General features: G+C 69.5%; 4 protein-coding genes across 6 annotated transcripts; all 4 read right to left on the bottom strand.

Annotated features, from left to right (window-relative positions):
* Positions 1–11,675: 11,675 nt before the first annotated feature.
* KIF21B (kinesin family member 21B) lies at positions 11,676–43,647 on the bottom strand. Of its 3 annotated transcripts, none has more exons than XM_054576431.1 (35): positions 43,550–43,647; positions 33,553–33,775; positions 33,112–33,294; positions 31,479–31,628; positions 31,250–31,384; positions 30,993–31,160; positions 30,792–30,907; positions 30,142–30,337; positions 29,084–29,273; positions 28,442–28,505; positions 28,135–28,353; positions 27,855–27,936; positions 27,348–27,465; positions 26,433–26,624; positions 24,656–24,855; positions 24,225–24,332; positions 23,934–24,002; positions 23,413–23,642; positions 23,148–23,295; positions 22,838–23,029; positions 22,654–22,755; positions 21,426–21,591; positions 21,197–21,248; positions 20,990–21,047; positions 20,107–20,312; positions 19,956–20,030; positions 18,531–18,644; positions 17,229–17,267; positions 15,666–15,802; positions 14,912–15,092; positions 13,957–14,121; positions 13,654–13,771; positions 12,879–13,049; positions 12,392–12,591; positions 11,676–11,730 (listed from the first exon to the last, which is right to left on the bottom strand). In XM_054576431.1, the coding sequence occupies exons 1-35, from the start codon at positions 43,588–43,590 to the stop codon at positions 11,676–11,678; spliced, it is 4,863 nt and encodes a 1,620-aa protein (XP_054432406.1). In that variant the 5' UTR covers positions 43,591–43,647. The 3 variants fall into 3 exon arrangements, with proteins under 3 accessions (XP_054432406.1, XP_054432404.1, XP_054432405.1); XM_054576429.1 differs by lacking the exon at positions 11,676–11,730 and adding an exon at positions 12,017–12,145; XM_054576430.1 differs by lacking the exons at positions 11,676–11,730; positions 17,229–17,267 and adding an exon at positions 12,017–12,145.
* An 8,892-nt stretch (positions 43,648–52,539) lies between these two features.
* On the bottom strand, positions 52,540–89,772 carry CACNA1S (calcium voltage-gated channel subunit alpha1 S). The gene is made up of 44 exons (XM_054576540.1): positions 89,544–89,772; positions 88,045–88,150; positions 84,017–84,156; positions 82,359–82,501; positions 82,062–82,214; positions 81,738–81,943; positions 80,454–80,557; positions 79,287–79,432; positions 78,789–78,870; positions 76,887–77,047; positions 75,471–75,696; positions 74,644–74,851; positions 74,254–74,374; positions 73,445–73,559; positions 72,702–72,795; positions 72,102–72,171; positions 71,826–71,958; positions 71,165–71,294; positions 70,732–70,791; positions 69,520–69,626; positions 68,985–69,072; positions 68,637–68,744; positions 67,753–67,805; positions 67,361–67,507; positions 66,857–67,058; positions 66,402–66,560; positions 65,970–66,080; positions 65,293–65,376; positions 62,975–63,031; positions 62,034–62,162; positions 61,812–61,877; positions 61,155–61,246; positions 60,475–60,634; positions 59,441–59,568; positions 58,423–58,519; positions 58,041–58,143; positions 57,845–57,946; positions 57,454–57,578; positions 56,021–56,149; positions 55,278–55,525; positions 54,025–54,089; positions 53,341–53,423; positions 53,098–53,220; positions 52,540–52,982 (listed from the first exon to the last, which is right to left on the bottom strand). Exons 1-44 carry the CDS (start codon positions 89,693–89,695, stop codon positions 52,731–52,733), a joined length of 5,568 nt encoding a protein of 1,855 aa, XP_054432515.1. The 5' UTR covers positions 89,696–89,772; the 3' UTR covers positions 52,540–52,730.
* A 1,411-nt stretch (positions 89,773–91,183) lies between these two features.
* On the bottom strand, positions 91,184–91,693 carry ASCL5 (achaete-scute family bHLH transcription factor 5). Its single transcript, XM_054576494.1, has one exon. The coding sequence runs from the start codon at positions 91,691–91,693 to the stop codon at positions 91,184–91,186; it is 510 nt and encodes a 169-aa protein (XP_054432469.1).
* A 7,443-nt stretch (positions 91,694–99,136) lies between these two features.
* On the bottom strand, positions 99,137–108,958 carry TMEM9 (transmembrane protein 9). The gene is given in 7 exon segments (XM_054576428.1): positions 99,137–99,582; positions 104,825–104,865; positions 104,868–104,955; positions 106,455–106,554; positions 107,134–107,225; positions 108,501–108,617; positions 108,863–108,958. Coding segments are annotated over 6 exon segments (561 nt in total). The 5' UTR covers positions 108,585–108,617; positions 108,863–108,958; the 3' UTR covers positions 99,137–99,426.
* Positions 108,959–114,056: the final 5,098 nt, after the last annotated feature.

The following is a 114,056-nucleotide window of genomic DNA, read 5'->3' as shown; positions in this document are numbered from 1 at the left end:
GCCGCTGACGAGGCTGAGACCCCCTTGGCCTGCCTTATTCGCCACCCTTGTATCTTCTCTGGCCGCGTCTGCACAGCTTTTACCCGCTTCTCAATGGGGTTGTTGGTTTTCTTATTGTCGAGTTGTGAGAGTTCTGTGTATATTCTGCGTAGAAACCTGTCAGATAGGATTTTCACCTATTCCTCCTATTTTGTAGATTATCTTTTCTCTCTCTGGAGCGTGTCTTTGGCAGAGCAAGCATTTTTGATGGAAGGAAGTCCAGTTTATCTTTCCTCTCACGGAGGCAGATTTTTCCCCTGGAAGTCTTATACTTGTATGTTCTATGTGTCGTTAGTGATTCGTTTTCAGTTGGTTTTCGTACGGTCTGAGGAGCGGGTCTGGCCCCGCCATGTTGCATGTAGACGTCTGGTGTCCCGGCGCCATCTATCCCACAGACCAGCTGTTCTCCTTTGGACTGTTTGAACATTTTATCAAAAATCAATTGACCGGGGCACATATGAGAGCCAACCAATGGATACACAGAGAAGCAGAACAACTGATCAACATTTCCCTCTGTCTCTCTCTCCCTTCCAAAAATTAATTGGCCGTATGTGTGTATGTTTTTCTTTAGCACGTGTTGTAGTTTGTGTATTTCAAGGAATTGGTCTGTGTCATCTAAGTTCCCACACTTGCGGGCAAGGAACGTCCCTCCGTTGCCCTTGCCAGTCGGTCGTGACCGCCCCCTCCCGCCTCCGACGGCGGCGGTCTGTGTCGCCTCTGTCTCCGCTCGGCCCGGCTCGCTGTCGGCCGATCTGCACCCTCTCCTCTGTCAGGCAGCCTTTGCTGATTTGTTCCCCTGTTGGTCTTCTGTTTCCGCCCACTCAGTTCTGCTCTTGTCTGGGTGGTGGGCTCTGCTCTGCCTGCTTTGAGTTCGACGGGCGCGGGGCCGGGGGCTGGTGGGGCCACGGAGGGTAACCAAGCCGGGGGGCTTCTGCCTCCACAGGGGGCGCCGCAGACCCTGGGAGATCCTGGCGTCATCTGCCCAGTGCTACGAAGCGGTCATGGAGCACCTGCTGCAGAGGCTGACGCCGCGCCCGAGACCCGGGCACCCAGAGTCCAGCAACAGGACACACATCTCGCCACTGCTCGTACGGCGGGGCCGCGGAGGGTCGGGGGCCCGCGGGGGCTCCCCGCTGCCCCGTCCAGCCTGTCCTGAGCTCTTTGGGCCTCTGCCCTTTCACATCAGAGTTCGGGTGAACATTCTCGAGCCGGGGGGTGGACTGGCGGGAGGGATCCCCAGGTGACTGTGCCTTGTCGGGAGACAGACCAGCTGCTTCTTCTCCCTGGGTGGGCTCAGCGAGGAGCCGTGCCCCAACCGCGCCTTCGCTCCCAAGGATGGTGGGACAGGAAACCTCCCCTGCAATGACGCGAGTGCTTTATTTTAAATCAATGACCTTCTAGAAGCCTCCCCTGACTTCCCTGGCTCTCGCTGATGTAGCCTTCCCCGTGGGGGTCGGGGGCTGGCCCGTCACGGTCACTGAGGGCCAAGGTGGCCCGGTGCCAGGGCCCGCGGGCAGAAGCGGAAGGTGACCGCGCCCCGCCCCCTCCCCCCAGGCCACCCGGGCCATCCGGGAGCTGCTGCTGCAGCCCAGCCGGCGGACGGAAGTGCAGACGCTGTTCTCGCCGCTGTTCGTGGCCCTGCTGACCCAGGCCTCCTTCCTCGTGGCAGAGGGCGGCGCCGAGTGGACGGACCCTCTCAGGTACCTTTGGTCTGCGGCCTCAGTTGCTAGTGACGATGCTCCCGGCCCACCCGCCGAGCCCCCCACCCTGTCCAGGTATTTCCCGCCACCTGCCCGCCCAATCGCCCCCCGCCCCTGCCCCACACCGGGGCGCTGGGTCCCCGCCCCTCATTTCGATGGGTCTCAGTGGCGTTTTCAGAAGGCTCACGAGGCTGAGGCAGAGCTTCTGTGCCCGGTGAGATGGCACAGGGACGGTGCCCCTGAGCCCCAGCTTGGTCCCCGCCCGCCCTCCGCCGCTTCCCGCCTCCCCTGGGGGCCCACGGCTCCCTCGGCCTGTGTCCCCAGGGCTGTCCCACCGCCGGCCGACCTCGGGGAAGTGTGGGTGGCCAGGTGGGTTGTGGGTGCGCAAGGGGAGCGCGGGGTCGGGGTGACCTCCTGCCTGCCCCCGTCCTCCGCCAGTTCCACCGTTGAGGCGCTGAAGACCCTGATCCAAAGCGCTGGGTATGGAGACCATGTGACTTATGTCCAGAGACTTGGGGGCTGGGAGCTGCTCGCCAGTCCCGAGACACACCATGAGGGGGTCGCCCTGCTGGCCAGGTAAGTGGGGCCGCATCCCCCGCCGGGCCCCCCGCGCCCCGCCCGCCCGGCGGCCCGGGCCCGCGCCCCAGCACCCTGCTCTCGCCACAGAGCCATGGTCGCCAAGAGCTGCTGGCACAACCGCCCCGTCTTCAGCCTCATCGTCACGAAGCTCCAGGACCTGGACTGCAGGAAGCAGCTGCCGGCCTTCGTGTTCTTGACGGAGGTGGGTCTCCGGGGCTGCCCGCCACGCCCGCCGCGCCCACGGCCACGCAGACTCCGCCAGGCCCGCGTGCATCCTGACCCAAGCACGGCTAGTTCGAATGTGCCCGGGTCGCTTTCGTCTTTTTAAGGTTTATTGCCAATAACGTATACGCATTTAGTTTTACATAAATGTGCAGAGTAGGGTTAAATACGCTCTTTTTCGGTGCAGCTTTTTTAAAGTTTCCCTTTTTTGCCTTCTCCCACGGAGGACCCGGCCGCCCGCCCTGCGCCTCCGGACCCCGGGGAGCTCACGGGTGCGCAGACCGGCCTGCGTTCAGCTCCCTCTGCGCTGAGTCCTGGGGTGCAGACCGGCCGGGCCGGTAGGCCTCCACCTGTCAAGCTCTCACGTCCGTGCAGCAGTGGGGCTGTGCTGCTCGTTTCGACCCCCCAACCCCCGGTGCGCGTCCCAGGCACCCCAGGCAGGCTTGCAGCTGAGGGAAGGCTCTGGAAGGGCCGCGTGCCCTTCGCGGGCCCCCAGGCCAGCTCCCCAGGCCGACCCGCCACGCCCTGCTTCCGTCTGTCCCGGTCTCCTTCTCCAGCTGCTGCAGTGCCCGGAGGTGGCAGCCGCCACGGACGACACCGCCGTCTGCCTCCTGGCCGACCAGCTCCAGGGCGGGGAGCCCGCCTCCCTGAAGCTCCTGCTGCGGGTCGTGGAGACCTTCGCGCGGCACCGGAACACGGTGACGGGGCGGGGCCGCTCGGGAGGGCAGTGTGTCCACGGGGGACGGGGCGGGCGTGCTCGGGGTCAGAGCCAATCCTTGTGCGGCCGGGGCTCCAGCCACCGATGGTGGTCCCTCCCAGGAAAGGCAAGGGGAGGGTCATTCCAGAGGACAGGCCAAGCTGGTCCCGGGTCCCAGGGCCCCTGAGACTGGCCTCATCCCCGGGACGAAAGGCAATGGAGAGGAAGTTCACGGGGACAGTGAAGGAGGGCTGTCCTCTGTCTCCCCTCTTCCCACGGGGACAGGCCGTACCTGCCCGTGTGCCCCGGGTGGCCGCCCTCCGGCTGCCGCCGGTGTGGCCTCGCGGGCGCCCACAGGCTCCGTCTGCGGGCGGTCGAACGGCCCCAGGGTTCCCTGACCGGGCAGCCCTGCCCCGGCCCCTCCGCAGGCCAGGCAGCTCCGCCTCCTGCAGCCCTACGTGCTCCGCTGCTGCTCCGCCCTGAAGGGGGCGGCGGCGGCCGCGTCGCTCCCCGCGCTCCGCGGCCTGGTGGACAGCCTGGGCTGGCCGCAGCACTCCGCCTTCCTCCTGCAGCTCATCTTCACGCTCGGGCCCTTCTTCGAGGCGGTAGGGTCCGCGCGGCGCGGCCCCGACTCCGGGCGGGGTGACCTCGAAGGCCCTGCCGGGTTGACCCGGAGGCCACCTGTGGGGGCTGGCGGCTCACATCCTCGTGGATACGGGCTGCGGAGCGGGGGAGGGTCGGCGGGGTGACGGGGGCAGAGGCGGAGGTGGCGTCTCCCCGCCCAGGAGCTGGAGGACCTGCGCCTGGCAGCCTTCGAGACCTACAGGGCTCTCCTAGCCAAGGTCGAGGGGGCGCGCCTGCTGTTCCCGCTGAAGTACCAGGTCCTCAACCTGCTGGTCCTCCTGGTGCTGCACCTGGCGGACGGGAGCCTCAGCGTGGCCCAGGTGCGAGAGGCCCGTTCACGTGGGCGGGGGGTGGGGGTGGGCAGGTGCTGCCGGGAGGGGACGCTCCCAGGAAGGGGCTGCACGAGACTGAGAGTCGCGGACAAAGGGGTCCCCAGGCTCCGGCCCGGGCAGCTGCCGTGAGGGGCGGGTCCCCGAGGTGCCGCCGGGCCGCCCCCTCCCGCAGCCTGGCAGCCCTGCCCGACTCCTCACGCCGCGCCTCCCTGTCTGCCCAGACCTGCCGGCTGGCCCTCCGCCACGTGGCCTCCATCCTGCGCTGGCCGCGGCTCAAGGCCACTTTTGCCGAGAGGGACGTGTGGACGGTCCTCCGAGCCCTGGTGAGCAGCAGTCTCCTCACGGGGGCCGGGGGGCTGGGGACCCAGACGTCCGGTCGCCTTCCTGCCGCTTCGGGGTCTGCTCTAACCCAGCGCCTCGTCCTGCAGCTGCGGCAGGAGGCGGGCAGAGCCCTCTGGTTTCTGAAGCAGAGTGTCATCCTTTTCAAGAGCCCCCAGGCCCCCATCCGCCAGGCAGCGGTGTGGTTCGCAGGTAAGGCTGCAGGCCCGCGTCCCCGCGTCCTCGTCCTTGGGTCCCCTGGGCAGCCCGGCGACCGACCGGGCACACGAGGACCTGGGGAGGGAAGGGCCGTCTCTCCTGCAGGCTCCTGGCTGGGCGTGTGACCTTCCCCGCAGAAGGGGCCTCATCCCGGGAGGCCGGGCTCCCCCCTCCCACAGGGCGGGGGCGGGGCCTTGGGAGGAAGCTTGGAGCCTGAGGGGCCGCCTCGCTCACACCCCGAGGGGAGGCGTCCTCGGACCACGGGTCCCCTCGCCCTCCCCCCGCCCTCCTCCAGCGCCGTTTGCTCCAGACCCTTTGGAGAAGCCCGGGAAGCATTGCAACCTCACGGGCAAAGTCCAGACCCGAGGCCGGCATCCACGGCCAGTTGTGGGGAGCGAGAGACAGACAGGGAGGGCGCATGGGGGGCTGGGGAAGAAGCCCCGCGCAGGGCCAGCCAGGGCCCCGTCCTCCGTGGGGCTGCTGAGGTGCCGTGCACCCCACAGGGCAGATCATCCAAACCCTGGACGAGGATGGGGGCGGTGATGTCGAGGAGGCGTGCACAGGTGAGGGGCTGCCTGCGCCTCGCGGACCCCGCGGGCCAGCTGGGACGGTTCCCACGCACTTCAGAGGAGGGACGGCCAGCTCTTCCCACAGGAGGGGACGGGGGTTCCCTGCCTGGGCGCCGGCCCTCGGCTCTGCCACCACAGGTCTCCAAGTGCTGGCTGCCTCAGGGCCACAGCTGTCCCGGCCGGCCGGGGGGGCTTTCCTCACAGCTGTTACCTGGGGAAGAGGAGGACCCACAGGCCTGGCCGTGGGCGCAGGACGCGGGGCGGCTGGCTTGGCGTTCCCCAGCCCCTGCGGACCTGTTGTCTGGCTTGTGACCGAGCGGTGTGCCCGGAAGGAACTGAAGCTTGTACAGCAATGCTGCCAGCCCCCGCCCCGCGGCGCCCCGCGGCCCTGTTTCTCTGCGCAGCCACCCTGGCGAGCCCCCTCCTGCTGCTCCCCGGCTGGCCTCCTGCCCCGGCCGCGGGCACCTCCGTGCCGAGCACCTGCGTTTCCCTTACAGCCCTGAAGTCCATGCGGGAGGACCCGGATCCCGCCGTTGGCTGCCTCGCCACGCAGACCCTGTACGTCATAGAGGCCAAGGAGAGGCTGCCGGCCAGAACCCCAGCCTCCTGCCTCTGCCCCAGGAGGTTCTGAAAGAGCTGCCTCTGAGCCACGCCCTTGGGCGGCGGCTGTCACGCCACTGGGCTCCGGAGTGTGCCCTGCCGAACCTCGGAAATAAAGGGAGGAACCTCTGTGGCGTGGGCTTCCTGGTCTTTGCCCATGAGTCCGGGCCTGGCTGGGCGGGGCGGGGGGCAGCTGCCCCTCTGCCCTCTTCCCCTCAGTGGCGCGGCCGAGGCCGCAGCGCGGGGGTGCTTCGGACTGTCCACTTGAACCCTGTCCCGGGAGGGGAGGGCTCTAGAGTCCAGTGGCTGTGAGTCACGGGGCTGCGGCCGGCTGTGGAGGGGTTTATTAGAGGGCTTTAGCGAGCTCGTAAAACTTCCCAGGGGATCAGCGAGTTTGGCCGCTGCTCACCGGGCTGGGAGCCCGGCCGCCGGTCCTCGGGGCAGCCGGATGCCACCTCCTCCCGCACCCGCAGGGCGGCAGGGGGGGACCGGGTGGCTTCCGACCTGCCCTCTGCCAGGCCCGGGTCCTGCTCTGGATGTGGAACAGCACCCCAAAGGCCTCCAAAAAGGCTCCCCCGTGGCCAAACCTGCGGCGACTTGGACACGGCTCCGCCCGGCAGGGCCCGGCCTCTGTCCCTGAGCCTGGGGACACACCTCCCCCACTGTGCCTGCTTCCCTCGCGGCGTTATTTTCTATAATAAGCAGATATTACTCTTATAATTTCGGGGGAGAGCATTCCACATTAAAGGAATGAAAAACCGATGTCCCTGAACCCAGTGTTTCCGCCTCCCTCCCCCAAGCGCCTCGGCATCTCCAAGACCCAGGGTGGCCTGAGTTTGGAAAAACCAGCTTTTGTGGCAGACACTCCTGGGCAGGGTGCGGTGCGGGAGGGCGCAGTCCCGGGGCGGAACCGGTTGGCCGGCGGCTCCCGGCCGCCCCCGTTTTCTGGGCTCACCCACACACCCGGCGTCACCTCCCGCAGCCCACAGCGGCTCCGTCCCAGAGGGCCGGGTCCTGCGTAACAACGGGCCGGTGGGGCCCGGGTGGGGCCCGGGTGGGGCCCAGGTGGGGCCCGGCTCGTCAGCCAGAAACAGCACCCTCAGAGCCACCTGCGTCCTGGGCGGGGAGCCACCTGTGCCGGCCCGGGGGTGTGGGCAGCCCGGCGGCCCTGCGCGCTGCATCCCCTCGGCCGCCCCGTCCCCTCTCGTGCGGACAGGATGCCCCGCCCTCCCCCTCAACGCCGGCTCCTCCGGGCTGGACAGCGGCCACAGGGCGGCCTAGGTAAGGGGCAGGGCTGTGTGGGTGGGCAAAGCCGCCCGGTTTTCCGTGTGGAAAACAAAGCAGAGAGAGGCCGATTGTTTTCGGGATGCGAGAGCAGCTGGCAGGCGACGGAGGTGGGACGGTCCCTTGCTCCAACCTGTCTGCCCGGAGGGCGGGCCGGCATCTCGGGAGCCGCTGGCGGGTGGGGGGGGGGGGTGGCGGCCGGGGTGTCCGCGGGAGCGAGCGCCCTCAGGCTCGGGTTCAGTGGCATGTCATGACTCAGCCCCCGGAAGCCGCCTGTTTCCCCTCATCTCCTCGCTCATTAAACACGTACTCGGTGTCTCTTGCCACAGGACGCTCCCGGGGGACAGAAATGAGCCCAGAGAAATCGTGTAGCCCCCAAACTGCCGTGGAAGTGCCTTCTTGAGAGTAAGTGACAAGCTAGAGGATGGGGCCACGGGGCCACAGAGCAGGGAACTCTGAAGCACAGTCCCAGGTCATCGGAGAGGAGCGGGTCCCCGAGATGGCACAGGGCCGAGGGTGGCTGCATTTTGGGGTCACGGTTCCCTGTTTTCGGGGTGGAGTGCGTGTTACAGGCTGCCTGGCCTCTCATAGACTTAAAAACATTTTTATGTTAAAAATAATGAGACTAAAAGTCAGAGCACAGGAGAATGTTAGCGGGGAAAACGGGAATTTGAGTTTTAAAGGCTGAGAAGCCCTGACCGGGAAATGGGAGCCAGGGCCGGCAGGGAGCTGAGTTTCTTCTTTAGTTTCAGTGTTTTTCATTTCTAGAGAGAGGGGAGGGAGAGAAAGATCAGCGCGTGAGAGACGCACCGATGGGTTGCCTCTTGCACACCCCCAACCGGGGGGCCCGGCCCACGACCAGGCCTGCGTGCTGACCGGGAATCGAACCTGCGCCCTTTCAGTTCGCGGGCCAGCGCCCGGACCGCTGAGCTGTTCTCTCCCGTGAGCTCCTCCTGTCCTGTGTCTCCTCTCCAGGGTCGCGGGAAGGCAGGCGCCGGGCCGCACATGCACCGCGACCTCGGGCCTTCGGAGCCACTGGCCGTTATTAAAGACAGGGGGAGGGGGTGCGCGGCGGTGGGTCCAGCTCTGACCCCGCTCTGGCCTCACCGGCCGTGACCCTGCACAAGCCGCTTCCTCTCGGAGTTTCCTCGTTTCAGAAAACGAGGACCCCGCCCATCCCAGGGCCGAGATGACCCGGTGAAAAGCCGGGTCCCGTGCCCGGGGGACACGCACCGCGCCGCGCGGCTTCGGGACCGGGTTGGCCCCATGCTGCCCGCCCCGCCCGCCCGCCCGCGGAGGGCTGCCCCTCCGGCCGGCAGGCACAGGGACCGCACCACCGCCGCCGCCGCCGGTCACTCGGGTTTTATTCGGGACGACTTCTGAGGGCGCACACACATCCAGTCTGGGGCCAGAAATGTACACGTGAGGCTTAAATACCTTTCGTACATATGTACAGTCGCGGGCAGAGGCACAGAGCACAGGCGCACCTTGTGCAGGCCGCAGGGCGGCCGGGAGGGGGCAGGGCCAGGGGCGGGGGGGGGGGCGGCCCCGGGTCACGGCAGGGGTCCTCTCCGACCTGGGGCTCTTCCTCGCAGAGCGGTTTCCACGTCTGTGCAAGATCCCGGGGACCCAGGTTCCAAGGGCTGGACTGGGGCTCATCAAGTGCTGGGGGGGGGGCGGGGGGGGGGCGAGGAGTAGGACAGAGATGCCCTGGAAGAAATGAACTTCCCTCGTACGGGGTTGTGGGGTGAAGATCTGGGAGCCAGAAGAGGGCTGGTCCCAGAGGCCCCGGCTGCTACGCCTGGACCCGGGGGCTGCGCCCGGGGCAGAAGGCGACACGCAGCTCTCGTTTGGGATGGCGAGCGGGCAGTGGCCGCAGGCTTGGGCGGCCCCGTGGGAAGGAGCTCAGCACCCGGGCACAGACCCGTGAAGGCGGGGGCGGGGCTGAGAGCCGGAGGGGAGGCGCCCGAGCCCAGTCTCGCCCGCAGAGGGGCCCAGGGCAGCTGGGTGGAGGGACCGTAGCCCCTGGCTGTGCCGCCCTGGTGGCAGACAGGAAGGGTCGCAGGAGACCGGGGCGCAGCCGCAGCCGCAGCCTGTGGCCTCCCCTCCTTTCCGGGCCCCCTCCAGAGGCCGCTGCTGCGCTGCCACGGGGGCCCCGGCCGGCGGAAGCAGACACGGCGCGGTTACCACTGAGAACGGGGCTGGGCCCAGGGTGGGCAGGGGTGTGGGGATGGCGTCCGCCCAGGAGCTGGCCAAGGGGCCTCCAAAGCATTCACCGGGGTCAGCCCAGGAGACCGGGGTGCGGGTTCAGGCTCGTGGGGGCCCAGCGTGGGCTCAGGCAGGGAGGGTTCGGGGTGTGGGGCACGGACGGGGCGTTTCTTCTGGGCCACGGCCTCGCGTCCTCAGGGGGCCCCAGGTCCGGACGAGGACGACGACCAGAGTGAGGACGAGCCCCGGTGGCCCGAGGGGGACCGGCCCCCCGCGAGGGCGTCCTCCAGCCCCTGCCCGGAGCGGCCGGGCAGGAGCCGCCTGCCCTTGTGCTCAGAACAGTCTGTGCTTCCAGCACTCGGGGTGCTTGTGCCAGGAGGCGGGGGGCCTGCCCCCAACCGTGTACCTTGGGCCCCCCGAAGCAGCGGCCGAGACGCTGCCATGGCTCCAGGGGGCACGGCTCAGAGAGGCTCCGAGGGACTTCAAGTGTCAAGTCAGTGTGACGTGCCGGGACAGCGGAGCTGCCGGCGGTGAGGTAGCGTGCCCATCGGGGACGGCAGGAGGGAGCCCCGCAGGCCGCAGCGCCGCCCCGCGCAGGGGACGGGGCACAGTCTGTCATGTTTCCGTGGCCTGTGAAGTCACGTAGACGGACAAGTCTTCCTTACAGGCTGGAGCTTTCGGCTCAGGGGGACAGAGGCCGGGCGGGGGATGGGCCCGAAGGCATTGCTGGGCGCCCTGGGCGGCGGGAGGAGACAGGTCCCAGTGTGGAAGGCAGGCGGTCCCAGGGGCCCGCGAGGACACGTCCCGCCCGAGCACAGGCTCGCGACTTCACCACTGCGTCCGGCGGGGCCACGGGCCCAGTGCGGCATTCTCAGCCTGGGGGCAGCTCCGAGCAGGGTGGGGAGAGGCGGGCGCAGGCGGGCCCTTTCAGGGGCCGGCTCGGCCTGGGCCATGCCGAGGAGGCTCCCACACCCGGCCGAGCGGAGGGGGTGCCAGGGCAGGGGAGAGCCACTCCGGAAGGCCCGACGTCCCGTCCTCCGAGCAGAGCTGGGCTCCCGGCTGCACGCTGAGGCGGGAAGCACGGGGGCAGAGGAGGGTCCTCGAAACGGCGGGCAGGCTGGTGCGGAGGGGCGGAGCGTCGGGCCCCGTGGACTCGGAGTTGCCCCCGCAGGGGCCCCGGACTCACATGGGCAGCGTCCAAGCCCCAAGCGGAGGGGAGCCGGGTGACCCCCGGCGCCGCCCTCCGGGAAGGAGCGCCTGGTGCACGCCAGTGTTAAGGCCTGAGATGTCTCCTGAATATGCACCAGAGAGAAGGGGCAGGGATTCCAGCCCCGTCGGGGGCGGCGTCCTCACTATCAAGTGGCTTCCTACTGGCCACAGTCCTGCAAGCTGCTTCCCACGTGGCCCACGAGGGACTCGGGGAGACAGCCCCCGCCCTGGGCTGGGGGTGGGACACCCCGCCTTCTGGGGGCCGTGGGCGTGAGACCCCACCCGCGAGAAGACACAGGCGGCGCTCACCCCCAGGTGAGGCTGGCGTCGGGCTGGGGCGCACGGACGGACAGAGGAAGGCACTGGGGCGCCCGGCGGCGGAGATCGGGTGCCCGGGAGGCCCTGTGGGGACGGCCGGAGCTGCAGAGCCAGCAGGGCACTCCCTCCTCCGCGCAGCACGGGGGGGTGGCCCCGGGGGCCGGCAGGGCGGGTCCTCGTGGGCTCTCTGGCCCCCAAGAGCAGAGGGACGGAACACGTGGAAGAAACTTCAAGTCAGTTTCCAGGAGGCAAGAGCGAGAACTAAAATAAATAGCTGAAGGATGTCTGACCATCCGCCCAAAGGAATCTTTCTAGCAGCCCCGCCTTGGCTCATCTGAAAGGGACCCCAGGAATTGCTGGGGTCAACGGGCGCTCACGGCCAAGGGGCTAAGGGCCCAGCTGCCTGCATGGTTTCCATGGTTACCTGAGAACTACGTTTTGGGCTCAGAGGCAGCAGGTGCTGTGGGCTGGGGAGTCGGGGGGAGGCCAGGGGGTCACAGGAGAGGAACGAGAGGGGAAATACCCTTCGGTGTCACAGCTTAAATTCCCCCACCTCTGCGTCCCCAAGAGGCCGGGGAGGGGCCGGGTGGGCGTCCACGGCGGGAAGGTCCGGGGAGGGGAAGGAGAGCGGGGGAGGGGCCGCAGCCATCGTCCGCACCCTGTCCCGCAGGGCCGCTGGCCCCGTGGCCGCGGCATCCCTTCCGTAGGGTCCAGGTTGCTGGGGGCCAAAGGCCGGGGCTGTCCTCTGCCCTCGGGCCTAGGGAGGGCCCCTGGGTAACCGCCGGACGCTCCAGAGCTTCACTGTTAGGTCACTGCGGAGGACAGCGAGCGGCTGGTCAGCTCCTGGCCCGGCCCGGCTCGCCACCCCCGCTGCCCCGCAGCCCCGGGCCTGGCCGGGGCCGCGCCCGCGCTTTCCTGTCGGCTCCTCCCTGCTGCTCTTTGGCCTGGTCCGGCCTGGCCGCCCGCCCTGCTCCCGGCGGCCTGGCCCCTCTGCTGGGCCGCCCGCTGTCCATGCTCAGAGGGGGCGAGGAGAGTGGCGTGGAGGAGCAATGGTCTCCTACCGTGGAGAAGCAGCTCAGGTCGAAGTGGAGAGAGAGGGGGAGAGGGGAGGGCGAGAGGAGGCGGGGTCAGGGCAGGGTGGTGGCACGGCCCTTTATGGCCAGGACCCGGCGAGGAAGGCAGGGGGTGAGTCCAGGGACGTAAGTCCACAGCTTCACCCGGCAGTCACTGTGGGGGGAGAGGCGGGGAGCGGAGGGGCGGGTGCGGAAGGAGAAGGACAAAGAAGGAAAGAGAAGGAAAGAGAAGAGACCTCTGTGAGCGGCCCCCGGGGGACAGGCGCCGGGACGTCCCCCGGGCGGGGACCGAGCTGGCTGTGGTCACGGACAGCGGGGCGGGGACTGCTGGGTGAGGCCCGGCCCCGGGGCCCCCCCGCCCCCCGCCCCCCGCCGGCTGCCCACACGGGGCGGCGCCCACCTGGAGGCGGTGAAGATGTGCTTGGAGTTGGTGCAGATGGCGTTGACGGGGCTCTCGTGGCCCTTGATCTCGCCGATGGGCGTGAAGTTGTCCACGTTCCAGACCTTGATGACGCCCGCGCGGCAGGCACTCAGCAGCGTGGGGCGGCCCGGGGCGAAGGCCAGGGCACACACCCAGTCCTTGTGTGCGTTGGGGATTTGCTGCGGGGAGCGGGCGGGTGAGGGCGGGGGCGGGTCCCTGCCGCCGCGTCGCCAGGCAGCACGGGTCGCGGGGAAGGGTCCTCGACCGGCCCCGGCTCGAACCCCAGACCCGGCCCTGGAGGGGCGCGGTCAGCCCTCGGAGGGCTCAGGGGGAACACGCGCTCCAGGAGCGGGGAGACACCGGCCTCACAGTCAGGTCTGGGGCTGGGCGGAGGGCAGAGCGGGCGGAGGGCGGGCCGGCTGGGGGCGCCGGCCTGGGCCGGGGGAAAGCCTTCCCGGTCGCCCACCTGGATGAGCTCCTGCTGCTCCAGGTCCCACTTCTTGATGCCATTGTCCCGGGAGCCGCTGAAGAGGATGTCCCCGTGGATGGCCAGGCACTCGATGCCGTCATAGTGCGGAGGCTCGAAGTTGTGGGTGGGGCCGATGGTGCCGGCCACGCACTCCCCCAGCTCGAACGTCTGCGGGGGGGGGGGGAGCGGGGGAGGCCCAAGAGTTGCCCACCGCGGGTGCCGCCGGGGTCCCAGCAGGCTCAGCGGCCTGCCCGCGGGAGGGGGCTGAGGAGGCGGAGGCTCCGGTTCGGGCCCTTCACTGGGCCGGGGGCCGGGGTGCGGGGAGGTGGACTTCGGTTCCGCAGGGGGGCCCCACAGCTCAGCACTCATGTTAATAAAGTAAACGTCACATGACCGGTGCCGTGGAGGACGCCCGTGTCCCACCCTCTCCCAGGCCCCTTGGCGGCGGCAGGGACGCAGTCAGGGACAGCAGAGCCCGGGCTGCGGGGGCCCTGCCCGCTTCCCTTCCACACTGTCGCTGTGACGGCCACGCTTGTCGCCCTAACACGCCGTGCGAGGGGCGGCCCTCGTTTCCGCGACTGTGACTCTACCCTTGGCATTCAGGGTGTTTCTGTTCTGTCACCGTTTACAAAGCAGCGCTGCCCCCTCCTGCACACGGCTCAGGCCTCTCGAGGCGAGCGCTTCGCCAAACCCCTAAAGGCCACGGTATTTTTCACGAGTTCTGCTGGGCAACGGGGGTGGGGGCGGGAGAAAGGGCGGGCATCTCGGGTACCTTGACGTAGTGGTCCTTGGAGCCGGTCACCACCAGGTCGTGCTGGCTGGCCGTCTGGGTGACCGTCAGGCACATGACGGGCCCGATGTGGCCGGTCAGCTTGCCGACGGGCTGGAACCTGGGGGGGGGCCCGGCAGGGGCAGGGGCGTCAGAGGGACCCCGGCCGGGGGGTCTGCGCTGGGCGGGGTGCACCTGGCCGGACGGACGCCCCCTCCTCCCTGGACGCAGCTGCCGCCCTCCAGGGGCCTCGGCGCCCTCCCGCGCCCAGCCCGCCCTGCCCCCGCAGCCCCTGCAGCCCCCGACCTGCCGAGCTCCCAGATGCGGACAGCGTTGCCCGAGGCGGCGTACAGCGCGGTGCCCGAGGGGCTGAGCGCGATCTGGTTGATCGGGTGCTCGCCCTGAGCGCCGCTGACAGCACGGGTGGGCGTGGCCGCGCAGGCGTCCCCGGAGATCACCTGGCCTGAGGACCTGCCGGACGGAGGGGGGCCAGGCCGGGGGTCAGGCTGGGCAGCGCTCAGGCCCGGAAGCCGCCCGGACTTCGGTCGGCCTGAGCCGTGGCCCGGAGACAGCGAGGCCGAGTCCTCTGTCAACCGGGCTGACGACGCCCAGGCCGCGTCCTGGGCGCTCACCCCGGGCGAAGCGGGGCAGAGGCGACAGAGACCCGACACGCGCTCCCTGCCACCCCCCAGCGGCGATAACCCCACCAGTCGGCACGTTGGTTGCAGCTGGCGACCCTGCGTGGACCCGCATTGCCTCCCGGAGCCCCCAGTTTACACCGGGGCCGCGCTCGGAGCGGCACGCGCTGTGGGTTTGTGGGAAGGAGCAGGTCCTCTTCCCAGTGCCAGGCGGGGGGTCCTCGCTGCCCTGAAAACCCTCCGTTCACTCTTTTGAAAGAATCGAGTTCAGCAATAGACCATAGCTTACAACGTAGGCGCGGGAGGAAGCGTGACTTTGCTAAGAATCAGCTTCATTGTGTCCCCTGGCCCGGCCGCTGGCTCGCGTAGCGGGGGCCACATCGGGCCTGCTATGCAGACAGGCAGCCAGCACGGTGGGGCTGCCGCCTGCTGGCCTCGCCCCGCGCCCCCAGTGCCCTGCTCGAGCTCAAGCCCGGCTCGGGGACTGGGACCAAGGTGTGGCCAGGCAGGCCAGAGCCTCCACCGACCTGCTGCCCCAGCCACTGTCCCCAGCCCAGGGGCGTCCCTGGGTCCCTCAGCGCCAGGCCGAGCCGCCTGGGGCCCCCACGGGGAGGAGCACTCACGTGAGGGTCCGGACGCACTTGGCCGAGTCCCGGATGTCCCACACCTTGATGTAGGCGGCGGACACGGAGAACACAAGCCCCGAGTGGCTGCAGTACTTGATGGAGACCACGTTGTTGGGGTGGCCCTTCAGGGCGGCGATCTCCTGCCCCGTGACCAGGTTCCACATCTTGCAGCTGCGGTCTGTGAAGGGGGAGCCGGGGGCAGGGGCGGCGTCAGCACCAGGGACAGCGGACCCGAGGCCGGACTGCACTCCAGGTCCGGGGGCTGTGGCTCGGAGCTGGAGGCCGGGCTGGCTGGGGCCACGGCAGCGCCCGCGGTGGGGCGGCTGGGGCTGAGCTCGTGCCCGCTCCCCAGCGTGTTAGGGAAGACACGGCGGGCACATCTTACGGGGGGAACCTGGACTCTGCTAATCACAGCGAGGCCGAGGGCCGCACGAGGGTCCTGTCTGCGGCTAACGCTTTCCCGAGTCTGTCGGGACCAGGAGCAGCGACTCTGCGGGGTCCTGCAGCCCGGCCGCAGGCGGGGTCGTGGGGTGGGGGACCGGGCTGAGCAGGGGAGCTGGCCACCGAGGTGCTCCCTTGGGTTCCCAGGAAGGTTTGGGAGGAAGTGCTGGATGGAGGCCCCCGGCTCGGCCAGGAAGGGAGCCTGGAGCCAAGGCAGGAGGCGCCAGGCCAGCTGGTGAGCAAGCGGCCCCGCGTCCTCAAGTCCTGGGGGCGGCACGGGCCCTGCCTGGCCGGCCTGCGGGCCACCCACCTTTGGAGCCCGTGAAGAGCAGCTCGTCCGTAGCGTCCAGGCAGAGGACAGGCTTGGTGTGGCCCTCGGCCGTGGAGACGCACTGCAGCGGGGCCGTCCGCCCGCCCTTGGCTCCTCCCACTGGCGAGATGATGCCCCTTCCAGGACAGAGGGAGAGAAGGCAGCGGTCAGCCGTCAGCCAGGGCAGCGCGCCGGGTTGAGAGGGGGCGGGCGGAGGGGGCCGGGTCCCACGGAGGAGACTCCGGAGACGCCGGCCAGGGCCAGCGGCCTGAGGGAGGGAAGACGGTGCCGGGCAGGTCGGGACCCCATCCTCCGCGCTCCCGGGGGGCGGAGCTCCCACTGACGCCCGCCCGAGCGGATCCCCAGGCCTGGGCGCCCTGCACCCCACGGCTCCCCCATGCCGCTCCGGGTAGCGCAGGCCGGTGAGGGGCGCACAGGGCGGGCGCTTGGGTCGCCCCCGAGTCCGCACCCGGCCCAGCACGCCCGTCTGCCAGTGGCTGCCTCAGCTGGCGCGCCCCGCGCAGAGAGGTTCACGCACACGCGCACCCCCCACGGTGCCTGGGACCGGCGCGGCAGGACTGAGACAGTCATTTACACGGATCCCTTTAGGGGTCCAGGGCTCAGCGCGGGGCTCAGGGGGTCTGGGCCCCACAGTCCCTGCACCAGCCTCCGGCGGACGCCGGGGCAGAGGCTTGTTCTCAGGGAGGGTCTCGTGGGCACAAGGCCTGTCTGAAAACACACTCTAGCTCTTCTCCAAAGAGAATACGGCCCCCGACCGGAACACGGTAGCAGCCGGACCCTTGTGCCACCTGCAGGCTGCTCAGGGCCCCAGGGGTGCAGTCAGGCGCACCCCCCCCCCCGCTGCCGAGAATGCCCTCAGCCAGGCCACGCTGCCAGCCGGGGACCCCCCACCACGCCCCAGCTCCCTGCTTCTGACCCCACGCTGGGCCCAGCCGGTGGCCGGGAAGGAGCTGAGGTGGCTGTTACAGAGCAAATCCCCCTTGGCGAGCGGCGCGTCAGGAGAGGGGGTCGGGGGGAGAGTGGGGCGGGAGCCCTCGGCCCACCGTGGCCCTTTGCTCCGCCCCCCCAGCGCGGGTCCTGGGAGGTGCCCCTTGTGTGTGGGGTGCTGTGTGGGTTGGGGGGAGCGAGGGGCCGCTCGGCATTGCCGGTCTGGGGCCAGGGCCAGGCCCCTGCGGGCACACAGCGGCACAAACGGAGCGAGTTCCCGGGACCTGAGCACAGCCACCGACTCTCCTGGGCAGAGCCCAGCCCCACCCGGCCCGGGCTCCGGGCTCCGGGCTCAGCGCCCCGGCCCAGGTGACAGGAAGCAGAGGGCAGAGCCTGTGACGAGCGAGCATGCCCTCCCGAGCCCCCAGCTCCAGCCGCGACGCCATGGGAGGCCAGGCGGCCCCCGAGAGGAGGGACGGGGGCAGGGAGGGGCCTGGAGGGGCCGCGGGGAGGCGGGCGCATGCTGAGGATGGGGCGCGCAGGCGGGAGGGGCCGAGGAGAGAGAGGGCAGGGGCAGCGCGGGACCAGGGGACAAGCATGCGTCCGTCTGTGTACCTCAGGACCTCCGACACGGAGGAGTCGCTGTCGTCAGACCTGGGGGGCAGAAAATTAGCTGGATTAGGGGGAGGGCGGGACACAGAGGGGCGGGGGCAGCAGCGGAGGTCAGAGGGCAGTTATTCTCTGGGGGGCGCAGACAGAGGCAGAGCAGAGCGGCGGCGCGCTGAGGGGCAGAGGGCAGGAGGCGGCACGGCCGGCCCGGGGCGGGGACACTCCTCCGCCATCAGCGGGGAGGGTAAGCCCCGGGAGCCGCGGGGGCGCCCACCCCAGCGGGCAGTGCGGGGGCCTGCCGTCCCCGGGGAGCCCACTGGGACTGCTAGGAGCTGGCTGTGCACCCCGCATGAGCCCTGAGGCCTGCACCCCGGGCCGGGGCCGCGGCCTGGGCGACTGGCCGCCAGGCTGGGACGGCGAGGGACCCATCCTCCTGCTGCTGAGAAAGGGGCCTGGCGACTGTGAAGGCCCGCGGGGTGCCCTGGCCGGCGTGGGCCAGGCTCGGCACACTCCCCGCAGCCGGAGCCGGAGCCGGAGCCGGAGCCAGGTGGGCTGGGGGGAGCCGATGCGGGCCGAGGAAGGGGCATTCCTGTGGCTGACGTCCGGCGCCGGTGCAGCGGGGACGGGCACTTTCTAGCCTGCAGGGCCGCTCCGTCCTGCCCACTCTCAGGAGAGCCCAGGGCAGGGCCCACAGGGAGCACTAAGAGGGACTCGCGGGGGACAGGTCCCCGTTCCCCAGGCCGAGTCCCCTGTGAGGGACACACGCCGGCGCGGGTCACAGCCCCAGGTCCCCTGCCCAGCGCCGGCACTTTCTAGGGGGTGCCTCGGGCCTGCTTGGGCCTCACGTCCTGTTCTGTAGAGCAGGGTCGACAACCCCCACAGCGGATTGACGGCTCAGGTGAAATCGCGCGTGTGAAAACAAGCGCCACGCGGGAGTGCCATCAACGCCCGCCACACCAGCAGGCGCGGCCCCTGTGGGCTGAGCTGACTGGCCACAGAAGGCGATCGGGGGCCTTCCTCGGCCCCCCCGAGCCTTTGCGGGGTGGGGGGCTGGCTGAACCTGGGGCAGGGGCGTCACAGAATCAAGGCCTCGGCCGAGGAGGCTTCGAGGGCCATTCTGGGGGCACCTCCGGGGCTGGAGCGTCGCTGCCGACCCTGTGGCTTTCAGCTCACTCTCGCCCAAGGTCCCCGCTCGCTCCGGGAACAGAAGGGTCCAAGGTCAGGACAGGAAGGGCAGAGAAGGCCAGGAGAGGGGCCGCCCCAGCCTCCCCTCCCCCGAAGAGCCCTCCCCGGGCGCCTGGCTCTTACTTGTCCAGTGCCGACCCCTGGCTCTGATGGCTGGTGAGGCGGGAGAAGACGTTGCGATCATTGCGTGGCCGTGTGGGAGGGGACGAGGGGGGCGTGAACCCCACGTCTGTGGACCTGGCGAGTGGGGACAGAGGGCGGCATCCGTGAGGGACCCCACCCTGGCCCGGAGCCCGGCTCTCAGGCGCGCGCGCGCGGGGAGCCTGCGCTCTGCCCCCTCGCTGAAACGCGTTTGCAGGAGTGCGCTCGAGGTGCCCCTGCGGCGCTCTTGTGGTCGTCGCAGACGAGAGGGCGGCCGTGAAACATCCGAGTGCCCGGCCACTCTGCCTGCCGGCGGAGGCCAGCGCGGTCGCTCCCTCTGCCCGTGGCTTCCGCGCACGCTGCCAGCACGCGGCCGTCTGCGGTCTACTCAGCACACGGCTTGTGCACTTCGGTGCCTTTTGCCGGCGGTTCCTGCTTAAAAGGCCCCAGCGTGGCGCCGAAGCGGAAGCGCCGTGTTCCTGGGAGGGAGGGGCTGTGCCGGCCTCCCGGAGAAAGCCCGTGTGTTGGCCCGAGTGCGAGGTCCGCGTTAAGGAATCAAGGACGCATGGTAATAAAGCGCCCTTAAACAGGAGCCCCCGAAACGAGGGTGCGCGTTGACCGGCTGACGAAAAGGCTGTGACCAGAGGCCCTGGGAGCCTCTGCCTGTATTTCCCCAGGAACGACAATGACTCGGCGTTGCTAACTGGGTCTCCGGGACAGAACTACCGCGCACGACGAGAATCGGCTGCAGGGCCCCATTCCGATGCCCCAGGGCGCCTCCCTCTGGAGGGTCCCCACAAGTTGGGCCTCGGTCCCTCAGGTCGCAATTTGCTCACAGTTCACGGGGAAGCGGCAGCAGACTCCCTTGCCACCCCCCAACCCACGGCCGCCCTGTGAGGCGCTGGCCGGGGGCCACCGGAGCAGGCGTAAGTCTGCCTGCCTCCCTGCCGGGCGGCGGCAAGGGACGTCCCGCGGCTCTGCCCTTCCACTCCCCAGCTTGTGACCTGGGACGGCCACCTGACATCCCTGAAAATCCAGGGACAGACCAGAGGACCCGCCGAGGCGTGGGCCGTTTTCTGCAGAGGCTCCACGGGGCGGGGCCAGGGAGCAGCTGGCCCGCCGGGGACCTCGCCGCCCTGCTGTCACCTCTGTGGCTTGTCCTTCAATTTCTCAACCCCCCTCACATGACGAGAGCCTGAAGGGGCTGCAGTCCCTCCGGGCAACGACAACCCACCGGCACGGCGCGCACAGCGCTTGCGATGTTAGCCGCGGCCCGCCCCCCGCCGCCCCCAGTTCCAGGCGATTTTGGAGGTCACGCATCCCGAGCCCACATCGCCTGGCGGGGGGCGAGTGGCTCTGTCTGGCCCGGCCTGCCCAGGTCCCGTGGGGTCTGGCGCTCGCTCTCACCTGGCGGGCTGCCCCCGGTCGTACGACTTCCTCCGGGTCAGGGGGGACGTGTCGGCGCCTCGGGACTGGCGGGGGCTGGAAGAGAGAGGCCCGTGAGGCCCGGCCCGGCCCGGCCCCGTCCCCCCGGCCGCCGCCCGGCTGCCCTCCTTACAAGGTGCTGCCTCTGGTGGGCAGGCTGACGGTGCGCGAGACCTTGTCCCGGAAGTAGGGGTCTCGGACGGAGAAGCCCGCGCCGTCCTCTGTGATCTCCACCAGCGAGGCCAGCGACTTGGTGATGTTCTTGGTGGAGACGTCCAGCGGGGGCCCCAGGCACTCGGCCGACACGGCCTTTATCTGGGCCGACAGCTTGGGCTCCCCCTGGAAAGGAAGCGCCAGGGTGGACCAACTTCCTGCGGGGGTGGCACACGGCCAGGAAGGCACGGGCCGGGGGCGGGGGGGGCGTGCGGCCTGGGCCGGAAGCAGAGGAGCCCAGCTGGGACGCACCAGGGGTCTCCCGGGGCCCGTCTCTCAAGGCTCCGGGACGGTTCAAAGCCGCAGAAACGGGTCTCCTGCCCTCCCCCGCGCCGCGAGAGCAGCACGCCCGGCGGGCCTCTGCGCCCCCCAGCTGGCCGGTGCACCCCGCTCCGCACGGGCCCCGCTCTGGAGCCTGTCTCTTGGTTCGAGCCCCCTCGCTGCTGGGCGCTCGCTGCTGACCCCTACTGGTGGCCGACCCTCCGCACGCACAGGAACCAGAGATCGAGTCCAACTCTGACTCCCGTCTGGGTGGGGAGAGGGAGGTTTTGAAAGTGGGGACCCGGGCTACGGCGATGCCACCAGTCAGTGGCTCCGGTCACTTCTCTCATCTTCCACGCACTCCAGAAAGAACGGGCTGTGTCAGGTCACACACCTCCCCACTGCCCCCCAATCCCAGGCTAGCTCCCCCCTGGACCTCCACCCCAGCTGGGGCAACACTGGGCCGGGCTGGGGGTGGAGACAGAGCTGTGGGAGGCGGGGCCGGGCCCTCCGCACTGCGCCTGCCTCCCGAGGGGGCTCACCTTGAACTTGAAATCATCGTGGCTGGTGGAACCTTTCATGGTGAATGACTGTGAGAAGCTAAGGAAGAAGCAGAGGGAGGCAGGACCTTGTGAGCCCGCCCCTGGGTGCTCTGGGACCCAGGCTCGGTCCTGGACCCTGGGGCTCCCCCCACCCCCGGTGCCGGACGCGCACGGAGCTGGCTCGCTCCCGACGCCACGGGGCCTCACCTGCCCTCGGAGAACTCTGAGACCTCCTCATCTGTGCTGGCGTAGCCGTTCTCTGGGGGCGGGGGAGGGAAGCAGGGGTCAGGACGTGAGAGGCCCCCAAGGGAGGCCTCCCTCCCGCGTCTCGCCCGCCGGGATCAGCTGGGGATGGAGTCCTCAGCGGGCGAGGGCCCCGGGGTCAGAACGGGGAGCCCGGGAACCTCGAGGCCGGGCCCGCCCCCGGCCCGCATACCCTGCTGCACGTTGTGGATGAGGGCCTGGAGCTCGGGGTGGGCCTCCGCCTTCTCGCGCAGAGCGTCCAGGAGCAGGTGGTTCTGGGAGGAGCCTGCGATGTCCGTCTGCCTCAGCCGCCCCTCCAGCAGCCGGATCTGGGCCTCCTTCTGGGCCACCTGCAGCCCCTGAGGGCGGGAGCCGGGCCCAGTGACCCCTCCCGGCCTGGGGCCGTGGGCACCCCGTCGCGGCCCTCACCCCACCTGCTCCCTCTGAGACACCCTGGAGGGCCCCCCAGAACTCCAGACACCACCCTGAGCCTGCCACAGGCCTGAGGTGCACTTGTAACTCCCCGCTGCCGCCCACACTTGCGGAGGTCACCTGAGACACACTCCTGTTACGGACAGAAGTGTGCCCCCCAAAGTTCATAGGCTGACACTGTGACCCCAGGCCCTCAGAGCGGGGCTGTGCAGAGAGGGGGTCTTCAGGGCGGCCGCTGAGCTACGTGACCGGTGTCCTTCTAAGGCGAGGGGATTAGACACCCACAAGGACGGCCAGTGGAGGGAGGAGACGGCCGTCCACAGGCCGAGGAGGAGGCCCCACAGGGAGCCGGCCCTGCCCTGACCCCAGACACCTGGCCTCCGGGGCTGGGAGGGGCTAAATCTCTGTGGTTCAGGCCACCAGCCCCGCTAAGTCACTCGGTCCCCGAAGACACAAAGCCGAGCTGAGAGCTCACTGGGAACCGGCGTGGAGCCGGGAGGGCAGGCTTCTGGCCCATCTAGAGCTGCACCGTGCCAGGCAGTGCCCATCCCCGAGGACCGCAGCGCCGGGCAAGGAGGCGCAGCCTCTGCCGGGCTCTCTGCCCAGCAGGAAGGAGAGGAGCACCCGATGTCCCAGCCTGAACCCTCCTGGGCAGAATGCGGCCCATCCGCCCAATCGTCCGCCTCACTGCTCCGCCCCAGCGCGCACACACACCCTTGCCCTCAGCCCCTGGCAGAGGCCGGCCCAGCTCGGCTCTGGGTGGGCCTGGGCCGGTACTCCGGGCCCCTTGAACGGAGGCCCCGCCGTGAGCCAGGCGCCAGGCCAAGCCCCTTGTGAGCGTCATCTCGTTAAAGCCACGAAGCAAGCCACAGGCGTGGCGTGTCATCGGCTCGGTTCTCCTGCCTGCCCGAGCCTGTCGGTGGCGCCGGCCAGAGGGGCGGGGCGGGGCCGGGCCGGGGGACCCCGCCCCGGAGGCGAGCTGCGCCCACCTTGTCAATGGACGCCTTGAGGAAGTTGTCCAGCAGGAGGCGGGCCTCGGCCAGGGAGCAGGAACTGATGACCACCGACGTGTCTGTGGAGTCCAGCTCCTCCTGGGAGCAGGGGCCGACAGCTGCGGTCAGCAGGCCACCCCTGCCCCCGCCCCCGCCTCCCCCCGGCCCCCGCCTGCGGCACCTTGGTCTCCTCCAGCTGCACGATGGTGGCCTGGCAGTCGGAGATGCTGTCGTTGACGTAGTCGATGTTGGCCGCCAGCACCTCCATCTCCTCGGCCAGCTCCTGCAGCGCCTTGTCCTCTGGGCTCTCGGCCTGCAGCCGCTCCCGCCTCCGCCGCAGCGCCTCCTGCAGGTGGGACAGCTCCTCCCTTTTCTGGGGGCGGGGGCGGGGCTCAGGATGCTGTTCGGCCCCACCCACAGCTGCCCCCACCCCCGGACCCCGGCTTCTTGGGCCCCCGGGGACGGGGGCGGGGAGGCGGGCCGGCGCCCACCTTGATGAGCCGCTCCATGTCGGCCTCCAGGTTGACGATGGTCATCCGCTGCATGACGATGTCGATGATCCTCCGCTCCAGCGACTGCCACTTGAGCCGCGCGGCCTTGCTGTAGCTCTGGCTGGTGCCCTTCTTCTGGAGCTTCTTTCTGGACCCAGAGGTGAGCGGGGCTGGGGGTGACCCTCGCCTGGAGCCGACTTCCCTGGGCTCCTCTCCCCCGGCCGCGCCCCCATCTCCGGGCCCAGGTACGGCCCGCCCAGCTCACCTGGCAGGGCGGGCGCCGTGGACGCTGGAGGCGGGGTGGTCCCCCAGGAAGTGGTTGATTTTTCGGTTCCACTGGCGCACGATGGTGGAGACCGAGCGGGCCCCCGACTCAGCCTCCGACGAGGTGCTGGCCGACACCTCGGCCCCCGAGTCCAGCATGGGCGGCTTCGGCCCCACGCGCCCGGCCACCCGGTCAGACATGGGCTTGGCCAGGCGCCTCAGGGCGGACACCTGGGGCCACAGGAGGCGGGGCCCAGTGAGCAGGGCACACAGAGCCCAGGAAGCGCCCCGAGGGTCAGGGCCGCCCTCCGTCCTGGCCGGGGCTTGGGGCCGAGAAGGGGCCCCTCTGTGTTAGGAAATGAACGCAAAGGAGACGTCTACCCTTTTAAAGAAGAGCTAACAGCAAGGCATCGGGGCCAGCGCCTGCGGCCTGCTCTCCCGCCTCAGCCGCCCCGGCCGCTCGCCGGAGGGGTCAGGGCAGGGGGGTGGGCGGGGGGGTCCTCAGGCAGGCGCCTCGCCCACCTCCTGGGTCTTCCGCCTCAGGACCAGCTCCTGCTGCCGCTTCTGGGACTCCAGGGCTCGGATCTGGAACTGCGGGTCGAGGAGAGGGTCCCCGCTCAGGGCTGGGCGGCAGAGGTCACGGCAGCCGCCTTCTCCCCACGGGCGCGTCTCTGGCCTCCCGCCCCGACTGCGGCCTGGTGGCCGGGGGCCTTGGGCCAATTCCCACCCCCTCGCTGGCGGCTCGGCCCCTGCTCTGTGCCACGAGGGGCCGGACCAGGAGCCTGCAGGGCGTGGGGTCCCCGGGGGCCCCACCTCCTGTCGCCGGTGCTCCTTCTTCAGCTGCGCGATCTCCCGGTTCCTCTTGGTCTCCACCAGCCGCCGCCGCTGCTGCTCCTCACGCATCTGCTTCATCAGGGCCACCTGGGGCAGGCAGGGCGGCGGTGGGGAGTGAGGCCGCCGGGCGGGGGACGGGCAGCCCACCCGGCGGCACTGAAGGTCCACCCAGGCCCCCCTCCTGGGCAACCTGACGAAGGAGCGGCCCGCCCACCAGCCCAGCCCTGGCTCCACACGCAATGGGGCACCCCCAGGGGGCCACGTGGCATGGGGTCCCCCGAGACCCTCCGCTCTCCTGGGGGAGGGCGGTTCACAGGGACCAGCGCCCAGGCCCAGGCCGGGCGCCGACACAGGCCAGGCCGTCTGCGCGGACAGCGGCGGGGCGCGCGGCCGGCCACCCCGGGCCCCACCTTGGCCTTCTTCATCTCGGCCACCTCGGCCTGCAGCTTCTTCAGCTCCCTCTCGTAGCGGGACTGGTTCTTGAGCAGCCGCGCGTGCTCCTTCTGCGCGGCCTGCAGCTTCTGCAGGTCGCGGTGCATCTCGCGGAGCCGCTTCTCGTAGTCGGCCTTGATCTTGTTGGCCTTCTCCTCGGTGTAGCACTCCATGGTGCCTGGGGCGGCGAGAGGGGCAGCGTCAGGGCCCCATCCGGTGGGGGGGGGCGGGGGCTGGGTCTGAGGCTCCCTGCGGGGCCGCTGCCTGCACCTGCCTCTGCGATCTGGACAAGGAAGGGCTCAGGCTGGAAGCCACCCCAGGACCTTTCCGCTCAGCACGCTACGGGCTTGGACGGGTGTTTCTGTCTTAAGATCACCGAGCCCCTGGCCGCCGGCTTCCCGGGAGGGCCCCCTGCTGGCTCGGCTCTGACCCAGGGCTGGAGGAGGGGGCCCGGCCAGCCAGACGGTTAGAGTTCGAGAGAGGCCGAGCAGTGGGGCCGGACCAAGGGAGCAGGCTGACCTGCGCCCCGACCCCCCCTGCATGCAGGCGCCTCCCCGGGAGTTACAGCCCCCTCAGCCCCCAGCCCCGCAGCCCCTCGCGGGGTGCCCTCCCCACTCCCGCCACGGCCCCCACCCGCCGATCGGCACAGCCTGTTTCTCCCTTCACCCAGAACTGACCGCTTGTCACCACGCCCCGCCCAAGCCGGACCCGTGTCACAGCCCCCAAACTGGCCTCAAGCTCCCACGTTTGTTCCCCTACACGGCAGCCCCGAGGGGTCTTTGCAAAATGCTTTTAAAATTCTCATCGCGTCCTTCTCTCAAAAGGCCCCCCACGTCTCATCTCCCTCAGAGGACAAGGCAGCGCCCTCCCCAGGACCGCCCACCGCGTCCTGGCCCCGCCGCACAGTCCGCGCGGACCCCCCGTCTGGCTTCTGTCTCCTCCCACCACGCGGGGCCGCCGCCGCCGCCGCCGCCGCCGCCGCGCCCTCCGCGTTCCACCAGCAGCGGGTGCGCGCGCCTCGGGGCTTGGCGCCTCCTGTGCCGCCGGCCGGAAATGCCCTTCCTGCCGCACTCGGCTCGAGCCCCGGCTCCCCTCCTCCTCTGCGCCAATGCCGCCGCCTCGGGGGTCTTCCACGGCTGCCCTGTTAAGACTCCAGCCCACCGCCCGGCCCCCTGTCCTCCTTCCCTGCCGCGTGCTTCCTGTCACACTTGTCGCCGTCTGACACGCTGAGCTTCTGCTGGTTCGTCTTACTCCTGCCTGCCTCGCCACAGGAACGCACGCCCCAGGACCCCAGGGACCTCGCCCGCCCCGGTATCTGCCGCCCCGAGAACAACGTCTGCTCCACCAGGTGGATATATACGCGACAGACGGGTGCCGCACACGTGGCGGAGGGAGGGAACGGCGGGCGGAAGAGCGGCGTGCGGGAGACGGAGCGGGAGCAGAAGGCTTGTGCGTGGGTTCGGTGGGAAACCCCCAGGAACTGAACGCGGGAGAAAAGGTCGAACAGTGCCACTGCCATGTTTGTGTGCCCTGGCGATATGAAGAATTCTAGTACTTAAGATGATAGTAGAAAAATAACAACTGAGAATGTGGCACAGACCTGGGGGGGAGACAGAAGAACCCTCGACTCTGGGCAATGGCCAAGGGTACGAAGCCCCGTCCACAAATCAGGAAAATCCCAGCGACGCCCGGGGTGGGCGGGGCTGTGCACAGGGGCGGGCCCTGCGGGGCAGGGGCGGGGACTCGGGGACTCACTGAGGTTCTGCAGCACCCGGTCACGCTCCAGCTGCGTGTCCCTGATCTTGTTCTGCAGCAGGATCAGCTTCTCCTCGTACTGGTGCTTGAGCGTCTGCAGCCGCCGCTGGCTGTTCTCCAGCTCGTCGATCAGCTTCTGCTTGATCTCGATCTCGCACGTCAAGTCGGCCAGGTCGGCCTGGTAGTTGACCTCTGCGGGGCAGAGACCACCCGGCCTGACCCCGGTGCCAGGGCGGGCGGCGGGCGGCGGCCCGCGGCTTTCCTCCGGTCAGCCACCCCCGGGCAGTGACCCGGGGCTGGAGGGAATGACAAGCCGCACAGTGAGCATGTGCTGCCCGATGGGAACGCACGGTTAAGAGCAGCCCCCGAAATGCAGGGCTGGGTGGGAGGTCCCGGCATCCCCTGCTCCGGCCCCGAGGCCACTGTCTTCCTGTCTGGAGGACTCAGGGGGCGGGAGAGGGAACTGGGAGCGCCCTGCGGGGCCCTGGGTCTGAGACGGCAGCCGGGCAGAGCGGAGGGAGCCGGCGTCCCCCGTGGAGGGGGCTGCAGCACCAGCCGGACCTGCCGTGGAGGGCCAGCCCGCAGCGACCGCACCGCGGGGACCCCGGGCTCTGCTGAGCTTGCCCTCCCTGGGAGCACGGGGAGAGCCCCCAACCGCTCGCCCGGGGAGGGCGGGAGGGCCGGTGAGCCAGGCCGCCGAGGCACCAGGCTCGGCACGGAGCGCGGCGGGCGGGAGCGCTGGCGGGCGCCGCTGCTGCTCTGGTCCCTGGTTTCCCGTCCGAGGTTCTAGGCCCTGGACACCCACCGTCCCTGAGAACTGAGGACGCAGGGCCGGCCCCACCCTGGGGGCAGCGGCTCCGACTCTGCCAGCCAGGAGGCCCCCGTGCGGCTCGCGGCCCCGGCCGGCGCACGCACCCTTCCCCTCGGCGTCCGAGTCCGAGTCTGCCAGGCTCTCGTCGCTGCCCGAGTCCTCGTCCTCGTCCTCACGCCCTTCCTCCTCTTCACAGCCGCTCTCGTCTGGCTCCTCCTCCTCCTGGGCAGCGAACGCCGTCAGGGTGGGCTGACCCCCACGAGCTGGGCCCGGCCTCAGGGGGAGGGCGCCCAGGAGCAGAGGCCCGGCGAACCACACAGCAGGTGGGTCAGGCGGGCGGGGAGCAGGACGGTCCCAGCCGGGGCCCCTGTGCCCACCCCACCCCTGGAAGAGAACCGCCCAGCCCCCCGCAGCCTGGGCAGAGCCTGGGATGAGATGGGAGACTGAGGCACGGAGATCCCCATGGTACCCGGGCAGCCTAGCAGGAGGCAGGCCCAGCCCTGCCCCTGCCAGGAGGTGCACAGAGAGGCGAGGGGGAACCTCCCCACCCCCCACCGGCAGGAAGGCGGGAGCAGGAGGAGGGACAAGGCAAGCGGGCTCACCTCCTCCACCTCGTTGTCTTCATTCTCGTCCGTCTCCTCGCTGTTTTCCTGTTGGAGTTTCGCCCTCTTTTTGAAGGCCTCCTTCTCTGGGCTGCACAGGAGCGAAGGGCAGGCAGGGTTAGGGGCCCACCCTCCCTCTCCTGGGGGACGCGGCAGCAGGAAAGGGGGGGCTCTGCCCAAAAGCCGAGGGCCGTTCGCTCAGTGAGTCGCCGGGGAGCCCTGGGCAGTGTGCTCCCGGGGGGCCACCCAGGGAGACCCCCAGGGCGCCCGGGGCGCCGCGCTCTCTCGCCTCTTTCTCCGCTGCCGGATTTCCTTCTTCTTGAGGCGCTCCAGGTCCTGCTTGGCCCGGCGGATGACCTCGGAGGCGTCCTCCAGGGAGCTGGCGGGGCTGCCGCCGAAGCCCGGAGCGGCCGGAGAGGCCCCCAGGGAGCAGGGGCCCCGCGATGAGGCCCGGGAGAGGCTGCGACGCAGGGACTCGTTCATGGCCTCGCTCTCCAGCAGCTTCGTCCTGCGGGGAGGCAGCGGGCGGGCCGTGTCAGCCGGGGCCCTGCCCGGCGGGGGCCCCCGGCCGTCCCGGGCGTGCCCGGCGCACGCACCGCAGCTCCTCGATCTCCCGGATGTAGCTCTGGATCAGCGCGCCGATGGCCTCGTTGCTGTCACCTGCGGGGAGAAGTCACAGGGGGCCCTTCAGCTCCGAACCGGAGGCCTTGCACCTGCGCCCCCAGCCGGGCCGCCCGCACGGGGCTTTTCGAAAGAGGGACCCATGTCAGAGAAAGGCTTGTCCTGGGCACAGGTCTGACCGACCAGGCACGTCCGTCACAGCGAGACCGCGGACACAGCCAAGGGTCCCTCCAGAGAGGGCGGTCGCCCGGCCTGGTTCATCAGCGCCGCAGGCAGAACCGGCCTGCTGACAAGCAGTAGGCCGTGCGGAGGCTTTCAAAGCGCAAGGCCAGGCGGAAAGGGGAAGTCATGGGGCGTGTGGCCTCCCGTGCAGGAAAGGCAAGGCTGTGTCTGCACCAGCGCGGGTGTGCAGGGTGCACGCCCGCCCGGGGGCGGCGGGGAAGGCGGGCAGCGATGGCGGGGAGGAGACCGCGGGGAGACAGGGCTGACCCTCCGCTTCCCGTGTGCTTGCCCTTCACGAAAGAGGTCACGGCCGACCGCAGAGACGCGCGAAGGAAGGGATCTGCCAGCCGCGCGGCCGGCCCAGCCCGCCCCGCTCCTGGCCGCCCAGGACGCACCGGCCTTGGCCAGCAGCAGGCTGGCCTCCTGGCTCATGAGCTGGGTGACGCGGCTGTTGATGGCGTCGATGGCCTCCTGCATGGCCTTCACGCGCAGGCGCAGGGCCCCGTTCTCCTTCTGCAGCATCGCGTTCTCCCGGAACAGGTCGCTGTAGCCCTCGCTGCCGTCCTCCCCAATCACCCTCTTGCCCTGGGGGGGCGGGGCGCGGTCAGGGGCCGGCCCGGCAGGGGAGGGGCCGGGTGCTGCGGCCCCGCCCCACGGCTCCTAGGACCCCGCCCCTGCGTCCCCCGCTCGGAAACCCTGCGCGGCTCCCGGACAGCAGAAAAGTCCCACAGGGCGGCCTCGACCGGCTCCCCACCAGTCGCCTTCCTGCCTCCACGCACTCTCACCCCCGGGTCAAGCCCTGGGGGTCCGGGCAGGCGGTGTAAATGAGGATGTCCATCTGGGTGTGCGACAGCAGGGAGTGGCGGGCGCCAGGGCAAACAGAGTCCCGCGCTCGGCCCGAGAGGGGCAGCCGCTCCGCGCCCCCAGCCAGCTCCGCGCCCTGTGCAGGGACGGCTTCAAATGTTTAAAGAGAAACGGAAACTACCCGACTTAAAACAAAAACGGAGACCAAGTCATATTCTTCCAAAATCAGGGGCCAGTCAAGCCAAACCCCACGCGCAGACAACAGCAGGCCATGGGCCTCCAGCCAGGGCCGCCCACCTTGGTCATGTGGAGCTGGGCACGTCCCCCAGACACCCATGTTTCCATCTCTTGCCCGCGCATGGCGTGTGCCCATCCTACAATGCCTGCTCCACGTGCTTTTGCTGATATCCCCTTCATTCTGCAAATTCCAGGTAATCCTCCTCCAAGAAGTCCTCCCTGACCACCTGAGGAAGTAGGGCCAACACCCTCCTCTGCCTGTCCTGCCGCCAGCACAGTGGATGACTCCTGTGGCCCACCCACTATTCTCCTTCGGTGCTGCAGCCTGGGAGACACCTCCGGTTAACGGGACAGACAGGCAGACGCCCGCAGAGCGCCCACCCATCGCGAGACCCGCGCCCAGCGAGCTCACCGCCTTGTACTCCATGAGCTCCATCTGCAGCCGCGCGATCTCGGCTCGCAGCGCGCTGATCTGCTGGCTGGTCTTGTCCTGGTTCACCACCACCTTGTTCTTGATGTTTCGGGCCCGGTTGGCATATTTGAGTGTGTTGAGCGTCTCCATGAAGTCCCGGTCCGAAGGGCTCACACAGGCGATCATGATGGTCTGGCTGGGGTGCGGGAGGGCCGAGTGAGGCTCCAGGGGCCCAGCCGGCCTCCAGGGACGTTGCCTTGGGGCAGCGCTCCTGCTCCCCCTCACCCCCTCCGCGGCAACGCCCAAGGACCCGGGCAGATCTCGGGAGGCGGGGATCCAGATCACCCACCGCGCAGCGAGACTGTGCCGGGTCAGCGGCCGAGCGCCGGCCCTGCTCCTCCGTACTAGCTCCCACCTCTTACCCTGCCCGGGCTCCGTCACTTCCTTCAGGACCGTTCCCCACGGTGTGCAGGTGAGGACGCCGAGTCCCACCATATTGGCCAAAGGCCTCGAGGCATCTCAAGGCGCCTGCGCCCCACGCAGCCCAGAGTGGGGAGGTCTCCTTGCCCCTGCGGCCTTCACACTCAAACCCTCACACCCTGCTCCCGGGGACGCTCTGCCCCCGTCCCTCCGGGGGTGCCGGCGGGTACCTGTTGCCCCCGAGCGAGTCCTGGAGGAGCCGGGTGAGCTTGGAGTCCCTGTAGGGCACGTGGACCACCTTCTTGCTCTGGTCCCCCAAGGCACTGATCACGTTGCCCAAAGCCAGCTGCGAGGACAGAGCCCGGCGCTGGAGAGGCGCTGGGAGGGCCGGCACCGCCCCGCCGCCGCCGCCCCTCCAGCCCCGCGCCTACCAGGCCGCAGTTGATGGAGATGCCCTCCTTGGCCCGCTCGCCGGTGGCCCCCGTCCGCTTCAGCCGCTCAGAGCCGGCCAGGTCCACGAAGTGAAACTTGGCTGTGAGCGTCTCATACTCCCTCCTGGGAGCGGCGCCCTCCGGGAGCCCGGTCACCACCTCCGCCACCTGCAGCAGAAGGCGGCCGCTGGCTCAGGGCTCCCGTGCCCCCGCTGCTCCCGGCGCCGCCCCCCGTCCCGGGCCCCGGGGCTCCTTACCGGCTCGGGCTGGGCGCAGACGCGCATCTGGCAGACGTGGATGGTGAAGATGGCGTGCGAACGGGAGCTCTGCACGTTCATCTGGGTGCTGGCTGTGGTGCGGGACAGGGCGCCCTGCCGCAGGCACTGGATCAGCTGCAGGGAGGCGGGCGTGAGGGCGGGCGGCCGGCCCGGGCGCCGCCCCTGCCTGCCCCAGCCGCCCTTCCTCCAACGCCTCACGCCCACCCACCTCCTCCTGGGAGTTGATGAGGCGGGAGGTGACGCCTGTGGTGTAGATGCCACCGTTCGCGTCCTCGTGGATCTTGATGTTGGACCTGCGGTGGCGGGCGTCGGGGTCCCGGGTGCCATCGAACAGGTCCAGGATCTCCTCGTTGTAGAGCTGTGGGGGGAGGGGACAGTGGCTAGGCTTGGGGGGCCCCGGGACCTTGTCCTGTCTGGAAACCCGCTCCGCTCTTCAGACGTGGCCGCTGAGGCTCAGGGCGGTGCACTGGCCAGCACCGGTCCCCTCTGGCTCCTGGCTCCGGCGGCACCGCCTTTCCCCTGGACGGGGTTGGGGGGGCGGGGGCGGCTGGGCCCTGGGTAGGACCGCGCTGAGGCTACCGACCCCCCGCAGTTACGGCAGAGCGCTGGGGACCCAAAGGGAACAGGCGGACTCGGGGCCTGCATGTAGATGAGGAGATGCCCGTGATTTGGGCAAGTCCTATGATGTGACCACCGGGGCGAGGTGGGGTGGGGGGACGTGGTCCCAGATCTGGGAGGGGAAGCAGAGCCAGCTGGGGAGCGTGGCGGCAGCCCCTGGTCTGGACGGACCCTGGGGGTCCAGGCGATGACCACCTCGCAGCAGGAGGCACATGTCTGTGCGCCCGACGCTCAGGACACAAAGAGGCCCAGCCTCAGGCTGAGGGCCCGGCCGGGCGCCGTCCGCCCGTTGCAGAGGGCCTCGGCCTCGGACGTACCAGCGTCCGGAACCGCTGGCAGGGGAACGTCGCCTGTGGAAGGGCGCTGGGCTGGGGCGGGAAGAGGGACCGGGCCGCTGGGACAGCAGCCAGCAGAGGCCTGCGGGGCAGGGGCAGGCTGCCGAGCTCGGACGTCTGAGGCTTTGGTGGCCTTATGGAGACAGGGACACCCACAGGAAGGGGAAGAGGAAACAGAAGGGGGCTGGTGCAGAGGTGGGTGCGCAGTGTCTGTCTGTTGGGACGGACGTGGCATTGTTTAACCCCTGGTGGTTCACCCTTGGACGTGGGTTTTCTATGAAATGGCCTGCCCGTTGGGCATCTCCATGGCAGGACGGGGACGGAGAAAGGGGGAAAACGAAGAGATGAGTTTATATAGATTCACAGCAGCAGGAAAGACAGACAGGCACACACAGAGGCGGTCACTGTATCCTAACGTCCGGAAGGACAAGAAAACAAACAACAAAGCAAAACCCTACAGGGTCCCCCAAGGGAATGGCAGCCGCCCTGCGTGCTCACGAGACCGAGGAGGCCGTTGTCCGGAGACAGCGGTGGGGCGGGGGGCGGGGCTGGGCACGGTGACGAGAGCACCCCCCCACCCCCGGAGAGCAACCCGGACACAGCAGGGCACAGGGCCGCGGGGCGGGCCTGCAGGCCAGGGGGTCTCTGGGCTGGGGTATCGGATGCTGAGAAGCGGAGCTGCCTGGCTCAGAAAGGGGGCGGCCCCTCTGCGGGGCCACCCAGCGGCCTTCCAGGTCTCCCTCGGATGCTTCCAGCAGTGGAGAAACTCATCACCTACAGACGCCTCCACGGCTCCCCAGCCTCATCCCCTGCCCCGGAGGACAGCCAGCTGCCACGGTCTCCCGGTCCCCAGGTGTCCCTCCCGCCCACCCCGCGAGGCCACCGTACCTCCAGGAACTGAGCGCTGACTTTGAACTCCGGCTCAGCCACGCCCTGCTCCTGTGCCCGCTGCTTGCGCTCGGCGATGCCCCCGAACAGGTGCGCAATGGCCCGCGGGATGATGCCCTGCTCCTCCTCGGCCGTCACCGTGTCGAAGCCGGTACCCATGGTGTACGTCTTCCCCGCCCCCGTCTGCGCGCGAGGATGGAGGGACGGGCTAGCCAGCGCTCCCCTCTCGATTCCCTCGCTGTGACCTCCCAGCCCAGGCCCCGCCCCGGGATGGTCTCAAAGCCCCACCCCGGGGCCGGCACGGTGGCCGGCAGCCCCCGCTGCGCCGTCCTCAGAGGACAGACACACACACACCCGCGGCGCACCTCAGTGGCTCTCAGGCGGGGCTCTCGCCCGTCGGGGGACAGCAGGGCAGGCGCGGCCGCGGGGGCGGAGGCTCACCTGCCCATAGGCCAGCACGGTGGCATTGTAGCCCTCGAAGCAGCCCTCGACAAGTCTGCGCACGCAGGTCGCATAGACATGCTCCTGCCAGGTGTCCAGGTCAAAGACGAAGTCGTAGGTGAAGGCCTTGTCCTTCCCCAGAAGCACCTGGGGCTCGCCCGGGGTGACGGAGGTGCAGATGTGACAGCCCTCAATTTTCTCCTTTGACAGCTGCGGCCGGATCCTGCCAGGACGGGGGAGGGAAAGCCCTGGTCAGCCCTCCACCCTGGCCCCGGCCGACACCCCTGAGCTGGAGCAGGAGGCAGGGTGCTCGGAGCGCCCCCCGGAGGGCAGAGGCAGCTTTGTGAGAACGCAACAGCGGAGATACCAGTCACAGCAACACCGCCCACCGGCGGCTGCGGACCCCACGGAGCGCTCTGCCGGATCTGCCTCCAAAGGGTTTCACGTGAACGAACGCGCGTGTCTCTGTGAGGCACGTGCCGTCTGCCTGACGTTGCAGGGGAGAACACTGGGGTGGCGATAGTTTGAGTGACCGGTCCAGGGCCGAATAACGGCGTGTCACAGGGCCAGCACAGGTTGGTCTGACGTCACCGCCAGGGACAGGTCGGGGGCCGGAGCAACAGGCCCGGCCACTCCCAGGGGCTCAGCTCTCGGCTCAGAAGCCCCGCCCCCTGCCCGAGCCTGGCGCAGCCTTCCTGGGACCCGGCTCTGGTTCCTCTCCGGGAGCCCGGGGCCAGCCAGCCCGGCAGAGCCCTGCGGGACCAGGTGCAGGCCGCGCTCTCTGAGGAGGGCAGGGACCCCTAGAAGGGACACCAGGCCGCCTGCAGGAGGGGCCCACACCGCAGACCCCGGCGGTGGGGGGGAGGGCTCCCCTGGAGAAAGGGAGAAAGCGGCATCAGGACTGAAGGGGGCGCCGGCCGTGGACAAGACTGTCTCCATCCAGCCTGGCTTCCCCTGTCTTCCAAGCAGCCATTGCCATGACGATGTCGCCATGGCAACCAGAGGTGAGTCAGTGAGCATGTGCGGGGATCGCAGAAAGCACCTCTCAAATGCCTACAGTAAAGGGGGATGGGTTGGCGCTGACGCCCCTGGGCCCACAGGAGCCAGCCCCTCCTGTCAGCGGTGCTCACAAGGCGCCGCTTGTCCGGCCCCGGCTCCCTAAGCCACGCTTACCCCGAGAAGAACAGAGCGAGACCCGCCGGGGGCCCGGGGCGCCCGGCCACAGAGGCAGGGCCTCCCGCTATCCCGCCCCTGCCCCGGGCTGCCCAGCCTCTGCCCCGGCCCCACGTGGGGCTGCGGCCATGCCGAGCTCAGCCGCGCCTGCCCCCTGGCACATGCTGGGAGGACAGGGGAGGGGGCAGCCCTGGGGGGGTCGGGGTGGCAGGCCCTCCAGGCCCGCTCTCCCCCAGAAGGTGGCTGGGCGTTCTGAAGAAGCCCCTCCCCTCGGTGAGAATGGGTCCTCTCGGGTCAGGGCCCCCAGCACCCCGCCCGGCGGTTCCGGGCCGGCTGAAGCTAGAACCCAGCTTCCCAGGGTCCCCCTGCAGTGGCTTCTGCTCACAGACCAGACACCGGACCAGCCAGGCAGACGCCAAGGCCAGCAAATGCTCCCTCGTGCACGGTGCACAGCGGCAGCCCGCTGACGGGGCACGAGCCCCGCCGCCCCCGTTTGACCCAGAGCAAGTGCGGGGACTCAGGCAGCCACACAGGAGGGGCAGGGGGTTGGCCCCGCGTGTTCGGGCCTCTTCGGGGCCCCTGACCCGCCGTGCAAGGGGAGCGGGTGCCGTGGGGGTGGACGCCCGAGTGCAAGGGGACAGAGCCCACGGCCACCTGAGCGGGGCCGTGGCGCCAGGCACAGGCCCCCAGCAGGACCCGGAGCTCTGGCCCTCCCGCCGGCCCTGCCCGCGCCTCCGGGACCCCAGACCTACCACTTCGCGCCCGGCAGCCGGCGCTCCGGGTGCGCGGGGGCTGGCCAGGCAGCCTCTGGCGCCCCTGCGGCTTCGCCGGGCAGCGCCAGCTCCCAGGACACCCGCCCCACCACGCGGGCTGCTCTCGATGGGATTTCTGGATCCCATTCAAAGACCATTTAATTACCCCGGGCAGACGGCAACGCTGGCGATTGGAGGGAATCAAATCAAGGTCCCTGGGGATTCCCTGGGGAACAAGGGAGGGCGGCGGCAGGTCCTCACCATCGCCCCCAGGCCATGGGGATGCCGGGATGTCGGGGTCCGGAGGGGAGGGGCCCGCAGGCTCCCCCCCGGGGCCCCGCCACGTCTGCGGGGAGCTCTGCGGTCGGAGAGAACCAGCCTGCCACACACGGGCCCTCCCAAGCACCAGGGCGCTTCGCAGGATGCAGACGGGTGAGCGATGTCACCCAGAGGAAAGGGCCCTGTCTGGGGGGCTGGGGGCGGGGACCCCGGCCTGGGGGTGGGGCGCTAATTCCCAAAGCAGCTGACCTGGAACACGGGAGAGCGCGCCAGCCCAGGAAGGGGACCCGGAGGGGTAGCTGGGGCAGAGGCACAGGGCAAGTCCGGTTCGCCAGGGTTTCCTGCCTCGTGGGGGACGCGGCGCCTGCCCCCGACAAGCGCCCCCAGGGCTGCCCCGAGCTGGGGGCCCCAGAGCCGCAACCTGTCTGCAGGTTGTTCCAGGACAGATGGAGGACGCCGAGGACCAGACCCAGGGCCGGGGGGCGAGGGGGCTGAGGCGCTGTCTGGCCCCAAGCGCACCGTCTAAGGGGCCTGGGAACTGCGTAATCAATGTACTCTCTGACTTCACGTGACATCCGAAAAGCTCACATTGGCCAACTGTGGCCCGTGGGCCTGCCCCCTGCGTATGTCAACCAAGTTTTGTGGACCCCATGCCCGGCCTCGTTTTGGTCCGGGACCGCCCGGATCTCGCTCTCTGCCCGTCCGCGAGCCCCGCCCCACCTCGCCGATGCCGCATCGCTTCTCGGGGTCCTGCAGGGAGGCAGCCTCAGAGCCCTGCTCAGAAAGGCCCGAGGCTCCCAGAACAGAGCCTGGTCTATTTGCCACTTGGCACCGGCAGCCTGAACACGGTGGGAGCCGGGCAGGGGCGCAGAGGAAGGGCCAGAGCTTTTCAGCGGCAGGATCTGGCACCAGCGCGGGCACTGGCTTCCTCTGCTCCCGGCGGAGCGGGAGCTGGGCGCTGTGGTTAGTCATTCTCCGGTCTGTCCCCCGCCGCCCCAGAAACGAGCGCTGCAGGGACGAGACTCAGGGCCCACCCCCACCCCCGCCCCCGCTCGGAGCTGTGGGAAGAGCTGAGCTCAGCTGTTCTCCAAGCCTCCGGGAGCCAGGAGGCCAGGGCGGCGGGCGGCGAGGGGAGGGCGAGGGGACAGGGGGGAGACAGCCGGGGCGCAGGAGGCAGCCAAGGAGAAAAAGGCCATGGAGAAAAACGCCGTCTGCAAAGGGCGCCCAGAGCCCCACGCCCAGCCCCGCGCTAGGAGGCCAGGACCGGCCAGCTCTCCCTTAGTGATGACACAAAGACAGCCAGTCCCGGTCCCCCGGGCTCCGCCCAGTGACCTTGGCCTCAGGGGGCGGGTCGCTCAGCCTCTCTGGTGAAATTAGTCCCACCCAGCCACCTGGCCAGGGCTGCTCCCTTGTCCTCTAACCGACCTGCCCCCACAATCTTGACCCTGGGCTCCCGAGGGTGCGGCCCAGAAGTCTCACGTTCGTCACCTGGAGGCTGTGACAGTACGACAATGAGCCAGGACAGAGGTGGTGTGTGGTCGTGATCCCTGACCCTTCCTTCGCTGGCGCCTGAAGCCCCGAACACCTCAGCTCCTTCCGCACGACCGGTGACGGCCGCGCCGCTCAGGAGCAAGGCCGCCTCTTTGCCAGACGCTGTGCCGGCTGCTTGGCACACAGTAGGTCATGACACAGGTCATTTAGGTGTAAGGGGGTGTTTTGGCCCCTAAATGACAAACGAGGCCTCAGACAGACATTAAATAACTCGGTTCCAGGCCGCACAGTTGAGGAATGACCAGGTCTTCCAGGCAGACGCGTTTCCTCAACCCCAGCCCTGAGATCCGCTCCGGGAGGAGAGTTTGGGAGGGGCCGCTGCGCGCCGCGGTTCACCTGCGAGACACGTGCGCCTGGGGACTTCTGGGCTGGGAGGCCCCCTCCCCAAGGCAATGAAAAGAACTCGAGACCTGGGCTGGAATCGCCCCTCAGCTGCCCTGATAACCAAGTCCCTTTGAAAACACCCCAGGGGAGAGAACCTGTCCGTTCTTTTCTCCTGTGGGACCCCCGATGCCTTTCTGAATCCTGAAAGGGAGCCCCAAAGTCTAGGGACCGCCCAGGAGGAGGGCCATCGCCCTGTCTCGGGGTGAGCCGCCCTGAGGACCGAGAGCGGACAGAGCAAGCCCACGCCCAGCCCGCTGGCAGCCTGCAGCTGAGCTGTGGAAGGCCCCCTGTGAAGGGGTGTGTGCAAGCGTGTGCGCACGTGGCAGGGACACGGAGCCGCCCCATGACCTTCCGTCTGCCTGACACACTGAGTCATGAGCTGCGCTGCGATGGAGGCGCCAGATCAAAGTGGGGGCTGGGCCACAGCAGGGGGTCCGGATAAGCCAGCAGGAAGGACGTCCTGCCAGCGCTCGCTGGTCCGGGAAGGGGTACGTGGCCGCCCGCCGGCTCCTTCCTCAGAATCGCAGCCACCGGTGTCCCTGACAGTTTGAGGACCTGCACCGAGCTCGCTTACACAAGTGAACCCCAGGAACGCGACTGGACGCCCCGCCTCACTGAGGCTCGGACAGGCCCGAAGCCGCACAACTAGCGATGGTGGGGATGAGACACCGGCCTGTCTGTGTGCAAACCCACGGCGGCAGGGAGGGACCCCGCACCCGGCGGGCAGGGCGGCGGCCGACAAGTGACCGCTGGCGAGTGTCCGGACCGGCCTGCCAGCGGCTGCCGCCGCGCCAGGAGGGGCACGGACCGGGGCGAGGAGGCGCGCCCTGGCCGGCGGGGCGGGCGGCTTCCGCTGAGGCCGGGGGAGCATCCTCCTTGGGCTGCTTGCCCTGCGTGGCCGCCCGCCAGCCCTGGGGGTGGCGGGAGCAGGACCCCGCTCTCCCAGGGGAGTCTGGCTCGCGGACTCCGGGGCTTGAAGCGCACTTGGCCCAGAAAAGTCATTTCCCACAGAGGCCAGCCCCCCTGAAAGGGGGCGGGGGGGTGAGGTCTCCTCAGGGGGCCCCGGCCCTCTGGCTGCCGGGGAGCAGTGTGGGGGAGCCACAGGGTCCCGTGGGAGCCAGAAAGTCCTTCTCTTGGCCTCCCAGACCCTCCCTGCCCACCCTGCGGGGGCTGCCTGCAGAGAAAGGACCGGCTGGCTCTAAACCCCACACAAGAAGGCTTTGTGCCGGGGGGTCAAAGGGCACGGGTTAGCAAGGTCCTGCCCGGCCTGGTGGAAGGGGTCTGTCAACCCCCTTTGCCCAAGCTCTGCTCTCGAACGCGTTCCGAGAGCACTGAGCGAGGGTGCAGGAAGCCCCGGGCGCTGCGCGGGGTCCCTTTCCCCTTCAGTTCACCCCAAGTCATGCCCAGGGACGGGCTGTCCGCCGGGGAGGGCACTCGGGGACAGCCTGGTCCGTGGCCCCCGGGATCCCAGCTGTCTCGCAGGGCGCCCCCAGAAAGGCTGAAGCAAGCGAGCAGAGGACGCGGACCAGTCAAGGGGACTGATGGACCGGCAGCCGGGGCCTGGGCAGACCCCTGCCTGCCTGCCACACGGGCAGCCCCGCTGACTCCTCCGTGGCTGGGCCTGCGCACAGGCGAGCCCAGCTCAGGGACCCCTCTCAGCTCTGCTCCAGCCTCCGGTCACCACGGCCCCACCCCCTCCCGGCATCTGGCAGGGGTTTCCCATGACCTCCCGGGAGACAGGGCTGCGATGGCATCTGTCTCTGGCGGGGACAGCTCATGGGGACCGGGCCCTGGGGACCTTCCTGCTGAGGAATGTAGAGCAACAGGCTCCTGGCCTGAGGGGTGGCCGGCATGGGGCAGGGGGGCGCAGGGGGCCTCTCCCCCACCCCCTAGTCCTGGCCCCGGCCCCCAGTCCCCGGTCCCCAATCTTGGGGAAGGGGGTAGAGTCGCCTGGGGAAAGGAAAAGCTCCCTTGATACAGGGAATGGGTGGGGGGAGGGGTTTAGGAGCTGGGGCCACGGTGCGGACAGGTGGCCCCGTGCCCTGCCGCTCCATAAGGAGAGCCTGGGCCACTGGGCCTCACCGCCTGTCCGCAGGGCACCGGCGGCCGCCTGAGCACCGCCCCACGTGCGCACTCCGGCGGCTGTGCGTGGCCAAGCATTTGGAGAGACCGAGGCACGAGGCCCGCAGCAGAAAGCAGCAGGAGGAGGGTGCATCTGGGAGGGACTGTGCCCCGGACTGAACATCGGCTCCCCCTTCGCAACAGGAATGACCTCGGGCACCTCCCGGGGCTCCGCTGGGGTGACGTGGGCACCACGCCCGGCGCAGAGGAAGGTTCTAGAAATAACGGGGCTTAGCCGCCTGAGGTGCCGAGTCCCTTCCCTCTCGGCGGCTTCCTGCGATCAATCCATTCTCGGCTGGGGCGGGGGGAGCCCAGCGTTTCGGGGAGCGGTCAGTACGGCGGACACCATGGCCACACCTCCCAGGCACACCTCGCTTTCCTCCTACTGACTGCCGAGGGGTCCCCTGGGCACCCTCGTTCTGCGGGGGGTGAGGCCGAGGCCCAGAAGGACGAATGGGACCGTGGCCCGCCCCGCCCTTTGCCCCCAGAGCTGTTAAGAGTGTGGGTGCCGCTGGCCCTGGCCCCGCCCCACGGCCCCGAGGGTTTGAGAAGCTGAGCTCCAATCAGGCGGGGGAGGGGACGCGGCTTCCGGGGCCTGTGGTAACTCCAGGCCACTTCCCGTGATGACACCGTCCCCAGCAGGGGGCCCTGACTGGCCTGGGGCTCCCCGCCCCCGCCCGTGCAAATGGGTTCTTGTCCCCTTCGGCCTCTGTGCCCCAAGTCACCGATTCTCTTGATGCAAAATGCAGACGGACCCTGAAGTTTTCCCAGCAGCGGGCGCGGGGGAAATACGGCAGCGAGAAGGCCCAAGCCGGGGAGGGCCACTGTGTTCTCACGTGTCCCTCGGGTCCCCGGCTGGTGCCACCCTCGCCCCCTCTCCAGCCCCTGCTCCGCCCCGTGGTGCCCAAGGGAGGCCGTGGGGCCGGCCGAGGCGCCCCTACCCCCGCGGGCAGACCTGGAAGGAAGCGTGAGGAAAAGGGTGCAGATAAGGGTTGGGCCACACTGCGCGCCGCCCTTGGGGCGGGGGCTTGGAGCAGCGTGGGGGGGGCTCGGAAGGGTCTTAAACAAACACGTCACAAGATTGGCTTCCTTCCCCAATTTGAATTTTGCCAGCTTGCATTTCCTCATAGCGTTCCCCCCCACGCCCCCCGCAACTCGTTGCCCCCTGCGATGCTTTGGGGGCGCAGGGGACGGCTCAGGCTCCCCTCTCTTCTGCACCCCCGGGGAGGCCAGCTCTAGGGCCTCGTCCTGCACGGGGGTTAGTGGGCAGGCAGCTGCAAGGCCGGCCTGGCGATCTCTTGGTGCAAAGAGTTCAGGGGCAGCGGGACCAGGCTCCCGTGAGGCTTGGGGTGGGGTGCCTGGGGTGGGCTCCCATGAGGACCTTCCCCCCTTTCCCACAGCCCAGGACCCGGGAGTTCCCCCTCTGGCCCCGCCCCAGCCCAGGCCTGCCCTGCGGTGACCTGCTGACAGCCCGGTTTGGTCCTGCCCCAAGGAGACTCCGGGCCAGGAGCCTGGGCCCACACTTCTCCCCTCGCCTGGGCGCTCCCCCCGCGCCCCACCACACACACACACACTCCCACCAGGCGGACCAGGCCTGTCCCCCGTCTCCCTCCCGGCCTCCCAGCCCCGAGGGCTGGGCTCGGGGCCCACAGCAAATCGTGGGGGCTCAGACAGCACCCCAGTCAGATGCAGGGAGGGCTCCCGCAAAGTGGGAGAGACGGCTGCACCCGGCGCTGGGGGCCCTCGGCGATCCCAGACCCGGGTTCTTCCCACTCCACTCCAGCCCAGCACCCAGCCTGTAGTGGGGAACAGGCTCCTGGGGGGGGCGCGGCTAGAAGGGGACCCAAAGGCACGAGGGACCTCTGCCCCCCAGCCAGCCCCACCCTCGGCTCTCTGGTTAGGCATTTGTCTCAGCTCGCGCTCGGTCCAGGCATTGACCGCCTGCCACGGCCGGCTGCCCGTGGCGGTCTGGCGGGCGCCGAGCTGGGCACTCCGGCTGGGGTGCGAGGGGGGCGTGCCCCCACCTGCCCGGAGTCCTGAGGCCTGGCTCTTCGGAGGCTCAAACCACTGCTCCCCAGATCAGCAGCTCAGGCCAGGAGTGGGGTACCCAGTGCCCCATGTGAGGAGGAGGCAGGGGTGAGGCCTGCCGCCCTGGAGCGCGGGGCGCAGTGGGCAGGCCCCGTCCCCTTTCTGTGGACAGCGTCCCAGGGACCTCTGGTGGGGGGTGGGGAGGAACCCCGGCTAGCCCTCACTCCTCCGCACTAAGTGCCCCTGTGCAGGGGCTTTCCTGCCCCTGGCCGTGCCCCGGCCTAGCCCGGGGACGCTGCTGCGGGGAGGGGGGCTTTGTTCGGCTCTCTCCTGCAAGATGGAGTCTAAGAGACAGCGCCCACGGCGGGGCACCCGGCGCCCCACCCTCCCCCGCCCTGGTGCCCGCTGGGTGGGGGCCTCTCCTCTGCCTCCTTCTCCCCTCTCTGCCGCTGCCAACACCGCATGTACACTTCTCACCCCCCCCCCCACCTCTCGCTTCCTGCTGCAAAGTCGGCCCTGCAGCAGCCTGGCCCCACCCGCCGGCCGGCCCACCCGGCACCTGCGGGCTCCCCTTTGTCTGCCAGGGCCAGCAAAGCTGTGCTCGAGGGGTGCCTGGGGGCAGCCTGGTGTGTGGTTGGGGCGCCTCAGTCTCCCTCCCCGGGCTCCAGAGCCTGGGGAGCAGTCCCCGCCCACCCCGGGCTGCAGAGGGCGGTACAGGAGCAGGGACGCTTTTCCACAGTCAGTTCTGACCCTGTCCAGGTGACCTTGCTGGGCTCCGGGAATGTGGGTCGCTGACCACCTGTCTCATCAGATTCCCACCTTGGACCCGGACCCCACCCAGCCCACAGGAGTGGGCAGGGGCGCACGTTCCTCCCCAGCGCCCCTGCCTCGCTCGGCCGGCATCCCCAGCCCGCCCCCCCCCGCCCCCCCGCCACGGGCCAGCCCCAGAGACAGACCCGAAGCGCAGTCTGCCAGGGGGTGTGGTGCGAAGGGTCCCCACCCAACAAAGGGCACCGGTGGCTCAGCTCGCCTTCTCGGTGTCCCCTGACCTGCACCTGTGTGCCCCACCCCGGGGAGGCCCCAGCCACGTCCTCGCCCCACCTCAAAGGGCAGGGCATCGCTTCAAACCCCAGAGCCATGCAGCCCTCCCCGATCCACCTTATCTGAGTGCCCGAGCATGGTGCACGGGGCACACCCTCCGGCCTCTCGCGGTGGAGCCCCAGGGACCTCCCTTTCTCTGTCCTCAGGCCCCCTCTCCACCGGGGACAGAGCCCGCAGGGTCTTCTGCCTCCCCACGGAGCAGGGACCATCCTAGCCCTGCGCTGATCTTTGTCTGCAGGCTCCCGGGCGGGGGTGTTGCCTGCCAGGCGGGACCCAGGGGCAGAACCAGCGCGCCAGGGCAGAAGAGGGGACATTTCCCCCCAGCATCCCGGTATGAGACAGCAGCCCCGTGGGGAGGCGAAGAGGAAACACACAGACGCTCAGCCGGGCCCAGGGCTGGGTGTGAAATACCGGATTTCCTTGTTTATTCGATTTTCTGATTATTAAGGGCTCCCAAGAGGGGCCCGAAATTACCACCCAAACAAAGCCACCTTCCAACAGCCCGCGGGCCAAGGCGGCCCCTCCTCCGGGAGTGCGGGCTCCGGACCCGGTGGCCCCGTGCCCACGCGACACAAAAGCCCGCGCCCCTTGCGCCCGCCGTCCCCTACCTGACGGCCACCTTGACGCAGCAGTCCCCTTGGCCGGCCATGGCCCTCGGGCGCCGGGGTCTGGAACGTGGATCGGGGCGAGGATCCGGGGACCACTGCCCCAGGCGGCGGCAGCGGCCAGAGCGGGCTCCGCAGGGGACACGGCGCGGTACCGCCGCACACACCTCCCGCCCGCGCGCACCGCCCACCTCGCTGCCACCCGCGCGCACAGTCGGGCGGACAAAGGGGGCGGGGGCCGGGCCGGCCCAGGCCCCGCCCCACACTCCGGGCCCCGGCCCCGCCCCCAGCCAGGATGGCCAATCGAAGGCCTGAGCCGTCAGCAGGGGCGGGGCTGGAGCCTTTAAAAGGACTTCTTGGCGCGCGGCCGCCCGCGTGCTGGGGGCTGGCAGAAGTAGCGGGCTCGGGCCGCAGGGGAGCGTCGGCCCGGAGGGGACCCTGGTTTCATAAATGGGGAGGCGGGGACCCAGAGAGGGGACTACCCAAGGTCACAGCGAGTTAGTGGCCAAGCGTGGGTAAGAGCCCAGATCTCCCGGCCGGGAGCTCCACTTCCCAGCACGCCTGGCCACTACCCGGCCCCCCCCACCCCCGGGATGTGAAAGCCCCCGGAAAGTCCCCTGTTGTTCCGGGGACTCCGGCCCTTCTTCACTGAAGGAGGCTCTGGCCAGTGTTTAAGGCGCCCTCCACTTCGACCCTGCGGCATCGAAAAGCTCGTCTTTCAGTTCATGGCTGGCCAGGCGCCCTGCCCCTCGGCCAGGCCTTTGCGACCCATGGGGCCCCCGCTGGGCCGGGCTCTCCCTCCGCTTGTTGGGGTCTGGGGGGCGGGCCGAGGACTCGTGCGGGAGGGGCCCGAGCTGCCCTGGGCACAAGAGGGAACAAAGGGGGCAGTCAAGGGCGGCCGCACCTGGGTAGGGGCTGGGAGACGAGGTGGGTGGGGGAGGGGCAGAGCGCAGCTGCCCTTCTGCAGGCACAAAGGACAAGGGCAGCCCCGGGGACTTTAAACCCAGGACAGCGCCGGAGGAGGAGACAAGAGCTGCGAGCAGTCAGCATCCCCTCCCGCTGCGCCCGGGCATCTTCTCTCTGCCTCCCGGTACCCAACATTGGGGCCATTCACACGCCGGCCACTTCAGCCGGCTCCCTTCCCTGGAACGGGACCAGCCGTGGTCCCAGCTGCAGCTCCAGATGTGCAGGGAGCGCTGGGGCGGAGGGGAGGAGGGGCGCCTGGCTCCGGCCTCCGGCAGCGCCTTAGGATGGGGCCGCCAGGCCAGCGATCTCTGCACGGGCGGGCGCCTGAGGGTGCCCCTGCTCCCCCCTCCTGCCCCCCCTCCTGCCCCCGGCCATGCCGCAGACCCCTGCCCCCGCCAGTAGCCCAGACTCCCCCATAAACCAAAAACGAAGACAATTTCCAGGGCGAGTCACCGCCCTGCCTCCCTGAAGGAAAGCAAGAGCGCCCCCAGCAGGGTGGAGGGGAGGCCGGAGGCCAGAGGCCGGGCAGGACCTGCTCCCGGTGTTGTCCCTGGAACCTACGGGAAGCTCTGGAGCTAGGAGGCCCCGCCTCCCAGGCCAGGGGTCGGGGGTCGGGGGGAGCAGCAGAAGGTTGAGTCAGATCCGGGGCACCCTGTCCCCTCCGTCAGCCAAAATGAGGGGTGAGGCGGAGGCCAGTGTAGGGACCGGCCGCACGAACAAGGCGCGTTCTCGCTCCACTCTCACGACCCTGTGAGGGAGGCTTCATGGCTGTTGTTCGGTTTTGCAGAAGGGAAGCCGGGTCGCGCCCCCCACAGAAGCAGCAGACCCAGGGCCTCGACCCTGGGCCGGTTCCAGACTCTGCAGGGGCACCTCGCAGCAGCGGCCCCGGGGTCCGCTCCAGGGGCAGCCCTGCGGGGGCCGCGTCTTGCGGAGGTGCCCCGGGCGGGCCGGCCGCCTTCCCCGGGACCTCTTTTGGCCCCAACGCCGGTCTCCTGCCTTCCGGAAGCCCCCTGCCTGCCGAGGGGTGGTGACCCTTCTGACTCGCAGCCTCGCTGCTGGGAAACGGCAGAGCCACCGCCCCGCCCGTCCTCCCGGGCCAAGGGGGTCAGAGCCGGGACCCAGGAGCTGGCAGCACAGCCTCTTGGAGGCCAGGGTCCCCGGTCGCCACGCCAGCCCCTCCGCAGGGACTCCTGGGCCTTGGGGAAGCCGCAGGGCGGCTGGAGGCCCGGACCCTGACTGCTGGGCACCGCAGCCAGAGGGGAGGCAGTAACTGGGCGAGGAGGTCAGACAGAGCCCCAGAGGCAGGAAAGAGGCTCAAGCGCAGCTCAGCAGCTGGAGGAGAGTCCCGTCAGCCCGGTCATGGGGACCCTGCGCCCAGCCCTGCGGCCTCTGTCCAGCGGCCGCCCCGCCACTGCCGCCTCTCCGGCTGGCTCCCTCCTGTCCTGCCCCCCCAGACCTGCAGTTTCTCCTGACCTGCCGCCTGTGCCCCCCAGCCTCCCCAGCCCTTTCCTCGGCCGGACAGAAACACACGCACTCACGTACGCACGGACTCCCACTCACAGGCACACTCTCACATTCCCACGCGTGCACACTCCCATGTACTACTGGCACACGGACATATTTGCATGCACACACGCTCACGCACTACCCTGTGTTTGGCCCTGAGTCCCTAACTGGGTGGGGTTTGCACCCCCCCATTCCCGCCCTGAGCGGAGGCCCTTCCCCCAGGGCTCGCCAGCCTGTCTTTCTGGAGCCGTGGGCGTCTGGGCAGCTGGGCAGCTGGGGGAGCCTGGCTGGGCGTGGGGGTCTCTCCGAGGCAGGAAGCTCCCACGCTACGGCAGTTAAAGGGCTCTGCAGTGACTTGGGGAGCCATCTGGCTCAGGTCCTCTGCCACAGCCCTACAGGGACAAATCAACACACAGGCCATACCCTTAGGCCCTGGAGGTGCCCCCGGGGGCGGCCCGACCTTGAGTTCTGTTCCCCTTCGTCTCTGTAGGGCTGGCGCGAGGCGTCAGTGTGGCTGAGGCTACCTGAGCTTGACCTCACATTCTGGGTGGGCAGGCCAGCGACTGGCCTCCAGTTCTGACCCCCAGCCGCGCCCCGACGGCTGGCTTCGTTCTGCGGGAGGCCTGCCGCAGCGGGCTGACCGCTCCCCTCAGCGCCCAGCTGGGGACGGGGCCCAGGTCTACCTGCCGGCAGGACCCGGAGAGGGGCTGCAGGGGCGCAGACTCAGATCTCAGCTCGAGCGCGGGCTCAGCCCGGCTTCCCCGTGGCAACGGAAAAAGGCTTAGCTGTAGAGGAAACCAGAATTTGTTATAAATAGCCAGGGAGACAGAGAACTGCAGTGGATTACAAACCCCCCAACTGGTCTTTAAAAAAGCAACTATTTTTGGTTTCGAATGTTGCTGAGGGTTTCGCTGCTCTCCACAGAACCTCCCCCATGGCTCTCCCTCCGCTCTCCCTCCGCTCTCCCCTGCAGTGGCTGTGCCACGGCCCAGGGCCAGGTGGAGAACCTGAGGCCCAGAGAGGGAGAGGGACTTGCCCAAGGTTGCACAGCAGTCTAGGGGCTGAGCGGGGACGGAGGCGGGGGCCCCAGGCTCCCGGAGCCGAGCAGCTCCCCAGAGGCACGGCAGGGCCCAAAGGTACACATCGAGGGCCGGGCTGTGGGCGCGTTCACGGCCCGGGTAAAGGTTAACTCAGTGCGTGAGAAGGAGAGACAGCCCGGAAGCCGGGCGGCGGCGGTGCGAGTCACAGACACCCGGGTGCGAATTCCACGCCGCCACTGCCCTGCGCGTGACGGGGGCAGGTCACGGGACCGCCCCACATGCTGGCCCCTGGCCCCTGCGAGAAGATAACCACGCTCGCGTCATCGCGGGGCGGTTGGGAGGTGGGCGTGAGGCCACCAGGCCAGGCACTCAGCCCGGAGCTCAGCGCAACACAGACGTGAGCCTCCTTCACGTTCCACGGACCTTCCGTCCCCTCCTCCGTGCTGCCCTGTCCTCTGGCGACAGCAGGGTGGCTTTGTCACAGCGCAGTCCCCTGGAGGGTGGAAAGCCTCAGAGACGAGTGTGGATGAGGCTGCCTGGCCCGAGGGGTCGTCGATCCAGGGAAGTGGGCGGAGGCCCATGCACAGGGAGCGGCCGGCGTCCGCTGGCCCCTCGGGGCGGGCCCGGGCGCCAGGGCGAGTGTCTGCGGAGGCAGGAAGGGGCCCGGCCTGCTGACCCGCGCTGGGCACACACGGAGGCCTGTCGCAGGGGCGTCTGAATTTCCTCGTGCACGACTCTGGCCCAAGGGTGTTACCCAGGTCCCCTCATTTAACCCTCGGCACAGTCCCTGAGATGCCGGCTGCCCTCGTCCCCTGTTTGCAGAGGAGGAAACGGGCTCAGAGGTCACTTGGCTGGCGGAGCGGTCATTAGTGCTGGACACCAAATATTTCCGCGCTCTGCCTTCTGGCTCTAGGCAGGCCGGTCTGTCCTCACTCTGACAACAGCGGTGGCCGTGGGCCTGGCTCTGACCAATGCGAAGAGGCCAGGGGCCCGCGTTCCTTCCAGGACTACCTGCCTGTCGAAGACACACAGAAGCCCCTTGGGTTCCGGCCTCCTGGGCTACCCGGACCCACGGGGCAGGCAGGGGGCAGGCAGCGCTCGACCTCCACCCCTGTCCACCGCCCCCCCCCCCCTGCGTCGACTACGATTCGCCATCTTGCCCGATGGCTGCGTCCCGGGCTTTGGCCAAGCCCACCTGGTTTGCTGTTAACCCCCTGCGGGCGCAGAGCCTTCTGGGAGGCTGTGTCGGGGTCCTCGGAGAAGGGATGAGGAAGGTGCCAGGGGACTTCCGGGGCTCGGAGGGACTCAGGACCCAGCTGTGTTAGCCCCCAACTCAGAGGCCGGCTCTCCCAGGGGACTCGGTGCCTCCTCCGAGACACCGGGCGCCCACAAAGCGTTGGGGTACGGGCTCAGAGACCCCAGACGAAGCCAACTCTGGGTTCGATGGCGCCTCCGAGGGGCACATGCGAACTAACAACGGCTCCCATTTCGTTGCCCTGGGCTTTGGGCCAAATGCCTCAGCCGTCCTGTCACCTGACGCTCACGGCGGTCTCGGGACAGAGGGGCAGCGGCCACCTCGGCGGCCGGGGAGCGGCTCGACAGCCCGCAGGCCGGTTTCCTGTTTCGCCCCGTGCCGGGTGACGGAGGAGGGCAGGGCGGGCAGAGGGGGTGCGGGGCCGCCCAGCGATGGCACCCGCTCCGGGGCCCACGAGGACGTGCCCTCGGGGTTCCCGGCAGCTCCGCGGCCGTGGCCGCACACCGGTGACGAGCCCCATGTCCACGCCCAGAGGAAGGGCTGAAGGGGCATGTCACAGCGTGGACTGCTCTTCAGCGATAGCCAGGACGAACCGCGGGGTAATTACGGGGAAGGAGAGAAGCCAGACCCCAAGAGCTCCAGCTGTGCGGTTCTGCTGACAGAAGAGTCTAGAAAGCACAAACCAACCCAGCAGCAGAAAGCCGCTCGGGGGTGGGGGTGGGGAGGAGGGCGCACCATCAGGCACCAAGACATCTTGATGGTGGGACGGTGCTAGGGGGTGGGTGTCTCCCAAAAATAATCAAATTGTGCATTTTGAACATGCGCCGCTTACTTCTTGTTAATTATAACTGGTTCTATCATTTTTAGACACGGGAGGGGAGAGAGAAAGAGAGGGAGAGAGACAGAGAGGGAGAGAAACATCCATGTGTGGTTGCCTCTCGTGCGCCCCCCACTGGGGACCCAGCCTGCAACCCAGGCCTGTGCCCTGACTGGGAATCGAACCAGTGACCCTTATGGTGTGCAGGCCGGCGCTCAATCCACTGAGCCACACCAGCCAGGGTGAATCTTGTTTTAAAAGGGTAACCTGCGTGAGCGTCTTTGCTCACCAGGGGCAGGGCAGCCGGTGATGCATCTGGGGTCCCTGGGGCAGTTAAGTGGAGCCCTGGCCACCGAAGGGCAGCTGAGCCCGCTGTCCTGGCCCATGGGGGCCTGTGAGCTTATGGAGGGTCCCTGTCTCCCAGAGGGGGGATGGTGGTGGGGAATTAGAGAGCTGAGAGATGGAGAGTGGACCCCAAAGGAGAGAGAGATGGCGCCCCAGGCCCGGGGACAGGGAGGGACGGAGGGAGGAGGCCTTCGCGGGGGTCCCCAGTAGCAAACCCCCAGCCCCGGGGGCCCCCTGGGAGGGCCCGCCACTGGCTAAAGTGACACACGTGCCCGCCCTGCCCTGGAGTGGACGATGATTCCCAGTCTGCGAGGATGTGCCCTTCCTTGATTTTAATGAGGTATTTGCCTCAGCTGGTCGCTGTTGGGCCCGAAAGGGAGCATTTAACCCTTGGAAAACAGGAGGTGGGGGAGGGTGTCAGAAACCAAAGGGGGCAGTGGTGGGGGGCGTGCCAGCTGTGATCGACGTCCTCTCCTGGAGCCCCGTGTCCCGGACGCTCGGGCCGGGACCGTGGACTGAGGGGCCGCCCTTCCTGGGGAGGGTTGGGGCGGGACTCGTGGGCAGGCAGAGAAGCATGGAGACCGCGTCTTCCTCTTGAACTTCCAGGTTAGAGGGCAGGAGCCAGAGGGAGGAGCCGGACTGGGAGGGGCAACGGGGTCCGTCCTTGCCCAGGTTAGAAAGAGCCGGCAGGAGAGCCAGCCTCTGTCCCCCGTCCCCGCCCCCGCCCGGGACAGACGGCCAGATGCGGGGTGCCCTGGAGAGAGGAGGGGCTCTTCCTGGAGACACAGCCAGCCCTGGGCCGTGGCCAGAACAGGGGTGGCTGGGCACTGCTCCCGCCCCCCGCAGACCACTCCTCAGGGTCAGAGGGGACATCTCAGCAATGACAGGTGCCGAAAGCCATCCCCCCCTCAACGTCAGTCTGCATGCTGCCCGAGAACAGCTCTGCACAGGAGGCCACCTCGGGGACCCCCGTCCGAACCCACTTGTGCGATCAGGGTGCGTATAAACTGCCAAAATGCAGCAGGCGGCCCTGCCCCCAGAGGGGCCGTGGTGGCGCTTGGGTGGCGCCGGGCAGCAGGGAACCCGCTCCTCATTGCAGAAGGTTAAATACACTAAATGTGTGTCTTGTAGACCAAAGGGACAGAATGCTGGAAACTTCAGTGGCTTGACCTAGGACGCACGGTGCGGGGGTTGGCTCGGGGCTGCCCCACATGCGCGGGTCTTCCCTGCGTCCCTCCCCCGCCTTCCTTTCTCCCTCCTTTTCTTCTGGCTGGGATACAAAGTTGACAGAGAAACTCGCTGCCCCGAGATCCCCACCTTATCCTTGGACAAAGCTGACCCTGAGCCCCTACTTATGATGCGCTGTACCAAATGCGGCGAGAAAAGCTACCGCACGCCACGCACCGCAAGAGCGCCCGCCGTGAGCAGCCGCTGGCTGTTACGTGGCTGCCGGGGGAGGCTCGCCGGAGGGGGCTGCCGGCTGCGACCTGGGGCAGAGCCGGCTGCGGGGGCAGGAGCGGGCCCCGGAAGGTGCGCTGTGCCAGGTTGTTGCGGGGGGCTTGGGCGGAGTGTGGCCAGGCGGGGGCCCAGCCAGTGTGGAAGGGTCTCGGGTCATGTTAGTGGGGCGCAAGGTGGGGACTGGGGGGCGGGGGATTGTCGCGTGACCCCAACCATAACACAGGAAGCCACAGGTCAAGCATCGTGTCCCGGCTCCTGTCGGACACCCAGCGTGGCTGCTTCTGGGCCGCGCTGAGCCTGTGCTCTGCACTGAGCGGGGTGAGCGGTGCACCTGCTGCGGAGGCGGAGGCGGCGGCGGCGCGGCCGCAGTCCGGGCTCTGGGTGAGTGAGCTGCGCAGCCTGACTGCAGGCGGCTGGGCTTGCCGCCGGGTGTTACAAAGGGGGCCCTCCCTTGGCCGCCTGTGCAGGGACCCTGGTGGCTGTGGCTCTTCCCGCCTCTGGGCCTCGGCTCCCCTTCGGTTCCTGTCACTGGGACAGCGGCCGCTCTCCCTCCCCTGGACCCTCCGGCGGCGTCTGTCCCCCCAGCGTGCCGCCCTGACACCCCGGCCTTGCCCGTCGCTGCTCGACGGCCAGAATTATTAATTCGTCCTGTGTATTCACGGCACATTTCTTTTCGGGTGTTCTGTTCCTTGGCTTTCTAACCCGGATGTCACATGCCATCTAGGGACAGTCGTGTGGTGCAGGAGAAAGAGGGGACAGAGTCAGAAAGCCGGGGACCCATCCTAGCCCTGCCGCGGCCCAGCTGGCACCTGGGGGTGGCGGGCACGGTCAGTAGCCCTGGAAGCTGTCAGCCCCGAGGCAGGGGGACATGTCCCTGGGATCGGATGCCAGAAGGGCGGGGGCCAAAGTCAGCTCCGGGTTGGCTGCGACTCTGCAGCGGCCCGAGGCGGGGGCTGGCCTCACATCCCGCTGTGGGGGGAGCTGCCGGGGCAGTGACAGCCAGAGCTCCCTGCCCTGCACTGGTCCCCGGGCAGCCAAGAGCCCTGGGGCTATGCTGGGAGGCTGTGGGGGGGGCGTAGTTACCATAGAAACAGCCGGAAGTGGAGGAGGGGGAGCGGCGGAGAGGGCCGGGCCGCCGGCCGGGCCGCGGGGCCTCACCGCCTCTCGCTGGCGGTGTGACCCTGCACGCACGTCCCCCCAGGGCGCTGCCCCAGCACCAGGCTGCGGGCGCAGGACACGGGCTCCACGTGGGCAGGCGCTTTGTCGAGAGGACGGCGGACGCGGGGCCCGGCCCGTGGCTGGGGCACAGGGGGTGCTCGGCGGTCGCGGCTGCCGTGACTCACCGGGACCCCGCGTGGACGGCGGCAGCCCAGGAGCCTGTCGACCTCTGACATGCGAGGCCGCAGCTGGGGCTTCGAGGCCGGTGCTGGGGGCACCCGGTGGCCCGTCAGACACGGTCACGGCTCAAAGGGGGGGCCGTGGTGACACCTGGACGCGGGGCTGCTGGGCTGACAGGCCCTCTGGCCGTCCCAGGCCCGGCCACCGGAAGGGCTCCTGGGGAAGGGGTGGGGGAGGGCACCCCCGAAGGAACAGGGGACACGCGGAAGCCAGGTGCCCCCGTCACAGGCCTGGAGGTTTTAATGTCCTACTGTGGGGGAGGGGCCTGTGCCACACACAGTGGCTCTCCCTGCACCTCCGCCTCCTGCCGGCCTCGACTGCCTGCCGCGCCGCCCGCCATACACTTGACGGAGACAGGGAGGCGCGCCCCTCTCCACCCCCGCTCCCCACCCTTCCGGCTCACGGCCTCGGGGGGATGAGGGTCTCCTGGGAGCCCTGAGGCTGGTCGAGGCTGCCCAGGGAGGACCTGAGGCTCGAGGGCTCCGGGGTGCCGGCCGTGCCCTCGGGGGCCTCCCGTCTTCGCAGTAGCTCTGCGGCCGCCACCTCCACCTCCTCCGGTTCCATGAGGCAGGCCTCTGCCAGGGCCTGGCGTGTCGCGGCAATGAAGCCGGTGTCCGCCGCCAAGGCGTCCAGGCCCCCTCGCAGCAGAGCCTGCGGGAGGGGAGGAGGCTGCCGGGTCTTCCGGGATCTGCCCCGGGGCCTGCCCTCTCTGCCACCCTCTCGACAGGCTGTCCCAGGGCCAGCCCTGCATGTGGCCCGGCCTCACCTCCTGGATCAGCCGGGCAGTGGCTGGAGCCTGGCTCCTGGAAGCGCTCTCCGGGGTGCTCCTGCTGCGCCGGGGCTCCTCCGACAGAGACCCCGGGGGCGTGGGGGGCTCCGCCCTGGAGTGCTGTTCCAAAGCACAAAGGCAAGGACCCTGAGAGGATGCTGGAGCCACTGGGACCCAGCGAAAGCCCGAATCCCCGGCTCTCCCGAGGGGACCTCAGCCAAGACCCGGGCCCTGCGGTACCTGGCAGGGGGCCTGGGCGCCGGGCGCGGCTCTCTGGGGCCGCTGTCCTCTCTGCCTCCCCTCCCGGGACTTGCTGTGCGGGCCTGTGGGCGAGACGGGGGGAGGGCGGGGTGGCTGACTCCTGCCGGCGCCCCGGGTCAGCAGAGCCCCCAGCCAGCGGGGCGTACCCTGAGACCCTCGGGCTAGGAAAGGCGCCCCGGAGGGTGGACACGCGGGGGGCGACCGTGCCAGGGAAGCAGGGCGCGCTCTCCCCTCCAGCCCCCCACTCTCTGCACCATCTCTGTCCTGCGGACGTGGGGGGGGCGGTCAGGCCAGAGTCTGCGCAGCGCTGGCCGAGCGGGTGTGCATGTGCCTGCGTGAGTGTGCGAGAGTGTGCGTGTGAGTGGGTGTGAGCTGTGGAGCAGGGCGAGCGGCCGCCTCCACGGGGTGCCCTTGGGGTCCCCGCGGTCGCACACGGCACTGCGGGGCCGCCGGCTGATGGGCCCGGGGCTGTCCTTGGGGGTGTGAGTTTCCTGGCCCGCGGGCCAGGGCCCCTCCTATGGTCCGCAACATGCCCCCGCCCGCCTCGCTTGGCCACCTGGACGGCACCCTGTCCTCTGCCGGCTCCCCCGCGGGGCCCGGCCGGCTGCCCACCTCCCAGCCACTGGGAGACGGCTCAGCTTCCGCATGCAGGGAGGCACTGACCCAGGGCTCCTCCCGCGGCGGCCGGCGGCTCTGTCTCTTCGAGGGAGTCCCTTTCATAGTGGACGCTGAAAGGGAAGCCAGGCTGCTGAACCAGTGAGCCGGAGGGGTTGTAGGGCCACCCGCCCTCTGCGGACACAAGTCCTTCTCCCGCAGGGCCCCACCCGCCCTCGGCAGCAGCCTCGGCGCTGGGCTGCGGTCCAGCGCCCCGCCGCCCCGGCTCTCCCAGGACGACCCGAACCCCCGCAGCCTCGCTCCTCCGCTCGTGCGCAGGCGTCTCCGTCCGAGAAGCCAGGCCCCGCCCCTCCCACGTCGGCCCGTCAGCCTCGAGGCCCCCAGTTCTAGCGCCGGCCATTGGCAGCTCTCAGGACTGCTAGTGACCGTGTCCCCCTGGAGCCCGCGGAGGGGCCCAGGCCCCGCGGTGCTGGCAGCTCCCGGGTGTCCCCCTGGGGCAGAGCTCAGCCCCAGGCCTCTCCAGCCCGAGGTGGTCCAGAACCGCCCCGCATTCTCAGGACACCCGCTCTTTCCGATTGTTTGGGCCCCGCCAGACCATGTGACGCGTCCCCCACTAGGACAACACCCTCTCGGGACAGGGCCCAGGTCGGAGGCTTCTGTGTCCCGACATCCCAGCACCTCCAGGGTGTGGGCTGAGTCCAGCCTCTGACTGAGGGCTTGCTGCTCCTGCCCGACCGGCCCACTCCCGGGGGTGCGGACTCGGCCCTCCGGCCGGAGACCCCAGGCCGCAGCCGCCTGCGTGGAGCAGAACCTCTGCGGGGAGCCACATGCCTGCGTTAAAGTGACTGTCCCTCGCCCTGCTGTTTCCTCGACATCGATGTGACCACAGGTTTTGGGTGGTGAGGGGGGCCACCCAGCCCCGTGGGACCTTCCTGAGCCCCAATCCAACGACTGGCCCTCAGTCGTTTCGGGCGTTTTGTGTATGTGCTGCTGACGGCCCCTCCCCTTCTCACCGAATCTGTCCTGCAGGCCTCAGCTGCTTGCCCAGCTCCAGGCGGTGCTGCAAAAGCAGCGCTCGGCCAACACCCCGCTCGCCGGCGCCCCCTGCTGGCCTCGGGAGCCCCCGCAGTCCAGGCCCGCCTCTGGTTCAGGAGCCGGAGGGACCCCAGAGCGCACCAAGGCAAGCAAGGGACACCCTCCACCCTGGGAGGTGACCCCTCCAAAAAAGTGGAACCCACTGGCCACGCCTTCGCAGCCCCACCCCAGGACCCCGCACCGGGGCTGGCCGTCGCCGCCACTACCTGGCAAACACCTGGAGGGGGCTGCGGTTGGCGGCGGCATTGGCGTTGGCGTTGGCGTTGTTGGTGTTGGCGCGAGCAAGCGGGTTGGTGCTGGGCCCCTGAGGGAAGTCCTCCAAGAAGACGGGCGACTCCAGCTCCTCCATCTCTATCTCGGAAAACTGGAGGGGCCTCTGGTTGGCCATGGCAGGGGCCAGGGAGTTGGTCCGGTCCAGGAAGTTGTCCACTTGGCCAAACAGGCCTCCGGTTCTCTGGGGGCAAGGGGGAGAGAGGAGGGGCTGAGAGCGGGGCGGGCGAGGCTGGGAGCGGGCCGGCTCGCCGCGGGACGTGGGACAGATATCTCCGGTCTTGCCCTTGGGCCACCGCGTCATCACGAAAAGCCCCGGAAGGTGTAACCAGGTGGTCGCTAAGGTCGTACCCGCCCCACAGCGTCCTAGGAACGCGGGGCAGGGCTGCAGCTCAGGACCGGCCGGCACCGGAGGGCTCGGGAGAGAGGAGGGTTGGCCCAGGCTGGGGCTGGGAGTGCAGCGTGAGGCTCGGCGGGTGGGGAGGGGGGCAGCAGGCATCGTTTCACAGCCCCGATTGAGGCGGTTGGGTCGTTGACGCTGAGCCTCCAGAGGGAGGGGTGTGGGGGGGGCGGGGGTCTTCGGCTTCTGCGACCCCCCGGTCTGGCTGGGCCCCCGGCCCTCCCCCGTGACACGCGGCTGCCCCCGGGCCTGGAGCCGCCGGAACCCTGCCTCACGCACCCGGAATATCCCTTCCTCCATGGCGGCCTCCACCATGGCTCTCTCCAGCTCCTCCTCGGCGGCCAGGTCCCCGGAGATGGTCCGGCGGATCTCGGGCGCGGCCTCCTCTTCGATGGTCCGCAGTCCGGCCTGCGGCAGAGAGGGGACCCAGTGGCAGGAGGGGCCGGACGGCGGCCTGGGGCTCACATCCCTCCTGTCCTCGCCTCCGGCCTTCAGCTCCGGGCCCTGGTCCCTCCCGTCCCTTCACTGTCCTGGGCTCTGTGAGGCCGCCTGTCCTGCCCGGCCTCTGGGATACTCCAAACCCTCATGGTCCCCAAGGAGCCTCCTCTCGACCGCGTGGGCAGCTTCACAGCCCCCAGGCCCGCAGGCAGAGACCTCTTTGCACTCAGCACGGTCTTCCAGACAAACGACCCCCTTGGATGGCACACGCCATTACTACAGCTCTGCGAGCCGAGCAGAGTTCCTATCGCCAGCAACGGGACACATCGAGCTGGCGTCCCCGACAGCTTGTGACGAGAGCCCAGCCTCACTCCTGTGACGTTCCTGTGCAAGAGGCGCGCCCTAAACCGATCGCCAGGGGACGGCCCCCAGACCCAAGCTGAGGGGCGCCCCGGCCCACACCCCTCGCGGTGCCAGGTCACGCCGAGGGAAGGCCAGCAGACGGCTCCGGCGGAAGAGGCTAGAGAGCCAGGGCGACCGAGTGTAACGCGTTGCTCTGGGCTGGATCCTTCTGCGAGGAAGGGCACTACCGGGCCACGTGCTGGGACTTGCACGGGACTGGCAACGTGCCGTTTCATTTCCTGATTTTGGTGGCTGCGGGGCGGCATGAGGGAGGTTATGTAAGAGATGCCCTCATTTGCAGAAAACAGACCTCGAGGTGCCCTGGGTTGAGAGAATGTCATGCTGGGAATCAGTCGCAAACGGTTCAGGGAGAAAAAAAAAAGGTCCTTGTGTTACACATGCAACTTTCTACATTGTGAGAGTGTTTCAAACTGAAAATCGCCCTGGAAATACGTTTTTGAGCCCACAACCCACGGGTGTGTATGTTTCTGAATTTAGAAGTTATGTGCATTATAACGGACACCAAAAAATAGAAATAAAGAACAGATGAGAGAAAACGAAGTTGTAAGTTGCTCTGCCTGCCTCGTGGCCCGTTGGCAGCGCGTCCTGGTGGAGCGGCTGCTTTGGAGACTTGCTCTTGCTGACCTCTGACCCCTGCTTTGAACAAGCCCCGTTTCCTTTGTTCCCATCACCCTGGGACGGAAGGGCCCCTGGCTCTTCCCTGGAGGCCGGACGCCCTGTGGACCACCCCCCCCCCATCGCCTCTCCTTCCCCGTCCGGGCTCCCCTCCCCCTCGGTGCCCCGTCACCTGGCCCCCAAGGATCGGGAGAGGGAGCGAGGCCCTGGGGCCTCCGGCCTGGGCGCGGCTTTACCTGGATCTGCACGGCATCCTTCTTGGGCCGATACCCGTAATACTCCTCCTGGCGCTTCATGAACTTGCGGAAGTGCTCTTGGATGAGGAACGTGGCGTAGAACTTGCCCACCGTCACCTCGTCGTCTGCAGAGGGGCCGACGCGGGGTGTCCTGAGGCTGGCGCGCGCCAGGGGGCACCCCGGGCGGGGTGCTGGAGGCCTCCCCTGCTCTCGCTGACCTGGCCAGTGGCAGCTTGCACCCCGAGGCTGTGGCAAGCCCCGATGGCCGCCCCGGGGCCTACCCACGGTATTTATGGAGGGCCTGGGCCACTCCCCGATGCCCCAGGGCTCCCGGAGAGGCCTGTCCCCTCTCCCCGGCGGCCCGGGTCTCCTCTCCCACAGCCGCGCACACCTCCTATGGGCGGGATGACCTGGTCCAGGAGCTTCATGCTGGTTCTCTTCCAGATCTTCTTGATGATGGCTCTCAGCTCCTCGTTGGCCTGCTCGAAGTTGCCTGGGGACAAGGGACAGGCACGGTGGCTGCCCAGTCACCCAGATCAAGCCAGCTGCGCCGGACAAAGCCACCCAGGGCTCGGCAAACCCCTCACCTTCCGTCTTGATCTTGAGGGCCGTGCGGACCAGGGCGAAGAGCGTGGCGTTGAAGGTCACCGTGCCATCGCTGTTCAGGGGCATGTTCATGCCCACGAGCCGCTGTGCGGGGAGAGGTGGGGGCTCACGGCTGAGCGGGGACCCGGCGCGGCCTGGGGGGTCGTCCTCGCCTGGCCTGGGGGCCAGGCGGGGCCAGGGCATGAGGGCAGCAGGTGTGGGGGGCGGGCCGGCCAGGGCCCCTTCACGAGGGGTGGAAGGGCGAGCTGGGGGTGTGTCCAGGCTGCAGGTCCTCAGAGAGGGCCGTGGAGGCCCCGGAGGTGACCGCTCTGAAGTGACTCGCTGGCTTCCTGGCCCCGGCCCCCGCCATGGGGCTCTGTTTACCTTACATGCCACCCGGTGCGGACAGAACTTCCCGAAGCCCAGCGGGGGCTGGATCCTCCTCAGCAGGGTCACCACGTCCAGGTGCTTGATTCTGCCCCTGCAGGGGACGTGGCCGTGAGCCTGGCCGCCCCGCCCCTCCCCGCTCAGGGGGCGGGCCCAGGGAAGAGAGCCCGGGAATGGGATGGGGACACTTCCTGCATCCCAGTCACGCTTAGCAGGGGGAGCCAGCCCCGCTCTTAGAGAGGAGACACTGTTTGAGTTCACAGCTGTCCACCGCGAGGAACGGGTTCTCCTTTGGGGGCAGAGAGAGGCCGGAGCCCCCGCCAGGCCTGCGATCTGGACCTCATGCTCCCTGTTGCGGAGCCTTCCTTGGTTTCTGGTCACGTTGGCTGGGGGCTCCGGGGCTGCACTAACAGACATCGAGGGCAGGGATCGAGGCAGGCGCAAGTCCGCCTCTGGCCTGCTGTGAGCACTGTGAGGACTAAGTGAGAAAGCACACGCGGCGGTCGGCACGGGGCCGGGCGGCGGAAGTCAGCCCTCGGCGGTGAGCGCGCTGCCTCTTGAGAGCGACTGCAAGGCGGCAGGGCTCGCGGACCGCGAGGGCCAGGTTAGCAGCGAGCAGATTTGGGCCCAGTCCGTCCGGGGGCGGGGGGGGGGGCGGGCGGGCGCTGCGTTTTTATCAAACGCAAAGCGGCTGGTCAGGGAACCACATCCTGAGTGGCCTGGCAAGGGACTGAGTTCCCGCCTCCTCGAGGTGTCCACACAGAAGCTGGGTGACCATTTCCCAAAAAAGCCAAGGCGGCTCTGCCCTGGCGGTGGGGACTGCGGGTGCTGTGCGGCCCCTTCCGACCCTGAGAAACTCCAGTTCTCCGAGCTGGGGCCTCGGGCGCTGGAGGGAGAGGCAGCCTGCTGGCTCTCCCAGTGACCTGGGCGGCGACCCCGGTTGGACCCCAGACGGGGCCGGGGATGGGGGCTGACAGGTGAGGGGGCCCCGCACGGGCCTGCGGGCAGGACTCACGTGGCCTCTGGGTCGTACTCGGCCCAGATGGCCTTGAACTCGTCCAGGTGGTGGGGGCCGAGGATGGACCAGTCCCGTGTCAGGTAGTCGAAGTTGTCCATGATGACAGCCACGAAGAGGTTGATGATCTGTGAGAGGGACAGCGGGCTCCCAGGTGGAAGGCAGGCGGTAGGGGAGGACGCGGGGGCGGGGTGTCAGCTGGGGGCGGGGTCCGCAGTGCCAAGCTCCCTGGGCCCTTCCGAGGGACCCATGGCCCCCACACGAGCAGCCCGTGCCCCGCTTCTGTGCTCGGACCCAGACGGCGTCAGCGCCCGGTGCTGGGTGCCGTCCTGACCCCGGCCCCGTGCCCCACACCCCAGAGTCCTGACCTACGCGCCCTCACGGACCCGTCCAGATCCTGCACAGGCCTTTCTGCGCATGTGGGGTGGTCCCCCGGCCCCGGTGTGCACTGAGCGCCGGCCGTTGGGGTGAGGACTGTGTCTCATTCGCGCGTCTGTCCCCGCACTGGGCGCGGGGCCTGGCCCGGCCCATGGGAGGTGCTCACACAGCGTTGTGACCGAATTCAGGAAGGAGGCAAGGGCAAGGGGGAGACGCCCCCGGCTCTGCGTCTCCACAGCAGCCGACAGAGTCCTGTGCGGCCGGCACCTCTGGTGGGTCCCGCCCCGGGGTCCCAGCGGCCTCGCACCCACGCATAGGGAGCCCCTGCCTAGTGCGTGCAGAAGCTCGTTCCATTGGTTTGATGGCTAACACACGCAAAAAGCAACCCCTTTCCGCAAGCCCTCTGGGGACCAGGAGGCAGTCAGAAACCCGAGCCGCGCCCGAGGACCTAGAACCGGGGCCAGCTAAGCAGAGCCTCCCGCGCGCGACCCCAGGCTCGGCCCCGCACTCAGCCCCGAGAGACAGCAGCCGGCCCGGAAGGCGGCCCTGCGCGCCCCGGCCCCGCCCCCGCCCGCCCCGGCCCCGGCCCCGCCCCCGCCCCGGCCCCGGCCCCGCCCCCGCCCCGGCCCCGCCCCGCGGTGGCGCCGCTGGCTCACCAGGAAGGCGCAGAGCATGTAGAAGCTGATGAAGTAGTAGTACGCGAAGTTGGTGCCGCAGGAGTACTCCTCGCCCGGCCCGTACTCGGACTCGGGGTTGCAGAGCTTGCCGTAGCTGCTGGCCAGCAGCACCTCGTGCCACGCCTCGCCTGTCGCACACCTGCAAGGGGCACTGCTGACGGCCCAGCCGCGCGCGGGCCGGGGCCCGGGCCGGGGGCGCGGCTGGGGGCTGTGTCCCAAGTCGGGGGTGCCGTCGTGAACCGGGCCTCAGTTTCCCCTCAACGCCGCCGCCCCCTACTCTACCTACTGAGGCAGCAGAAGCGGGAGAGAAGTGACAGAAAAAGGATCTCTTGGACCGAGGGGCCGAATCAATCGGGATTTGCGTCGCTGGGCGGGGGCGGCAAGGGAGAGCACGGTGCTGACCGTGGTGAGGCAGGGTCAGAGGTCATCGAGGCCTCCCTGCGCCCCTGGAGGACATCTGACCTCCGTCCCCTGCTCCCGGGGTGAGACTGGGGGAACGGCCGCCCTGCACTCAGGCCCTGCGACTTCACATGTGGGGCCACGGGGACAGCAGCTCCTCGGGCTCTGAGCAGGGGGCGGGCGGTGTGGCGCCTGCCCTGCAGCCAGCCCCGCCCCCACCCCCGTGCTAAGGCCCTGTGGTCGGGGGCGGGGCCTCGTGCCTGAAGAGCAGCAGCACAGCCTGGGGGAAGGTCTGGAAGTTGTTGTTCCGGTTTATTGGGGTTCCGTCCACCAAGGCGATCTTCCCGAACATCTGCAGGTCACACAGGGCTGCCTGGGGACCCTGACGGAGCCCGCACGCCACCGCCTCCTACCCGACCCCGACCCCGACCCCGACCCCGACCGTCCCTTCCGCACACCTCAGGGCGTGGGCGAGGTCGGTGAAGCCCTTCCCCTGGAGCCCCAGAGAAGTAGGGGGCGGACAGTCCTCCCCACAGGCGAGCCGACTCGGGGGCTCGGGGACGCAGAGAAGTGGGGAGGGCTCTCCGCGGACGTGGGCTACAACCCCCGGGACTCTCGTGGCCTTTGAGATGGAGTCGGCCCCTGGGGTTGCGTCGCTGGCTCCCGCTGCAGCCCCCAGGTTCACAGGCTGCCAGGGGGAGCCAGGCAGGAGGGGCCCTGCCCGGCAGGGCCCGGCACCCGCCCACCTGCCCGGCGCCCGCCCACCTGCATGGCGCCCGCTCACCTGCCCGGCGCCCGCCCACCTGCATGGAGCCCGCTCACCTGCCCGGCGCCCGCCCACCTGCCCGGCGCCCGCCCACCTGCATGGCGCCCGCCCACATGCATGGAGCCCGCTCACCTGCCCGGCGCCTGCTCACCTGCATGCCGATGACGGCGTAGATGAAGAACAGCATCACGATGAGCAGGGCCACGTAGGGCAGGGCCTGCGGGAGAGGCCCACGTGAGGCGCCCCGCCCCTGCCCCCCGAGCTGCGCCCGGCTCCCTCAGCTCCCCGGGGCCCCCAGGACTGCACGCTCGGCCGGGAGCTGCCCCTCGTGTCCCCTGCACGCAGGGGCAGTGGGCAGGGTCCCCGCGCCCACCTGGAAAGACTTGATGAACGTCCACAGCAGGGTCCGCACCCCCTCGGCCCGGCTTAGCAGCTTGATCAGCCTCATGACCCGGAACAGGCGGAAGAAGGCGCTGGAGATGCGGGCGCTCTCGTCGGGGTCCTGTGGGGCAGCGGCCCCCGGGGTCAGTCTGGGGGCGGCACCTCCACAGGCTCGGGGTCGGGGTCAGGGTCAGGGCGGGGGGGGGGGCGGCGGGCAAGCATCCCTGGAGGGCACGTGGCCTCGGCGGTGCCCTCGGCGGGACCTTCGGGCGCAGGACTTTGGGGCTCTGGGCTCGCTCGGCTGGGAGGGGAGGGCGGTGGGCGTGGAGTGCCAGCATGCGGGGAGCCCACCCTCAGCAGCGGCCACAGGGCCTCGGGCCGGGGTCAGGCTGTGGCCAGGCCCCTGCCGGCCCGCCCAGGGCCTCCCGCCTCCTCTCGCCTTCTTTTCAAGCTGCTTCGGAGCTGAGGGCCCTGGCAGCTCTCCCCCCGAGCCCTGCCAGGGGCCTCTCAGCGCACGGTGTCCCCAATGCTCGCTGACCGCCCTGTCCCTGTGACCGGGCCACGCCCCAGCCAGGCGGCCCCTGTCCTGGATGAGCCTGGGACGCCTGATGACCCTGGGAGGGGAGTCCCAGCTTCCTGTGCCCCAAAGGCTTTGGGTCCAAGACCTGTCACTCAGGTTCTGTGCCCGCCAGCACCCCAGGCCTCCCTGGATGCCCCCGTCTGCACAGAGGGTGCCCGAGAGCACCTCGCCCACTTCTGGGGCTCTGAGAACATCACTCCCTCCGTGCACGGTCTCCTGCAGAGCCCCGCCCCCGCCCCCCGGCCCTGGGGGGCGCAGCTCTGGGGGAGGGAGTCCCGAGCGCCAGGCGCCCCATGCACGCGGCCAGGCCTCGGCATGCAAGCGGCAGGTGCAGTCGTGCAGCCTGGAATTACAACGTTCCCGCAGCCTCCACCCAGGCAATACAGTCCCCCGCTGGAGGCCAGGACGGTCTGTGGAGAGAAGAGACGAGGGGGGACAGGGCGGGAGGGGTGTCAGGAAGGACGGGCCCAAGAACAGTTAAAGAGGGAGGAAGGCGGGGAGGCAGGGGCCGTGCTGCCCATCAGGGGCAGGGGTGGCGGGCGTGGGGACAAAGCTGGGGACAGGGTGGCCGCAGGCTGGGGGCGGGGCAGGGGCAGGAGGGCAGGCCAGGACCCGGGCGCCTTCTCATTGCCAAGGGCATCTGCAGCGGGCGAGGGGCGAGGGCTCTGGCTTGTGGGACCCTGGGGACCTCGGAGAGCGCCCGCCCCCCAGCACGGGGGTCCACAGCCCCGTCTCCCTGGGCAGGGGCGGAGGCCCAGAGTGGTGGGGGGGCGGCCCCAGGGCAGGCGTGCCCGCCCCGGCCTGGGAGCAGCTTTTTCCCTGTTTGCTCTCAGCCCCTCCTGCGGCCGCAGGTCGGGAGCAGCCTGGTCTGGAGCCCTGGGGCAGGGGACGTCTTGCTCTAAGTCCCCACTACTTAAGGGTGGGCCGGTTTCCACCCGTGGGTCCACCCCCAACCCAGCATTCTCTAGGGCGGCTCCGCCCTGGCCCACCGGCCTCGGCCTCGACACTGACCCAGCATCAGAATCAGGCGGAAAACTTAAAAAGTCCATCCCTTCGCTGGGGCCCCGCCCAGGCCCCTGTGGGATGGGTCTGGCTGGGGGGTGTGACCCCGAGCGGTTTTAACACGCAGACAGAGGACAGCAGCTTGCTGTGGCCGCCAGGCTCACGTGGCTGAATCCCAGCGAGAATGAAATACGCCCAGAAATTTGCTTCCTCGGCTGCACTGGCTACGTTCTAAGCGACCGACAGCCACATGTGGCTTGTGGCCGGCGTGCTGGAGAGAGTGTGACGGCAGGAAGTTCTGACATGGGGCCCTGCCCTGGTCTGTCCGCTGGCTCGTGTGTCAGGGATATCCATCAACACGAGAATCTCAAGTCTTCGCGTGGCCTCACACAAACATGACCAGCTAAGGATGCCTGATGCTCCTAGAAATGACCAATGATGCCCCCCAGGCCTCTGCCACCAAGGAGATTTCAGATTTAGCAGGCGTCCCCCATGGGGACCGCAAACATCAGGAGCGGCCACTGCTCCTCTGGGCGCCTCGTTTAGAGGTCCCTCCAGACGGTGCCCGTGGGAGAGGGCTGATCTCAAAGCCGGGCCCGTGGGCGCTGAGTCCAACCACCAAGGAGCCAGATGGAAACATATGGCACACACGCATACCCGCGTGTACACACTGGCTCCCTCCTGAACCCACCCGCCTCTTGGGATCTGAACGGGAAGTTCTGCCTGTCACTGTCGGTTCTGGACGTGGGGGCGAACAGGGCCCCCAGGCTAGGATCCCGCACCCCAGGATGGCCCGCACGGCCGCTGAATCCCCAGAAGGTGATGCTCCCAGCCGGGGCTCCGCCCTTGGGGGCTCAGGTCGAGGGCCCCTTCCCCTCGGGCCCCAGACCTGCCTCAGGTGTGCACGCACCACGCCCGCCCACCCGCCCACCCGCGTCTGGGGTCGCTGGAGCCGTCGGGTCCCCACCTCAGCCCCTGTGAACCCCGTGTGCTCAGTGCTGGGCGTGGGAAGTTCAGAAGGAAGCCTCTGCAGGGGCGAACCCCGGCTTTGAGGACGACCACCTGCTGGGCTCCCGGAGCCAAAACAGCACCACCAAGGGGACTCCCGCCCCCGCCCCCGCCAGGGTCAGGGGCCCGGCGAGTGGGGCTCTTCCCCAGGCCCCGCCGGGCGCGCCTGCAGTCACTGGCCCGCAGGGCGTCAGCTGTGTGGTTCAGCCCCCGACTCTTGGCCCTCCCCCTCCCTGTCCTCCGTGCCCCCCTCACCCTGAGGGGCCCTCAGCCTCAGACCCTCGAGAGGCCACCCCTGCCTGGCAGCCTCCCCCCACCCCTGCTGCTCCTTCTACCCCCCAACCGCTGAGACCGGGGTCCCCAAGACCTGACGCCAGCTCGTCACCACCTCCCCTTCCCTCAGGCCGCACCTCAGGCTGCGCCTCCACCACCATGAAGCCTCCTGCGGCCCCCCCCGCTCAGAGGGGACGCCCTGGCCATCGGCTCTGGCCTCGGCCAGCCTGGCGCGCCCCCCAGGTCCGCCCGGAGCCTAAGCCGTCTGTCCGCCCTGCAGGACGGCCCCCCGGGGTGCCAGGCGGGCACTGCGTCCCCCGCAAACCCCCCTTCACTGAACGAGTGCCCCCCCAGGCCCCCACGGGTGGCTTCGCCCCCCGACACTCACGTCGATCTCGCTGAGGATGACGTCGATGATGCTGCCGATGACGATCAGGAAGTCGAACACATTCCAGGGGTCCCCAAAGTAGCCCTGGGAGGACGGGACAGAGTCGGGGCGAGCACTTCGAGGAGAGGCCCTGGAGGCCAGCAGGAGGCGGGGGCCCCGCTGGCTCGGGGACAGCAGGGCCAGGGCCGGGCCGGGGGGCTCCCTGTCCCCTGGGGCTTCCCCCCACAGACCCCTCGCTCCCACGCCCTCTTGTTTCCTCCAGAGCATAAAGGGGTCAGTGGAGAGGGGCAGCTGGGATCTCAGAGTCTGGGGTCCTGGTGCAGATGGGGTCACTTTCGCCCCATCCCCTGGAAGCCTGGCCTTGGCCAGGACAGCGCAGCCCTCACGGGGGCAGCTGGGGAGGCACGTGCCAGTGGATTCGGGGACCTCAGCCCGGGGCTGGGTCGTCAGAAGCTCGGGAGGGGTAGCCAGCTTCCCCTGCGCCCCGGCCAGCTCTGCAGCCGACCCCCTTGCCTGCCTGCTCTGAGGGCAGATGTGGCCCCGGGGCCGAGCGGCGGGGGAGCCGGGCAAGGCCTCCTGCAGAGCGAGGCCACGGGGGTGGGGGCCATCCACGAGAAGCGCCCCGGCCCCCCGCGCTGGGCCACACCTGCTCCCGGGCCCTGCGGCCCCGCACTCACCCTGGCCTTGAAGGCCACCAGCTTGAGGAGCATCTCCAGGGTGAAGATGACGGTGAAGGCCACGTTGAGGATGTCGGAGATGTGGTTCATCTGCTCGGACTGGTTGTAGTGCTGTGGGGGAGGGGCGCCGAGTGGGCGGGGGCGGGGCTGGCCTCTCTGCTTAGCCTCAAAATGCTAGGAGGCTGCGCAGCGACTGGCCGCTGAGCTCTGCCCCGTCTGGGCACTTGCTCCCCACGCCCCACCCTCAGCAGGCCCTTCCCTGGCTCCTGGAATGGACGCGACTTGAGGGCCTGCTTTACCTCCTAACAACCGTTAGGCGCCGGGCAACAGGGCCTGGCCGAAGTTCCCTGCTCTGCCGCGGAGCACCGCACCGCCGGCAGGTGCCAGGAAGAGCAGGGTACGGGGGAGCCTGCCCTGGCGCCCGCGCCTCACCTGCATGCCCAGGCAGATGGTGTTGAGCATGATCAGGGCGAACATCAGGTACTCGAAGTAGGAAGAGGTGACCACGTACCACACCTGGTACTGGTACGGGTTCTTGGGGATGTAGCACCTCAAGGGGCGGGCCTTCAGGGCGTACTGCACACACTGGCGCTGGGACGGGGACGCCGCAGCGGTGTCAGCACAGGGCCGCCGTCCCTCCTGCCCCGCCCACAGCCGGGCCCCTGGGGCCGGGACCAGCTACCCGCTGGGTCGCGGGCGGAGCCCCAGAGGCAGGTGGGCTCCCTGCGAGTCGCCCTGGCCTTTCCCGACGCGGCGCTTGGCTGACGGGCTCCCTCCCCCTGCGCACCCCTAGGGTCCCGGGAGAAGACCCCCCCACCAGCTCGTGCGGCAGCACGTGGACAGCGGGTCGGACACGGGGTGGGGAGCACGTGGGGGGGCCCGGGCACCTGGTTCTTGTTCAGCTCGCAGTTCTTGTACTCGGTCTCCCCCTGCTCCTGGAAGGTGACGATGACAAAGCCCACGAAGATGTTCATCATGAAGAAGGCGATGAGGATGATGTAGACGATGAAGAAGATGGCCATCTCCACCCGGTAGTTGTGGACGGGGCCCTTGTCTTCTTCGTAGGCGTCGATGGCCCTGTACAGGAGCCTGGGGCAGCGGGAGATGGGGCTGGGGCGCGGCCGTGGCCGGCGGGCTCGCCCCTCGGGGGCTCCATGAGGAGCGCATGTGGGGAGGCTGGACCTGACCCCGGAAGGGCCGCCTTTCCCTGGGGCGCCCTCTGCTCTGACCCGTCAGAGAGGCCTACGCCGCTGGGGGACACGGGACGTTAGCTCAGAGGCCCTGGTCGGGCTCTGCTTGGAGTGACCAGCCCCCCAGAGCGTCCCGGCCAGTGGGGCGACGGCACCCCGCCCCCAGGCCTGGGGCTGCAGAGGGGCCCCGCCCCCACTCACTGCGGCCACCCCTCGAAGGTGGAGACGGTGAAGAGGGACATCATGGCCGACAGCACGTTGTCGAAGTGGAAGTCATTGTGCACCCACTCGCGGGCACGCAGCTCTATCTGCGTGGGGTCCCCGTCCTTGTACACGTAGTAATAGCCCCTGGGCGGCAGGGGGCACGGTCGCTGTGCTGGGCGCCCCCCCCGCCCCCCATGTCCCCTGGGCGCTGGGCAGCGAGAGTGCAGACGGGACTCCACGGGGCACTCCCTCCCCACGGTGACCCAAGGACAGGTGCTCCGTGAGCGCCCCTCCTGGGCGAGGGCTCAGCCCCCAGCCCCCCTGCCGGGAGGGCCCCTGCCCCCCCACGTGTCCCGGGCAGTGGCCTCTCGGCGCAGAGCACGACGCACCTGCACCCCTTCTCTGTCATCTTGGACAGGTCATTGCAGCTGAAGAACTTGCCCTGCATCCAGAAGGAGGGAGGGAGAGGCATGTTGTCGGAGGGCCCGGAGCCTGGAAGGAGGAGCCTGTGTCTCCTCGCAGGGGGTGGCCAAACCAGGGGCCAGGGCCCGAGCAGGCCCCCTCCGCCGTCGCCCACCGCCTCAGCCTGCTCCCGGCCCCGGCCCCCGGCCCCCAGCCGCCGGGCCCCTCAGCCCCGCGAGGCCCTGGCCCGGGAAGAAGCCGGGTCCGGGTCTGCGGGACGAGCCAGTGAGGCCCTTGCAGGACTAAGCGGGGCGGAGGTCCTCTCTCAGAATTTTGAAACAGGAGCCTTGGGGGAGGGAAGCTGGGGCCGCAGGACGGTGAGCCTGGGTGTCGGTGAAGTGCTCAGGGGTCAGTGTCTATGTCCTGCAGGTGACCCAGAAGCCAGGGCGTCTAGAAATCCGCTCGGTGGGAGGGTCACCCGGCCGGGTGGTCCCTGCAGAGGAACTGAGAACCGGGTGGGTCGCTCCCAGGTGAGCGAGGAGGACGGACCGCCACCCTCAGGAGCTCCTGGGGGGCCGAGGGACAGGGACTCACCCGTAGGCCCGGGGACTGAGGAGGAGGGGCCGCAGGGCCGGTGGGGGCGGGTGTGGGCAGGCAGGCTGGCGGGGTGGGGGCGGGAGAGTGATGAGGGCCGAGGGCCGGGGACGTCGCAGGGCCAGGCAGGCGCGGGGAGACGCCGCCCCTGCCAAGCAGAGGCCACGGGAAGCCGGGAGGCGGCAGGCGCGCTGGGCGCCTTGGGGACAGCCGCTCTCCCGGAGTGCGGCTCCCTCTGCTTCGAGGGGCGACCCGGACCCTGGCCGGCGGGGCTCACCTTGAAGAGCTGGACCCCGATGCAGGCGAAGATGAACTGCAGGAGCGTGGTGACCAGAACGATGTTGCCGATGGTGCGGATGGCCACGAACACGCACTGCACCACGTGCTGCGGGCGGGAGCGTGGGGGGTGGCTCGCAGCGCTCTGCCCGGGCTACTCCGGCCGAGGGCCCCCGGGGCCGGCAGCCCCCTGCCCCCAGCTGGAGCAGCACCCGGGGGAGCGGGGCTGCCCGGCCTCACCCTCACCCCCACGACAGGCGGGGGGCACGGGGCGTGCCCGGCGATGGCCGGGCTGAGGGTCCTCCGCAGCCCCTCTCCCCCACCCCCGGGGCTGCCCGGGGCCTCGCACCTTCAGCCCTTTGGCTCGGTTGATGGCCCGCAGGGGCCGGAGCACCCTCAGCACCCTCAGGATCTTCACCACGGAGATGGAGCTGGACCTGGGCAGGCGGCCGAGGGGGGCTTCAGCGGCTGCCCCCGCCCGGCTCCTGCGGCTCCGACTCCTCCAGCCCCAGCTCTCGGCCCTTTCTGCCTGACACACCCCCCTCCAGGGCAGGGTGTGGCCGCCCCAGGGACAGCTGCCTCCTGCTGGGAGGCCCAGTTCCCATCGCCTGTCAGCTTCCTGGGAGGGGAGGGGAGGGGTGCAGGCTCATCTCCCCCCAAGACTGGGAGCCCCAAGTGCGGGGCCAGGTTCCCGAAAAGGCTGCCGGGACAGCCTTCTCTCCGATCGCCTCCTCGCCTCCAGCTCGCGGCTCTGCCCCCTGGGCATTGCGACTGCGGTCGCGTTGGTGACAACCCAAGGGACCTGGCCCCCGCCAGGGGCTCTGGGGCACCCTCCCCCGGGGCGACTCCCGCCTGAGGCCCCGCCCCCGCCCGCCTCCGCTCACTCCAGCTTCATGGAGACTAGGGACACCGCCACCACCAGCAGGTCCAGGAGGTTGAAGTAGTTGCGGCAGAAGGAGCCTTTGTGCAGGAAGGCGCCGTAGGTCGTCATCTGCAGAGAGACAGGCAGCGCCCTGGCTGGGGACAGGCTGGGGACGGGCCTGTGCCCGACACGGAAGGGCTGCGTGAGGGCGGGTCCCCCGGGTCGGCTCCCAGGGGGCAGAGCGGCCCGAGGGGCTCTGTGAGTCACCGCACGCTGCGCGTGTCCTGGGCGCTGTGCTTCCTGTTTTCCGCTCCGGTCCTGGGCGCCTGGGGGCTTCTCAGGGGCAGCCACGCCAGGCTTTGCCCCAGGGAGCCCCAGGTCTCTTTCCCGTGGAGCCACAAATGGGGGAGCCCTGCCGCTCCTCCCCCCCACAGGACACGACACAGTTCCTCCCCCACCGGGAACCTTCTGCAGAAGCCCCTTCGGCCGCACGGACGGCTGAGTCGGCTGAGCAGCCCTCAGCGACGTGCAGACCTGCACCAGCCGCAGACCCCTCGTGTTCCAGCCAGGGACGCCGGCCACGCCCGCCCCCTCGCCTCTCAGCTCCTGTCACAATCCTCGGTGGTCTCCTGGGCCCTTTGCTCCCCTGCCTGCGCCCTGCACGTCCGACGCGGCCGAGCGCTGCGCTGGCCTCCGCGAGGACCCGCCTTCCCCACCTCTGCCCCGGCCGCCCCCGGATGCGGGCGCCTCCCCGCCACCAGGGGCCGCTCCCCGAGCCCCTCCTATATCTCCTCACAAGGCCCCTGCCCTCCCTTCCTAATCAAACCCTGTCCAACGTCAAAACCTGCCCAGGGCCACACTCTGGGGGCGCCTGGAGGGGACCCCTCGGCCACCGGGGAGGCAGGTCTAGGAACAAGTCGCAGGGCCGCGGGTCTGCTCGCAGGGTGGCCGTGCCCTCGTCGCGGGGAAGATGCCCGAGGCTCCGCACGCGCATGGCGGAGAGGCACGTGGGCGCAGGTCGGCGGCACTGCCTGTCCCCCGCACTGCCCCCGCCCGGCTGCCAGCCGAAGCCCCCCCCCCGCCTCCCCCCCGCCCCCCCCCCCCGCCCCCGTCTCCTGGCTCCTGGCTCTTCCCAGCCTCTCTCCACCGTCGGGCTTTCCCCTCGCCCCGGCCGTCCCGCCCCCGCGTGAGTGATGTGCGAGGTTCCCCGGCCAGGACGGCCACGCCCACTCACCTTCAGGATGATCTCCACGGTGAACACGGAGGTGAACGCGATGTCAAAGTACCCGAGGATCTGGGGACGGGAGGGGAGGAGTCAGCGAGGGGAAGGGCGAAGCAGCGGTGTCATTGTTGCCATCGAAACCCGCACGGCCGCCAACACCGCGTCATCGATGCCATGGTCAACGCAGACGACGAGAGCCTGCGGGCGCCTTGTGCTGTGACGACAAGGGCTCGGAAGGAGTGGACCGGGCAGCCTTCGCCCTCCAGGCACTTGAACTCTAAGACACTCGGACGCCCACAGCCACAGAGAGGCCCGAGCGGAAGCAGCCCCGAGCGGGCCGCGGGCTCGCCGAGGGCTGCAGTCGGGGGCGGGGGCGCGGGCGGAGGGGGTACGGGAGGGCGTGGGGGGCGCGGCGCCGGCAGAGGGCGCAGTCCGGCGCCGTCACCTGGTTCCTCATGGACTCCGCCCGGATTGGGTCCTCGGCGGCCAGGGCGGCGCTGCTCAGCATGATGAAGAGCAGGATGAAGTTGGTGAACCAGGTGGCGTTGACGATGCGGTGACACAGGACGCGAATCCTGGGGGCGGGGAGGGTCAGGGGAGCGGCCGCGGCTGCGCGCTCGGGCCCCACCGGCCGCTGTCCCGCAGGGGACTCGATCCTGCCCTCCCGGGTCAGCGGAGAGCAGCCTCCGCCGGGACGCGCCCCTGGCTGGACACGGGGGGGCCCTGCCCGCTTCCGCCCCCGCGGCCTCAGTCCCGCCCCCAGCCAGGTCCCCCCACCGCCCACGGTTTCCCACCCGAAGAGCCAGCCAGGGGAACTCGGGGAAGGCTCTCGTCTGTGTGTGGGCAGAGGCTGCGCTTGAGGGGCCAGTGAGGAGGACAGCGGCCCCCAGCGGCCCCTGCTCGCCGTCCGAAGCCGCTCCCAGGGAGGAGCCGGGGCGCCCCGTGCGCCCGGCCCCCCCGGCTGCAGCGCTTCGGAGCCCAACTCAAGGAGCACGCGCCGCGCTGTGACGGCGGGCTCGCCGGGTGGGGACACCGGGCTCTGCAGGGCAGGGCCGCCCCTCCCGGGGCCCTGTGAGTCCGCGCGCCGGGGCCAGGGGGACACCCACTTATTGGTGGGGCTGAAGATGAAGAAGGAGCTGGCTTCCGGAATGGGCACCGCCTTCTCTTTCAGCTGCAGCTCGGCCAGGGGCCGCGGCCGGGGGCTGACCGGGATCTCGGGCTCGTCTTCCTCATCGTCGCCTGCGGGCAGCGGGGAGAGAGGCCCCGGGGCCGCGTGGTCTCAGGCGCTCACAGGCTGGCGGGGGGTGGGCGTGGTGCCGGCCGGGGACCCGCGAGAGGCCGTCCCTGGGGAGGGAGGCCCAGCGAAGCCCCGGGACCCTCACCTGGGAAGTCAGCTGAGGGGTAGGGGTCCTTCACCTCGTTGACGTTGGACTCAAATTCGTCGATCTTTAGCTGTAGGAGAAACACGAGGATGCCAATGGAAACAGGGCCCACGGTTCCCCCTTCAGGGCCCTGCACTGGAGGGCCGGTCGGCCTCCGCCCCGTCTCCCCCGCAGCCCGGGGCAGACGGCACCGCTCACTCCCCGTTTACAGATGAGAGCCAAGCCCAGGAAGTCAGACGGGCCCGGACCCCCGCCTCCTCCGGGGTTGTCCTCCGGCCCTCGGAGCCCTGGCTTGCAGGACGGCTGAGCGGACCCAGGCTGGGCCAAGGCAGGCGGGGCAGAGTGGCGGGGAGCCAGCCTGGGCCCCGCCATGGAAAAGGGGTGCCAGGTGGCTGGGCGGGGGCGCTGGGACCCTGGGAAAGCCTGGGTGGCAGGTCGGGGATCTGCACTTGTCAGCACAAAGCTCCTCCTGCGGGAGCTGTAGCCACGCGCTGTCCCCACTGGAGTCGGGGGAGGTGCCCTTGCCGGGCTGGGCGCCTCTCCCCCCCCCCCCCCGTCACCCACTCCACCCTGCCTCTGGGACCCCCGTGCTGAGCTCACCTTGGCGGTGGTGGGGATCCCCTCCCCCTTGGGCTTCTGGTCCAGCTTCTTGGTCACCACCGACTTCTCTTCCTCGGGCTTGTCTGCAAGACCCCTGCGTTGGGAAACCGGGAAAACCCAATGTGGAGGCCAAGCTGGAAAGTTCTCGAGGCTCTGCTGAGGCTGGGGGCCCCTCGGGGCCCCTCGGGGACCCTGCACCAAGGACTCAGGGTCTCTCTGGGGACTCCCTGGGGGCGGAGCGGCGTCGGCCGCCAGATGGGATGGGCTGTGGGCCGGGGCAGGGCCTTGCAGATAAAGGGGCAGAAGTTCAGCTGGGGCCCCGGCGCGCTCACTGGCCAGCCGCCCGCAGCGCTGGTGGAGTGGGGAGGGGCGGGGCGGGGCGGGGCTGCGCTCTGGGCCGAGTGCTGGACCCGTCCTGCACAAGTCAAGCCTGGCCCAGGGGACAAGCCTGAGCCTCAGCACAGGGAAGCGCCCTCTGGGACGGCCAGGGCAGGGCGGCCGGCCGAGAGGAGTTCTAGAACCCTCCCCGGGGCCCGGGGCCTGGCCACAGGTCGACCTGTCTCTCGTGCGGTCCCCAAGGACACCAGGTGGGACTGCAGCTCTCCCCGGAGGGGCTGGCCACCCTGGGGCAGCTGTCACGGAGGCCCTGGAGCCAGGGAGCCACCTGCCCGGAAGCCCGCGCGGCTGCACCCCGCCCCGCCCCCCCGCCGCCTGCCCCGTGCTCCCCCGGGCGCAACGCTCACTTGGACATCTTCCTGCGCTTCTTCTCCTCGGCCTTGGCTTTCTGGGCAGAGGTCAGGCTCTCGGCCTCGGCCAGGTTGTCCACCGCAATGGCCAGGAAGACGTTGAGCAGGATGTCTGAGGGCGCCCAGCTAAGGAGCCAGGGCTGGGGGCGGGAGGGGCCGCCGGAGACCCCCTGGCGGAGCTACCCCGCGGGAGGCCACTGAGGGCTTGGGCGCAGGGACCAGATGAGCGTCCTTGGGGAGCCTCCTGCGAGGGGCACCCCGCCGGGGCCTGGCTGCCCTGCGGCCCTGAGCACCACCCTCCCTGCCCGGGACTGAGCCCGGCCCCCCGCGGGGCGCAGGGCAGCTCAGGGGGCGGGGCCCCTCCCCCGCAGCCCCTCATCTCAAACCCTCGGGCGCAGGCACCCCGCCCGTGGGCCCTGCCGCTCGCGCGGCCCGCCCTCCTCGCCCTCCCACCCGTCCGCACTCCCACCCCTCGCTCTGCGCCAGCGGACGCTGCCTGGCCCCCGCCTTCGCCCCAGGCTGGCCCGTGCTCTTCACGGCTCCTCCGCCCTCCTGCTCCAGGCTCGCCAGCCCCCCCGGGGTGAGGCCCCCCTGCAGCGGTCGCCCTGGCTCTCTAACCCTCCTGGACGAAGGAGCCCCCCCACGGCGGCGCCTGCACGTGCCGGCCGCCCTGCCCTGCTTCCCTCCTCCGGCCAGGAGCCGGGCCGAAGGCCCTGGCGCCCAACCAGGGGCGCCCTGGGCCCCTACTTTAAGCCCTTCTCCCAGCCCCCCAACGCTCTTCCCTGCGTCTGCTCACGAGGGGATACAGTTGCCGCAGACGAAGAGGATGATGAAGTAAATGCACACAAGCATGCCAGGGTAGGAGGGCCCGCCGTAGGCCATGATGCCGTTGTACATCACCGAGTTCCAGTCTTCGCCTGTCAGCACCTGGGGGGCGGGGAGGCATGGAGAGGCGGCAGGGACGGAGGAGCCTCTGTGGGGACTGTGTGACCCAAGCGGCCCCTTCCACGCTGCCCCTGCCCCCGGCCTGGCGCTGCCCGTTCGGGCCCGTGGCGGGGACAGATGCGCAACGGCCACGACGGAGAGAAGCACAGGGGGCGAGGGACCGAGACCTCAAACCCGCAGATCTGGGAAGGCTTCCTGGAGGAGGTGGCCTCCCCCCCCCCGAGGCTCGGGAACGAGAGGCGGCAGCCCACCTGGAAGACGCTGATGAGGGCCTGCGGGAAGTTGTCGAAGTTGCTGCGGCGCACCTCCGTGTCCTCGAAGTCGTACCTGCCCCCGAAGAGCTGCATGCCCAGCAGGGCGAAGATGAGGATGAAGAGGGAGAGCAGCAGCAGCAGGGACGCGATGGAGCGGATGGAGTTGAGCAGCGACGCCACCAGGTTGCTCAGCGACGTCCAGTACCTGCCGGAGGCGGCCGCAAGGTGGGTGGGCAGCACTCGCCCCCACGGGGGTCCACGGGGGCTGGGTGGGCGGGGGGGGGGGCCGCCCGGAGGTGGCGGCCCTGGGCCCTGGGCCCCCCGCCCTTTCCCCTCTTCACCGCACCCGTCTGGTTTGCCACTTCTCACCCGTGCGCTGGGCTGCTGTCTAACTTCTGGTCCCAGCAGGGGACTGACTATGAACTCACAAGAGCAAGGACCACGTCGGCCTGCGTGCCTGACCCCGGTACCTCGCGTGGCACCCGGCTCAGGGGGCCTCGGACATCCACGAACCGTCTCCGGCCCCCTCAGCGCGCTCCCTCCTACCGCCTGCCCCTCACGCCCAGCCCCTTTCCTGCCTCATCCTCTGCTCTTCCTTCCCTTCCTCCCTCTCCCAGTCTCCCCTTTTTCTGCTTCCTCCCCTTGTTCCACGCCCCCGCTTCCTGCCTGAAGACCCTGCGAAAAAGTAAGAAGAAAGGGGAAGATCGAGGCCCAAAGCGGGCGAAGCAGGGATGTGAATTCTCTCGCGGGGACGGGGCTGCCTCCGCGGGGACGCGCAGGACCCCAGGCGGCGGCCGAGGCGGCGGGCGCGCCCGCCCGCTCACTTGGTGACCTTGAAGATCCTCAGGAGGCGGATGCAGCGCAGCACGGAGATGCCCAGGGGGCTCATGGCGCTCGACTCCACCAGCAGGATCTCCAGGATGCCGCTGCACACCACGAAGCAGTCGAAGCGGTTGAAGACGGACATGAAGTACTGGCGCAGGCCCAGGCCGTACATCTTCATCAGCATCTCGATGGTGAAGAGGGCCAGCAGCACCCGGTTGGCCACGTCTGGGGGCGGGCACAGCGCCAGGCTGAGCCGCCGCCTGGGGCTCCCTCCCCCGCCTCAGAAACATCGCCCATCCCATCTCCTCCCCACCGAACAGCTGCCTCCTCTGCTGGTTATTGGCCTTTTCTCTCTTTCGCCATCTGAAACCAGCGCCTTCTGCGCTGTTCTCCTGCCTCAGCCTCTCAGCGCGCCGGCTGCTGCCGGCCGTGCCTGATACCTCCCCGTGGTGTGGCCCCGTTTCCCGCTGGGTTTGCTATCGTTTTGGCGGGGGCCCGTCCTTGGGAAGGGCTCTTCCCTGCGGGAATTCTCTACGACGCGGGTGCGCGGCACCTTGGGGAGTGGCTCGCGTGTGCTCTGCTGCGCACCCCGGGTGTCACTGTTGGGACTGGGTTTTTATGTCCACTCTTCGCTCGGGAGCCCTACATCCTGAGGCCAGAGGGACCGGACCCCCACGCTCCCCCGCACAGGACACAGACGGCGCCTGAGGCTTCCCTTCTTCCCCGCGCCTCCAGCTGGGATGACGCCCACCCTCCTCCCTGGCCCACCGGGCAGCCCCTGCAGGACCCCGGCTCCGCGCGGGCGGTCAGCGCCCGCCTCCCGCGTCATGCACACCAGGGCTCTGCCTCCTGGCCCTGCTGTTCCCAGCCACCTACAAAGTTCGATGGCCCCTTGAAGCCACCAGGCTTCTTGGCACCTTCATATCTTTGCAGCTTCTCCCCTTGACCGCCCGGGCTTGTCTGTTGATTCTGTAAGACCCACGGGGCCCCACCCCCGGCCCCCCAATCCCCCCCCCCGAACTCGCTTCCGCCGTTGCCCCCCCATAGCGACCTGACGTTATTTATCAGTCTCTGACTTCCCCTCGGGCTAAGAAAGTTCCTGAAGCTCTCTCTGCCTTGAGGTCTTTTCTATGCCATACGTTTAGCCCGTGGGCACCAAAGATTTGGGGAAAAACTGCTGTTTCTGGAAGCTCGGACCCCTGAATGAGGGCACCCTTCCTGCCCCGGGCCCGTGCCGGAGCCCTCGCCGCAGCGCACGAGCGTGCACCTGGAGGCCTCCCAAGTGCTGCTCTGGTTGCCCAGGAAGGAAGCTGCCACCAGCCTGTAACGTCGAGGAGGCAGCGCCAGTATCTAACTGCTGCCAAACACTCGGGGCCATCGGCCAGCCCCGCCCTCCGCCGCCGCGGCCGCCTCACCCTGCAGGTAGGTCAGCCAGGGCGGCTGGTGGTGGTGCTCCGAGGCGACGGACAGCGTGTTGAGGGCCACGATCAGGATCACCATCCAGTAGAAGGCTCTGGACTTGATCACGTCGTGGCACTTCCGGCGAAAGACCCGATTCCAGTGCTTCCAGTGCCGGCTGGGGAGGGGGCGGAGCAGGAGGAGGCAGGCGCTTCTTTCCCTGCACCCGGTTCCGCCTGGAAGACCCCAGGGGCCGCACGTCCGGCCGCCCCTCCGTCCAGCCACACTGGCCCGCGGCCTCAGCTCTTCCTGGCTGCGTGCTCCCTCCCCCAGGCGAGGGACGGCAATGCCACCAGCGCAGAACGCAGGGAACCGCTCAGCGCAGTGCCGGCCAGGAGCGGGCTCCACGCTTCCGACGCTTCGGAAGCCGGCGCTGGCTGGGAGGCTGCGTCTTTAACCAAGTCATGGTGTCTGGTGGCGCGGAGGGCTGGGGCCAGGGTGCTCGGACCGTCGGCGCTAGCTCTTTGGAGAGCGATTTACCCAGGTTTACCGCCTACCCACCTATGGCCCAGCAAGTGCTTTTCAGGGAATTCGCCCGCAGAAATGTCTACACTTTGGCAAAGCCGCTCCCCGGGGACAGTGTGTACATGGGCCTCAAACCAGAAAGCGTCATTCAACCTGTGTCTCGGCCTCCACACCATGAGATATTTTTAAGTATCACTAAGTGGCCACGCCGTGGGCTATTTTAAACTATTACTAAGTGGCCACGCCGTGGAACAGTTTACGTGACAATTTATACCAAAAGAAGGTGTGTGGGCGATCAAGCCGTGGACAGGCAAGAAGGAACTTCAGATGCACGTTGTTATTATGTGAAAGAAGCCAATCGGGGAACCCCGCAATGTTCTGGAAAAGGCGAGACTGGGGAGATGTTGGCGGGTTTTGGGGGCGGCGGGGGGACGAGCTGGCGGCGCACAGAGGGCGCGGAGGCCGGGGCCGCCCTGTGCGGGGCGGCGGTGCTGGGCGCAGGCCCCGCACGCACGTGTCGGAACCCAGAGGAGGCGCCCCACTGGGAAGGACCCCCTCGTCCGCGGTGGACTCCGGCGGCGACCACGTGTCGGTGTTGGTCGTTATGGCAACAAACACGCCCTCTGGTGGGGCACGTGGATCACGGGCGGCTGTGTGTAGGGGGCCGTGAGGGACGTGGCCGCTCTCTGCAGCAGTTGGCCGCCAGGGCCGATGTGGAGTTAAAACTGTGCTGCTAGGGGATGTGTACACGGCCCCCCTCTGCTCAGCAAATGCCTGGCAACGCCTCCCGCTGTCAGCCCTGCCCCCGGCTCTGAAGGGACAGCAATTACGTGAATCACCCCTGCGGGGAAGGAGCCAAAACAAAATCCGAAAACCTGCCGGGGTGGGGGTGTGTGTGTGTGTGTGTGTGTGAGAGAGAGAGAGAGAGAGAGAGACACACACACGGAGCTTCAGAGAGGAAAACAGGACGGGCCTCGGGGATGCTACTCTGTTACCATGGTTACCTCTGTGCTGGGAGAGGGGCCTTCCTCTCTCCCTTGCTGTGTTTCTGTTGTTCGATCTTTCACAACCTCGGGGAGGTTTGACTGAGTGAAAGACGGCAGCCAACCCACGAGCACCCCGCCCTCGGCGGACGAAGGCAGGACGGGCCGGTCTCCCCCGACCCCAAGGCTCCCCGCTGCCTGTTTGGGGCACACGCGTGCCCCTCCCCTGGCAGAGGCTCCAGGGCTGGCAGCTCCGCTCGCGCCACCCTGGGCACCTGCCACGTGCCTTCCCTCTGGGTAGGCCAAGCGCCTGGGGTGGTGGCTCTGAAGTCCCCGCGAGGGCGGTGGCGGGGCCCTGAGGCCGGGTCTCGGGCACGGGGTCTGGGGCCCTGCAGGTGGGCGGACACTCACATGAACTGGATGAGTCTGTTCAGGCCCTCGATCTCATATAGGCTCTCGGTGTCTGAGCCGCCTTCATCCAAGGACATCTTTCCTGGGGACAAGAGAGGGGTGGTGGGCCGGTCTTCCGGGCCCCTCGTGGCCGGACACACCCGGAAAGGGCCCGCGGACTCAGGGCACCTGGGATGGCAGGCCCTGGGGGGCTCGGGGACCCTGCCTTCCTGGGACCTGACTCCCAGGCACGCAGGAGGGACCGCAGTGGGCAGGGGGCGGACTGGCAGGCAGGACCTCGCGTTCCGGGAAGAGCCCTGGGCCCCCTGGAGGCCGCAGCTTGGAGCTGCGAGGCCTTAGGCCAGTCACCTCCAGGAGCCCTGGTTTCCTCGCTGGCAGAGCACAGCGGCACAGCCGGACCTGCTCTGTGGGCCCCCGGGCTCGCGGGGGGCCTCCGTGGAGGGGACTCACTGCGGGGGAGGGTTGGGGGGTGATGCTGACCACAGCCCGGGCCCGAACCTTCTCGCAAGTCCTCCACGTCCATGACCTCGCCCTGGGTGATCCAGCTCATGTAGCCTCGGAGGTCCTCATCCAGCTGCTGCTTCTCCCGGAGCTTCTGGAAGGTTCCCCTGGACTTGGCCTTCTCCCTCTCCTTGGTGAACTCGCTGCAATGGGGCAGGGAAGACGTGCGGGAAGGCCTGAGCTTCTCCAGGGCAGACCGAGCCCGGTCTGTGGCTGGACGCACCCCCACCCGGTGGCCCAGCTGTCACCTGGGGTGTGGCGTCCTTCCAGGGGCTGTGGGGTGGCCCTCCCTCCCTCCAGGAGGGTTCCGGAACGCGCCCACCCCCCCACCCCGTCTCTTCTCATCGCCTCTCCATTTCTCCTGCCTCGTCTCGGGCTGCGTCCGGGGTCAGCGACCTGACAGTCCATCGCCCAAACAGAATCGGCCACGGACCCTCCAGTTTTCCACCTGCCCGGACCCTGTCGGCTGCCTTAGCAGCTTAGATTCCCGGGCCTTGACAGGGCCAGGTGACAGGAAAGGACCCGAGGGCCAGGAAGGAGCCTCCGGCCGCCACGCAGGGCAAAGGGGAGCCTCCCGCACGGCTGGGGACTGGGGGCCCCTTTGTGCCATGAGGCCTGTGGGTGCCCCTCAGGATTACGGGTGCCCACAGAGTGCCCGGAGCAGAGCCCCTGGGTGCCCGCCGTGGGGGAGGGGCTGCCGGCCACATGCAGGGTTCCCGCCGGGGCTGGGGCGGCCGCCCAGAGAGAGCCGCTCGCGCGGACAGGCACGGTCAGCGCTCAGTGGTTATCGCATCCTGGCCTTTGGCGCTTGTGCGTGTTCCCGCATCTGGCCTCCCGCCCACCGCGGGACACGGGCCCTGAAACCACTCCCGCCGACAGAGACGGGCCCCGAGGCACGGCGAGGCCAGGCAAGGGGCAGCGGCCGCACCGCTGCGGGCCGGGAGGCGGGGCCCCGGGGAGACGGAGGGAGGCTCGCAGGGCAGGGAGGAGGATGAGGAGCAGCGGGGCTCCGGCCCGTGCCGCCTGCCTCTCCCCTGCTGACCAGGGAGCAGGCCCCCGGCTGCCGGCGACGCGGGGGCGCGGAGCTTCCGGTTCACGCCCCTCTGTCCTGTTCCTCCGCCTCCCCCCTCCTCTGTGCCCCCAGCTGCCTTCAGGCTTCCGTACCCGCTCAGGACACCCAGCACCAGGTTGAGGATGAAGAAGGACCCCAGCAGAATGAGGGTGACAAAGTAGATCCAGGGCCACTCGTTCCCGATGGCATCGTTGACCTGGAAGGACAACGGGGTGAGCCTGGAGCCTGGGGGGGTTGCCCGCTCCACTGACCCCGGGGGATGAGGAGAGAGGCCGCCTGGGCCGTGGGAGGGGCTTTTCTCTCCTGAAAATCTAGGGCGGCCCGAGGCGGGCCTGGCTGACCGTCTCCTCGGCCCGGGTGCCCCTGACCCGGATCTCCCTCCAACTGGCCACCGCTCGGCCCGACCCATGGGGCCCCCCTCCGGGTGGTTTCTTTACAGCCAGACATGCTCAGAGCAGGAGGAACAGTGAGGAGCCTCAGGCTGAGCTGGGCCAGCTGCCTCGTGACCAGCGTCCGAGGCCCGGACAAGCCGCCCAGCACATCTGAGCATTATCACCTCCCCTGCCTCCTGGAGGTAATGACATGCCCTGGCCCCCTGTGGCAGAGGCGAGGCCACACGGGCGACAGTCCTTTAAAATGGTGAGCGATTTGCTCCCGTGATAAGAGCTCAGAAGAACCATTCATACTAATCCTCCATAGGCGCAAAGCATCGGACAGCGTTGCGCCGTTTCCCCCTCCGGCCGCGCGTCCGAGCCGCGCGGATTCGAGCTCTTCGTTGTGTTGCTCCCAAGCTCCGAAATAACCGTGGGCAAGTTCCTGAACCTCTCTGAGCCTCAGTTTCACTATCTGTGAAACGGGAACAACGCCTCCCCTTGCGGGACGACAGCATAGGAAAGGCGGCCTCGCTCTCCGCAACACCAGGTAAACAGCGGGCGCCGCCGCCGGTTTCCGCAGGCCGCTCCGCTGTGCTGAAGCCCGTCCTCCCGCCGCCCCCGCACTGCCCGATGTGGCGGAGGGGGCAGCGCTTTCCTGTCGCGGACGGGGAAGCGCGTATCCAACGTGTATAATACGGGAAACCAGGGGCCGGCAGAAAGCCTCAAAGGGCCCCTCATCCCCCCAAAGTCGGAGGCTCTGTGCCCTAAGGAGGGGTCAGGTCAGCCGGGTTTAGGGATGAGTCAGGGAGAGAGACCGGAGCCAGGCCCCGAGCCCCTGGGGCCCCCCGAGTGCTGCGCAGACGGGGGGACGTGCCACGACCCCGGGACACACGCCTGGGACTCGGGGGCCGTGCCCGTGCAGGCTCCCCGGGGAAGAGCGCGAGGAGGCGGGGCCGCCCGCGAGGAAGAGGCGCCCCGGGCGGGCGGGCGCGCAGGACGCACCCAGTACAGCACGTCGGTCCAGCCCTCCATGGTGATGCACTGGTACACCGTGAGCATGGAGAAGCCGAAGTTGTCGAAGTGCGTGATGCCGTGGTTGGGCCCCGGCCAGCCGCCCCGGCACTCGCTGCCGTTGATGGTGCAGGGGCGGCCCGAGCCCGTCCTGGCGCAGGGCGAGGGCTTCTCGTTCTCCACCGTGGCCATGACGTCTGCGGGGGGCCGGCGGCAGGAGGCCCGAGCTTAGAGCCTTTTGCCTGGGGCTGGCCGGCGCAGCCAGGCGGCCCCCTCGCGGTGGTGGGCCCTCCCGCCGCCGGCCCCGGGCCTCACCCGTCCCGATGAAGTAGCACGTCTTGTGCATCTTGCCCTTGAAGAGCTCCAGGCCGATGATGGCGTAGATGGTGACCATGAAGAGGACCAGCAGGCCGATGTGGAACAGCGGCAGCACGGCCTGGAACACGGAGTTGAGGACCACCTGCAGGCCTGCGGGGGAGGGCGGGTCAGCGCCCCAGGGCCGCCTCCCGCTCCCCTGCCCGGGGCAGCCTCAGGGACGCGGGGGCTGGGGGAGGCCCCAGGACGGGGCCCGGGGCGGGCTGGGGAGGGCGGGCGTGGGGACGCGGCACCCACTGGGCACGCCCGACACCAGCCGCAGGGGCCTGAGCACGCGGAAGGCCCTCAGGGCTTTGACGTCCAGGCCGGCGCCCTTGTTGCTCAGCGGGGCCGTGTTGCTCTGGATGACGTTCACCTGCTCCAGAATCGCCGTGAAGACCCTGGGGGGCGGGGAGGCCCAGCGGTCAGGGGAGCGCTGTCCCCGGGACCCCGCATCCCCTCTGCCTCGGGGAGGGGCCCGCGGAAAGGCCGAGGGGAGGGACAGCAGACGGCCCCCCCCCCCAGCCGACGCTGCTTCGGGAGGACTGCCGGGGTCTTCCTGCCAAGGTCCTGACCCAGGGTCAGGCTCTGTGGCAAGAGGCTTGGCTCCACCCGTGACGCCACCTCAGGGCACGGGGGCGGGGAGGACTGGCCTAGTGTGTCACCTACGACTAGAGTCCCCAACCCAGGGGCTCGAGCGGCCCCTCGTCCGTCCGTCCGTGGGGACCCGGGAGGAAGCCGGAGCTGCGCTTCCTCTCCGGGCCCCTCCTCCTCCTCTTCCCCAATGGACTCGAACTTCCTCATCCTTCGAAGTCCATCTCAAGCCCTTCCTTACGAACCCTGCTTTCGACAACGGAACGGGGGACCCGCTGTGTGCGAAACAGCCAAGCTCGGGGCGGGGCCACGTCTGACGCTGTCGTTCTGGACGCCTGTGCCTTGGCTCCAGGCGGAGGCTGGCTCCCCCGTCCCTCTGCTCGCCCCGTGTCCCCGCGGCAGCGCCGGGACATCAGCAAGTGGTCAACAGGACGTGTACGGCCTCGAAGGGCAGCGTGGGGGGAGGCCGCAGCCGCGGGGGCCGAGGCGCCGGGGTCCGAGCCCTGGCACCGCCACTGGGGAGCCGTGGGACCTCGGGCAGGTGGCCCGACTCCCGGGGCCTTTGCTTCCTTAAGGCGGAGAACAGGAGGGTGGGCCGGAGCGCCGAACGAGGCGATACAGTGAGCCGCACAGCAGCGCTGCAGGAAGCCGCGGTTACAGGCATGTGCTGGCTCTGCGCAGCTATTTTAGGGGCTGGCTGTGCCCCCCAAATCACAGGCTGAAGCCCTCACCCCCAGCGCCGCAGGGAGCGCCTGTGTGTGGAGGCAGGGCCTTTGAAAGGCGGTGGAGGAAGGCAAGCTGTGAGGCCCTAATCCCAACGGACGGGTGTCTGTAGAAGATGAGGAAATCTGAGCCCACGCAGACGCCAGGGGTGCGCGTGCAGGGGGCACAGTCCCTCGGGGCCCCAGCGAGAAGGTGGCCGTCACAATCTGGGGGTATCGGAGACACCCATTCCCCTGGGGCCTTCAGGCTCCAGAAGGATGAGACATAAATTTCTCTCGTTTAAGCCACGGGTCTGCGGACCGTTGTTGTGGCCGCCCGAGCTGACTAACACGACGTGTCCCTGTTTGTGACCCCAAACAACAGGTACTCAGCGCAGTCCGGGGAGAAATGACTAGGGGGAGGGGGCGGAGAAACGGGCGGCCGTTGGAACCGCACGCGCGTGCGCAGGGGCGGGCAGGGCGTCCTCCCGGGTCCCCCGCGGAGGCGGCTCCCCCGGCATGGAGCGGGGCGCTGCCCTGCCGCGGGGTGCTGGCGGCGGCGGTGGCAGGCACAGGGTCCCCCGAGGGCCCCGCGGACCTCCCCGCCCTTCTTGGCCTCACCCCAGGAAGACGATGATGAAATCCAGCACGTTCCAGCCGCTGCGCAGGTAGGCGTCCTGGTGGAAGAGGAAGCCGTAGGCAATGATCTTCATGGCGGCTTCCACCGAGAAGACGGTGAGGAAGAAGTACTCCAGCTTCTCCTGCGGGGGCGGGGGCGGGGGCGGGGAGTCACATCGCGCCCCACGCCGCTCCCGGGCACCCTGAGCCGCCCTCGCCTCCCGGCCCGCAGCCGCCTCGGGTCCTGGGCACCCGCCTGGAGTCCCCTGCCCGTGGGCTCCTCACTCCCTACAGGTCACCGCTCACCGAGGCCGTCGCCGGCCACCGAGCGCCGCCTGAGCCTCGGCCGACACCCGGGCCGCCTGTCCCTTGCGTTTCTGTTGGCGTTTACCTCTGGCTAAAAACACCAGACGCGTTTTCATCCTGTTCATCCTCTACCTCACCCACTAAATATAAGCTCTATGCTGTGTGGGGGCTGTTCATTATTTTATGACTCTTCTTCGGGGGTCTAAAATCTCAGGAACGAGCGAGCGGTCGGGGCAGCCCTGGAGTGAGGGCCCCCCCCCCGGCGATTTGGGGAGGCGCCTCTCTCTTCGGCTGCCGCCCCCGGGGCTCGCGCCTGCCCGGTAACTGTGGGGCCCAGCCCACCGCGGAGCCCCCGGATCGAACCCGCTGCCCCAGGAACCCCGCGTGCGCACAGCAGTGGAGGGCGCCGAGGTCCTGCCCTGAGTCCGGGGACAGTGTCCCGCGGTATCACCTGGCCCATGACGCCCCCAGCCCAGGCTCCATGTCTCACAGGGACATTCGTTCCAGACGTTCAGGAAGGGCCGGCCTGGGCACCCCGGGAGGCCTGGCGGCCTCTCGAAGTCAACGTCGTCGGCGCTCCGAGCACCCCCCTTCCCTGCAGGGCCCCCAGGGTCGCCGTCGGCGGGAGGGGGACCGTGGCTGCGCGCCTAACACCTCTCGCCCGCTCTGTGCCCGGACACGGCCCAGAGCCTCCGGGGGCCTGTTTCCTCACTGGCAGAACCGAGGGGACGGAAACCGCCCGCATCCTGCGGGGACGCGTCTGCCGTCGCCGGCACCTTCAGAGGCGCCGTAAACCCCGCCGTCCCTGGAGCCCGGGCCTGTGGGGGCTGCTCTCCTGCCTGCACCTCCGGCTGGCTGTCGGCCTGCACGTCTGGGTGCCTCTGGCCTCCCCCACACTCCGCGTGCTCGCCCTGAGGTCCCCGAACCCGCCCTTCCTCAGGGTCCCTGTCTCTGCTGGTGGCACCCAGCGTCTCTCTGGACCCCAGCGCCTGCCAGCGACACTCCTTCTTCCCCAATGAGGAAAGTGGGACTCAGAGAGGCAGCAGCACCCAGGCTGCCGGCCGCGCCCCCGGGAGCCAGGGCTGTCCTGCGGCCACGCCGCCCACCGGCGTCCGGCCCGGCCTCTGCCTCCCTGACCACTGCAGCCTCCGCGTTTGGAAGATGCCCCGCTGCGTGTGAGGGAAGTGCCTATATTTAGCCCGATGAACTCTCACCCCGCCGACCTGGCCTGAGCCGGCCCGAGCGGGTCTGTCCGGCCTCCCGCCCCACAGCCCCCGGCCTGGGCTCCGCGGGAGCGCAGACAAGGAAAGGAATGAAGATTCCCTGAGCCGCTCCCGCGCGCCAGGCGGGACGCGAGGCCGGGCACTCGTGCGCAGGACTGTCCTGCACAGCAGACACTGCGGTGTGTGGGGGCAGACGAGGAGGCCGCGGCTCAGGGGGCAGGACGCGGCCGCCGGAGGGCCAGCTCCGGGCGGGCTGGTCCGACGTGAGAGCCCGCGCTTCCCCACAACCTCCAGTGGTGGCGCAGCGGGGCCAGGCCCTCGGGGGCTCCCCGCCGGCTTCCTGAACGCTCTCAGGGGCGGCGCTGTGTGGGAGCTCTGGGTCGGGGGTGGGCCGCTAAGGCCCAGGGGGGCGCCGGGTGCCGCGGGGGGCATCAAAGTGGGGCCCCGTGTCATCTCACCAGGCGCCGGTGGGGCGGCCAGGCCCCCTGCCTGCCTGCCCCGCAGGCGCTGGCTCTCCGGCGGCCAAGGCCAGAGCCGTGGCCCTTCGGAGGCAGGCTCCGGGGCTGCCGGCCGCGGCCGTCTCGGGCACATTCCTGACCCTATAAAAAGACAACCGTTCTGCATGCCAGAGGCTCAGGCCGCGGCCTCCCAGGGACGGCGCGGCAACCTGAGCCCCGGGAATGTCCCCACGGCCTGGCCCCGTCTGCTGACGCCACCGCAAAGCCAGGGAGGGGCTGGCCTGCTCCACGAGCCGCACCAAGTCCTGCCTGGCCGTTGTTACCAGACATCAGCCAACGCTTGGAGACCCGGCAAACGGAAGGTGCCGCGACCCTGCGACGTCCCGGGGAGGGCCCGGCGACGGGGCCTTTCATCGCTAACTTCCGGGGTTTCTCAGCTGCGGCTCACAGCGCAGGCCGGGCGCCCGCTGTGGGCGGAGGGGGCCCCGTGACCACAGGGCTCGCAGCCTCCCTGGGCCCCACCCATGGGGCGCCAGCCGCACCTGCCCCCACCCCCGCCCTCCGGCCCCGGCTCTCTAGACCCTCAGCTGGAGCCGTCTGTGCGGCCGGAGTGGCGCCTGCCCTCTCTGCGCCGTCTGTGGGCAGCCTGGCCAGCCCCGACGTCCGTCCGCGGCGACGTCATTGCCTCGGAAGGCTTCCTGTCAGGCCGTCCTCTCCCTGAGCCCAGGCCAGGGAGCGCCAGCCCGCGGACGAGGCACTGCGCTCGGGACCCTTGGAAACGTTCAGGGCCCTTGTTGTGCCTCAAGATGGAACACAGCGGACCCCCGCCCCCGGCCTGACACGTGACTGAACGCTCTGGCCCAGGAGGGCAGCTCTTTTCAAAGGCGTCCACTTCCTAGGGAGCTGGGACCCAGGCCCCCGAATCCGCAATCCTGAAGGGCGGGTGCGTGTGGGGGTGGGGGAGCCCAGTGACCCCCAGGCTCAGGACCAGAGAAGAGCCCGCCATGAAGGCGGGGCGGGGGGGCTCTGAGACCCGCGTCCCTGCAGCGTGGCTGTGCGGCCTGCCCACGGCTGCTCCACCGTCCTGCATGGAGTTCCCCACAGGGAGCCCAGAACACGCAGAAGCCCACCCAGGGGACCTGCGGGAAGAGGGCCGGGGTAACACCTGCCTCTCAGGCCGTCCACCGAGCCAGGTCGGGGCCGGGACAAGCCTGTGGAGAGGTGTGTCCCTCGTGGCCGTCCCCTCGGGACCGCGGTCTCCAGGGACGTCCCTTAGACATCCTCATGCTGTCATTACTATGGCAACAGAGCGGTCACAGGGCAGGGCTGGAAGTCACAGGCCTGAGTGGGACATCCCCGGGGAGGCGCATGTGGGGTGTCCCTGGGCCCGGCGCCCCACTCTCTGAGCCTCGGCTTCCTCCCCTGATACCGACACGACCTCACAGGGGTGGCCGTGGGGGCCAAAGCAAACCGCGAAGCAGAGGACGCAGCGCGGAACCTGGCTCCCACGGAGGACTCTGGGAACGAGAAGTACTGCGGCGGGCGCATCCTGCGACGTAAGCCTCACATTTTCTCTCCAATAAAACAGAGGGAGGCGGGGAGAAGACGGGCCGATGCGGCACAGCCCTTCCAGCCCCGGCCTGTCCCGGTCCCCGCACAGGCCCCAGGCCAAGGAGGAACGGGGTCCAGGCTCTGAAAATGGCTCCTGCCTGCGCTCCTCAACGGCACCTCCAGGGGGGCGGCGGGGGGAGGGCGCCCCAGCCCCTGGGCCTCGCTTCCTGCGTGCGTCCCGTGGGGCGGGGCCGGGCGTCCAGGAGCTCGCCCAGGAGGGCGCCCGGCACGGGACGCCCCCGCGGGGTGCGCCGGCAACGCCCCAGACCCCAGAGCAGCGGAGGAGCCGCCGGTCGCGTGGGGGCGTCTGCCTCCCTGGGGGCGAGAGCCGCGGCATCGGGCCCTTTGTGCCGCCTCCCGTGGCCGCGCCGCCTCCCGTGGCCGCGCCGCCTCCCGTGGCCGCGCCGCCCGCGGCGCAGCGGGGGCCTCTCACCAGGCCGACGTTCAAGGCGCTGCTGTCGTCCTCCGGCATGGGCCGGTACAGGGCCAGGGCCACGCAGTTGGCGAAGATGGTCAGGAGGATGATCGTCTCGAAGGGTCTGGCGCCGCCGTTAAGGAGAGGCTGCGCGCGAGGCACGGCTCCGTGCGTGAGGGGCAGGAGGGGGCCGGGGGCCGAGGGCCGCCTGGGCGGCGACTCCAACGCCCCGCGTGGGGCCCTGCTCTCCGGCAGGTGGAGGGAGGCCCGGGCTTCCCGGGGAAACGGGAAACCTCCCGCGTGTGCTCTGAGGCCGCCGGGCCCTGGATCCGGCCGAGGCCCGTCGGCTTCTGGGGCCAGGGAGCCTTGGGCCCCACGCCCGCCCGACGCCCGCCTCACCTGCCCTCTCCCCAGGAGCCGTGGCTTTCGAGATTCCGGCCGGACAACCTGGGGGGCTCCCTGGGGGAAACGGGGCTGATGGGGGACATGCTAGGGGCCCGCAGAACAGGACCAGGAAAGGGGACCATGGGGGGCCCCTGAGCCCCAGAGCCCGAGGAGGGAGTGGATGACCATCAGCTGGACCAGCAACCTCAGAGCCACACAGGAACCCCTCCCCGCACCCCAACCCCGGACGCACCCGCCCCTGCACAGCCGTGTTCCCCGGCTGCCCAGGCCAAGCCAGGGCAGGGCAGCGTTGAGGGGGCGGGGGGGGAGGCAGGGCTCGGGGCTCGGCTGGAAACCCGGATCCCCGGGTGCTGCAGGGGCAGACGCCTGGGAGGGAAGGTCCAGAGGGCGGGGCTGGGGGGGCGGGGGAGGATGGGGGCACGCAGCTGGCTCTGGCCCAAACTCCTCACACTGCTCCAACCTGGCCCACAGTTTCCTTGTCCAGCCACTTAGCCCTGCTCCTCGGAACGGCTGGTGGGAGCCTGCTCCCAGGCCCTTCAGAGGCATTTCACATATTCCTGCTCTTCTCTGACAGCCCCAGGACGGGCGGCGGGCCTCCCCTCCGCAGGTAGCCTGAGGCCTCCGTGGCCCTTCCTCTGAGCAGGGCACCCCGGGGGGCGCCGGCCGGAACCCAGGCTGCCCCTCGCGGTCCCTCCCCCCCCCCCCCCCCCCCGCTCCTGCCTCCCTCCACTCTCACCCCTCCCATCAAGGGGCAGGTTTTCTTGCAGCTCCCCACCCCCCGCCGGTGCTTACTCTCCCCCGTCCTATATGAAAAGGAGGCTGCGGCTTCCAAGTCCTAGGGGAGCCCCACGGTGATGGGACTCGGGCACCCCCAGAGCCCCCAGCCGGCCCCGGGGCGTCGTGGGCGGCGGCCGCCAGGACCCGCCCCGCACAAGGCCTCCGAAGCCGCCCACCCCCGTCCTCCTCCCCGCCCCCTGGGCTGAGGCCTTCCTGCCTGAAGACTCTTCTGGGACCGCCGTTCCTCACCCAGGGCCCCTCTCCCGCCGTGAGCGTGTGGCCGCGCCCAGCCCCCCACGTGGCCCGTGCCGCCGCGTCTGCGGCCCGGAGGATACTTCCACTCCACGATGTCGATGCAGGCCTTCCTCAGCGGGTTCTCGAGGGTCAAGCAGAACAAGGCCCGGGGGGGCCTGGGCAGAACCTCGGGGGCAGGCTTCTTGGGCTGCTTCTTCCTCAGACCCTCGTCCTGGGGCGAGGACGGCTCCATGTTCCCGGGGGCCCCGCGGCCTCCTGCTCCCCACCCCGCAGCCCTCTCCTCCCCGTGTCCCCTGTGCCCTCGCCTTGGGGACTGGGGACTGGTCGCTGAGTCGGCACGGCCACGCCTGCCCGCGGGGGCGGGGCCGGAGGATTACTGTCCCTGCTCCGGGAGTAAAATTAGCCCCTCAGGCCAGGCAGCTGTCCCTCCTTCCCAGCCCAGCGGGTGACATCCCGAAATGTCCCCGGGAGGGCGGGGGTGGGGTGGCGGAAGGCACAGGGGCCTGGCGTGGGCGGAGGGAGCCGGGCGGGAGGCTCGAGCCTGGGCGAGACCCTCGATGTGGACCCCCAACTACAGATGGCCCCCTTGCGCCAAGACGGGTCCTGCCTCCCCCGGCTCCGTGACACTGTCCAGAAACGGTGCTGGTGGCCCACTGGCCACAATCCACTGCCCCTCCCCCCCAGCACAGGCAGCCACCAGGCCAGGGCCCCTCCGCACCCTCACCCCCTCCCCGTAGGGAAGGTGGGAGGGTCCCAGGACAACCTGGGGTGTGCCTCCCTCAGGCGCGGCACCTGCCACACTTTGGGGTGACTGCCTGCTTCGTGCCCCCTCCCCCCACCATGCAGCGGTTGGGTGCTTTCTCTTCGGGGCTCTGGCCCCACTGAGCCTGGAGGGCATGTGCGCGGCTCATGGTCCGTAGGGGTCGAGCTCCCCGCCCACTTCGGCGGCAGGACGGAGGAGGGATGAGAAAGAGGCGTGGGGCACGCGAGGGAGGGCTGCGGTTCAGGGGCCACGGCTGCCACCCAGATTTTATTTCGTCCCTTAGTGCAAACGGTGCCAGTATACCCACACGGTCCCACTGCCCACAGGGACAGACAGCGGAGGGGGAAAACCCGTCCTCGCCCAGCCGAGCGGGGAAAGCGAGGAAAAGGTCACGTGGGGAGTGTGGCGGGGGTGGGGGGGGGTGTCACCCTCCATCAAGGAGGCTGGAGGGCGCCACCGCGGGGACAGGACGGGGCTGCACTCAGGCTCCCAAAGCCGACGCTGGTGTTGGAGGCCACCTTGTGGCGAGCGGGGCGGAGCGCATCCGGGCCAAAGCGCCGCTCCTCTCCCAGGGCCTCGCAGACCCAGGGCTGCGCCCGCGCCCGGAGCCTGGCGAGGGGCCCCGCGGCCGGCTCTCCCCAGCGCGGCGCGGGCGCTGGACCGGAGCCAGACCCCCGGAGCCGGTCCCGGGCGGCCCTCCCGGAGCGCATCTGATGCCGCGGCGAGCACCGGAGCGTCCCCAGGCCTGCGCCCAGCCGCGCCCCCAGCTCCTGGGTCCGTGTTGCCCCGCGCAGCCCTGCCCTGCACCTCGGTCCAGCTGCCGGAGAGGAGGCCGGCGCGGGGGCGAAGGAGGGGTCGCAGACGCGGAGCGTGCGCCCCTGGGAGTGTCCGCCCCGCCGTGACCCCGCCGTCCCGGTCGCCCTCGGCAGCGCAGCGGGGCGGCCCCGCCAACCGCGATCACTGGCTGGATTCCTCGGACTCCAAGCCTGGCGAGGAGGGGAAGCGAGGGCCCTCGGGCGGCGGGGCGTCGCTGGGGCGCTCGGGCCGGGGGCCGTCGGGCGCGGCGCGCAGCAGCTCCTGCAGGTGCCGGATGTAGCGGATGGCGGCGCGCAACGTCTCCACTTTGCTCAGGCGCCGCTCGGCCAGCGCGCCGGGCAGGTGGCCGCGGAGGCGCGCATAGCCCTCGTTGACGCAGCGCACGCGGTGCCGCTCACGCTCGTTGCGCTTGTGGATAAAGGCGGGCTCAAACGGGCAGTCGTAGCCCCCGAGGGCGCCGGGGCCCGGTGCACAGGGGAACAGGCCGGCGTAGGCGGCGGCAGGGCCCGGGAATAGCAGGAAGGGCCCGGCACCCGAGGGCTCCGCGGGCAGGGGCGCCGGCCGGGGAGGGGGCGCAGTCGCCAGCTGCATGGCGCCGGGGGGCGTCACGGGCCCCCGGTCCATCAGCGCCCGGCAGAAGTGTCCGTTCATGGTGCCGCGGGGGGCTGCGCCCACAGCCAGGCCGGCGCCGAGGCGCCCCTGCTCGGGGCCTGTGTGTCCCCACCACCGGGTCGAGTCACATCGCCAGCAGCAGCCCTGGGGTTCCAGGACGGCTTAGGGCTTCTCTTCGCTCCCTGGGGCGGCTTCCGTGGTCCCCCTAACGGGTTCCATCGCTGCGGGCTGGGGTGGCACCGGGCAGCGGCTCAGAGCGCACAGGCTCAGGTCTGAGCCGGAGCCGCAGGACTCGGGGCCCTCGCTCTCCTCCGCAGCCCATGGGCGCCCGCCTGGCCCGCAGCCCCGCACGGCGCTGGGGCCTGGCTCCTCGCGGCGGTGGAGACCCCAGGCGGGGACTGACTGCCGCTCTGAGGACCGCGCCTGCTCCGCAGAGGGTCCCGGGAACGTCCTGAGGAAGAGGAGGGTACAGACATATCAGTTGTTAGGAAAGGTCGGCGGGGATGCACCCGGTGCCACCCCGCCCTCGAATGGGCTGCGGGCTTTGGAAGGGGAGGCAGGGCCCTGCTGGAGGCGAGAGGCGCAGAGCAGAGCCCCAGGCTGGTGGTCAGCCTTCCTCCCAGACGCCGGACCCCTGTTCCTCAATGGAGGGACTGGAACACCCCTCACAGGCGGGCGATGGTGCATGCAAATCGAGCGAGAAAAAATACGCCCCAGCTGCCTCTGGGGCCTGGCTTATGGCAAGTGCCAACGATGTCACATCCTCTGAGGGTGGGGATGAGACTCATCGCTGGTACCTTCCAGGGCCTTCCATCCAAAGCCCACGGAAATGCAGGGACAGCCGCAGCTGGCCGCGGGGGCTCCCTGGGTACTGAAGGACACGTGTGTTTGGACATGCGGTTGGGACGGGGACAGCTGTCTCTGTGCCCGGCTCAGGGCCATGACCGAGCCCCCCACACCCCGCGCGGCCCCTCACACCGGCCGTCCTTGGGGTGCCTCCGCCACCCCGCCTGGAAGCATGTGCCCTCGGGCGGCCGTGTCCAGAGCTGGGCCCAGCTCCAGGCACGTGGAGGACGCAGACAGCAGCTGAGGAGCCCAGAGAATTAGGCAGGACGCTGGGCTCATTGCCCGCACTACGCCCCGGTTTTCCCGGACCCAGGAGGCTGCGCGCTTAGGACCCAGGAGGCCGAGCACCCAGGGAGCAAGGAAGGAGTGCTTGGCTGGCGTTGAATGTAACTGCCGCCACCCCTTGTTGCCGCTGCTCCCCTAGGAGACTGATGAGGAGCCAACCTTATCTGTGCTCAGAAAAACTCAGTAGCGGGCCTCCCCCCCCGCAAAGACCTGCAGAGCCCAGGCAGGGCCCGTCCCTCCTCTGGACTGGGCGGAACCGGCGGAGAACCGTGCCACCGCACGTCCGCGGTGGCAGCCGCAGGCGCGGGGAGTTCCAGGTCCAGGCCCCCGGGGGGTGGATGTTCCCACTCTCTGTTACACCGCCCTCGGGGGCTGCGGGAGTCTCCAAGGGGAAAAGTCAGGTGGCACCTCGTTGGAATGGAGCTACCAGTACCTGGGATCGTCAGCAGGGCAGGGGCAGCCTCGGGAAGGGCCCTGCAGGCTTGGGGGGCCTGGGCGGGGCCGCGAAAGGGCCACTGCCTGCCGCCCCCGCGCGGCCCGGGGTGCCGCCCCCCCCCCTCCCCGTGCACGTCCAGCCGCTGCTCACGGACACGCCTGCCCCGGAGGGAGTCTCGAGGAGAATCCCATCCCCACATCCCTGCTCTTCTTCCCTCAGCACCCGCCGGGGGCTGGGCTCCCAGGGACAAGCTTGGAGCTGCCCCGTTTGGCCGGCAGCAAAGGTGCGTTAGTACTGAGCCCGCCACGCCCCCAGCACTTTCCCCGTGCTGGGCTCCAGCCTCAGCGGCCCAGCTGCGGACAGAGCCCCTGGCTTGCCGGTGAGGGGACGGGGGGCTCAGAGAGGGACAGACACTGGCCCAGGGTAGCACAGCTGCTGCAGGGCAGAGTTGAGAGTCACATCCGGGCGTTTGGGCTCCTGTCTTCCAGGACCGGAGGACACAGGCAACCTGCAAATCAGACTTCCTGCCCGTCAGCCACTGCCCCACACGCGTGTGCTCACACGCATGCACAGCGCTGCGATCCTCTGCCGGGCGGGGATGACTGTTCCCCTCATTTCACAGACAGGAACACGGAGCACAGAGAGGTGCAGTGAGCATCCCAAGGCTACCCCGCTGACAAACGGTTAACTTGGGCTCCGGGAGAAACCGGGGTACACCCTGGGGCTGGCCGGGTGTGGCCACGCTCTCCAGGGCGAGCCCCCTCCACAGCCGAGAGGAAGAGTGGAGCCGAGAGGAGGAGGGAGAAAGGCCGGTCCAGGCGTCGCTCGCTTCCTCGTCCGGAAGCGCCGTTCTTGTAGGCGACGGGTGTTTCGTGGGAAATCCCTTGGGGTCACAGGACAGGTTTCCTGGGGCCCCGCGCCGTCCCAGGCTCAGAGGCTCCCTAGGTGGGAAGGCAGGCCTGTCACCAGGCCCCGGGGCACAGCACCTCCTGGGAGGGAACTAGCGTTGCTTAGTCCTCACCGAGTGTCACGCGCTGCTGTCCCGATGCGGAGGTGCCTCCAGCCCCTTGCACCGGGGCCACGAGGACCTGCCCCTGTGCCGTGTGGCCCTGGCTTCTCCCGTCCCCACCCCAGGTCCTTGCCCCGGTGGCTGAGGTCCTCGCGGCTCCCTGTGCAGACCGTCTGTCACCGGCTTGTCCCACCCATCTCTCGTTCGTGCGCCTCCCACGCTTTCGAAGGAACGGGTGACTCTTTCCTGCATCTTGTGGGAACTGAGCTGATGACCAGGCACCCTGGGGCCCGCGAAACAGGCTTCGGAGCCTGGCTTTGCCCCTGCCCAGCTCCGGGACCACGGCAAGCCTGTCCTCTGTCCTGCGGGTGGGGGCTGCGCCCTCACTTTCTCTCGCGGTCCTGCACCGTTCGGGGACACCGTGTCTGAAAACGCCTGTGCCTGGCGCGGACCAGGGCCCAGTGACCAGCGCTGGGGCTGACGTGGCGCCACGGGTCCCCCGGCTCTGTGTGGCCCCACGCGGATTCTCTGGGAGCCTGCAGCCAGATCCCTCCTGGTCTGGGCTCCCTTGACAAGGGGACGGCCGCTACCAGGGCCACTTACTCCCCTGGAGGGAACTGGGTGCCCCTGCGCCACAGACGGGGAAACTGAGGCTCCGGGAGCTTCCGTCAGACCGCGCTTCCCGTAAACAGCAGGGTTTAAAAACACAACAACAAGAAAGCTCGATCTGCTCTTCCTCTGGCCTGGACACCCGCCTAAGCTCACGTGGCTCCCACGACAGGGCTCCGGGGCGATGCTCCCGCCGCCCCTGCACCAGGGGACGGGGCAGAGGCCGGGCAAGCCCCGGTCTACGGGCGCCCAGCAGCTGTGACGGCGCTGAGCCCTGCCCCGGCGCCGCGGCGGCCGGCTCTGGAGGCTGGGCCCCCGCCATGGCCCGGCACCTCTCAAGCCGCCTCCCTCGGCCGCAGGCAGCCCAGGGCTCCCTGGCCCCCAGCCTCCACACCTCGTGTCCCTTCCAGGGGAGCCCCCAGCTGACGTCCCCGGGAAACCTGTGCTTTGTCTCTGGGTGCTCCAGGCACCGGGCGCGGGGCCAGACCCAGCGCCTGTGGGCAGATCCGCAGAAAGTGCCCGCGCGCCCGGCACGCCGCCGCCCCTCCCCCGCCAGCGGGAAGCTGGCCGGCGTGCCTGCCTTTGGGGAGGAAAGCGGTGGGTGACTAAGCCCCCAGAAATCGTCTTCCTGGCCTCATGCCCCCAGCCGCCACCTGCGTGCAGTTACCTCCTGGGCCGGCTCCTCCGGCACAGCGACCGCGGCTCGTGGGCCCCCGGGTGGGGACAGCAGGGACAGCGGGCCGCCCGCCTGCCCTGGCGCCTCGCAGCCTCTGCCCGGCTTCCCGCCACGGCACCAGGAGCCAGGTACACGCTTCACCTGATGGAGCTTCAAACGGCGACACACCCAGAAGGGGAGGGAGGAGGGCGGAGGGGGATCGGCTGGAGGAGGAGAGGGGGCCACTCCTGGCCTCCTGTGATTGGCCGCCCGAGGCCCTGGGAGGGCAGGTGGGGGCGCTGTGCCCGCGGGCGCTGCCCGGCGGGGGGCCCAGGGCGGACGGCCCTCCTGCCGAGGAGCCCGTGCATTCGGGGTGTCCCGTGGGGGGATCCTATGGTCAGGGAGCACAGCTGACCATAGGATCAGGTGACCCCTGCGCAGCCCTGGGCAGGAGGCTGTCGTGTGTGGGTCCACCTGGCGTCGGGCCTGAGCCCCCGCCCCACAGGGAGCCTGAGACGGAGGCAGCGGGCAGCTGTCCCTCCACAGGGACCCGAGCCAGCACAGTGGCACCAGGCCCCTCCAGAGTCCCTGCCACAGCCCCAGGGCGCGCCGCGTTGTGCTGACATTTCTTCACGTGCACTCACCGCCCGGACGCGTCCTGCACGCGAATGTCACGGGACCGTGAGGCTGACGTGCTATCGTTTTCCCCCCGAGTACTATGTCATTAAAACCACCACGAAGCCGCTGGAATGAGAAGGACTTGTGTGGGGGCCCCCGGGAACACTCGCAGGGGAAGAACAGGCTGGGTTAGCGCCCTCGCCCTGTCTGGGAAGACCGCTGCCCCGGGGCGGGGGCCAGGTCCTGATCTCGTGGACGGAGCCCGCCCTCCGTGCCCGCCTGTCAGAGGAGCCCAGCGTCCTCGGGGTCAGCCGGCCCACGGCCCGGCTCCTCCTCAGCGCCGCGCGGGGTCTGCCCGGGGCCAGGGGAGCCACCACACCGTCGCCCCGGGAGGTCCGGAGCAGAGCTTCCCCAAGGCCGGCTTGGCGGCGGGTCCGGGTTTCCCGGCCACAGAGGGGGAGGCCCCGTGACCCCTCAGAGACTGGCCCGAGGGGTTCCGCTGTCCCTGGCCAGAGGGACAAGAGCAGCAGGCGCACAGGGAGTGCGTCCTTACAGGGGGGCTTGTCCTCGGCTCTGCATGTTCCCTGCCTGCTCCCGGCCGCCACCACGGTCACCGACCTCCGGTGAGCGCCTGCTGCTGCTGAGGCCCTGGGCGGGGGCGTCCTTGGAGCCGGGGCCGGGGGCGGGGGGCAGCGGCCGGGGACTGCCACAGGGCCGAGGCGGGGAGAAGCCGGGTCCTTCGGCCTACAGGGCGCACGGCCCACCTGCCCTGCCGGCCCGTGGGAGGCGCCTGACCACGAGCAGCAGAGCCCAGATCTGGGCATCCGCCCCCCAGCCCTTCGGCCACTTCTAGGCTCCGCTGCCCCTCAGCCCCAGACAGGGCTGTGCGCTCCGGGGGCTGGTGGGAGCCAGCGCCTCCCGTAGGCCCCGCGCGGCTGGCAGCGGCCCGCCCGTCACTCCCGTGAGCAGCTCTGGGGCCGCAGGCCGGGGCGGGCAGGTCCCGGCCTCCGTCCAGGCCTCGAGCCCCAGGAGACGGGGCCTCTGATGGCTCTGCGGGAGGCAAGCGGCAGGACCCCCGGTGGCCCCTGAGAGATGAGGGGGACGTGGACGGGGACCGCGGCGCCAGGGCGGAGGGTGCTGGGGCTCTGTGAGGGAGTGGACGCGGGGACGGCAGGCGAGGGCCGGGCCTCCCAGTTTCAGCCGCCATGACGCGAGGCCTCCCCGGTTCAGACAGAGGGAGCCAATCGCTGACGAGTGGAGGCCTGGGCGCCCATTCGGACGGGCGCCGTGGTGCCCTGCAGTCGGGGTTGGGGGCTGAGTCCGCCCGAGAACCGGGTGGACGGGCCTGGAGCTCCGGGGCCGGGCCTGGGCCAGAGACTCAGATCCCGGCACCACTGCCGGGAAGCCAGGAAGGAGACTAGACACTCGGGGAGAGGCCGAAGCCCAGAGGGAGCGGGCGCCAGGCAACGTGGGGAAAAGGGAAGGCGCACCGGGCTCGGGGATCACCAGAGGCCAAGCGAGCACAGATGTTCACAAAGGGCCCCTCCCTCTGCCCCCGCGACCCCTGAGGTCCGAGGAGGGAGCAGAGGTAAGAGCGGGACAGCCCGCGCGACCCCGCTGCAGAGGGTTCCTTCCGGCTGCAGGACTGAGGTGGTGGCAGGGTGGGGGCGGGCTCCCGTGACCCGTGGTGGGCGTGGCGCCCCCGGAAGGCCCCTTGTAGGCAGGAGGCTTGGGCACGTTCACGGGCCGAGGTCAGGGGACGGGCGACGTTGGAGCGGCAGCCGGGGGCCAGGAGAAGGGACGGTGGGGGGCTGACTCGGAACAGGAGGGACACGCTGCCCCCAAGGCCGTGTGCCGGAGGCCAGGGCCTGTCCCAAAGACAGGCTTGCGGGGGCGGGCGGGGCTCTGCTCCCGGGAGTGAGGCAAGGGTCCCGGGGGCGGGGGATGGCAGGGCGGTGCCCAGTGACCGGCAGAGAGCGAGGGCCCCTGTGCGCGGAGCCGAGCGGCCTCCCGAGGTGGGACCGCAGCTTCCAGAGCGGCCCTGCGGCGGCGCGCGCGCCGGGCCCGCGAGGGTGAGCCGTCCCCGGCACTGGCTCCGCAGGCCTGGCCTCGCTGTGGCTGTGGCTCGGGGCCCCCTCGCTGGCCGAGCGCAGCTGCTCAGGGTCCCACGGTCAGCTCCGTCCCCTCAGCCGCAGTGTCCCTTGCTGGCCTCCAGGCCCATCCCCATCCCCTGGACGCCCGGCCGGCAGGTCACCCTGACGCCTCAGCACTTGCACGTGACTTTGCAGACGGGCCCCGCCCCCACCGCCTCACCGAGCACCCAGCCTGGGGCAGTTCGCGGGGTCCCCAGTGCCAGCTCCGGGGTGGCGTGGGGACAGACACTCGGGTCACGGGTCCCTCAAACGCCCTGCCTCTGCCTGGGCCCCGGACACCCCACAGCACTTCCCCGGCCGGGGCGGGCGACCAGCATGGAGGGAGGAAGGGCTCCCGTTCCTTTCTCTTCCTGCTTCCCGGGCCCGTCCCCGCCCCAGCGGTTTTGGTCGCGCACTGGCTGGGTCTGAGAGGCCGCGGCCTGGGGCTGCTCACAGTCCCGGGGGGCCTGTCCACGAAGGCGGGACAGAAGTAGGCCCTCGGGATAACTCCAGTGGCCGCGCCGCAGGCTCCCGGGAGAGGACAGACCCGAGGCGGCTGCCTCCGGCCGCAGGGCGGTGTGGCTGGCAGGGGAGCGGGCGCCGCGGGCACTGCCTTGGCCTCGCGGCGCAAGCCGGGTCCCCGGGGAAACCCCTTGAAATGCAGAGAGTGAGAGAAGAAGGCGATTTAATGATGGTTCCTCGGCTACAGACAACGGAGGACACGCGCCCCCTCTGTGCATGGGGACAGCGGAGCCGGGGGCGAGTGGGCACCCGAGGACAGGCCCTGGGACGTGCACAGCCGCTCTCGTCCCTGGGTGCCCCACCGTCCGGCGCAGCTGCACAGACGCGGGGTGGGGCCGCCCGGCATCCTGAAGTGGCGTGAGGGCCCGGGCAGCGGCTCTGCCCGCCCGGTGGGGGACCATGGCGGGGAGGGGCCAGGGTCCCGGCGTGCTGACGGCCGGTGGCTGTCCCCCCAGAGTGGCGACGGCCCTGCTCCGCCCTCCGGAGGTAAGAGCCTTCCAGACACTGGGAGCCGGAGGGCAGCGCCGAACGCCTCGCTCCCCACTGGCCTGCCGATCGGTGGCGACAGAGAAGACAGGGGACCGGCCACGTGCTTGCACAGGGCACACCAGGACGGCGGCCTGAGGGGGACGTGGCCCAGCTCCGTCGGCTGGCGCCCGCCTAGCTGAGCATCTTGTGCCGGTCGAAGACGGTCTTCCTCTGCTGCAGCACTTGCAGCTTCCAGCGCTGCTGCGCACCCTCCACGCGCTCCAGCACCGTGTTGGCTCGGGGGCCGCCCTGCGGGGCCACGGCGGCGGCCGCCATGGCGCAGGCGTCCTGCGGCGGGAAGGACAAGGGGAGGCGCTGAGCCGCCGCCGCAGGCGCGGCCGCCCTGAGGCCCCGCGGAGCCCTGGCCGGCCCGAGGCCCCGGGCGGTGGGGCTGCAGGGTGGCCTGTCCTCCCCGGGGCCTGGGAGGGACCCAGAGGCAGCGCACAGGCCCCTCCTGACCCACGGGAGGAGGACGCGGGACAGCCCGGGGCGAGGGCTGGCGGGGTGGTGAGGGCCGGCTGCACAGGGGCCTGGGACTCGCTGGGAGGGGGACGTGCCCTCGGGCAGGGTGGCCGCGGGGTGGGCGTCCGCAGCTGGCCCCACACCCCCGCAGGGCCTGCCCTGGACAGAGCAGGACAGCGGACGCCCTCCCTCCGGCCCGGTCCCCGCCCCCGCCCCCTCCCCGCTCCGACAGCCTCTCTGTCCTCGGAGGCAGCATCCGCCCTAATTACCACCTCGCTGCCTCTGAAGCCTGCGCATTTCCTGCGGACCGACCCTGATCTCTGGGGGAATTAGAGCCCGGGCCCGGCCCACACGCCCGTGGGGATTTCCTCCCAGCTCTCCCTGCCTCTCATCTCCCGCCACCGTCTCTTAAGGGATTAGCACGGCCCTCTGAGCCAGAGCCGCCCCGTAAATGCAGCCCTGCTTCTAACGCCGGGCTGGCACGGCTTCTGTCGCCACGCAGCTGCCGGGCGGGGGTGCAGCGGGGCGCGGGGGGCCGAGCGGGCAGGCACTGCTGCAGAGGGGTCCGGCGGGGGCGAGGCCAGCGGGCAGCTCCCGGCCTCCGCGGAGCTGAGCCGCTGTCTTGAGGCGGACAGCTCCCGGGGGCCACGTCCGGGGTCAGGGAAGGGTGCTGCACCAGGCAAGCCTCAGCGCGATGCAGGGCTCTCCTCCGGCCTCCGGCGGCCGGGGCCCATCGCGGGCGCCCACCGTGGGCCGCGGGAAGGAGGGGCAGCCTGGCCGCGTGGACAGGGATTTCTCCAGGCTTCCGGTTAACAATGTAGCGAGTGCTCTCTCCTCAGGCTTCCCCAACCACAGCGTCGGGGGGTCACACGCACACACAGAGCCCGCAGGCCGTGTGAGGGGCAGCAGGGCCTGCTCCCCGATGTGCTCCACGGCACGGCTCCCAAGTCCCGCTCCTGACGCCGGGCTGGCTTTGAGACCCCGGGGCCGTGGCCCCCAGTGTGAGACACGCGATTTATGGCCGGCGTGAGTGTGACAAGCTCGATGGACAACGCGGGTGAATGAGGCGCAAAGCACACGGGCTGCCACGGAGCAGGGGCTCGGGGACATGGCCTGCCCCCCGGCCCCCTGTCCAGCGCGGGGCTGGGCCCGTGGCGGACTCACACTCCCGGCGCTGACGCCTCCCGGGGCAGGCCCTGGCCGAGCAGCCTCGTCCTCCGAGCCTCCGTCCCGGCCCGCAGACGCGGCGCTGCCAGCGGGGCCCGTCACGGGCCCGCTCTGGCCGCCCAGGCAGGGACGGGGGACCTGCCTCGGGGAGCGCCCGTGGCTCTGCACACCTTCCGGCTCTGTTCCTTCCCGGGTCAGCTTGGCCGAGGGCGCCCCACGGTGCCGAAGCCCCCGCCGCCCCAGCCCCGGCCCCGTCACCCCTGGAGGCGGCTGGAGGGCAGCGGAGGCTCGGCCCGGCTCCTCCTCGTGCTCAGCAGCAGGGGCCGGAGGTGCACCTGCAGGCGCCACAGGACGGCGGCTTCATCCAGCCCCCGCTCACGTTCGGTCTTGACAAGCAGCTCCTAAGTGTCGGGGGGCGGAGGGGGGGGCTGCCGCGGACAGGCCTGTGCTCACGGTCCGATGGAAGGCATTACAGACCCAGGGCTGTTCCAGAGAGGCCGGCGCGGGCCTCGGCCTGGCCTGCGGAGCTGGGGGGGCGGGCAGCTGAGGGCAGGGCGGGCACGTCCCTGCCCGCTTCCCTCCGAGGCTCCGTCTCAAGCGACTCAGGGAGGAGGGGAGCGGGCGGGGAGGAGGGGTGGGTCCCCCCGGGACAAGGAGATGAGGAAAAGAGGACCCCCACCCTGCGCGGCGCCGCTCCACCCGTCTCCGACCCCGGGCCCCGAGCCGGGCAGGCCGTTTGTGACTGGCCGCTCCCGCCACAGCTGCGCTGCCAGCTCTCCCTGACGCCCCATGCCCCGGCCACTGTCCCCTCCCTGCCGTCCCACAATGTCCCCGGTCCCCTGCCCCGCGCCTTGCCTGGCGGCCACCCACCCTGCTGCCGGCAGACGCACAGGCCTGAGCGCAGGCCCAGCCGAGCGGTGGACGGCGCACGCCTGGCCCCACCGCCCCGCTGGCCCCGGCGGCCTGGCCGGGACACGGTGGCTGCTCCCTCCCTGCCGGGCCGCTACGCCTGCTGCCCTCAGCCGACCCTCCTGCCATCAGACGCTGCTCCTCCTCAAGGACAAACAAGTGCTTTTAAAGACGCCCACGCACCGCTGTGGTGGGCAAGGGCCGCCGGTGATCACATGCAGGCTGACCCCGGGGTTCAGCACCGCAGACAGCGACCGGCGGAGCCGGAGGGCGGAGTCAGAGGCCCGATCGCGGCCGGGCCCAAGGGGACTCTGGGAGGCCTGTGGAGGGCACGCCTGTCTGGCCTTGCAGGAGACAAGGGAAGTGTCCTCTCCAGCCCGTGTCTTCTCCAAGCTCCCTTGTCACCTCTCGGGACCAGGGACCTCGCGCTCAGAGCTGCCCACCCATCCCTGGGCGGGGCCGGGGGGCCTTCCCGTGGCCCCGAGTCCTCCCCGCCCCAGTCCCCTCGTGGCCCCAGGGCCGCCGCCGCCTCTCCTTGCTTCCCTGCCCCCCCTCCCCCAGGGCCCAGCACTGTCCCCACGCTCCAGGGGTGGGGGTGCCTCCAGGGACCCTGGTGAGCGGCCGACTCCCGGGGCCGTGGAGGAGGCCTGCCCGCTCTTCAAAGAGGACCAAGCCCGCGCCTCCGAGTGGCTCTGCCTCCGTCCCAGCAAACACGCCCGCTTCCTCCTTTCAAAGGGCGTCTGAGCCGGGGGATTAGGCCTAATGCCACCGGCATCCCGGGGGGCCGCGCCAGCGCCCCGCGCCGCGGCTGCCAGCCTTCAAAGGGACACGCCGGCTTTCATCTCCCTGCGCAGCACGGTCGTCGGGCAACCGGGCTCCTTGCTACAGCGGTTGGGGCGATGGAGCCAAGGGCCCCCAGTCCTGGGGCGCAGCCACCTCCGGGTCGGACCCCTGACTGGGTCCCGGACTTGGGCAGGGGCTGCGGGTGTGGGGCTGGAACCTGGGGGCCAGGCAGAGCGTCTGTCTCGTGGCCATGGAGTTGGACAGGCTGTGGGGGACGTCCATAGAGCCTGAGAGGCCTCGTCCTGACTTTCCTCCTCTTGGGGCGGAAGCGGGGTCCCTGCAGCCCAGGGGGGCCCCTTCCTTGTGTTCTTAGGGAAAAGTCTCCAGACCACTCATGAACTCAGGGACCGAGCCTCTGCCGCCCCAGCGGCACACCCCTGACCTCGGGTGCCCCGAGAGGGGAGGACAAGCTGAGAGTCCTCACCACCCAGGGCAAGGCAGCTGTGCCCCCAGCAGCTGGGCCGTCACTGCCCTCGGAGCTGGCTCTGAAGGTCCCCTCTGCCAGGAAGCCCTCCCGGACTGACACGAAGGCAGGGTAAGTCCCCAACCCTGGTCTCCCCGGGCCGCCTCCCCAGCTCTCCGGCCCCTGGACCCAATCCGCCCACGCCTTCGTGTCCCCCGCGGCTCCCCTGCTTCGGGCTGTCCCGGGGCGGACGCCCCAGAGCCCCCTCACACAGAGGCGGCCCCGACGGAACTCAGTGCGGGCAGGGACGGGGCCCAGGCCCCAGGGCGGGCCGCCCCCTCCGGCGCCTGGTCCGGGAGGCAGGGAGCCCTGCATTCCGGCCGAGCCGCAGTCATCGCCTGTCTCTCAATTACGCCGCAGCCGGCACTGCAATTAGCGCGTTGCCCTAATCGCCGAGTGTTTATTAGCGATGCCCCGCGCCCCAGAGCTGCTATTACCGCGCATTAATAACCAGGTAGGCGCGCGGGGTTTCCTGCGGAGCACAGACCACCCAGCTCCGGCGCCACTCCCCCCCCCCAACGCAGGGTGAGGCCCAGCCTCCCCCCGCACCCCTCCCCCGCCCACCTTTGGCCCACGGGGCAGCGCCAGGGGCCGGCAGGTGGCCCCTTCACCGGCAGCTTCACGCCCAGATCTGGGCCCCGCCTCCTACGGGGAGGCCCGCCCTGGCCTGCCTCAGTCCCTGAAGCGTGCGAGGCCCTGAGCCGTGCGAGGCCCTGAGCCGGGCTCCCAGCGGCTGCTCAGCCTGTGCCTGGCGCCCCGGAACCGGCTCTCACTGCCTAGCTGCAAGGCTGCTTCTCGCACGGTGCTGAGTCCTGCCGCCGGCCCTGCTGGGCGCCCTGCTGCCCCGGCCTCGCTCGGGGTGGGCCCGCACTCTCGCCTGAAACACCTGAACGCTGCGATCGCGCACCTCCTGGGGTTTGGGTCTTTTGATTTTTTTTAAAGCTAAACATCTCCAGTTTCTTCAACCAACTGCCCCAGAGTGCGGCCAAGACCCAAGGCTCCCGGTGGGAACGCTGTCCGCCCAGCGCATGGCCTCTGGCCGCCCTCCCCGCTCCCCCACCCCATTCCCTGCAGGGTCCCCAGGGCTCCTCGGCAAGGGGCCGGCGGGCTTCCTGGAGTCGGGGTGTCCCCGTCCACGAAAGCAGAGACGCCTCAGTGAGACATCGGGGGGCCTGCGGCGACCCGCTGACCCCGCCAGCCGCACTCCCGACCTACCTACCTCAGCCCCGAAGCGGCCAGCTCCCCGGGCCGACTCCCCGCCCCGCGCCACCCGCCGCAGGGCGCCGGCACCTGCCATCCCGCTTTCCGTCCGAGCCCGGGGGCTGTGCTCTGCACCGAGCAGGGTCCGGAATCACTGAAGACAACCCGGCCACCGGAAGCCCACCGCCCGCCGGACGCCGCCCGGCAGCCAGGGTGGCACTTGTAACGGGCCGGGCTGGTTCACGTCCCTGCCCGGCGCGGTGTGACAGGACAAGGCGCCCCGGCTGCGCCCGTGGCCGCCGAAGCCAGGCATCCGGGGAAACCCAGGGCCACCTCCTGCGCCCGCCGGGGGTGCACAGGCCAGTCCCCACCGAGGAGAACCCGGGAGCCCGGGGGACGTGTGAGATGCCGAGCAGGAGGGCGGACGGGAGCGTGGGGGAGGCAGGGTCGGGGTCCAGGGCCGAGCGCGGCGCCGAGGCCCGTTACCTCACTCTCCTCCTCGTTGTGCAGCTGCTCGGTGTAGGCGTCGGCTTCCGGATCAGAGGGTCCGCCAGCGTCAGGAAGGCCGTGTAGAGCAGCAGGGCCCCCACCCCCGACAGGCAGATGATGGTGGTGACCTGGGAAGACACCCGGGCCCTGAGGCCAGACTGCGGCGCAGAGGGACGCTGTGCCCGGACGGCCATGTGGCCCTACCCCGCGTGTCCCTCGCTGCCCATCCGTTCTCCCGCGGCCAGAGAGGCAAGAGACGATGAACCCCGTGGGGCAGGGCGCCCTGCCATGCCCGGGTGGGGGTGGGGCGGGGACAAGGGCCCGCCCGCCGCAGAAGAGCCCCGCACAGCGTGGTGAGCCGGGGTCACGCGTCGAGCGAAGAGGGGCGGCTGGGGAGGGGCTGAGGGGGAAGCCTCAGCTGAGGACAGGGCTCCGGGGACGGTTTCCCCGCAGGGGGCGGAGGGCCAGGGACAGGGCGGCAGCCCCGCATCCGCCGCCTCCAGGGAGAGCCTCCCAAGCGGGGGCGATTTTTCCTGTGCGGAAAAGACGGCTTCGAGAGGCGTGCTCGAAGTTTCTCCGCGCGGAGGCCCTGGACTCGCAGGACGGCCCTCGGGGCACTGAGCGCCCAGGTCACTGGGCTGGCGCCCGTCACGTCCCCAGTGACGGGGACCTGAGACGCCTCGCGCCCGTCCACTGCCCCTGGAGGGCAGCAGGCACCTCACTGAGAACCGCGGGGCGAAACCCTTCACCCGAGGTCCAGGGCTGGAGGCTGGCAGGTGTCACTTGCGCCTGGTTTGGGGACTCCGCCTCAGACGCCCATCCCACTCCGCGACGCCCGGCCATCCCTCTCCGGCCTCTGACCCCAGCCCGGACCCGGCAGGCTCAGACGAGGGGCGAAGGGAAGAGGAGCGCCGGCACTTTCCGGCTCGCTGCCCCATCCGTCAGCACCAGGTCCAACCTGGCCGCCACCTGCCACCTCCTCCTGCCTGCCCAGGGGCGGGGCGGGGCGGGATGGAGCCCGCGGGTGAGGGATGAGGAAGTGTGTCTAACCAGGACCCGCGCGGGGAAGTCTCTCCCCGCCAAAGAGGGAGCGGCGCCGACGTCTGGCGCAGAACTTCGGGCGTCCGGTCGCCCGCGGGTGGGGCCTTGGGAGCAAGTTCAGAGACAGAGAAAGGCAGCTGCGGGAGGGGCCGCGGCGGCAGGAGGACCATGGCGAGGGCCTGGGGACGGGCAGCTGCTTCCCCGAGAGGTGAGAACACAGGGTTGGGCGGGGACCCCTCCCTCCCCGGGAGCCTTGAGGGAGGGCCTAGCAGGGCGGCTACTTTCCGAGTCGCTTCTGAGAGGTGCTCACGGGGTCTGGACCCTTCGCAGGACAAGCAGGACTAAGCTCAACCCCTGGACCCGGGAGGGGCTGCTAGAAATCGGGAAGCAGGGCCGGGCTCGGGCGGTCGGAGCCCGGGCTGAGGGGCCAGGGGGCTCTGGGCGGCGCGTCCTGCCAGGCTCTCACCCCCAGGGCACAGGGTCACAGGACGGCCGGTTCCAGGGCCGGGACGTGGGTCCCCGCCCGGCAGCCAGCCCCAGAGCCCCCGGCACGTTCCGGAGCGGAGCCCCAGCCCGGGGCGCCCACCTTGATGGTGGCGGAGCTGCGCTCCTCGTAGTGGCACTCGTACAGCAGGTGGTCGGCCTCCGCGTCCACCGGCGCCTGCTCCGCCATGCGCAGGCAGCTGCTGCAGCGACAGACCGGTCGGGCGTGGGCCCGCGGGACGCGGCCTGAGCGGCTGGCGGGGGCTGCCTGTCGGCTTACTCCCCGCGCTCTCCGAACTGTGACCCCAGCAGACAACATCCCGGGGCTCCCCCGGGCTTTGCCATCTTAGGGCTTTGTGAACAGAAATCTTTGGGGTGATGTGGTGAATGGGACAGGGACTGCGGTTACCAAAACTCTATTTATTGTCCCTTCGAAAGCTGCTGAGACAGTCGAGCTCCCTGTTCCCACCACACACTCGGCGACTGCGTGAGCTGAGGGAGGTGCTCCCTCACTCGACATGCATGTGTCATACCGTCCCTGTGCACATCGAGCTTACACAGTGCTGCGTGGGACTTGTGTCTCAGTGCAGCTGGGAGAAAATAACAGCCACAAAGTCCTGACTCTTACCGCGGGGTCCCCACAGGACGGGGCTCCCAGCCCCTGAGGAGCCCGGAGCGGCAACGCGCCCTCCACCCATAGGGACGTCCTCAGCCCCCGCTCCACCCCATCTCCAGGAGCAAGGGGGGCCCGCCCGCAGGTGCAGGGCCTCACGCTGCCTCACCAGTCCTTCTGCGCCACGTTCTGGCTGTAGATGTGCCCGCTGACGTCTCTGTACGGCGGGCAGACGCACTTGCTCCTCGAGTCCTCGGAGCTCTCGGGGGAGCGTGCGTCCGCGGTGGCCCGGCTCAGGCTCGGGCTCCGGCGGGGCGCCAGCTCCCCGCTCCACGCGGTGACCGCCTCAGTGCTCCTGACCGCTCCCCGCCCCCAAGCTCAGCAGAGAAGGACGTGTGCAGGGAGGATGCTCCATCACAGGGTCTTCCAGACACGCTGTCCAGGCGGCAAATGAGCCACAGAACACGCTGCCTCGGGTGGGGCGCTGGGGGCGGGGGTGGAGGCAAGGAAAGTGACCGTCCCCTACCCTGTGCCCACGCCTGTGTGTGTTCACCTCGGTCAGCTAATCTTTGTGGCTGGCCTCCCCCAACCCCCAGCTTCCTAGGTTAAGATTGGGGCAAAAACAGGGCAGAGGGAGGGAGAAAGTGGGCTGTTTCCATGGGAACGCTCAGGCTGCCCCCTGGAGCCATAAGAGACAGGGTCGCAAAGCCTTTCACCCCGGTTAGGGATTCCTGGAGGCAGGGGACGCAAGTGCCCTGCCAAAGAGCACGCAGCAGGCCGCACGTGCTGTTCCTCCTGCTGAAAGCCCATGGCTCCGAACCTGGATGGGCCACCTGACGGAGCCGCGGCTTCGGCCTCCCCCGGAAACACCGCCTTCACCAGCCAGCCGGGGTTTCCTGGCCAAGCCCCGGGACGGTCATCTGACACGCGGTCCCTCTCCATCCCCCGGAGGAAGAAGGGGCGGCCTGGTGCTCAGGCGCTTCCCTTTGTCTTGCCCGAGGAAAAGCTGTCGGGGCCAAAACTAACCCCTTCTCTTCCCTGGGCGATAGCTCCCTTCCCCACCTTCCCTCCTACGAAATCCTCGCCCCCAGAGCCCTGCTAGCTGCTGGGTGGGCAGCCGCCTGGTTCGTGAGTCGCTTCCAAAGACCAGTGAGGCCTCCGAGGGGCTCCGCTGAGTTTTGTGAACTCCTCGCACCCGAACCTCAAACTGTGCGGCCCACCCAGACCCAGGTCGTGGTCATCGCCCCTGGAAGAGCGGAGGCGACCTCAGGGGTCCCAGGGCTCAGGCTGCGGCCTCTGTGCAGAAGCTTCCCTCTGCGGGAGCCCTGACAGCCAGAGAGCGGCGCCGCGGCTGTGGGAGCCAGGGTAGGTGAGCGCAGCCCAGGCCGCTGCCCCAGCGCAGAGTCCCGGGCCGGAATCCCACCCGCCGGCTCGCCCCGAGGAATCCCCGAAGGCAGGGCCGCCGGGGAGCGCGGGGCGGGCGCCCCGGGCGAGCGGCCACAGCTTCCGCACAGGTGTGCACGCCCCGCCCCTCACCTCGTTGGCCTGGGCCGGGGGCGGAGGGGGGGCGGGGGGTGGCAGCAGCCAGCCGACTGCAGCCACCACGCACAGGAGCTTCATGCCGGCCAGCCTAGGGGCCCGGAGCCCGGACACCTGCAAGAGGACGGGGAGGGTGGTGTCGAACGGGGACAGTGGCCGCGGCCGCACCCGCGGCGCGGGGCGGGGGGCGGGCTGGGCCCCTGGGTTCCGGGGCCTCTCCGCCCCGGCGCCAAACGCTGCAGCCCTTCCCTCTCCCCAGTCTCGGGGCGCCCCCAGGAAGGCGGGGGTGTCCCGGGGCCCCGATCCCCGCTCAGGTCCGTGGCCCCCCGCCCCCTGAGCCCGCTGAGGCCCCACGAGACCTGGGGCGCCGAGTCCGGGAGCTCGGACCCTACAGCCAAGCCGGCGTCGCCACGCCCGGGGCCTGGGGTCACCCGGAACCCGCTGGGCCTCCACGATCCCGCCCCGCCCCGCCCCCCACGCCGGGCTCTCACCTGCCAGCTCCGCGCGGCCGCGAGACCCGGCTGGCCCCGCCCCCTGGCTCCCATTGGCTGTCTCCGCAGCCCGTCAGCCCGACGCGCTGTCGTCCAGGCAACAAGGCCCGCCCTGGCCTGGACGCGGGGACTCTGCTCCAGGGACAGGAGGCATTTTCCAACTCCGAGCGGACAGGAAAAGGGAGCGTCGGCCTCCCAATCGGGTAACAGGAGGGGTCTGGTCCTCGTGGGCGCTTCGAGCAGCCGCCTTGGGACACTCGTATTATAAAACCGGGGTTCAGAGGGGGGCTAAGCTGGCTCCGTCTCCTCTGTTTTCAAGGGAAAGCACTTTATATAAAATTAGCTAGCAACTGCGACAATGACAATAAAAATGGACCAAAGGCCTTTGTCCTCAAAAGCTTGAAATGCTATTGAGGGATGTGAAGGGTCGGAGCCAGCCTCCGCAGGCGAGAGCAGACCGGGGCTTTGGGGACCGTGGCCCGCGTGGCCCGACCTTGGCAGAGCCGCTGGGACAGATTCCGCAGACACCGGCGTCACGTCTCCGGGCTTCAGGGCCATCCAGGGACCGCTTGCTGCCCACAGATGCCTCTCACCAAACGGGGCAACGTGGTCGACAAAGGTCTCCAGGACCTAGCATCTGCGGTCGAAGGACACTTTGCAAAGACGGGTGTGTGTAGATGGACGGAGGGGGAGGGGTAAGGAAGCAGGTGGTCGTGGAGGGTGGGGGGCGTGCAAGTCACTTCACCTGCCTGGGTCACAAGCAACGTCTTGGTCAGAGCGTCACCGTACCCTTGTTGGTTGGAGGGGATTTTCAGTAGCTTTCAAATGAAATTGAGGAAGAAAAATAACTAAATATTCCCTGAAGAAATCCTTTAAGGCAGCGATTTTCAACTGGCAGGCAAGAATTTGTAAAACGTGCAACACCGGACGATTTAGGCAGGGTCAGCGACCTCTTTTCCCTTAGATTGTCCTAAAAAAATGACAACAGCCAACACAACAATAGCTGCCCGGTGTGACTCAAAATTATACCTATTTGGGGTCAGATCTTCAAAATATGTTTTTGGTGTGCCACAGGATTTTAGTAATGAGTGTATGGGATGAAAAAGATTGAAAATCGCTGCTGTAAGGGCTATCAAACCCGTTCGGAACCAGGCGGACTTGGGAGGTTCAGAAGTGGGTCAATGTCATTGTTATGAGCAGCTGGCACTGCCCTCTGGTGGCCACAGGAGACACGGCCTCTGTGCTTCCTGGCTCAGGGTCGTCTGCACTAGAAGCGGACACCAAAGGGAGCCGCCCTCCCGCGCTTGCTGCTGGGCCAAAACAAATTCCGTGGGGGTCAGCGTTTCGGGGCGCCTTCCAGTAGAAGTCACTGTCTTGCCATGTCACGCAAGGAAAACGCAGGCCTCGTCCCCTGTCCGGCACTTCGGGGAGCGTGTGCCGAGCCCTGAGCCAGGCCCCGGCTACAAGGGCAGGAAGGGCAGAGGAGGTGGCGTCCGGGCCCCGCGGGGGAAGCCGCTGTGCATCATGGGGCCCCGCGGCCGTTTGAGGAAAGTACACGGCGAGGCCAAAGCACGTTGATGGAAACCTTCAGAGGAGACGACACACATTTCAGGAGATCGGAAAACGACCCCTCCGCCTGTTCGTGTGCTTCCATCCAGATCTAGACAGAGGTCACTCCAGAAACGAGATCGCCTTGCGTTCTCAGTCACTTCTCACTTGTTGTGACTACCGCGCCCCCCGTCCCCCCGCCTCCCCGCCCCAGTAGGATTTCTGGGTCTACGACTTCCGACTTCCCCTTCCCCGGTGGCCTGGTGTTCCTCACTAGGTGGCGCACCTGCCTGGCCTGCTCCGGGGGTCCCTGCCGCCGCCCTCCCCGCCAGCCACACCTTCTTTACCTCCGAGAGGGGAGCTCAGCTGCTGTGAGCTGCAGGCGACCCCGAATCCAGGGTCCTCTCTGGAAGGCGAGAGTGCCGTCCCTGTGCCCTTTCCTCCCAGGATGTGGGGACGGCCTGTCTCCTCTCCACTGTGGGCGGGGAGCTTCTCCAGGCCCCGAGGCGGCCCAGCCGGGCCTCCTGGGGCTCAGTGAGGGCTTGGCCCCCGCAGACGCTCGGTAAAGGCCTGACAACACCGCACTTCTAGATGAGCCGCGCCTCGTCGCAGGGATGTTAGCTGTCCACCAGAATCCGTTGTCACCTCGGATGGCACGTCCCAGCCTCCCTTGTGGCCCTATGACGCTGTTATTTCCAGGGGAACAGGACAGAAATTGACTTGTAGCATCGAGGACCTGGCTGATGCCATCCCCCAGCATGCATTTCTCCGTGTTCTCGCCCGCAGGCTGAGGGGCGTGGGGGACGTGGCGTCCTGGGGTTGGAGGAGCATGTGACAGAACTCTGGTTCCCGAACGGCCACCTGAAAGATGCATCTCTCCAACCTGCACGCCCGCCCGGCCCTGGGAGGTGGGCAGAGTGCCATGCTACAGAAACTGGGGGGCCATCCGGCTTCATACACCCGCGAAAGGCTGGAACCACAGGATTAGCAGACACAGTTATCAGCCTCGTCCACTTAAAATGACTCTGGCTCTAACAGCTGAGCTGCTCAGTGCTAAGACGGATCTTCCTAGCTGTTCACTCAGCACCTGTGCCCAGGCTGCGGCGCGGCCAACAAGGTCCCCGCCTGCCCGGAGCTCCCGGTCTGGATGGGAAGCGGACAACTCCCTGAAATCAAAAACACGTGGAAGGAAAGAGCGATGGCCGTGTGGACACATGGCAGGTGCTACGAGGAGGCCACGGGGTGAGGTGACATTTCTAGTCCCAGCAGCATGACCCGGAGGAGCCAGGCCGGCCCTCACTCAGGTATATTTAGCCTGGCGGGAGGCCAGCCGTGCAGACGCTCGGGGACGGACGCCGTCTGGACAGACAGGAGGTTGGAAAGGAGGTCGGTGTGGCTGGGGGAGCTGGGAGGAGACAGGACGGGGGGTGGGGCAGGTGTGCCACCGGCCTGCTGAGTGCGACACCATCACCCCGTGCTCAGTGGCTTCACCAGCACACACTCGGCGCCTCACCTTGGTCTGCGTGGCCGAGTGGGAGCTTCTGCCAGGACCCTCGGGTCCCCGGGGCTGTGGCGCATCTGCCTCACTCGGGACCTGGCTCGGTCGGGGGCTCTGGGGGCACCCCGTGCAGACAGACGTCCTCTGTCTCAGAGTGAGGCCGCGTGGGCCTCTGAGGATGGCGGCTCGGAGCTGTGTCCCCCAGAGAGGCGGACCTGAGACAGAGCGGAGGGGGCGGGAGGACAAAGGTCCGAGGGGGCAAGCGGCTGGGGGCGGGCTTTCCAGAACCGAGTCTTGGAAGTGACCTGGGGTCACTTTGCCATCTTCCGTGCAGTCATGGCTACAGTTCACGGTCAGGGCGGGGGGCATGTCCGCTGCCCGGGAGGGTGTCCACGGGGAGGCGGGGAGCGTGGGAGCCATCGAGGGGACGAGGCGAAGGCCCTGAAGGGGTCACGCCCGCGCCGAGTGCCTGGCTGGTCAGAGCGCAGAGCCAGGGCCGGACCCAGCTCTCTGTCCTCGAAGCTGGGACCCTGGCCGTGCCCAGGCAATCCCAGGGGCTCTGGCAAGGGCTGCGCTGGTGTCCTTGTGCCTAAACGTGGAGATGGCGTGTCCGGGGGGCCAGCACGCGGCAGCCGCGACAGGCGTTTAGCCAGCTCTTGTCTGAGGAGGAGCCCGGCTCAGGGACCGCCAGCACCTCCCCTGGCCCCGCACAGGACGCAGGGAGCAATGTGCCGTTGCTGCATCTTGGCTTCCCGGAGCTCTTGCTTCCAGAGACCCCGCAGCGAGAGCTTTTCCTGACGCTGCAGGTGATAGATCAGCCCCTGTTCCTGACGTCTCCGGCCATTTTCCAGGAAGCACCAGGCGGCCTCCGTGGGGCCGGTCCAGGCCAGGCCGCCTCTGAGGGCCACCCCAGGCAGCTCCCTCATGGGCGGGGGCGGGGGGTGTACGGGCCTGTGGCAGTCTTTCCCCTCAAACTAGAGATGTGCAAGTGCGGCCAAGGGACCCCGGCCGCCGTGGGGTCGGGGCAGGCTGCTCCGAGGGCGGCTCGTTGACACGCAGGACAGACCGAGTCAGCCAGGCGGGGCAGGCCCCGGCCGGACACAGCCCACGGGGGGCCCCCGGGGGCCTGCGAACGGGCCGCGACTGGGCTTCCCTCATCCTCAGGTCACTGTCCATATTCGAAGCTCAAAGAGGGAGGGGGTCAGTCCCGCGCCCCTCACGCCCCTCGGGAGGAAAGGTCAGGCTGCCTGGACGGACCACCCAGGGTTGCCCCTCCCCAACCCCCTGCCTGTCTGCTGCGCTCGGAGCAGCGCCACCGAGCTCGAGCGCCAGAGCGCGGCTCTGGGGACGTCCTCGATCCACCCTGATTAACCCTCACGGGTGAGAGGCACCGCCGTGGGACGCTGATGTTTTTACTAGCAGCACGTCAGCCACTTGTCATAAGTGCGTGGTGAAAATTCCAGCAGGGCCGAGAACACGGCTCTGCTGGCAGCGGACAGGCGGACGGACGTGTGAACCAACAAACAGGCGTCAGGTGGCTACGATGTGTCGAGCCCTGGGCCCGCGGGTCATTAAGCCGGTGCAAAAATGGAAAGGGTAAATGTTTGCCCCGTGTACGCACAGAGGACAAGGGCCGCGCGCCAGGGCGGGGCCGGCCGAGGAGGGGCCTCACAGGCCCGCCGTGGCCTCACGCCCCAGCCCACGGTCCCTGCCCAGCCCGCCCCCTGCCCCGGCCTAGGCCCTCTGGGGGAGGTGGCGCCCCCAGAATGAGGACATGTCTGTCCCGGGCCAGCAGCTGCCATCTGAGAAACTTGGAGATTACCCCACCAGGCGACAGGCTTGTTGTAGAGAAACAGGGGCAGCTCAGATTCCCTCTGAGGCACAAAGCCTGGGGCAGAAATGTGGCCCACGTCCCGGGGCGCCCGCCCTCCAGCCAGCCGCCCACCCGGCCGGGGCTCAGCCGGAGGGCCGGGGCGGGGAGAGACCTGCGGTGGGGGGGTCGTCTCACCCTCCCGG

This window comes from Pteronotus mesoamericanus, unplaced genomic scaffold (assembly GCF_021234165.1).
Source record: "Pteronotus mesoamericanus isolate MK-2021 breed Mesoamerican mustached bat unplaced genomic scaffold, CSHL_Meso_final contig_347, whole genome shotgun sequence".
Lineage (NCBI taxonomy): Eukaryota > Metazoa > Chordata > Mammalia > Chiroptera > Mormoopidae > Pteronotus > Pteronotus mesoamericanus.
Note: the sequence above shows the minus strand (reverse complement) of the source record. Positions and strands in the feature narration are given on the sequence as shown.

Excerpts from the sequence above, each read along its gene's own strand:
- ASCL5 (XM_054576494.1), bottom strand. The coding sequence starts at position 91,693 with ATGAACGGACACTTCTGCCGGGCGCTGATGGACCGGGGGCCCGTGACG.
- KIF21B (XM_054576429.1), bottom strand. The coding sequence starts at position 43,590 with ATGGCCGGCCAAGGGGACTGCTGCGTCAAGGTGGCCGTCAG. Across the intron at positions 30,338-30,791 it reads GACTCGCTCGGGGGCAACAG|CCAGACCATCATGATCGCCT; the intron begins GTACCCGCCGGC and ends CCCGCACCCCAG. Across the intron at positions 12,592-12,878 it reads AGCAGCAGGAGCTCATCCAG|CAAATCCCCAACGCACACAA; the intron begins GTGGGCGACCGG and ends CGCTCCCCGCAG.
- CACNA1S (XM_054576540.1), bottom strand. The coding sequence starts at position 89,695 with ATGGAGCCGTCCTCGCCCCAGGACGAGGGTCTGAGGAAGAAGCAGCCC. Across the intron at positions 67,806-68,636 it reads TCGGGGTCCAGCTCTTCAAG|GGCAAGTTCTTCAGCTGCAA; the intron begins GTGAGCCCCGCC and ends TTCTGGATGCAG. Across the intron at positions 67,059-67,360 it reads ACCTTCGAGGGGTGGCCGCA|GCTCCTGTACAGGGCCATCG; the intron begins GTGAGTGGGGGC and ends CCGCTGCCCCAG.